The 113,658-nt window shown below is 49.3% G+C and overlaps 6 protein-coding genes and 1 long non-coding RNA gene across 29 annotated transcripts; 6 read left to right on the top strand and 1 right to left on the bottom strand.

The window, feature by feature from the left end:
• Nucleotides 1–13,417: 13,417 nt before the first annotated feature.
• Nucleotides 13,418–27,612, bottom strand: SLC38A5 (solute carrier family 38 member 5). 7 transcript variants are annotated; one of them, XM_082718071.1, is made up of 16 exons: nucleotides 27,344–27,612; nucleotides 21,373–21,426; nucleotides 21,217–21,292; nucleotides 20,682–20,797; nucleotides 20,511–20,584; nucleotides 19,784–19,876; nucleotides 19,581–19,659; nucleotides 17,471–17,553; nucleotides 17,124–17,182; nucleotides 16,891–17,028; nucleotides 16,602–16,681; nucleotides 15,880–15,980; nucleotides 15,503–15,618; nucleotides 14,552–14,696; nucleotides 14,354–14,457; nucleotides 13,418–13,882 (listed from the first exon to the last, which is right to left on the bottom strand). In XM_082718071.1, the coding sequence occupies exons 2-16, from the start codon at nucleotides 21,423–21,425 to the stop codon at nucleotides 13,781–13,783; spliced, it is 1,419 nt and encodes a 472-aa protein (XP_082574197.1). In that variant the 5' UTR covers nucleotide 21,426; nucleotides 27,344–27,612; the 3' UTR covers nucleotides 13,418–13,780. The 7 variants fall into 7 exon arrangements, with proteins under 7 accessions (XP_082574197.1, XP_082574198.1, XP_082574202.1 ...); XM_082718072.1 differs by lacking the exon at nucleotides 27,344–27,612 and adding an exon at nucleotides 22,876–22,977 and having other exon boundaries at nucleotides 21,217–21,286; XM_082718076.1 differs by lacking the exon at nucleotides 27,344–27,612 and adding an exon at nucleotides 22,876–22,969.
• Nucleotides 25,581–27,335, top strand: LOC309856713. Its single transcript, XR_014307327.1, has 3 exons — nucleotides 25,581–25,858; nucleotides 26,147–26,350; nucleotides 27,047–27,335. It is a non-coding gene; the product is annotated as an uncharacterized lncRNA (long non-coding RNA).
• Nucleotides 27,613–29,146: 1,534 nt separating the features above from the next.
• FTSJ1 (FtsJ RNA 2'-O-methyltransferase 1) lies at nucleotides 29,147–38,849 on the top strand. 8 transcript variants are annotated; one of them, XM_082718063.1, is made up of 13 exons: nucleotides 29,147–29,429; nucleotides 31,001–31,145; nucleotides 31,413–31,482; nucleotides 31,582–31,672; nucleotides 32,017–32,095; nucleotides 33,759–33,811; nucleotides 33,897–33,950; nucleotides 34,037–34,139; nucleotides 34,251–34,334; nucleotides 34,999–35,096; nucleotides 35,183–35,380; nucleotides 35,599–35,640; nucleotides 38,306–38,849. In XM_082718063.1, the coding sequence occupies exons 1-12, from the start codon at nucleotides 29,292–29,294 to the stop codon at nucleotides 35,629–35,631; spliced, it is 1,146 nt and encodes a 381-aa protein (XP_082574189.1). In that variant the 5' UTR covers nucleotides 29,147–29,291; the 3' UTR covers nucleotides 35,632–35,640; nucleotides 38,306–38,849. The 8 variants fall into 8 exon arrangements, with proteins under 8 accessions (XP_082574189.1, XP_082574192.1, XP_082574193.1 ...); XM_082718066.1 differs by having other exon boundaries at nucleotides 30,981–31,145; nucleotides 34,993–35,096; XM_082718067.1 differs by having other exon boundaries at nucleotides 29,147–29,582; nucleotides 34,993–35,096.
• Nucleotides 38,850–67,304: 28,455 nt separating this feature from the next.
• Nucleotides 67,305–78,163, top strand: PORCN (porcupine O-acyltransferase). 3 transcript variants are annotated; one of them, XM_082718078.1, is made up of 15 exons: nucleotides 67,306–67,450; nucleotides 68,111–68,283; nucleotides 69,843–70,035; nucleotides 70,396–70,439; nucleotides 70,862–71,043; nucleotides 71,124–71,254; nucleotides 71,370–71,387; nucleotides 72,666–72,680; nucleotides 72,779–72,904; nucleotides 73,067–73,167; nucleotides 74,289–74,365; nucleotides 74,456–74,519; nucleotides 74,628–74,713; nucleotides 75,720–75,830; nucleotides 77,724–78,163. In XM_082718078.1, the coding sequence occupies exons 2-15, from the start codon at nucleotides 68,148–68,150 to the stop codon at nucleotides 77,823–77,825; spliced, it is 1,386 nt and encodes a 461-aa protein (XP_082574204.1). In that variant the 5' UTR covers nucleotides 67,306–67,450; nucleotides 68,111–68,147; the 3' UTR covers nucleotides 77,826–78,163. The 3 variants fall into 3 exon arrangements, with proteins under 3 accessions (XP_082574206.1, XP_082574204.1, XP_082574205.1); XM_082718080.1 differs by lacking the exon at nucleotides 75,720–75,830 and having other exon boundaries at nucleotides 67,305–67,450; XM_082718079.1 differs by lacking the exons at nucleotides 71,370–71,387; nucleotides 72,666–72,680 and having other exon boundaries at nucleotides 67,307–67,450.
• Nucleotides 78,164–79,108: 945 nt separating this feature from the next.
• Nucleotides 79,109–85,565, top strand: EBP (EBP cholestenol delta-isomerase). 4 transcript variants are annotated; one of them, XM_082718101.1, is made up of 6 exons: nucleotides 79,109–79,257; nucleotides 79,545–79,591; nucleotides 80,167–80,485; nucleotides 82,867–82,903; nucleotides 83,043–83,173; nucleotides 83,781–85,565. In XM_082718101.1, the coding sequence occupies exons 3-6, from the start codon at nucleotides 80,185–80,187 to the stop codon at nucleotides 84,002–84,004; spliced, it is 693 nt and encodes a 230-aa protein (XP_082574227.1). In that variant the 5' UTR covers nucleotides 79,109–79,257; nucleotides 79,545–79,591; nucleotides 80,167–80,184; the 3' UTR covers nucleotides 84,005–85,565. The 4 variants fall into 4 exon arrangements, with proteins under 4 accessions (XP_082574227.1, XP_082574229.1, XP_082574228.1 ...); XM_082718103.1 differs by lacking the exon at nucleotides 79,545–79,591 and adding an exon at nucleotides 79,592–79,826 and having other exon boundaries at nucleotides 79,112–79,257; XM_082718102.1 differs by lacking the exon at nucleotides 79,545–79,591 and having other exon boundaries at nucleotides 79,119–79,257.
• A 2,165-nt stretch (nucleotides 85,566–87,730) lies between these two features.
• On the top strand, nucleotides 87,731–101,815 carry TBC1D25 (TBC1 domain family member 25). Of its 2 annotated transcripts, none has more exons than XM_082718029.1 (6): nucleotides 87,731–88,101; nucleotides 89,686–89,795; nucleotides 90,726–90,880; nucleotides 99,485–99,612; nucleotides 99,747–99,935; nucleotides 100,217–101,815. In XM_082718029.1, the coding sequence occupies exons 1-6, from the start codon at nucleotides 87,754–87,756 to the stop codon at nucleotides 101,573–101,575; spliced, it is 2,289 nt and encodes a 762-aa protein (XP_082574155.1). In that variant the 5' UTR covers nucleotides 87,731–87,753; the 3' UTR covers nucleotides 101,576–101,815. The 2 variants fall into 2 exon arrangements, with proteins under 2 accessions (XP_082574155.1, XP_082574156.1); XM_082718030.1 differs by lacking the exon at nucleotides 87,731–88,101 and adding an exon at nucleotides 88,525–88,554.
• Nucleotides 101,816–107,999: 6,184 nt separating this feature from the next.
• On the top strand, nucleotides 108,000–111,542 carry RBM3 (RNA binding motif protein 3). Of its 4 annotated transcripts, none has more exons than XM_082718117.1 (7): nucleotides 108,000–108,169; nucleotides 108,757–108,876; nucleotides 109,129–109,235; nucleotides 109,877–109,982; nucleotides 110,079–110,172; nucleotides 110,591–110,676; nucleotides 110,993–111,542. In XM_082718117.1, exons 2-6 carry the CDS (start codon nucleotides 108,774–108,776, stop codon nucleotides 110,649–110,651), a joined length of 471 nt encoding a protein of 156 aa, XP_082574243.1. In that variant the 5' UTR covers nucleotides 108,000–108,169; nucleotides 108,757–108,773; the 3' UTR covers nucleotides 110,652–110,676; nucleotides 110,993–111,542. The 4 variants fall into 4 exon arrangements, with proteins under 4 accessions (XP_082574243.1, XP_082574245.1, XP_082574246.1 ...); XM_082718119.1 differs by having other exon boundaries at nucleotides 108,024–108,169; nucleotides 110,594–110,676; XM_082718120.1 differs by lacking the exon at nucleotides 108,000–108,169 and adding an exon at nucleotides 108,186–108,633 and having other exon boundaries at nucleotides 110,594–110,676.
• The last annotated feature ends 2,116 nt before the right edge of the window (nucleotides 111,543–113,658 follow it).

Genomic DNA, 113,658 nt, shown 5'->3' with positions numbered 1-113,658 from the left:
TCGTGCTGTCTCTCTCTCTCTGACAAAAAGTAAATAAAATATTTTTTAAAAGATTAAAATATAATAAAAATAATTTTTAAAAAAATTTTAAAGAATTTATCCTTAAAAACACTTTTCTTCCCAAATCACTAGAAAGTTGGGTGGGATGAGAGATAGATGTTCAGGCTCTATCTGCCATCCTCCTCCAATCATCTGTTTTTAGATATTTTATGTGTTTTTATCACTACATGAATTCAATTTTCCTCCGCTTTATTCTCTAAATGGTTCTTCCTGGTATACGGAAACCGGTCAGCTATTGTATATAAGGGGCACCTGGCTGGCTCAGTGGGTAGAGCATGCAACTCTCAATCTCAGGGTCGTGAGTTCAAGCCCCACGCTGGGCATGGAGCCTACTAAAAAAAAATGAGAAATAAATCATTGTATATTGTATTCTGTAACCTGGCTACGTGCAGGCCCCTTTGGGAGTGCAGTTTTTTGGGGGGTTGGTTTGGTTTGTTCAGCTTATAACAACAAACATTTTATTTGCTCCTGATTTTACGGGTCAGCTCTTGGGGTTGGACCAGGTGGATCTTCTGCTGGTCTTCCCCGTGATCAGTCGCAATCGGCTAGCCGGCTGGGAGGGGCGTTCGCTAGCGTGCGTCTTTGCTTCCAGTGGTCTAACCCTCAAACAGGCCAACCTGGGCTTCTTCTTCCCATGACAGGCTGAGGCCATCTGAGATCCACTCCTGCCCCAGCTCTCTCTGTAGGCTTCTCACACCAACACTAGCGCAGGACTCAATCTGTTTTATTCTCCAAAAAGAAAATTCCTTTCCCAATGTTATAAAGGAGCAGTGTATTGCAGATGTCAGAGAGAAAACTGGTTAGAGGTGAAGGAGGTATATTATATCTATTATAGAGCTGAGCCGTTCACTGTAAAAATCACCTAAGTCACCTCCCCTCCCCCCACCAATATCACCCTTAAGGTATTTGACTACTGGTTCTATAGCCAGGGTGGAGGGGAGCAAGAGCACCAGGTTCTGGGGGGGGGGTCCCCAAACAGACCGGGTTTGGCCACTGGCCACTGACAAAATGCAAAGGCAGACAACTGAGTGGTGGTGAAAGAAAGGAATTTATTGCACCAGGAAGACCGTGGCCTACTGTCTCAAACGACTGCCTCCAAAGGGCCCGAGAACACTTCCGGGTTTATATAAGGAAAATGTGGGGTAAAGCTGGGTGGGTAAGCACAGGTAGGCAGTTAGGGTCAAACGGATCATCATGTTGCGGTCAGTCATGCGTGAGGGTCTTGCTGGCTCAGGGCAGTCCTTCTTGCTTGACAGGGTGCATGTCTGGGGATGCTTAGCCCTCAAGCCTCCCACCTGAGCCAAGAGACAAATTGGAAAGGAAGAACAAAAACTGGAAAGTTTGAGGTCTAAGTAGACGCAGCCGAAGACCTCTTTCAGTTCTTCTGTTCCTTCTAAGACAGAGAAACTGAAGGGACCCCCAGGAAGGACTGCTTTATTGCAGCCTCTGTTCTTTTTTTTTTTTAAGATTTTATTTATTTGACAGAAGGAGAGAGAGCACAAGCAGGGGAAGCAACAGGCAGAGGGAGAAGCAGGCTCCCCGAGGAGCAGGGAGCCGGATGCGGGACTCAATCCCAGGACTCTGGGATCATGATCTGAGCAGAAGGGAGACTGAGCCCAACTGACTGAGGCACCCAGGCATCCCTGAGGTCTCTATTCTTGCTAGGACCTACACCCCCACCTTACACACGCCTCATAGAACAGATAGTGTGTGTCCTCCTTGTAAAGGTCATGGAGTTAATGATTTCTTTGAGTCTTCCGGCACAGTTGATAATATCATAGAAGTGACTGGGCAAGTTATCACACACGTCTTCCAGACCCCTGACTCCAGACTCCTTGATGCTAAGACCCCTGGCTCCAGGGGCTAAGCGACTTACAGCGGACATCCGAGCATTCGTCCTTGTTTCGACCAGATCTTGGGTGCCCGTGAGGACATGAATACCAGACCACATCCTCAATAAAAACCTCAGACCCCACGGGAGCCTGGCTGGCTCAGTTGGTGTGGCTTGCAAGTCTTGGTCTCAAGATTGTGAGTTTGAGCCCCACACTGGGAGTAGAATTTACTTAAAAAAAAAAGAAAAACTTCAGACCCCAACCAAAGATGAAGTCCCTCTCTCCTTCCCTTTCTAGTTTCGCAGACACTTCGCGGGCTGTACTCCATCACTTCCACTGTTCAATAAATTCTGCCCTCGTTTCCTCTTCGGTTCTTCATTTCTATTCCTGTATGAAGTCAAGGACACTCCTAGCTGCTCCCAGGGGTCCCCTCTCTAGGTCCGTGGACCCAGCCAGCCTGCATCCCTTCTATCTTTTCCCAATCCACATAATAATTTGCCCTTTTTTCCCCTTTGGGACAGTTTTACTCCACTCTGACTTGGGTTCTCCAGAATCAACACTTAACATTGGCTTTATGAGTTCGAATGACTGCTGTTCAAGACCAGATCCCCAAAGAAACAGGCTGTGGGGCATATAGGACGTCTCCAGACAGATTATACAGAGAAATTCAGCTCAGAACAGTACATGAAGAGAGGGAGGGAGGAGAGAATTGACTTGTCTGGTTCACTCCCAGGTTTGGTTTTGTTTTGTTTTGTTTTATTGGTCAAAATGTACCCCACAGGCATTAACTCCCCACATTTCTTGATTGCATCCCTTGACCCCTTCGGCAGTTGTTTGGGGAGCCAGATTACACACTCTCAGGTGCAGTTTCCAGAAGTCATGGGAAGAGCCAAAAGGCCAGGAACGCTGCTCATTTGCCGGGCTTTCCAGCGGCATCCAAGGGTCAGAGCTGAGCACTCCCGGGCAAGTCCTAAGTTCACCAGTTGTAACAGCCATCTGTGCTGGCTAATTGCCTTTATCCGGAGGAAAGATTAAACTCCTATCTCCATGATAAGCGGGTGCTTTTACCTTGGAGCCAGGTGTCTAGGCTAAACTTGCAGGTGACAGGGAAACCCTGCGCTTATCTTCCTTGAGATCGACATTTCAAAGAGATGACTACAACACTCTTAAGAAAGGCATTCCTGTGTTATAGGCCGGCAACAGGCTTCTTTAGGTCTTAAAAAGATGGACCTAAGGGCACCTGGGTGGCTCAGTCCTTGAGTGTCTGCCTTCGGCTCAGGTCATGATTCCAGGGTCCTGGGATGGAGCCCCACATCATATGCACAAATCCTAGGTTTCTCAAGGAAATGCTTGAAGAAAACTGCAGGAGGGGAAGTCTCTTTCCTTTGGGGGCAACGGGGAATATTCACTTTTGTGTTTATTTACCCTAACAACGTTCTTCTTTGGTTATTCTTTTATAGTGAAACTACCATTTTTGAATGATCTCCACTGCCAGGACACCTGAGTGGCTCAGTCAGTTGAGCTACCGTCTCTTTGTGTTAGCTCAGGTCAAGGTCTCCTGGGTTGTGGGATGGAGCCCCAAGTCAGGCTCTGTGCTCAGCGGGGAGGGGAGTCTGCTTGAAGATTATCTCCCTCTGCCCCTCCCCCCACCCACTTGTGGGCAAGTACGTACTCTCTCTAAAATAGCTACATCTTTTTTTTTAATATTTTATTTATTCATTTGACAGAGAGAGAGAGATCACAAGTAGGCAGAAAGGCAGGCAGAGAGAGAGGGGGGGAAGCAGGCTCCCGCTGAGCAGAGAGCCTGATGTGGGACTCGATCCCAGGACCCCAAGATCATGACCTGAGCTGAAGGCAGAGGCTTTAACCCACTGAGCCACCCAGATGCCCCTAAAATAGCTACATCTTTTTAAAAAATTATCTCCAGGGGCGCCTGGGTGGCGCCTTTGGTGGTGGAAGAAAAGCCTTTATGTCTTACTTCCTGCTAAGCAGTGTACAAAAATTCTCCTTCCTCACTCATTAATTTCCCTGCTGTCTTGTTGCATTTCTTGCTCATGCTTTCTCTCTTAGACCTTCTGAGACCCTGTATTCCTGAAACTGTTTTTATTCCACCTGAAATAAAATTCCTTTCTTTCAACAGTTTGGAATTTTTACACCCTTGTCGGCTTGCGTCCGGTGTGGTGTTTGAGAAATATGGTGTCAGTTAAATTATTTTCCTTTGTAAGGAAACTGCTATTGCTCCCTAGGTGTTTTAAAAATAATTTTTCGGGGCGCCTGGGTGGCTCAGTGGGTTAAGCCGCTGCCTTCGGCTCAGGTCATGATCTCGGGGTCCTGGGATCGAGTCCCACATCGGGCTCTCTGCTCAGCAGGGAGCCTGCTTCCCTCTCTCTCTCTCTGCCTGCCTCTCCGTCTACTTGTGATCTCTCTCTGTGTCTAATTAATTAATTAATTAATTTAAAAAGATAAAAATAATTTTATTTCCATCAGTCGATGGAACATGTAATGCTCGATCTTGGGGCTGTAAGTTTGAACCCCACGTTGGGTGTAGAGATTCCCTACAAAGAAAAATCTTTAAAACAAAATAAAATAGGGATGCCTGGGTGGTTCGATTAAGCGTCAGCCTTCTGCTCAGGTCAGGATCCCAGGGTCCTGGAATCAAGCCAGGCATCAGGCTCCCATCTCGTCTTTCATAATCTGACATTTCACTGTGTCGAGGGGAGTGTATATATGTGCATGTCTTATCTATTCTGTTCAGCACACTGTGATCCCTTAAAATCTGAAGTTGTCTAAATCTGAAATCTTCTCACTCATCATTTTTTTTAAGCATTCCCTCTTTACTGGGCTGCTGATAATGGGCTTTGACATTTATATTTCTATCCTCCCTATTCATTAGCTTGTCTTTCACTTACTCCATCTCTATCCATTTATCCATTCCTGATCACTTTTCTTGCCTTTTCGAATGCATCTGTTTTAATATCCAACCTACCCCACAGAATTATTTTTCTGAACAATCAATATCCAGTATTGCCAACAGTTCTATAAGCAGAAAGAGCTGGCGTCCCCAGTAAAAGAAAGACAGACATAGCTTTCTTGACGCAAGAAAACCTATTTTAGGCCCCCAGCCATTTTGTAAAAGAGTGTAAGAACAGGGACGCCTGGGTGGCTCAGTTGGTAAGCATCTGCCTTTGGCTCAGTCATGATCCTCGCGTCCTGGGATTGAGTCCAACATCTGGATCCTTGCACGGCAGGGAGCCTGCTTCCCCCTCTGCCTCTCTGCCTGCCACTCTGCCTGCCTGTGCTCGCTCTCTCTCTCTCTGACAAATAAATAAATAACATCTTTTTTTTTTTAAGAATGTAAGAACAAACAATCACTATCAGGCTAGGAGATAACCTAATCATACTCAAAAGTGAAGACTGACCTTGATGTGAAATGTTGGGATCCCGGAGCGAATGAGCGAATGATCAAGAAAGAATTCTTGAGATTTCTTTGGTGCACAAAAAAAAAAAAAAGTGGTTTTATTAGAGAACAGGGACAGGACCCATGGGCAAAAAGAGCTGTGCTGGGGTTGTGAGGAGTGACAAATTACATACTTTCAAGTTGGGAGGGAGTTAGCTACAGCGGAAGTCGCTCAGGAATTTGGAAGCAAGGTTTTTGGACCTTGAGGGGCCGCTGTTGAAGATAAGGTCATTTACTACTGTCTAGTTCAACCTTAGTCATGAGACCCTTCAGATGGATATTGGTGAGCCTATGCTTGGAGGATGACTGCTTACATGTATCTTGCGCAGGAAGGACCCAAGAAGGGTAGAGATCAAGGAAGTTTCCAAAGGGATGTTTAAAATATTTTATTTATTTATCTCAGGGACAGAGATCACAAGTAGGCAGAGAGGCAGGCAGTGGGGGGTGGGGGTGGGGAGCAGGCTCGCCGCTGAGCAGAGAGCCCGACTCAGGGCTGGGGCTCGATTCCAGGACCCCAGGATCATGACTTGAGCCAAAGGCAGAGACCTTAACCCACTGAGCCACCCAGGTGCCCCAAAGGGATGTTTATATGTTAAAGAAGACTTACAGGATCCTGGGGGTCAGGCTAAAGTCAAGCTAAGGCTGCCTTTTGCCTCTAGCCAAGTATTAACATTGAAGCAGCTGAGCTCCTTGAGGAAGTTCACTCTGCCTGTCCAAGTACTTGTCAATCGGCTATGAATTGTAAAGAAGTCTTTTTTCTAGATTTATTTTGCTTTTGTTCTCTATATCAACCTGACGCACACTGAGGTATCTTTGCAGGATCTAAACCCCTTTAAGCACTCAGATACTGGACTGTCTGGTGCCAGAGAAGCAATGATGCTAGCTAGCCCTTGTGGGTCCCCATGGCTTTGACCTGGGCTCAGTCACCTTAAGATGACTTTTGCCTCAGTTCTGTGCTGTATTCCCCATTGTGCAAGCCCCTTCATAAATATGTATTTACTCTCTTAGCTTATTTGTTTTTAAGATTTTATTTATTTATTTATTTTTAAGATTTTATTTATTCATCAGAGAGAGAGGGGGGAGAGAGCAAGCACAGGCAGACAGAATGGCAGGCAGAGGCAGAGGGAGAAGCAGGCTCCCTGCCGATCAAGGAGCCCGATATGGGACTCGATCCCAGGACGCCGGGATCATGACCTGAGCCGAAGGCAGCTGCTTAACCAACTGAGCCACCCAGGCGTCCCTTATTTATTTATTTGACAGAGAGCAATACAACAAGAGAGGGATCATAAGCAAGGGGAGTGGGAGAGGGAGAAGCAGGCTTCTGGTGGAGCAAGGAGCCTGATTTGGGGCTCAAACCAAGGGCTCTGGGATCATGATCTGAGCCAAAGGCAGCCGCTTAAACGACTGAGCCACCCAGGAGTCCTGCACTCTTAGCTTGAAACCAACGTGGCTTTGTTGTTTGGGGAGACTGCTTTGAAAATACCTCAGGTGTTCTCCTTTACCTGTTGCAAGTAAAATCTTCCTTTTCCCATTCTTTTTTCTTAAGATTTTATTTATTTATTTGAGAGAGAGAGAGAGAGAAAGCACTAGCAGGAGAAGGGGCAGAGGGAGAGGGAGAAGCAGACTCCCTGCTGAGCAGAGGGCCTGACAGGGGGCTTGATCCCAGGACCCCGAGATCACAACCTAAGCTGAAGGCAGACGCTTAACAGACTGAGCCACCCAGGAGGCCCTGCCCTTCCATTTTAACAGACAATTTAAGTCATTACTTACAGCAGCAACAACAATAACACTTACCACATGACAGGTGCTCTTCTAAGTGCTTTACATATATTAATTCATTTGATCACCACAGCCACCCAATGAGTTCAATAACTATCCTCAGTTTACTCTTAAGTAGACTGAGGCACAGAAAGATCATGTGACTTACACAAGATCACACAACTAGTAAACTGAGGAGACAGAATTTGAAGCCACGCAGTATGGCTCCAGAGTTTGCACTCTGAAAGGTGAGTACTCTTAGCTGTTCTCGAGTTCGGTCATTAATGAGCATCTACATTCGTCCCTTAAACAACAGAAGAACCTCTCTTTTCTTTCTTGCCTCTCCCATGACCTCCCATGTTTATATGACCTGGAATTTTAAGTTCAAGATTGGGATTTTCAGGGGCACCTGGGTGGCTCAGTCAGTTAAGCGTCTGCCTTCAGCTCAGGTCATGGTCCCAGGGTCCTGGGATCGAGCCCCACATCGGGCTCCTTGCTCAGCAGGGAGCCTGCTTCTCCCTTTCCCTCTGCCTGCCTGTCTGCCACTCCCCCTGCTTGTGCTCTCTTACTCTCTCTCTCTCTGTGTGTCAAATAAATAAATAAAATATTTAAAAAAAAGATTGGGATTTTCAGAGGCACCTGGGTGGCTCAGTGGGTTAAAGCCTCTGTCTTCGTCATGATCCCAGGGTCCTGGGATAAAGCCCTGCATCAGGCTCTCTGCTCAGCAGGGAGCCTGCTTCCCCCCACCTTTCTCTCTGCCTGCCTCTCTGCCTACTTGTGATCTCTGTCAAATAAATAAATAAATAAATAAATAATCTTTTAAAAAAAGATTGTGACTTTCAAAATTTACAATCAAAACTTATTTAGACTTATCGATGAATGTTACTATTTTTCCCCTCGCCATTGCTTACTAGAACCCACTTGTTGCTCCTTAATCCATTTTTTTCTTCTGCTGGACCATATACCCTAATAATCTTTTCAGAAGGGGTAGGTGTGTGATGAATTTTCTGAAATATTTTCCTTTCAGCTGGATCATCTTGGCTCGATATACAAATAGAGGTTCAAAGTTGTTTCTCATCAGCTTTTTGAAGAACTTCCCTACTGTATTCTCTCTTCTCTCTTTTCTTCTGAGACCATTCAGGATTTTCTTTTTATCCTTGAGGATTTTATCTTTAACCTAGAAATTTTATTTTTAGGTTGTTGTGGGGTGGGGTGCACTGTGTGTATGTGTGTATGTGTGTTAATCATGCTTAGAATTTAGTGGCTCTTTTCAGTTTGAAGATTCATGTCTTTTTTCCAGCTCAGAAAATTCTAGAACATTATTTTTTCAAATATTGTCTTCTCTCCACTATTTATTCATTCATTTATTTATTTAACAGGGACATAGGGAGAGAGGGAACAGAAGCAGGGGGAGTGGGAGAAGGAGAAGCAGGCTTCCCACTGAGCAGGGAGCCCAAACATGTAGGGCTTGATCCCAGGACTCTGGAATGCAGGCATGACCTGAGCAGAAGGCAGATGCTTAACTGACTGAGCCACCCAGGCGCCCCTCTCTCCACTTTTCTATTCTCTGTTTGGAACTCCTACTAGATGGATGTTGAAACTTTTGCAATCCATCCTCCATTTCCTTGATTTCTTTCATACTACCTACTTCTTAATCCTTCATACCATAATGCGAAGTAACGCCATTGCCTGACTTTTTTCATTGAGTTACTCCAGTTTCTCTTATTGATCTACAAAAGCTTCGTTATATAATAGCGATAGTTACTTTTAATTTATTGCATATTGTAGGGGACCAGAATATGCCACCCCAAAATATACCTCTTTGGCATAACCATGACTTTGAGCTGATTATTTTGAGTAATGGCAGACAGAAGCTCTAGAAACAATAGATGTTATCATATCTACCATATCTAAGGGAAATTTACATTTACAAAGGAAATTTCCATTTGTAAGGGTGTCTGCCCCCCACCCCCCTGGAAGTGCAGGAGTCTAAATCTTAAGAAACACTGATCAATAGAGAAAGCAATGGCTTAAATCTGCATAACAAACCTTATCCTTGTTTACCACACCTCACAGGTCACTTTCCCATAACTTGCCTCCCAAACCCAGAAGCCCAAACTCCCTTTCTCCTGTTAGGAGTCCAAATTGCTATATAAACCCAAAGCTCTAGCCATCTCTTTGAGTTACTCATCCCTGAGTCTCTACCATCGATTTGGAGACACGTGTTAATAGCCTTCTATTTGTTTTTCTCTTATTAATCTGTCTTTTGTTACAAAGCCCCAACCAAAAACCCAGAAGGGTAGAAGGAAAATGGTTTTTTCTCCCTTATAGTGTTTCAACATTTTCCCTCAAATTAACCCTTTCAGATTGTTGTTTATGATGGTTTTTGACTCAGAGGAGTTTTTCGGTTTTATATCTTTAAATATAGCAGATTTATTGCTCACAGCCTTGGTGTAATGCAAAGAAATGCCTCTGCCACCTCAAGATTCATCGTATTTCCTAAATTTTCTTCTAGTGCTTTATGAATTTACATTTTTACATTTAAACCTCTAATTTTTCTTGACTTTATTATCTTACATAGAATAAGGTAAGAATTTAATCTTTATTTTTTCCAAATGGATAGACACTTGTCAAACCATCATTTGGTAGATAACCCATCTTTTGCCCACTTGGAAATGAATGTGTATAGATAGGTGTGTTTCTCATCCTTCTATTTTGTTTCACTAATCTGTTTCTGGGTGTATTAGTTTTCTATCACTCTTATGACAAATTACCACATTCTTGGTGGCTTAAAACAACACAAATTTGGGGGCACCTAACTGGCTCTGTTGGAAGAACACATTCCTCTTGATCTTGGGGTCATGAGTTCAAGCCCCACGTTCAGTACAGACATTACTTCAATAAATTACAAAATTTTTTTTTAAAACCCACAAATGTATTATCTTATACTTCTATAGGTCAGAAATCCAAAACGCGTCTCACTGGATTAAAATCAAGGTGTTTGCAAGCTGTGTTCCTTCCTGGAGGCTCAAGAGAAAACGATTTCCTCGCTATTGGTCTCTAGAAGCTGCCCACATTCCTTGGTTAGGGCCCCCTTTCTTCCTTCCTCAAAGCAAACACATAACATCTCTCTGACCCTGCTCCCATCCTCATCTCTTTCTCAAACCCTCTTCCACTTACAAGGGGTTGTGATTACATTGGACCTACCCAGATAACCCAGGAGAAGCTATTTTAAGGTCTAGCAACTTAGGTCCACCTGCAACTTCCATTCCCTCCCCATGTAACAACATATTCACTGGTTCCAGGGATTAGGATTGAGAACACGGTCAGTGCGGGGCACTTATTCTGCCTACCACACTTTTCTGGCCCACTTACCATGATTTTAAAGTACATTTCAGTATTCATTACAGCAAAACACGCTATTATTGGGACACCAGGGTGGCTCAGTCAGTTAAGCGTCTGCCTTCAGCTCTGGTCACAATCCTAGGGTCCTGGGATTGAGTCCAACATCAGGCTCCCTGCTCAGTGGGAAGCCTGCCTCTCCCTTCCTCCATTCCTCCTGCTTGTGTTACCTCTCTTGCTGTCTCTCTCTGTGTCAAATACGTAAATAAGATCTTTTTTAAAAAAAGTTGTCATCATAAGAAAAAATTTTTGTAACTGTGTTTGATGACAGATGTCTAACTAGACTTATTGTGGTGATAATTTCACAATATATACAAATATTGAATCATTATGTTGTACATTCAAAACTGATGTTATATGTCAATTATACCTCAATAAAAAAAAAGTCATCTGCTCTACCACCTGAGCCAGCCAGGTGTCCCCAAACCCAGCAATATTGTAAATAAGATTATTCTAAAATTCATATGTAAGGGCAAACAAACTAGAATAGTTAAAACAATTATGGAAAAAAAATGGGAGGAATTACCTACCAAATTATAATACTTATATAGCTACAGAAATCAATAATAGGGATATTGGGGAAATAATAAAACACATAGATCAATGGAACAAAATAGAAAACCCAGAAATAGTTCCACACTGAATTTTTACAATATACAAAAGGAAGGAGCGCCTGGCTAGCTCAGCTGGCAGAAAATGCAACTCTTAATCTTGGGGTCCTGAGTTGGGGTGCCATGTTGGATATAGTGCTTACTTAAAAAAAGAAAAAGAAAATAATACAACAGCGATTCAGTAGAGGAAGAATTGTCTTCAGAAATGGTGCTGGAGCAACTCAATATCTATAGGCAAAGAAAAAAAAGAAAGAAAGCATCCCCTTAAACTTCATACCTTATACAAAAATTAGAGGGGGAGCATCAGGCAGAGGGAGAAGCAGATTCCACCAAGCAAGGAGCCTGACGTGGGGCTCAATCCCAGGACCCTGGGACCATGACTGGAGCTGAAGGCAGATGCTTAACCTTAACCAACTGAGCCACCCAGGAGTCCCGAATATGTAAAATTTTTAAACTTGGGCATGGTAAACAATTCTTTAAAATAACCCATTTTTTTAGACTTTGCTCTGCCAGAAACCTCAGTGATGTGAAGTGTGTAAACCTGGTGATTCACAGACCTGTACCCCTAGGGCTAATAATACATTATATGTTAACAAAAAAAAAAGTTTTTTTAATTAAAGAAAAAGAAACCTCGTTGAGAGGATGATCTCTTCTTGTGAGTGTTAAATATGTACACCTGCATTTGTAAGTCCAAGTACTGGAATTACAAGTTAGCCATGTTCTTTAAAAGCAGGCTTACTGAGCTTAAATTGAGCGTTGAGCTGAGTTACAGGCAGTAAGGCATGAAGAAGCGTGAAATAAGGAGCCTACAGTATGAATCAACCACAGCCAGCTGTCCTGTGTCTAAATGTGGAGAGAAGAAAGATTATCTGTAGTGGCCTGCATGTGCATTAAAAGTTATCTGGGAAGATAAATAAAAGTCTCTCAAACACCCAGAAACGTCTTTCATAAAGAAAAACACACATGAATTTTAACAGCAATACTATTTTCATCTAGTAGGTTGGCAAGAATCCATGTCTCATGACCCAGGCTGCTATGAAATCGGCACTCATATACATTGCCAGTGGGACAGCAAAACTGCCATGCTGGCTCCTACCTCAGGGTCTTTGCACTTGCTGCTGCCTCTGCCTACAACATTTTATCTAAATAACCACAGGACTCGCTCCTTCCTCCCAATCTAGGATGCAGCTCCCAGTCTTTTTGTCAATGAGTCCTCCCTGACAACCTGTCAGTGGCTCCCCACCTCCCCAGCACCACACTCAACATTACTTCTTTTCCCAACCATGCCTATCATTTTTTTTTAACATTTTAGTTTTAAGGGGCACCTGGGTGGCTCAGTGGGTTAAACCTCTGCCTTCAGCTCAGGTCATGATCTCAGGGTCCTGGGATCGAGCCCCGCATAGGGCTTTCTCCTCTCTCTGCCTGCCTCTCTGCCTGCCTGGGATCCCTCTCTCTGTCAAATAAATAAATAAAAGCTTTAAAAAAAAAGATTTCACTTTTAAGTCATCTCTATATCCAAGAAGCTCAAGCTCACAACCCTAGGATCAAGAGTCCTATGCTCCAGCTCCAACTGAGCCAGCCAGGAGCCCCTCACTGTGCTCATCTTTATCAGAAATGATTTATCTCTTTTCCTCTTTTCTGCTACATCAGAGATCAGCAATTTTCTTTTTCTGAAAAGGGCCAGATCATAAAGAGCTGAGGCTTGGTGGACCACGTGGTCTCTGTTGCAATTCCTCAGCCCTGCTGTTCTAGCACGGAAGAACCATAAACAATGTGTATATGTAAGTGAACAGGCATTACTGCATTCCCGTAGAAGATCTGCATTCCCATACAAGATCAGACACTGTAATTTAAATTTCATCATTTTCAAGTGTCACAAATTATTATTCTTTGAATTTTTTTTCCTAATCATTTAGAAGTGTGCAAGCTATTCTTGGCTCAGTGGCCCTAGAAAGAGGCTGCTGCAGTTGGCCTGGGAGAGTCATGGTTTGCCTACTTTGGTGCTAGAACACCAACTACAGGGATTATGGTCCGCTTGATGCACTATCGAAACCCCAGAACCCAAAACAATGCCTGGCACCCGGGAGGCTCTCAGTAGAGGTTTCTGGAATGAGAAAATGAACAAAAGTACGAGTTGGGTAGCAAGTTACCGAAGGAGTGGACGGACAAGTGAGTGAATGTTCCAGAGCCAGTTCAATCCTACGCTCAGGGCTTGTTTACCCTCAGGGCTTGTCTGAACCAAGCCAGGGAGCCAGGTGTCCCCAGGAAGACTTAGAAAGAGATCAGAAGGCAGAGTCGGAGTTGCAATTCGGCATCTTTATTCTTCCCCTTTAGCTTGAGGGTGATCCTGACAAACAGCTTCTGCCAGGAGAGGCAAAAAGGACTGGGCGGGGTGGGGCAGGGATTCCCCCCAAGGACCCAGTCTCCTCGCCCCCTGGGGTTGGGTTGGGCTTAGGGCCATGATCCGAGCTCAGCATCCCTGGGGAGGAAGGAAGCGGACCACTCTGCAACCTCCGTGGTCCCCACCACCTCCAAGAGCCTCGTTAATGGGAACCAGCCACCTCCATGAGCCAGACTTGAGGGACCCTGGAGAGCGGCCCCATCGTCCTCCACACACATGGGAGCATGCGCACAGGGGCCCAGGGTGGAGCAGGGCAAGGTCAGTGTCCAGACACATGGCTCTGGCCCGTGGCCCAGTTGGCAAACATAAAGCCTAGACTGATTGCCATGAAGAGGACCCCCAGGAGACCAAAACACAAAGCCTGTGAACGAGAGGGAGAGAAGATGGGGCTGCTTGGCCCTCCACACCAGAGCTCCTCCTGGAAATATTCCTCAAGCCCTCCATCCCCTCCAGAGTACCCCATTCATTCCTGACCCTCCTGTTCCCTCCCCTTCCTTAACACCAGCCCCTTCCCAAGAATTCTCCATCTTTCCAGAACACTTCAGAGAGCATTCTCCTTCATCCTCCTTGAAAGTGCTCCCAACCCTCTTCCAATGGCCCTCCAATGGCCCTCCTTCCATCCGGCTATGGAATGCCTCCGGTCTCGGCAGATCCTGCTGGTGCTCAGTCCGCTCAGCCCCTTCCCAAAACAACCTCTTTCCTCCTTCCAGACCATCTTCCCTCCTCTGCCCCATCCCCCTCCTGAAGATGTTCCTTTGCTCTCTGGCCATCCTGGGCAGCTCCCTCCTCAGAGTGCTCCCTCTTGCCCCCGGCCCTCCCCTAGAATGCTCACCTGGATCTTGGGCCAGGAGCAGAAGGGCTCCACCTCAGATGGCACGATGCGGAGGTAGAAGATGCTAGGCAGGATGAAGATGAGGCTGGGGGCCGAGGTGGACCCTGGAGGCCAAGCAAGAGGAGCAGAAGTCAATGGAAGTTTGGAGTATAAGGCCCATATGAGGTGGGGTCTGGGACTGGGGTCGCGGGTACTGACCAATAACCCCAAAGATATCCCGGATGGTCGGCACGCAAATGACAAGAACATTGACCAAGACAAGCAGGATCAGGGCTATGGCCACATGTCGTGGCCAGCTGAAGTCTCTGCTTGGGAAGAGCAGCTGCTGCAGGGCCCGGCGGATCTGCGGTCAGAGTGGGGTGGGACACCAGTCAAGGCTCAAGTTCTGCTGCCCCCCCTCCGTGGGGTCATCTGGATAGAACTCTACCCTCTGAGCATCTGTCTGTGCCTCCACCCCGTGTGAGGTCCCTGATCCCCCCTCTGTCTAACCATCTCCATGTCCACCTGGTCTGAGCATCCTTCCGATAGAGCATCCGGCTACCCTTCTGACAATCCATGCCTCTCCCTTCGGTCCAATCACCCCCTCGATGCCTGTACCCGCTCTCTGGAATATCTGCCTCCCTCTGACCCCTCCCTCCTGTCCTTCCACTCTGTCTGAGATCCCTGCCTCTCTTTCCCTCTGGCCACCTCTACCTGCTTCCTCCGTCTAGTCACCCCACCTTCCCATCTGAGAGCCTGGTTGTTCTCACGCCTCACTATTTCTGCCTCTACCCTTCCTAAGGGATGCCGTCCATCCCTGTCTCTTTATTCTGACTGTCCATCTCTCTCTGCCTTTAGCCTGTCTGACTATTCCAGCCTCCCTCTTCTGTCTAGCCAGACATCTGGTGCCTCCTCCCTCTGACAGACTACCCCTCCTCCCCTCCTTGGTTCTTTCTGTCCTGCCACCAATGTCCCCTTTCTGTCTGACAATCTATTTTTGCCTCCTCTGTCCATCCAACAACTCTGCCTTCCCTATCTGGCCACCCCGTCTCCTCCATCCACCCATCCACTCCCATCTCTGCCCCCCAGCCAAACACCCATGACTCCACCCTCCACCCATCCACGCACATAGCTCGGCTCCATGCACCCCTACCCCTCGACCCCACGTACAGGGAACAGCACAACTGGCACAGTGAGAGTCACCGCAAGCAGTACCGCCAGGCGCACACAGAGGATGAGCAGGTCTTGCTGGCTGTACATGTGCAGCATCTCCGCCTCCACGCTATCTGGGCCATGGACATGGGGCACGGGATGCAGGATGAGGTGGGAGCACCAGGACCAGCGTCCCGGAAACACACACGCCCACACACGCACACACGTCCCCATACGCACATGCTAGGCAACGAAATCTACAATGTGTGACACGCACCCTTCTCTTTGGAAACTGATGGGTCCAGGGCACGGAGGCAAACCACCAGGGCTCCTGCCCCAGTGGTCTACCCAGTCCCTGCTCCAGCTCACCCCACCCTGGCCGCAGCCCCACTCACTGTAGAAGGTGAGGTATCCGAAGGTCGCCGTGAGCCCATACATGCAGAACATGGCCCCAATGGATACATTGGCCACCGCTTGCATTCTGTGCTTGGAGGGCCTGAGTCATAGAGGTTATGGATGGGTCATGCCCAGACCGCTGGACTTGGTGCCCCTCAGAAGAAGCCCACACCCTCCAGAGTCCCCTTCTTCCAGAGCAGATGTTCAGCTGGTACACACTGGGAGGCCTGTCTCTACCTTGCCTGTGTGGCTAGCCAAGCCTCCCTCTGTCCATCCATCTCACACCATGTGACCATCTTTGTCTATCCCCTCTGACCATCTCTGCCTCTCCCTCGCATCTGACCTCCATGCTGTGCCCCCCCATCTAATCATCCACACGTCCCTCCAACATATCCTCTCTGCCCCTCATTTTGTCCACCCATACCCTCCTCTCTCTGAGGATCCCCACCTCCCCTTCCCCAACCACGCCTGCTACCCCTTCATCAGAACATTTCTGCCTCCCCACTCTGCCCTTTCATGCTTGTACAGGATGTTAAAAGTAGAATCTTTAAGCCCTCATCAGTAGAAAGTCACTGCCCTGTACCCCACCCCCAAGGCCACCTCAAACCCTTCCCCCCGCATGATCTAGCCTGATCAAGCTACAACACCAGGACTACCCTCCTAGGGACTGTGGGACGTGAGGACTACCGCATCACCTCTGCTCACTTGCCGGCCCACTCACCGACAGAGCTCTGTGTAGATTGGGAGCACCTCGGGATGGCAGACGAAGGCAAAAGCCATGATGGGCACCGTGTAGAACATCTAGGGAAATGGTCCACACCAGATATTAGAACCTCCAGGGGTCTCTCCCCCCCACCCCCACCCCCTGGCCCCATTGTTGCCCGCTGTATCAGACATGTGGAAGCCCTGGATGGTCAATGCCTGGCCTCATTCTGAGCAGAGTGCACTGGAGGGCAAGACCAGAGCGCCTCGGTGTGGCGGAAGCTCCATACACAGGCTTGCGCCCCCACCTGGGAGTCAACAGTGAACATCTGGGCCTCACAGCTCCTGTTGAGACCCTGGATGGGAAGGCCTGGGGGATTCTTGCTCTCCACTGCCGTTTCATTGAGACCTACAGCACAGCCAAGCTGGAACTTCTTGTAGATGACCTGGGGGAGGGTGGGGAAGCGAGGTCATGGAGAAGACTGTGTCGCAATGTTCCAAACTCCTTCACTTTTTGCATGTCCTTCTCCCTTGGACTCACCGAAATGAGGAAAAACAGCATACAGGTCAAAGAGAGACCACTGGTATACCCCAGGTAGCCTGCAACAAACAGAGTCTTAGAAATCAAGGGACCCCCCCCATAGCAAATATCAAGCCCTAGCTTGGCCTTTCAGGCTATCTTCCCCTAATTAGGCTACCCTTTTGCACAAGCTTTTACTTCTCTCTGGACCAGCCTGCCCTCCATAGCAAACTCCTATTCATCTGTTAAAACCCACCTCCCATAAGCTCTCCCCGATATTTCACAGCCCTGGAAAATGGGAAGTTTTCTCCATCTAACTCCCCTTCTCTAACTCTACTATCCAATGACCAACACAGGAAGCCTCTTACCCAAGTGTCTCATGAGGGCCAGTGGCAGGATGATTAACACACTGACAATGATGATGAGGAGGTTTCCCTTCAAGAACCAGCCCCTAGGGAGACAGGTGAACACAGTGACTAGTTGCCTGCCAAAGAAACTCTCAGGCAGACACTCATAGAAGATAGCCGAATGGACGGATTTCTGCCCGCAGTCAGGGGAGCTGAGCTGACACCACAGCCGCGAGAAGTCATTCAGGCCGTCACGGTGACAAATGGCACAACGGGATCCACAGAAACAGCCAGATAGATAATCAGACTCTTAGTCAAAACCTGTCAAAGGGACACAGCTAAGAACACACACGCACACACACACAGCCGGACAAAACCGTGCTGTCGAGTGGACATAGAACCAGATGGGCAGACGGTACCCTAAACCAGCAAGACTCCTGCAGTCCAACACACAGCACCACACACAGAGTGAGCCTTGATCCTGGTGCATCTGATAGGTCAAACAACAGTCTGACGATCCAGCAATGGTGCAAAGTCAAACAAGAGGTCAGAAAGACACACAGGTGGGGCGCCTGGGTGGCTCAGTGGGTTAAAGCCTCTGCCTTCAGCTCAGGTCATGATCCCAGGGTCCTGGGATCGAGCCCCGCATCAGGCTCTCTGCTCGGCAGGGAACCTGCTTCCTCCTCTCTCTCTGCCTGCCTATCTGCCTACTTGTGATCTCTGTCTGTCAAATAAATAAATAAAATCTTTAAAAAAAAAAAAAAAAGACACAGGTGGTTGTTTGAACAGCTCGAGGTGTGTTGAGCCATAAGAGTTGCTGGGCCAACTTGACCACCAGCCAAAGACCGAAATAGAGGCAAAATCAGCCAGCTTTTGTTAGAACCAAGCTCAAAGAAAAAGTTATGGGGGTGGCACCTGGGTAGCTAAGTCGTTAAGTGTCTGCCTTCAGCTAGGGTCATGATCTCAGAGTCCTGGGATTGAGCCCCACATCAGGCCCCCTGCTCCGCAGGGGAGCCTACTTCTCCCTCTCCCCACTCTCCCTGCTTGTGTTCCCTCTCTCACTGTGTCTCTGTCAAACACATAAATAAAATCTTTAAGAAAAAGTAGGATCTGTACAGATATTGGAGGTGGGTGCTTAGGCAAGACAATTAATACAGAACTGGCTGAAAAACCACTCATTTGTTCACAAAGAATTGTACAAATTGCCTATTATGTTCCAGGCATTCACACACCATCTCATATACACAGTGACACAGAAATGAACCGACAAAGCACCTTTGGCCATATAGCTGCTGGGAGCTAATTATAATAATCAGAAACACCTAGTCACACAGGTTGTCAGCTACCTAAACGGTTTCAGAGTCAAACCGAAGATCTAAGAGGATATAGGCATCTGTCATATACAAACAGCTCAAAAGAGCCAGCCAGCAGATGGATCGAAAATCAAACATACCGTCAACTAGATGAGTACTCATAACAGTGGTCAAACACACGTGGTTAGAACCATAGTCCAGAGGACACACACACACGCACAGAGCCAGAAGGAACTTGCCAGGAAAAAAAATGACTGCTAAATTAAACAGAGATGGGAGCCTACTGGTGCATACAGTTGAAGTCAATCACATAGACAGAGTTGGCCCCACAGTACATCGCATGCTCACACTTCCAGCCAGACAGATTTCGCCAGCCCGAGGGACCCGGAATCCAACAGAATCCACTGGACAGGGGAAAAGTCAGAGTAAGTGAATGTCAGACACCCATGGTTGGAATCACAGCACACAGGACACAGCTGTAGAGAATCTGCTAGTACAACAGTTCAGAACCAAACCCAAACCCACAGAGCTTTGGTATGCTTGATATGGATAGTCACACGGTCAGCCTCGGAGGCGACTGGACATATGGAATCGGCTACCTTACAGAATCAGCCAAATCAACAGTCACTGAAATCCACACCCCCACCCCGTGGTCTGCTGGATGGTCAGAGCAATGGTCATGTGTGCTGTTGGTCTCACAAAATGGAAGAATCACACCGGCCTGCCCTGGGAGTCAGCTGGGCACAGAGGTGAAGACAGCAGCCAGACCACACAGGTAGGGTCAATGACCCGCCGGCCAAGGGGTGTTGCTCACTCACCCCTCGGGGTCCATGTCCAAGAAGGTGCCGATAACCAGGGGAAGTTCGGATTTGATGATGAACAGGTAACTGGACATGGCTGGTGCAGGTGGGGGGAGGTATAAGCAGAAGGATTCCCCTCATCCCCCCAGCCCAACCTGAGGAAGCCCACCCCACCCCACCCTCTTCCCCGGAGCTGATCCCCTACCTCCCAGAGTCCTCACCCCCAACATTGTGCAGACAGATGACCGCTGCTACCACTACCTTCCCCGCAGGCCCCAGTGCCCTCTGTCCCAGCTGCTCATAGGCTCGGATGCCTGGGGTAGGGAGAGAGACAGGAGGGAATGGGTTGTGGGTCCAGGAGGTCAGGCCAGGGTGAGGAGGTGTGGAGGGGGGTGACCCAAGGCTCAGGTTGCTGAAGAGTTGGTGCTGGGGGTAATTGGGTCTTACTGATGGAAGCTGGAGGTGAGGGGTAAACAGTTTGGGGTGGGCTTGAGGTAGAGCCTGGGAGGTGGGCTCTGTGACCAGGCAGAAGGCTGGGGGCTGGAGGTGGGTAGTAGGTAGTGGGTATCTTGGGGTTGTGGGGCTGGCTTCCACAGTTGGGGGAGTTGGAGACTGGGGAGTGGGGCTTAGAAGCAAAGTGCAGTAATCTGGTTGTGGGGAGAGTCGGAGAAATGAGGTCTGGTGCCAGACTGAGGGGTAAGGATTGGGAGGTGGGAGATCTGGGAGCCCAGCTAAGTTCTGGGGGCCGACGAGCTGTCTGAGAGCTGGAGTCCAGGGAGTTGAGGCTGGGGTCTGGGGGTCTGGGGTTCTGGGTCCAAGATCAGGGGTATGGTATGTTCAGTGGGGTATGTTCAAAATCTAGGGCTCAGGTTGAGGTCTAGGGTCTTAGGTCAGAGGGGTAGGTCCAGAGTCTGGGGTCCAAGCCGCGGGTCAAGCTCCAGGCCTTACCTACAACACCAGCACAGGTCAGCAGGAGATGGATGGAGTATGAAGACAGAAGTGCGATGCATAACAGCAAGGCCCTATGACAGATCTCACAGCTCAGACTTGGCCCCCAGGCCTCCGGCTTGCCCCACACAGCACCCCTGCCCCGACCCCCACAGGCTGCCCTGGACTCACAAGAAGAAGAGGACCCCGGTGTGGGCCATGGCATAGGCCAGCCCCAGGATGCCACTGCCCATGATGGCGTTGCTGAGATTGAACACTGACATTCCAAATGACGTCTTCCCCTCAAACTGTGGGGGAAGGGGCAAGGCCGGGGTAACACGTGGGGAGGGAGACCACGTAAGGAGACCAGGACTGGGGCCCAGGAAAGACCAGGGGAGAAGTGACTGGGGTGGGGAGAAGCCCAAGAAGGGCCAAAGGACGGAGGCTAGGAAGGAAACGGAGTTGAAGCCAGGGAGAAGCTGGAAAAGCAAGAGCTGGGAAGGAAGAGCTGGGAGAAACTTCGGAGGGGAGCAGCTGGAAGTGGAGAGGAACAGGGGAGGGCGGAGCAGCCATCAGAGGCAAAACAGCTAGGGAGGGGAGCAGCTGGGGACCCGGAGCTGCTGGGGCAGGAAATTGCTAGGCAGGGAAGCCCAAGGAAAAGGGAACAGTAGGGGAAGAGATGAGTTGGGCAAGGTGAAGCTGGGGCAGATTGTGTGAGGTCACTCACATCCATGAACTCGACTGGCTTCCTCCCAGGAGCAGGAGGATGGCTGGGCAGGAAACCTTCCCGTTCCTGCCTGTAGCTGGACAGGGCAGAGAAATCAGGGCTGGTGAGAGGGTAATTCTCACCCCTGTTCTCGTCCCTCTTGGGCCCCGGACTCACCCCAGAGCATCCGCAGGGAGGGCTCCGTTCATCTTGGGATCCTGCAGTTCCATGCTGTGGGCAGGGAAAGGGGGCGGGGGATCAGAGATGGAGGGAGGGCTACAAAGTGGGGAGAGCTGAATGAAGGGGGTAGAGGATCAGAGAAAGACAGATGGAGAACCAGAGAAACGGAGATGAAGCACGGGAAACGGGAGCAGAGGATCAGAAACAGGGAGATAAATGGAGAGACGTGAAGACAATAGTGAGAGCGACAGAGGAAGAGATGGGAGGCGGAGAAGGGAATCGGAGGGGGAGAGATGCCAACAGTTACTCAGACAAGCAGAAAAAGAGGACAGCAAGAGACAAATACAGGGGGTGGGGGGAGAGAGATTGAGAAAGAGAGAGAGAGAGAGAGAGAGCTCACAGCAGACGAGATGGCCGTCTGAAGCTGGGATAGCCTCTCCTCCCACACCCCACACTCACTCAGTCTCTCTTGTTGCCTCTTTCCTTGCTGCCCCCCGCACCCCCCCCCACTCCCTCCACCCTCAACGCTTGGCCAAGCATCTCACTCCTTACAGGGACACGTGTCGGATGGCTGCCCCACCCCTCCTAATGCCCCCTACCCCCCCTCCTCCCAGCCTGGGCCCCCAGCCTGAGTCCGGAGCTGATGCAACCTGTTGAAGGAGCTGGAGGGGGGCAGGGAGCGGGCTTGAAGACCCTAGCCGCCCCCCCACCCCAGACTGCAAACTGCTCTCTGTCACAACTCTAAATATCCTCACTAGAAAACAAAGACAATTCCCCAAACGGAGCCTCCTTCCAGGGATACAAGTGACCCAGGGATCCCCCATTTAATCCCCTGTTTAGGAATTAGAGAAGTATTTTTCTGAGGCCCCCATCAAGTCTCAAACACTCCTTCTCCTGGCAGAAGTAACTTAGAGACACTTGCAGACTGGAGACCCTTCCTGGTCTTGGGTGTCTCAGGAACCTGCCCTGAGCCCGAATTTCCCCTTCAGATGATGTGCTGTCTCTGAGACCTTCATCGAAAACCCCCTCCCAAAGCCGGATGCGTTTCTTGGGGGTGGGGGCCGTCCGCAATCCCCAAGCGAGCCTGGAGCCCCGTCTTCTGCATGGAGTGTCTCCGAGGAAACCCGCAGTCCAGAGCTCCCTTCCTGGGAGTGCAGTGTCACAGAAACCCCCTTGCAAGGTCCCTATCATAGCTAAAAGTTGCTCCGGGGAAAACCCCCTCCCCAAGCCCCGAATCCCTGTCCTGGGAAGGGGACGCCTCTCAAGGAGCCCCATCCTCAGTCGCAAGCACTCTCTGCAGACTCTCAACCACTTCTGAATTCATTTCCTGGGAGCAAGGCACCAAAAAGACCCCCCACTTCCCATTCAATTCCCCGCTAGCGCTAAAAAGGTCTCCAGGGAATGCCTCCCCCCGGAGGTTCCCCCAGGAAACCTCTCTCGGAATCCCCCTGGTGCCTCGGGGTCTCCGGAGCCCCACCCCGGCCAGCGCCCCCTCCTCACCTCCCTGCTTCTCTCAGCTCGTGAAGCGGCAGTAACTCACTAGGGCTCTGGGACCCCACGGCCGGCGCGGCTCCCCCGCCGCGGACCCTGCCCCCGCCCCGCCCTGCAGCCAATCAGCTCCGCCGCGCTTGCTAGGTGGCTAATCAGCGCAGCCCGAGCCGCATCTGGCCCGCGGATTATTTTTTTTTTTTCTGGGAAGAACTTTTAATTTTAATTCCGTTTCCCTCCCTCTGGCTCTGGGCGGAGGAAAGGGGGTGGGGGAGGCGGGCGCTTCTCTCCTTCACCTGGACCCACGTGGAGAGAGACCCAGATGTGGGGGGAGGGCGGCCTTGAGTCGAGGGAGAGGTGCACAGAAAGACTGACGGAATAGGTCCACACCTAGAGAGAGGGACGGGCAGGCAGAGGCCGCTGACGCAGAGATCAGACACCCAGCGGGGAGGGACAGATGGAGGGAAAAGATGCAGAGAGCGGAGATCGGAAGAGAAAAAAAATCACAAAATAGGGATAGGCGGGCAGGAGAAACAACACGAAGACAGACGACAGGAGGACTGAAAAGACAGCCGTGTGGTGCAGGAGCAGTAGAGAGGCAGAGGGGCAGTTGTAGGGAGAAAGAGGTACGAACAGACTCAGAGACAGGAGGTAGGTCCATGTAAGGATCTGGAGGAAGGCAACAGGCAGTCAGGCCCAGTAGTAAACAGAAGACACAACTGGCAAATAGGTGGACACAGCCAGACACATCCCCAGAGGCTGGGAACAGACACACCAGCCTGGAGAGACAAGGGGACAGAGGAAGAAGCTGAGGCAGGGAGACACCTAGAGGGACAGAGGACAATAGGCAGAGAGAGAGAGAGAGAGAGAGAGAGAGAGAGGAAGAGAGGCTGATTCAGGCAGATGGATGGACAGGCCCAGGAGCAGCAGGGGACAGGTACAGGGGTAGACATAGCCAGGCCACTATAGATGGACCTCACACAAATGGAAAGATAGCCTAGCCTAGCCAAAAAAATGGACCCTAGATCTTGGGGGGGTCCCCAGAGAGCAGCGGGGGGGGGGGGCATCTGTGGTTGGGTGGGGAGTGTGTCGCAAACAGGGCACGCCCTGAAGTCCTGGACCCCAGCCCAGGCATTGGGTGGGGTGTGTACACACCCTAACTGAGGAGCCCCACTGTCTGTGTGTCTGCCTTATATGTGGGTCTGTCTGTTCACTCCCATCCAAGCATGTGACAGGCATGTCTGTCCCAGGCAAGCCATATGTCTCCTGCAAAGTCAGGCGGATTGAACTTGGGGTCCAGGCCCAACTTCAACCAGGCTGCTGGAGGTCCTGGAGGACAACAGGCCTCTCTGTCAGGGCCTCTTCACCCTCCTGCCCACCCCCCACAGGGAGCAGAGAATTCCCGGAAAGGCCAGGGGCTGGCTGGGGCTTCAAAGCTAGCCTAGATGCCCCCACCCTACCCGCAGTCTGTCAGAGGAGGGTAAGGGACGGGGCGTTAACTTCCCCACAGCAGGAGAGATAGCCTCCCGCACTGAGGGACCACAACCTCATCCAGGGCTCAGAATCCGGAGGCCCACTCACCACCACCCGCAGAAGTACGGACCTGCATCCAGACCCACAGCCACGCACTAGAGAATACGGCCGGACAGAGACTGCACCTGGAGAGCCCAGGCCTTGGTGTATATGGGTCCCATATTCACAGCTGCACCAAATGACCTCCCATGACAAGGTATCATTGCCCACAGCCTGAGCCTCGCAGCCAGAGAACACAGACAGACGCAGGACAGGCCCACACCGATCTCCAGCCACTCCAGACTCACGGACTCAACAGCCCTACCCTGGGGAGCCAACATGCACGTCATACACACGGAGTGCACAGATAGGCTTTCATACAGCTGGCAACATCCGCGGGAGGAGTGGGGTGGCGGGGATGGGGGCCAGGGTCTCTTGTACAGATGGTTCCCGCTTCAGACAATCCTGAAGGCCATGTCCAGATTCAGGCCCCATAATGGTACCTCTGTTCCTGCGAACTCATGTGTGACCTTGTGACCCCATGTGACCACATAGGGCTCTCCCATCACAAAGAGGGACATTCACGGGCAGACATGACTGTCCAGAGAAGCTGTAGTCACAGTCACACATGCCATCTCATCCACACACACAGCCACACACAGCCATGAATCCACAGAGCCATGGGCCAATCAAGTCAGAAGAAACGTGTAGGGAGCATGTCCTAAACACACCATTAATGCAGGTGCATGGACAGGAAAAACAGGGGTGCAGAGAGGACGTTTAACTATTGTGACAAAGAAAATATCCAGAAAATACATCTCAAAGGAACCACCATAGGACCATGCAGTGGCCCCAAGAGAAACACCCATAGGGCATGCGTGCGTGCGTGCGCAAGCGCGTACACACACACACACACACACACACACACACTTCCCTTGTCTACCCTGACCTGTTCTGATGTCTCTCTCCTCTCATATTCCTCCTCCCCCAGAGCCATTACACATCTGTGACCCAGGCCAGCCAGGGAAAGAGGCACCTGTCGGCAGAGGCCTTGGCCTTCATGGCTATGGAATGTGGGTTGGGAGCTGGGGGGGGGGGTGGCGAGGGGGAGAGGTGGCTAAGCAGGTGTCTAGGTTTCAAGAAAAGTCAAAGCGTCCTGTCCAAAGATCTAGTGTACCTTGGACAAGAAAACAGATGCCCCCACCCACCCCATCCCAGCAGCAGCTTCCTGCTCCGATCAAGATCATTCAGCCGCCTGCCCTCCCAGGGCCTTCTTAGGCCCTGCAACATTCCCCCAGTCCAGGCCACCAGGCACACAGCAGGTGCTCAATAAATGCCCCTTATCCGGTGTCATATTATCATCATTTTTCTTTTTATTTCTGCCAAGTGACCTCTTTCAGGGGAGAGACGAAACTTCATCCAGCCCTGCGCCCCATAGCTTCCCTACGTTTCAGGGCAAATGGCAAGTGTTCAACAGACGCTGGTAAGAGGGAAAACAAAGGGAAAGTGAAATCTGGCGGCGGAGGGAGGGCAGCTTGCTTTAGAAGGAACAGATGTCTTTAAGCTTGACCGAGGCCTTGAGTCTGTGCCAGGGATAAGAATGCTTTGTTAGTTCATCGAAGTAGGTTCTTTCATGGGGTCATTTGAGGCTTTCGTGGGTTCGGTAAAGCAGACCCTTGTGTGACATTTGGGATTCCGATCGAGTCTATTAGAAGTCAGGTTGGGTTCCCGTCAGTTCTTAGAAGCAGATCCCTGCTTTTCATTAAAACAGGTCACTGCTCACCCGCCTTCAGGGGAGGGAGCCACAGAGCAAAGCAGTTAACAGCGTGAGCTTTCCCGTCTCTGCCACTTCCGAGCTGTGTGGTCTGGAGCAAGTTCTGAAACCTCGGGGTTGACGCTTCCCCCATGCCCTGCCGCGGGGCAAAATAACATCGAACTCTTAGGGCCCCTAGGAAGACTGAACGAAAGAATACAGGTAAAGCACTTAGAACAAAGCCTGACCCACCGTAATTGCTCAATAACAGACTTGGGAAAGGAATTGATGGATTCTTCTCCGCCTGCGAAAGCAACCCCCTACTGGGCTGCATTTAGGATTCTAATCTCTCCTTTCATGCAGGCTCCCCACTGAGAGACTCTTCCGTCCCTCAAAGCAGCTCCTGGGCAGCAAGGCTTTTTGAGTCTGCGTCTGGTCCCCTGCACCTGGACCACCCCCGTATTTCCCTCCCCCAGTAAGATGCCCTCCGCGGTACAGAGCTGGCCTGGCAGCTCCCCGCTCCTTGACCTCTTCAGGAGGCTGAGGGGAGGACACCTTTACACTCAGTGGGGTGCCGGGTGGGAGCTGCAGGCCGACACCCTACTTCGGGAAAAGCCTGGGGAGTTCAGAGCCTGGATCCTTTCCCCCAATTCCCCCAGCTCTGCTGGAGGAAGCAAGTTGCTTTGCAAAAAAATTAAACATCCTCTTTGTGAGAGGCAAGAAAACAGGACGTGGGAAGCATCCCACAGGGTGAACATGGGCCCCCCAATGCCTGGCACCCCCTCCTCACTGTGGAGCAGCGGCCAGGTGGCTTGAACCCTTGCTTTCTCACACTTGCTCACCTCCGCAGGGGAGCTGTGTTCCCACCGCCCCCACAAGGCCCTGGAGCACTGCTGACTGGCTCTTGCTTCCTCCCAGCTCTAGGGAACTCCTCGGGGAAGTGCTTCTCTTCCTGTCTCTGCCCATCTGTCTACACCATCCAGTACCCCCGCATAAATGCAGAATGCACCACGGAGGAAAGAATAAAGGAATCAAGCAACAAAAGAGCAGGTTCAACAAAGGTCTGCTGAACGCCACCGGTCTGCTGAACGCCACCTGTCTGCCCGGCCCTCTTGTAGGGCCGGAAGGCAGCCACAAACAAGACAGGACAAAATTCCTGCCTAGTGAAGTTCGGTATTTCTCGGTGAATCAGTCCTTGGTTCTTTGAATACTCACCAAGCTTGTTCTCACTTCAGGGTCTTTGCCCCTGGTGTTGCCTGTGCTTGGAATGCTCTTCCTCCTCTCTACTCCTAGGGTGCATTTCCCTTTAGGTCTCAGCTCAAATGCCACTTCTTCAGAAAAGTCTTCCCGGATTATATGCTGTCTAAAAGAGCAACTCAGGGGCACCTGGGTGGCTAAGTCGGTTAAACATCTGCCTTCGGCTGGGGTCATGATCCCGGGATCCTGGAATTGAGCCCCGCCTAGGGTTCCGTGGGGAAGTCTGCTTCTCACACTCCCCTTCCCCCCCCCCTCCGCTCGTGTGCTGCGTGCTCTCTCAAATAAATAAATAAAATATTTAAAAATAAATAAATAAAAGAGCAACCCAACCCCTCTTTTACTCTCCATCCCTTTCACCCTACTTTGTCTTCATAGCTTTTATCGCCACCTGACATAACATTATATATTTACACATATAATGGTACATTTAAATTAGTACAGTTAATTTAATAAGTAAATGTGTATAGATATCAGTATATTTATATACATCAGTACATACATTTAAATATGTGCATAAAATGATATGTGTATTGTATATATACACTATACAAAATGCATAAATATATTATTATATTTTTTCTTATATTTATATTTATTTCATTTCTTACTAATATATCACCTATACACTAGTGAATATTATACATCACTATATTTCTCTATAATCACATACATATTAAGCAGCATACATGTTTATACACTTAACGTAATATATAGCCTCCCTGTATATCTATAAACTGGGGATGGTTGTAATAACTACTTCACATGGCTGTTACTAGGATTAAAATGAGTTCAAGGAAAGAATCCAGCAGTGCACTGGAGCCTCACACAGGTTTGCAGACTGCTTGTTCAATTTTCACGAATTTTGCAAACCAGCTGTTGCACAGCTATTATTTAAAATGAAATAATATAAACTTACAATTAAATAAATTAGATTATTTAAAAGGCGATACTCACATCTCGTCACTTCCTGATTACTTTACTACATTTCGCTATTCTCTATGCTCTTGAGGTCATTTACCCCCTTGAATGGTATGATAGAAATATTGCATAATGGCGCACTACTGCATCTCTTCCTAAACTCTGTGTTCTGTGACTACACATTGGTAATTTAAAATCTGACAAGATGATGGTATAGAAACTACGGAAAACTGGCAAATGTGACAAATCAGGGCTTCCTACCCACACCCCCCGCCCAAAGAACCGGTTGTTAGAACAGGTGCTTGGTGCATGGTAAACGCTTTAATGAATGTTTCCATTATGTATTTACTTGTGCACCGGGTCGCGATGCAGTCTATTTAGTGAGTCGAAGTTAAAAATGTTTGAAGAACACAGAATTACAAAAGGACAGACACTGTGCTGAATTACACCTATTCAAATCCTCTCAGTAACTCCGTGAAGCTATACTACTTTTTAATCCCCATTTTTCAGAGAGAGAAACTGAAGTTCTGAAAGGGTACAACTCAAGCAGCGCTATCAGTTGGCTGAAGTCGATATGAATCTTGCGACAGACCAGCTTCCGTGCTCTAGCGCACTTAATTAACGTACTTTCCTAACTCTCACGTTTCCGACCCTAGCTGTAATTTGACTTCGCGGCACGCCTAAAATGAATGGGTTCGTCTGTGTCCGTTGCGTCTTGGGAAATGTAGTCCCCAGTGAACACGCCGGCCCACACCTTGGAACAAAAGAAGAGTGGGTTCTGACGCCTCGCGACGTTTCAGCCTCACAGGGCGCGACTTCGGCAGCTCTGGTCGGCCCCGTTGCATGCTGGGGACGGCAGTCCGCGAGCCGAGCTGCGTCGACACAAGATGACGGCAACTCACGTTGTACGTTCAGGTCGGGTCCGCGCGGTGCGGGAGACTTAGTGCTCCAGGATGACAGGCTCACCACGCCGCGGGAGCCCGTAGGCATGCGCGACAGGCTTTCGGACAGACTGAGAACACAAACTGAAGCCTTACAGTTTCTGGCGGGTCTGCGCTCTCGCCGAGTCTCGGGCTGCTCACGGACCGGTCTCTTCGTGCCCCTTCTCCCTATTCCGAAAGCTGAGGTAGGCTCTGGGGCGCGGAGGACGCGGGTCTAGGCCGAGACGGTTGAGGCACGCCTTGCGCTGTCCCGCCGGCGAGGGAAGGAGGGAAGTTCACCTTCCGTGCTGCAGCCTCGCAGTCTGGGCGTCTGGTGCCGTTTCGGCTCCAGACCCAAGGTTTGTGTGGAAGGGAACAGCTGTGCGCGGTGGACTGGGTTGGGGGAGCGGTGCAGGGGTCCAGATATCGATGGAGCCTCCTTGAATGGGGTCGGGTGGTCCCAGTGGGGACAGGGGCTTTGAGGTAATGATGTGAGGCCAGGAGCGTGGCCAGGGGGCTGATAATGGGACAGGGGGTGGGTCGCATGAAAGTACTGGAGGTCTGATGGGCGTTCTATTGGGGAACTCCCGATATGCCCGATTACCTGGGCATCGGGGAATCGATGGGAGCTAATATGAGTGTTTTAGTCAACATGTCCTGGCGGCCGGGGGTGTGTTCATTGATGAATGAAGGGGTGGTAGAGTGGGCAACTAGAAAGAAGGTAATGAGAGGCGGGTGGGGGGTGTGATCCCTGGGGGACTGCTGAGGTATGATATTAAACAAGTTAGCGAAGAGCAGCAGGACAACAGTAATTGAAAGGATGATGGTGAAGCTATGGAGGGAGTAATGAGGCCAGTGGGAGTCATAATCAAAGGAACTAAAGGGAGAAGTAATCAAAGAAGAGTGAATGAGAGGTAGGTGTGTTGTAGTCATAGGGTTTGGGGGATTATGGCATAATAATTGAGGAACTAATGGGAACAGAGTGAGCAAAGAGAGGGTAATGTAAGCTGCTGGTGTGATCAGCAGGTGATTATTGAGGGGGCAAGGTGGGCACTGAGGGAGAATGGAGAACTGATGTGTGATCATCAGGGATTAACGCGTGGTAACAAAGGGGTTACAGGGGGCTAATGGTGAGATCAGTAAGGGGTCAGTTGGAGGGCTGAGTTAATGGGAGCTGATAAATCAGTAATTGAGAGCTTAATGGGGAGCTAATAAGCCATGATCCTCTACACATTGATGGGGATTGGTAAGGATGTGGTAAGAAAGAAGTTACTGGGGGCCTAATCATTTATTAATGGGGAACAAGGAGGGGAGAGATTAACGGGGTGAGGAGTACCATGAGGTAGCGTTAGGATAATGGCGGTTAGAGCAAGGCCAATAGGGGTGTATGAATATAAGGGCTGTGAAGACAGCTGGGGAGATGGTCAGTGAGAGGTTAATGGGGGTGAGGTGGGTGGAGAAGCATTCAAAGTGAGTGTCATGGGGCTTTATGGGTGGCAGCAGCAGGAGGTCCACAGGGGCAGTAACGAGCCCTCTGTAAGTGTTGGCATTGGGTATCTATGGGGTGAGCAGTGAAGCCTCAGAGCTCAGTGATGGAGTCCCTCCAGCCTTGTGAGGTCAGTGGGGCCAGGGACTGGGCTCCACTTTCCCCATATGCTGAGTGAGCTGTCATGAGGGTCCTGAGGGGTTTGTGTGGTTCTCACCGCCCTGCAGTCGTAGGTGGTAGTCCCACTCACCCAGTTTCTGATACACGGCAGCATCAGCTTCCTGTTGGCAGGTCCCTGGGCAAACCGCGTGTGAGATGGGACGGACATCGAAGGACAAGCGGGATGTCTACTACCGCCTGGCCAAGGAGAATGGCTGGCGTGCCCGCAGCGCCTTCAAGCTGCTACAACTTGACGAGGAATTCCACCTTTTCCAAGGTCCCCACCTGGTGGGCGAGTCCCTGGGGCATGGGGTGGGCAAAGGGAAGAGACAAGTGGGCCATGTTGGCAGAGCTTCCTGTGGTAGGTGGGCCGACTTGGAGGGTCTGTGGGGCAGGGGCCAGGCAGAACAGGGGCAGGTAACTTGAAAGGAGTCAGACACAGATAGATGTGGGTGCTCCCCTGACTGGAGAGGGGTGAACTTTGCAGGGCTCGGGGTTGAGAGGTGGGTGCAACTGACCACTACACCTTCTTCTGTGTGCTCAGGCGTGACACGGGCAGTTGACCTGTGTGCAGCCCCGGGCAGCTGGAGCCAGGTGCTGAGCCAAAAAATCGGGTGAGTGTGGGGTCCCATATGGGGCAGCCAGGAGGGCAGGCCAGGTCAGGGATGAGCCAGGAGTGACAACTGGGCTGACGTGGGCCATGTTGTCCACAGGGGCCAGGGTTCCGGCCATGTGGTGGCTGTGGACCTTCAGGCTATGGCTCCATTACCAGGTGTGTTACAGATCCAAGGGGACATCACCCAGGTAAGAGCATGGCTGGGGGTATTGGGGTGCCTCCTGGGCGAGAGCCCCTCCAAAGCTGGCAGCTACAGAGAGTGGAAGAGAAAAGACAGAAGGAGAAAGAGAGAGTAACCTAGAGAACCGGAGAGAATGTAACAGTGGAGAAACAGAGCCAGAAAGAGCTGGTCATCATCTCAGAGACCGCCAGAAATGGTGTGACTGGGTCCCCAGAGATGGAGCCTGGTCTGAGAGCGGCAGAGCCTGAGGGTTTGGCTGACCCAGGGTTGCTGGCTAGGGCCGTGGGCAGGTGGAGTTAGAGGGCTGCAGACGGGGGGCCTGGGACCACTCATCTTCCCTCTCTTCCGTAGTTGTCCACTGCCAAGGAGATCATCCAGCACTTTGAGGGCTGCCCAGCGGATCTAGTGGTGTGCGACGGGGCTCCTGATGGTAAATAGCAGGGGTCGGGAGGCCAGGCGGGAGCCCGATGTGTGTCCTTCTCTGTGGCTCCCACATCTGTTGGCATCTTTCTTTCCTTCTTTCTTTTTAGAGAGGTGGGGGCAGAGGGAAAGGGAGAATCTTAAGCAGGCTCCATGCCCAGATCTCATGACCCTGAGATCATGACCCGAGCCGAAATCAAGAGTCGGCCACTGAACCGACTTCGCCACCCAGGCACCTTCTATTGGTTTCTTTCACCACTTCAGCTACTCCCTGCCTCCCTCTGTTCTCAGCTGTCCCCCACATCTAGCATTTTCTTTCTACCCCCACTTCCTGGTCTCTGCTTCTGTCTCCTCCATCTCCAGAGCCTACCATTTTGGTTTTGGCTGTTATCTGCCCTTCCTGTTGCTCATCTCTCATCTGCAACTGTCCGTTTCTGTGGTGCTGCTCATATTTTTCAGTTAGCTGTTCACTCGGAGCACATTTATTGAGCACCTGTTGTGTGTCAGGCACTGTTCTACATGTTGGGAAAACACTTGTGAATAAAATTCTACTATCTGACCTCATAGACCTGACGTTCTAGTAGAAGCAGAGGGAAAAGAAACAAACGATGGAGTCACATAGTATGTGAAGAGATGATAGGTACCGTGAGGAAAATCAATGGAAAGGAGAAGGAGACAGGGAGTACCTGTTGGAATTTTAAATAAAGTGGACGGGAAGGCCCCCATGAGTTTAGCATAAAGATCTGAAAGAGGTGAGGGTGTAGGCCAGGGATGTATCTGGAGAACAGAGTCCAGGTCAAGGGACCAGCCAGTGCAAAGGCCCTGAGGTGGGAGGGTGTTCAGCATGTGTGAGGAACCGCGAGGATATTGCTGTGGTTAGAGCAGAGTGAATGAGGAGGAGAGTGGTAGAGGGGAGGTCAGAAAGCTGGCCAGTGGGGAGGGGTGGGTTCTGATCCTTATGTGGGTCCTTATGGGCCACGGTGAGCACTGTGGCTTTTTTCCCTGAGATGAGAGCTCAGAGAAAACCACGAGAGGATTGCGAGCAGAGGAGGGCCATGCCTGACTCAGTTTGTGACCGTATCCCTCTGGCTGCTGTGAGCTGTGTGAGGCATGGTGGGCAGGGAGAGGAGCTCATAGCAGTAGCCCGGGCAAGTGATGTCTGGAGTGGCAGTGGCGAAGATGAGGAGAGAGGATGGATCCAGGAGGTCTTTTGCAAAGACAGAACTTAATAATGCTTGAACGTGAATGTGAGGAGAGGATGGAGGATGTCAACAGTACGAAGATTTTTGGCTGGAACAGCTGGAAGGATCAGATGGGATGGGGAAGATGGTGTAAGGAGAGAGGTTTGAGCAGGAGGGTCAGGAGTATGGTCTTGAACACGTCGAGTCTGAGATGCCAGGGTCTGATCTGTGAGTCAGGTGCTCGGAGGAGCAGTCTGGGCTGGAGGTAAGAAATGATGATAATGATGCTTGTGTGTAAGATTGTTTTGAAAATTAAACTGAGTGCCTGAGGATTAGGAGCCCAGAACATGCCTCCAGCTGGTGGATAGTAATTTGCACACAGAACCTTAGTAGTCAGAGAGCCCGAGAAATGTTTGTAGCATCCCGACCTGTCTGGGACAAGGAGATAGCCAGCTTCGGATGGCCCCCCTAATGCTGTTCCTCTTGCCGCAGTAACTGGCCTCCATGATGTTGATGAGTATATGCAGGCCCAGCTCCTCCTAGCCGTGAGTAACCTTGGCTGACCCTGCCTCAGTTTGGACCCCTCGTGCCTGTCTCCACCTCAGCCTTAGCCATTTGTCCTGCCCACAGGCTCTCAACATTGCTACACACGTCTTGAAGCCAGGAGGCTGCTTTGTAGCCAAGGTAAGCCTTGGAAAACCTGGCAAGGGGTAAAGAAGGGTCCTCCAGGGCCACTCACCTGCTTTCATCTATGTCTCCTCGCCCTATAGATCTTCCGGGGCCGGGATGTCACCCTGATCTATAGCCAGCTGCGTGTCTTCTTCTCCAGCGTGCTCTGTGCCAAGCCCAGGAGCAGCCGCAACTCCAGCATAGGTCAGTGGGGCAGAAGGGCCAGGCTGGCGAGTGCAAATCTCACGGACGCACAGACGCATCCTGTGCCAGGCAGAGATAGTAGTCGCCCCTCACTCCACCTTCCCCCCACAGAGGCCTTCGCTGTCTGTCAGGGTTATGACCCCCCTGAAGGCTTCCTTCCGGACCTGACCAAACCCCTGCTGGATCACTCTTACGGTGAGAGCCAGGGCCCTGAGCCCCTCCCCTGGGAGGCTTTGCACCCTTCTGGAATGTATGTCTCCAGAGGGCCCTCGGCCCCACCCCTTGGTAGAAACTTACCCTTTATGGAACGTCTTTTCCCAAAATGATTCTCAGCCCCGCCTTCTGGTAGAGATTCTGGCCCGAATGGACGTTTCCTCCCAGGAAGAGCTTCATCCCGGTCCACTAGGTCCTCTAATGGTTACTCTCAAATCCTGAGTCCTGCCCCTGGGGAGATTCCACCGAAGATTCTAGCCTAGGAAGACTCAGTCATGCCCCCAGGTGGATACTCCACCCCTACGTGGGAATTTTGCCCCAAGAGAGTCTTGTCCCTCGTGGGAAAAGGCACAGAGCCTGCTCTTAAGGTGAACACGCTTGAGTGAGACAGGGTTCAGGCAGCATATGATAGAATGACAGGTGAACATAAGGTGCCGTGTGAGAAAAGCAGGGGAGTGGAATGTTCTAGAACAGATGGTCGTGGAGGGCCTCCCTCAGGAGATGACCTGCACCAAATGAAGGATTTCAGTGGAGGAGCTGGTAGATATGTAGGGAAGACTCCATACCTTTGCTGTAGAAGGAGTCCTGACTGGTCCCAGGCATCCCACCCTGTCCTGTCTAATTTCTCCCTGCTGGTCAGATCCAGATTTCAACCAATTGGATGGTCCCACTCGCATCATTGTGCCATTTGTGACCTGTGGGGACCTGAGCGCCTATGATTCAGACCGCAGTTACCCACTGGACGTGAGTGCCCAGCCAACAGTAGGTAGATGGGGGGGCTGTTTCAGGTTCCCAGGTCTTCACTGTCACCCCACCATGTGTCCCTGCAGCTAGAGGACGGCTCAGAGTACAAGTATACTCCACCCACGCAGCCCCCCATCTCGCCACCATACCAGGAGGCCTGCACATTAAAGAAGAAAGGGCGGCTGGCCAAGGAGATCCGTCCCCAGGACTGCCCCATCAGCACAGTGGACACGTTGTCCCAGCCCCTGCCTCTTCCACAACGCCGCACCCTGCTGGCTTCTGAGGTCTGGAAACATGTGGCCCAGGGCCCATGGGGCCTTCTCTCGGAGCCCACCTGAACCCCTCTCAGTGCACCTCTTTCTGCCCCCAAATCACAAGGTTTCTGGGGCCCAGACACTCCTCTCTGCCTCCCAGTAGCTATAAAAATCAATGGGTAAGACCAAGTATAATGAATGGAAAAGCTTCGGCAAGTATCTGAGTCATTTTTCTTTTTCTTGGGTAGGTGGAAGACAATGACATGAATTGTTCACCTTGATACGTTCAGGTAAATTGCCTTTTTATCTAACAGTTTGAGTAAAGAGCACCTTTAAGGAAAAGCTCAGAAAAATTCCACCTTTGAAATTTTTACATCAACTGATAGGATTTCAGTCAGCCAACCAATACTAAGTACCTGATGTCATGTGCCAGGACCTACTTGAAGCATTTTACGTATTGAGGCACTCAGTAATAAACATTTGTGGGTTTTTTTATGATTTCATTTATTTATTTGACAATGAGAGATCACAAGTAAGCAGAGAGGCAGGCAGAGAGAAGAGGAAGCAGGCTTCCCACTGAGCAGAGAGCCTGATATTGGACCCGATCCCAGGACCCTAGGATCATGACCTGAGCCGAAGGCAGAGGCTTTAACTCACTGAGCCACCCAGGCGCCCCTCAGTAAACATTTATTAAGCACGTACTGTGTGCTGGGCATTGTTCTAGGTTGGGAGATAGAGCAGGGAGCAAAGCAGGCAAATATCCTGGCCCTTTCTAGGCTGAGAAAGAGGTAAGAAACAAACAGCTTGTGGATGCAGGAGTTTCTACACACAGCATCCACAGATAGACCACACACATATACACATTATAGCTTGCATTTCACCTGTATAGCTTGGATTATAACACATTGTATGTATATACAGATATACATCTGTATGTATGTATATATATATATATATATATATATATATATATATATGCACAGTCAGGAGCCTATATATATATAGATGTATATCTGTATATATATATAAAGGTAATGAGGGATATGAACATTTTTTTAATAAAATAGGGTAAAGAGAGGGATGCCTAGGTGGCTCAGTTGGTTAAGCCGCTGCCTTCGGCTCAGGTCATGATCCCAGGGTCCTTGCTCAGCTGGGAACCTGCTTCTCTCTCTCCCTCTGCCTGCTGCTCCCCCTTCTTGTGCTCGCTCGCTCGCTCACTCTCTGTCAAATAAATAAATAAATAATAAAATCTTTTTTTAAAATGGGGTAAGAGAATCAGGAATTCCAGAGGCAGCAAGTTGCAGTTTTCAAAAGGGTTCTCAAGGAATGGCTTACTGAGGTAATGTTTGAGCAAAGACGTGAAGGAGATGAGGGAGGACATGCATGTGTTCAGCTAGCGGAAGAGCATTCCATGCAGAGGGAATAGCAAATGCAAAGCCCCTGAGGCAGAACCATGCGTGGTGTGTGAGGGGGCCGTGAGGGGCCAGTTTGCCTAGAGTAGAGAGGCTCAGCCTGTCTGTGCTGAAGGACTTTTCATCCTCAGGAAGTCACATCAGAGAAGGTGGTCCTTTTCTGACAATGGCTTACCAAGGTTTTTAGACCAAGTCCTCCATTTAAAAAAAAGAAGTAAAAACGATACCACTTTAAAAAATGAAACGGCAAATCACGATGGGAAAAGATTATTTGCAGTCCCTATATATAGTATCCTTGATATTAAAAAGCTTCTATAAATCAGTAGAGAAAAGAAAATAAGAGAATGGCTACCAGGCACATGAAAAGCTGCTTCTCAGGGAAATGCAGGCTGACACTAAGATGATGGGCAGTATACGTGTCCGGCAGGGTGTACAGCAATAGGAACCCTACTGTACACTGATGGCTGCAGAAACTGATGTGACCACTGTGGGAAATTGGTAGGCATTGTGTAAAGCTGCACACATGCCAGTTCTGCTCCTAAGAAATATGTACTAGAATTCCTCCACGGCACTGTTTGTACCCTAGACTGGCTATAGCCCACACATCAGTTCACTGCAGAATGGATCACTAACTCCTGGTATATTCGAATATACCAGGATTTAATGGAGAATTACACAGCAATGAGAATGAACATCCTACAGTTGTTAAAAAATAACACCTTGTCACTCCTTAACATAAATAAAACATGTAAGTATTGTGTGTTTTTCCGTATGTTACAGTTCACAATAGAAGTAGGGGAGAAAAGTCACAAAAGTGTTATTAAGTACTGGGGCGCGTGGGTGGCTCAGTTGGTTAAGTGCCTGCCTTCAGCTCTGGTCATGATCCCGGGGTCCTGGGATGGAGCCCCACATCAGGCTCCCTGCTCAGTGGGGAGCCCGCTTCTTTCTCTGCCTCTGCTACTCCCTCTGCTTGTACTGGCTCGCTCACACTCTCTTTTTCTCTTAAATAAAATATATTTTTTAAAAATGTCAGTACCTGGGCGCCTGGGTGGCTCAGTGGGTTAAGCCGCTGCCTTCGGCTCAGGTCATGATCTCAGGGTCCTAGGATCAAGTCCCGCGTCGGGCTCTCTGCTCAGCAGGAGCCTGCTTCCCTTCCTCTCTCTCTCTGCCTGCCTCTCTGCCTACTTGTGATCTCTCTCTCTGTCAAATAAACAAATAAATAAATCTTTTTTTTTAAAATGTCAGTACCTGAGCGAACAGTGATCACAGTAGAAGTAAGTGGGAAAATGTTTTTTTAAAAAACCTTCCTGGGGCACCTGGGTGGCTCAATGGGTTAAAGCCTCTGCCTTTGGCTCAGGTCATGATCTCAGGGTCCTGGGATTGAACCCCGCATCAGGTTCTCTGCTCAGCGGGGAGCCTGCTTCTCCCCCTCTATCTCTGCCTGCGCCTCTGCCTACTTGTGATCTCTGTCTGTCAAATAAAATCTTTAAAAAAACTTACAAAATAAAATAAAAATAAAAACCTTCCTTGTCCTTGATTTTAGGTAGCTGGCAGTCATATATCTCAGAAGCTGTTTGCTATCAGGAAAATGAGAACCTGCGTTGGTGAACTGGTTTTCAGCTGTCTCATCAGCGGGTCCTGAACACCCAGGCCCCGAGTGGTGCAGCAACCACCAGGAGCACGGCAAGGAAAGCAACAGCACAGAATGCCTGTCTACACTGCAAGAGGGGATTTTTGAGCGAGGCCTTGCCTCCTCTCTCTGTCTTTCCAGAGGTGTCCTGATTATGTCCAGAGTTTACCCCCCCAAACAGGAGTTCTTAACCTGGATAGAAATCAGGGGTGTCTGTGAACCTGATGGAGGGAAATATTACATCTTTGTTTTCACTAAGAGAACTGAAATTTCACTGGTAGAACTGAAATTTAGCATTACCCCCCCAATACGAATGCTGGCAACAAATCTCAGTAGTAAAGGCAGTGCCCGTTAGCCTCCCACCGATCTTGAAATGCTGTTCACATTTGTCACTACTTTGAATTATGGAAGACCTTATAATTGGATGTACTAATAAAGAAGTCCATATATTACTCTATCCCAGTGTTGGTTCACTTTAATATATATAGTATTTGTCACTAACATAAGACCTTTAACTTTTATATAAATTTTAAAGTATATGACCTAATTCAATATATACCTATTGCAGAATGATTATAGTAAGTTTACTTAACATATATCATATATCACCCCAGTTACAACTTTTTTCTTGTTATGGGAACTTTTAAGATCTCTCTTTAAGGGGCACCTGGGTGGCTCAGTGGGTTAAGCCGCTGCCTTCAGCTCAGGTCATGATCTCAGGGTCCTGGGTTCGAGTCCCGCATCAGGCTCTCTGCTTGGCAGGAGCCTGCTTCCTCCTCTCTCTCTCTGCCTGCCTCTGCCTACTTGTGATCTCTCTCTGTCAAATAAATAAATAAAATCTTTATAAAAAAAAAAAAAGATCTCTCTTTAAGATTTTATCCATTTGAGAGAGCAAGAGTAGGGGGTTAGGGGTGTGGGGAGGGACAGAGGAAGAAGCAGACTCTCTGCTGAGCTGGGAGCCCAATGCAGGGCTCAATCTTGAGACCCGGAGACTGTGACCCAAGCCGAAGACAGACACCCAACTGACTGAGCCACCTAGGTGCCCCAAGATCTACTCTCTTAGAACCTTTCAAATATACAATATTGATCATCATAGTCACTATGCAGTACATTACAACCCTGAACTTATTTATAACTCGATATTTGTACCCTTTTTTCATTTTTTTAGGAGATTTTTATTTATTTATTTGACAGAGATTACAAGTAGGCAGAGGAGATAGGCAGAGAGAGGAGAGGAAGCAGGCTCCCTGTCAAGCAGAGAGCCTGATGCAGGACTCGATCCCAGGGTCCTGGGACCATGACCTGAGCCGAAGGCAGAGGCTTTAATCCACGGGGCCACCCAGGCGCCCCTTTGCACCTTTTTTTAATTAAAGATTTTATTTATTCACTTTGAGAGAGAGCACGAGGAGGGGAGCGGCAGGCAGAGAAGCAGGCTCCATGCTGAGCAGGGAGCCCAATGCAGGGCTCCATCCCAGGACCTTGGGATCATGACCTGAGCTGAAGGCAGACAGAAACTTAACCGACTGAGCCACCCAGGTGTTCCTCCTGTATCTTTAGAAACACATTCTCTGTCTACATCTCCGTTCAGTGACCTCAGGACCACCCACATCCCAGCTGGTGACCCTAGATGTTTCTGCATCTAACCCTGTGAACCTAGAAGTGTCCGTACTGAGTCTATGATGCCCGGCGCTGGGGGTTGTACACTACAAAACGTTAAACCAGGAGTCTTCTCGCCCAAACAGTGCAACCTCAGAAATATATGATGGGAGGATCCCCACAAAGGCCTATGTGACCACGAGGGTAGCCACACCCATCACCATGCGAATTCGAGCTGTCCACCCTACAGTCTGAGGCCCTAGGAATAGCCACCTAATTTTCCAGGAGTATAAACACACCAGGCTTTGGGACCCAGCAAGAATCCGCATCTCAGGCTTCGTGTCCCTAACTGTGCCCACCCCCATCAGTAGGGTGTGTATGATATCCGACATACACACAAGTTCCTGTGAGGGGAGCAGGTAGGTGCCCAATCCCCAGACCGTGTGACCCAGTGATGTCCACACCCCCAAATGTGTGGCCCAGGAAGGACCAGCCTAACCCAGGCTCAATCTCCGATGTCAGGAGCACCCTGTCTGGCCCCGAGTGTGGATACCCTAGTCTTGCAACTCCAGGAGCATCCGTACCACTCTAGATGACCCCAGAATTTTCCACACCAATGTCAGTGTGTCCACAGAGGCATGCATACCCCGAACCATGTGTCCCCAGCTGAGCATTTACCTTAATCTGAGCACTTCCACACCAGTCTGTGATGGCAGTTTATTTTCCAGGCTGTGACTCTAGGCTTTTCCATAACCCAGGCTGTGTTGTCCCTAAAGCATACACGTCCCTTTCAATTTGACCACTGGTTTGTCAGTTCCTTAGACTGCATGACAACAATGGGTGTCCCTTCACCCGTCTGTGTGATCTCAGGGGTTATCACACCTCAGTCCTGGTCACCCCAGGGGGTGTCTACAACACAGTTCACGTCACCACAGGAGTATATGCACTCCAGTCTGTGTGACACCTGGAGTGTTCAAAAACAGTCTCTGTGAGCCTCTAAGTGTCTAGACCGCAAAGCTTGTCACCACAGAGTCGTGAAAACTCTAGCCTGTTTGACCACAGGAAGTGCCCACCACTGAGAATGTTAGCCTGAGGCAGTGCCCACACTCCTGCGGCCTCACCAATGGCCACATGTCAGCCTTTGTCACTACAGGAGTGTCCCCCCACGCTGTGTGACCCCAGGAATCTCCAGACCCCCCGTGTCTATCCTCGGGAACATAACCCTCATCTGTGTTAGTGCAGAACTGTTCACGCCCCAGTCTGTCACCATTGGCTTTCCACCTCCCCCACTCAGTGTCCCCTACGAGTGATCATTCCTCAGACCTTGAAATGCCGGAAGCGTCCACACCCCAGTCTGTGTAACCCCAGGAGGGCCCACAGCCAGCCTGTTTCTCCAGAAGTCTCCACACAATAGCTCGTTTGTGCAATCCCAGGATGATCAACTTTCTGTGTGACCACAAGAGAAGCCACCACCCAGTCTTTGTGTCCCCAGGGTGGCATGCCCTTAGCTATGTGATTCCCAGGGTTTTTATACCCTAGGCTGTATGAGCAAAGAATTCTCCATGCCCTGAGCTCTGATCACTGGGGAGTCACTGCCCGGTCTGCAACTCTCAGGGAGTTTCCACACCTCAGTCTCTGTGGCCTCACGTTTATTCACTCTATTGCCTGAGTGGCCATGGGAGGGTCCATTTCCCAGTCTGTGTGACCCTAGGGGTAGCCAAACTCCAGTCTGTAGGATTCCAGGAGTGTCTACACCCCCGACAATGTGAGCAAGGGAGTGTCTACACTCCAGTACAAACACATTCTCTTCCTTGTCTCTAGGCCGCAGATGAGTCCTGGCTGCATCCACATCCCAGTGTCTGACTACAGGAAACCTCCACGGCCCAGCCCACGGGACCCCAGGAGCGTCCCCACAGTCAGCATGAGTCCGCAAGTGTCAACGGCTCAGTCTGTGTGACCAAAGAAACCTCCATACCCCAGTATCGGCAGCCACAGGGGAGACGAGCTCCCATTCAGTGTGACCAGAGGAGGGTGAACACGGGGTCGCCCACCCCCAACATCTCTGTGTCTCGAGAGGCATCTCTGCTCTGGTTGGTGTGATCCCAGCAGAGTCCACACCACAAGCTGGTCGACGATGTGGGTGTCCATGGGGGGCCCGTGATGATCCAGGAGTATCCGTGCCACAGCCATTTGACCAGCATCTACTTCTCCGTGCATCTTCAGCAATGGTCTTGGCCTAGTCTGTGACCCCAGGCATGTCCAGACCCCAGAATCTGTGACTGAGGCTGTCCAAAGTGGAGCCTGTGCAAAACCAGAAGGTACCAGGTCACAGTTCGTGGGGCCCCAGGAGTGTCCATATCCCAGACGAGGTGATCCAAGAAGTGTCCAAACTCCAGTCTGTGTGACCCCAGTGTTGTCTATACACCAGACTGTGTGACACCAAAAGTGTCCACATACCATCCATACAACTCTAAGAGAACACATGTCAGTCCACGATACTTCAGACTGGCCACACCTCCTTCCATGTGACCACAACCATGTCCACACCCCAGTCTACATGAGCCCTAAAAACTCCACATCCTACTGTGTGACCCCAGAGGTGTCCAAAACTCGTCTCTGGGATCCTCGAAGGCCCACCCCCAATCAGTAAGTCCTCGGGATTACTTCCACCCAAATCTAATGACTTCTTGAATGTCTACATCCCCAACTGTTTGATCCCAGGAGGGTCCACACCCCAGACTGTGTGACCCTGGGAGGATCCATACACAGATCAGTGTGACCCCAGAAGGAATTATGGCTGGAGGAAGAGTGATCCAGACAAAGGGAAAAGCCAGTGCAAAGGCCCTGAGGTGGGACAGTGAGGAGACCAGTGTGGTGGGGGCAGAATGAATGAGGGGGCCTTTGGCAGGAGGTGAAGTCGGAGAGGTGACAAGGGCCTGGTCCAGTAGGGCTTTGCAGGCCACAAGAAGGACTTTGGCTTTTTCTCTGAGAGATGTAACCACAGTAGAGATCAGAGCAGAGAAAGGCTGAGGGCTGACTTGGATTGTGACAGAATCCTCTGGCTGCTGCTGTGAAAACAGACTGAGGCCCTTGAATCTGATTAGAGATGAGGCTGATCTGTGGGGGGCAGTGGCCCCAGAGGTCAATACCATAATCACTTGACAGTTTCCCCCAAAAGACTGTGCTCTTTCTCTGGGGTACATAGTGGGGTTAGGAAACCATGGGGATTGAGTGAAGAGGCCCTCAGTGTGGGACCTTAGGCCAGCTCTGCCTTTCCGTGGGTCCCGGGTTTCCCCCTTTGGCCAATGAGTATGATAATCCCTGCCCTGCCTCTCTTTCCAGGGTCTCTATTCGCCCATTCTCTCCAACCACACCAGCTACCTTGATGTTCCTCAAATACACCAAGCATTATTCCACCTCAGGACCTTTGCATCTGTTGTTGCCACCCCTGCTTGAACACCCTTTCCAAGATAAATAGGAAGTTCATGGTTACCTAGCTGCCCTCTTCACTTTCTTCTTTTCTCTGCTTAACCATCATCTCAAGCAGCCTTCCCTGACTACCCAAAACAGCACCCCTCCCTCTCTACCCCTGCATCCTTCCTTGTTTCCTTCGTAGCATTTCGCACTTCCTAATAATATGTTTCTTTGTTGAGTCAGCCCTGAGCGGGGCCGCCAGGCAGGCAAGGTACACAGGGCACACGCAGGTGGAATTTTGAAGAGACCTTAATGAAGGGGCCACAGAGACATAAGGAGGGTTCAGTAAACCGGGAATGCTTCTGAGCTACCCCAAGACTAGCATCGGTGTGGGGGGGTGTTGCTGTCCCCATTCCTAGGCTTGAAAGGGCAGGAAAGGAAACAGGGTTCCTGAAACCCAGGGGAAGCTGGAGCCCAGCCCTGGCCACTAAACGCCTGGCGTTCTCTGTCCTCACACTGCCCAGGTGCCTCAAAGGGCTTCCTGTAGGCCAGCTGATGACCTTCACACAATCAACCTTCTGGACACAGAGCCGGTCAGGGAAGGAGGGCGAATGGACTGCAGGACACATGGAATATCCGACACGTTAATTAAGTGTTTTCCACTGTCTATTGAACAATACCGAGTGTGAGAGGTCCCTGGAAGCAGGTGTCTGTGTCCATTGTGTTTCCTCCCGTGTTTTTAGTACCCAGAGCAGTTCCTGGCACATAGGAGGTTCTTAGTAAATATTTAATGAAAGAATAAATGACGTAAAATAATAGATATAAAAGTATAATGCAAAAGTGAAAGGATAGGGGTGCCTGGGTGGCTCAGTCAGTTAAGTGTCTGACTCTTGTGGGTTTTTTTTAAGATTTTATTTATTTAATAAATAAAGAGTGAGAGAATAAATAAAGAGTGAGAGAGAGCACAAGCAGGGGGAGCAGAAGGCAAAAGGAGAGAGAGAAGCAGGGCTGCTGCTAAGTAAGGAGCCCAATGTGGGGCTCAATCCCAGGACCCTGAGATCAGGACCCAAGCCAAAGGCATACACTTAACAGACTTGAGCCACCCATCCACCTCATGTCTGACTCTTGATTTCAGCTCAGGTCATGATCTCAGGGTTGTGAGAGGAGCCCTGTGTTGGGGGTCCACACTCAGGAGAGAGTCTGCTTCTCTCCCTCTGCCCCTCCCCCTGATAGTTCTCTCTCTCTCTCTCTCTCATAAATAAATAAATAAATCTTTTTTTTTTTTTTTAAGTGAAAGGAGGGGCGTCTGAATGGCTCAGTTGGTTGGGTGTCTGCCTTCGGCTCAGGTCATGATCCCAGAGTCCCGGGATCAAACCCCACATTGAGCAGGGAGCCTGCTTCTCCCTCTTCTCTCCCTCTCCCTCTGCCACTCTCTCTGATCGTGCATGCACTCTTCTCAAATAAATAAAATCTTCAAAAAAAGGTGAAAGGATAAACTACAGATGGGAAGAATTTCAAAATGCATTATTTTGGGGCGCCTGGGTGGCTCAGTAGGTTAAAGTCTCTGCCTACAGTTTGGGTCATGATCCCAGGGTCCTAGGTTAGAACCCCGAGTTGGGCTCTCTGCTCAGCGGGGAGCCTGCTTCCCTTCCTCTCTCTCTGCTTGCCTCTATGCCTGCTTATGATCTCTGTTTGTCAAATAAATAAAATCTTTTAAAAATGCATTTTTTAAAAGATTTTATTTTTTATTCATTTTACAGTGAGAGATCACAAGTAGACTGAGAGGCAGGCAGAGAGAGAGAGGGAAGCAGGCTCCCTGCTGAGCAGAGAGCCCGATGCAAGACTCGATCCCAGGACCCTGAGATCATGACCTGAGCCGAATGCAGCGGCTTAACCCACTGAGCCACCCAGGCGCCCTAAAAATGCATTATTTGACAAAGGATCAGTATTCAGAATATATAAATAATTCCCACAATTCTGTAAATCAGTGCAACCACTGTGGAAAACAGTATGGAGTTTCCTCAAAAAATTAAAGCCAGAGGGCGCCTGGGTGGCTCAGTTGGTTAAGTGTCTGCCTTCAGCTCAGGTCATGATCCCAGAGTCTTAGGATCGAGTCCCGCATCCAGCTCCTAGCTCCGTGGGGAGTCTGCTTCTCTTTCTCATGCTCTCTCTCTCTCACTCTCTCTCACAAATAAATAAATAAAATTTAAAAAAAGAAATTAAAGCTAGAGGGCACCTGGGTGGCTCAGTCATTAAGCATCAGCCTTTGGCTCAGGTCATGATCCCAGCATCCTGGGACCCAGCCCTGCATTGGGTCCCTTCTCAGCGGGAAGCCTGCTTCTCCCTCTCCCACTCCCCCTGCTTGTATTCCCTCTCTTTCTGTCTCTTTCTCTCTGTCAAAGAAATAAATTAAATCTTTAAAAAAAATTAAAACTAGAAATACCATATGCTCCAGTGATTCCCCAAAGAAAACAAAAACCCAACTTTGAAAAGATATATGCACTCCCTATGTTTACCACAGCATTATTTACAATAGCCAAGACAGGGAAGCAACTCACATGTCCCTCCATAGATGAATGGATAAAGAAGATGTAGTATATTGGGCAGCCAAGAGAAGAATGAGAGATTGCTATCTGTAACAATATGGCTGGACCTCGACAGTATTGTGCTAAGTGAAATAAGTCAGAGAAAGACAAATACCACGATTTCACTTACATATGGAAACTTAAATGAACAAACAAACAGAAAGCAGAAGCAGAAAACAAAACTGGTTGGTTGCCCCAAGGGTAGCGGTGGGAGGATGGGCAAAATGGGTGACGGGGAATGGGAGGTACAGGCTTCCAGTTAAAGAATGAATAAGTTACAGGGATGAGAGACACAGCATCAGGAGTATAGACAGTGGTGTTATAATAGCAGCATATGGTGATGGACAATAGCTCACTGGTGGTGAACATGGGATAACACTATCACTACGCTGTCCACCTGAAATTAACGTCTCACTATGTGTCCACTCTACTTCAATTTAAAATATATATAATAAAAAAAGGAATTCCCACCATTCAATAAAAAAAAAAACCAACAATCCAATTTTTCAAATGTCCAAAGATTTCACCAGACCCTGAAACCAGAGAGGAAATACAGGATGGCATTAACATGTGAAAAGATGCCCCACATCATTAGCCATTAGGGAAATGTGAAATAAAACCACAACGAGGGGCACCTGGGTGCCTCAGTCTGTTAAGCATCTGCCTTCGGCTCAGGTCATGAACCCAGGGTCCCGGGATCGAGCCCCACATTGAGCTCCCTGCTCAGCGGAGAGCCTTCTTCTTCCTCTCCCCCCTGCTTATGTTCTCTCTTCTCTCTCTCTCTAATAAATAAAATCTTTTAAAAAATAAAAAGTTAAAAAATAAAACCATAGTGAGATACCGTCATGCACCTATTTGGCTAAACTGAAAAAGATTGACCATACTAAGTGTTAGGGAAGGACGGAAGTCTTCTAACAATGCTGCTGCGAATGTTCAATGGTAGAGTCACTTCGCAAAACAGCTTGGCAGTTTCTCAAAAAGTGAAACATACATTTGCCACATGATCCAGCAATCCCACTCCTAGATGTCATTTATCCAAGAGAAATGAAAATGTATGACCACACAAAAGACCGTACACTAATATTTATAGGAGCTTTAGCTGTAATCATTCCAAACTGAAAATAACTCAAGTAGCTTTCTTTCTTTATAAAAAAAAAAAAAAAGAAGAAAAGAAAAAGAAAAGATTTTATTTGGGTGCCTGGGTGGCTCAGTTCATTAAGTGTCTGACTCTAGATTTTGGTTCTAGTCATAATCTAAGATCCTGGTATTGAGCCCTGTGTTGGACTCCCGACTATCTCCATCTCCCTCTGCTCGCTCTCCCTGTCTCTCTCTCTCAAGTAAATAAATAAATCTTTAAAAAAATAAAATAAAAACTTTTTCAAAAAAGGAGGGCAGTGATCATGTTATGCCTCCTCTCCATGTGGTTTCTGCACAGACCTGTGTCAGGAATGCTCTTGAAGAAAAGGGGGGGCTGTGGTCAAACTAGATAGTGTTTTGTTGAGTATTAGGACCTGAATTGTGTCCCCTCTATCAAAAAAAAAAATCATATGTTGGGACCCAAGTAAAAGAGATAAGCCCTTTAAAGTGGTAATAAAGATTAAATGAGGTCATCAGGGTAGGCCCTCATCTTATAGGACAGGTGTCCCTATGAAGGAAGTGGGAGAGATACCAGCACATTCTTTCTGCCCATGCGTGGACAGGGAAAAGGCCAAGGTGGCCCACAGCAAGAAGGTGCCCATTTGTGAGCCACGAAGAGAACTTTATCAGACACCAACCCCTATGGCACCTTGATCTTGGACTTTCAGTCTCCAGACTGTGAGGTTATAAATGTCTGTTGTGATGGCAGCCCAAGGAAACCAACGCATTGCTTGTCAGTTTCAGATCCGACTTCAGGAGGCTCATCTTGACCACAGGTGAAGGCAGCAGGGGATCAGCGAAAGACGAAAAATTTGGTGCATCCTCCTTGTCCAGGTGAAGGTGCACTGCAGCTGAGAGAGGGGCCACACAGCCCCGGGGAACCCCACCCCCCACCCCATGGTGCAGTCCACCACACTCCCAGCAGTCAGCTTCCGGGAGCTGTGTCCACACCACAATATGAGTAAGAATTGTTTGGGAGATTTCAGAACTGCCCCAAGTCTGCCTTGAAAGCCCCACCCACGCCTGGTTCATGCCAGACTGTTCCCCCACGGAACACATATGCCGTTTTCAGGCTGTCGATGCTTTGCTTCAGGGGAGGAGCTGTAATGGTGTAATCCCAGGCCTGGTGGCAGTCCCGGGGAAGGAACGGATGTCTGTGTCTCTCTAGATGATGACAGGGGCTGGGGAAAGCTGGAGTGACTCATGGGTCACAGCCCACATCTCGTGTGAAACTTCTGCCAGATGCAGGATCTGGGAGCAATTACCAGCCAGGCAGGGGTGGTGGATGAGAGGCTCAATGGGTAATTGGGTGTGTGCATGCCTGCGTGGCCATGGGTGTGCATGCGTGTGCATCTCAGTGTGTGCAAAGTTATGTGCTGTGCTTTTGCCTGCGTGTGCATATTTACGATGCATTCCTACATGCATGCATATTTAGTATGTGTGCGTGGTCCAGCTTTGCTAGGTTGGATGTGGAGGTGTACGTGTGCTATGCAAGTCCAAGTGTGCATTCTCCTGAAGATGCTCAGGTGCAGGGGAGCCCAGCAGGCGCAATGGGCCCTGGACCCTGGCGAGGGTGTTTGTGAAAAGTAATCGTGCAGACTCATGAAGGTGTGCTCATGTGTGAGATTCCAGCTCAGACCCCCATGGCCACAGTCACAAGTCTGAGTGTTTGTGTCTGGGTGTGTACGCATGCATCCATGTCCAGGGTGCCTGTGCACGGCTGTGTGTGAGCACAGGCTTATGTGTCGAGGCTCTGTGCACATATACACCCCGGGTGCCCAAGCGTGTGCAAGTGTGAGTGAACAAATGTGCACACCGGGATGGGAGTGGAGGTGAATACACACGGGCCCCTGGAAGCCTGTGCATCGGTATGTCCATGGTGCCACTCCATGTATTTTTGTTGGCTCGGGTATCCTTTGGCTCATGTATCCTTTGGTGTTCATCAGTGCACATGTATGTGCAAGGATACCATAAGTATCTAGGAGCCTGGACCGTGATGTCTGTGCACGTGTGCCTCTGGGCACCTGTGAATAGGTACGTGCACGAGTGCTGGTGTGTCCATGGGCTCAGGCCTGGGCATCTATGTATGTGGACCCCTGGGTGCCCATAAACAGGTGTGTGCATGGGTGTGTATTTGTCCACGGGCATGGGCCTGGGGTGTTGTGCACATGTACCCTGTATAAATGTGTGTGTGTGTGTGTGTGTGTGCGCAAGGTTCCGGGTGCAGCCATAGGTTTGGCTGGGGGCATGTGTGTATGTGGATCCCTAGGGGCCCATGTATGGGTACGCTCACGTGTTCAGATGTGCCTATGGCTTGGAGCATGCTATCTGTGGGCCCATGTATGCCGTCTGTGCATCCACACGTGACCATGTGGGGAGGGTGGGTCTGCAGCTTCACTTCTGCCTACACCTGGCGGGGATTGTGAGGGAAACCAAGGAATGTGCTTTCTCTGAGAATCCAGTTTTTGGTGGAGCCAGGGGAGTGAACTTCAGCATCATTTTGCTTTTCCTAAACCTGGTCACTTGGGGGCGCTTGGGTGGCTAAGTCTGTTAAGCATCTGCCTTTGGCTCAGGTCAGGAGCCCAGGGTCCTGGGATGGAGCCCACGTGGTCGGGAGCCTGCTTCTCCTTCTTCCTCTGCCTGTGTCTCCCCCTGCTTGTGCGCTCGCTCGCTCATGCTCTCTCTCTCTCTCTCTCTCTCTCTCTCTCTCTCTCTCTGACAAATAAATAAAATCTTTAAAAAACAAATACAAAAAAACTTGGAGCTTGGAAAATCCCCCTTCCTTCATTCCGCCCCACGCTCCCAAGTAGAGAGCTATGCTGGGCTCTGTGGCAACCCAGAGACAAGGTGGCCAGACTCCAGACTCCGGGAAAGATGGGCAATGCTTATAAGCCACCAAGTAGGAAAGAGAAGCACCAGGAAGCTGCTCGGAGCAGGGAAAAGAGACTCAGATAAGGCTTCCTAGAGGGTGGGGTAGGAAGGTGCAGGAAAAGCGGGGCCATGGCCATGGGGGGGGGGGCTGGATGCTCAGGGTTGGGAGTAGGGAGAGAGAAGTCAAATCATGGGAAACAGTCAGGCAACGGCCTGGGTGGAATGGCATTATTTGTTTGGTCGGGAAGCTGCTCCTGGTTCTCAGGTGGCTTGTAAACCAAGTGCCTGGGCCTAGGAGGGGCCCAGGGATGAAGGAGGATTGGCGGGTGGGGGGAGCTATCTTTCAGTCCCTGCAAGAAGCAGCTTACACTTAGGAAGCAGGTAAGGGTTCCACAGCCCCTGGAGCCTAGGGTAAGCTACCTCCCCTTTCTGAACCTCAGTATTCTTCACTGCCAAATAGCTTGCCTGTCTGCAGCCCAGGTCCAGGGAAGAATTTAGCCTGAAAGAGTAGCCCATGGACAGTGAGCAGGCAGGCGCTCCCCAGGACTGGACTACCATCCTACCCCTCTGTCCTCTCTGAGTCCTTATGCTCTGCCCCCAAGGTCAAGGCTGGGGAAGCAGCAGGGAGGCCAGGCCAGGAGGTGCTGCACCCCTGGGCTAGGAAGGCGTCCCTGCCTAAGCCACTAGTGCTGGTTCCCCACCAGCCCACCCGAATCCATCAGGGGAGGCCTACGTACCCCCACACTTTCCCTTTCCACCTTTCCAGTATCAGCCCCCCAGCCCTGCCAGCTTCCCCTATGAAGAGCCCCTTGGGCATGGTGTCAGGACCTTCCTTTGCTCACATCTCAACCCCAAGCCCACGGCCTTCTTCTAGACCCTCCAGGGGGTCACCACAATGGACCAGGGAATGTCAGATGGCAGCAGGGCACGGCGAGCAGTTATGCAGGAAAAAGACACTTAGCCAAGGAGGAAAGTGGGGACAGAAACACAGCCTGGGCTCCTTTTGCATCCCTGGGTCCCGGCTTGGGCCTGGGTCCATCCAGAGCTAGGAGCGTCCTTGTCTGAGGTTCACAAAGGCACTAGGTGAGCTAGTGGCACCCCTCAGTGTCCAGGGCTTTAAAGGCAGTGTCCCAAATGGAGACGCCGCTCCCCAGGGCTGGAAAAGCCTTCACCCTGGGATGCCTCTGAGCTGGAAAGCATCTCAGCCTTTGTCTGGTCCAGCCCCTTAGGTTGTCAGGAAAAACCTCGAAAGGCTTTTCAATGGACAGAATTATTCCCAGGCGTCCTTTCAGCGGAAAGCTGGTGTCAGCGAGCAGACCTTTGTGGTTTATCTGATCTACGGGGGGCAGCAACCTTGTCTCTGACCGGGCCATTGCGAAACTCTATAAAGACAGGCGTTGACATGTGCCGGCCGATGGTATCTGCTCGTAAACATGCAAATGGGTTTTGTCCTGCCAAATCACCGGATCACCACTGACAGCAGCCCTCAAGAAAAGATGAGTCCCAGTATAACGACAGGTTCTATACCAAAAGCATCTCTTGGCAAATTTCACCTATGCCACCAGCCCTGGTCCCCCCACCCCACCCCACCCTAACCCACGAGGGGGAAGCATGGGGACCGCAAACTCACTCCCGTGTCCCCAGTAGCCTATATATGTCTGTTTCACAGACTCTCCTTTGAGCTGGGGGTAACTTCTCCCCAGTTGTCCCCTTCATGGAAGACCTGCCTAAAATCTTTGACATGGGTTGACTTTATATTTGCATGAGTCACGATATTATCATTTGGGAAACTCTCCTTTCATTGCATCTACCGGCTCCTAGCACAGATGAGGTCACCCGAGGCGGTGGGGGCGGGGGAGGCACTTGCCTGAAGTGACTCTTGAGGGGGTGGGGGCTGGGAGACAGAGCTGGATCCAAGCCATTCTGAGCTCTGCCCCACTCCCTGAGTGGGGGTGGGGGTGGGGCGTGCTTCCCCTAGGGTGTGGAATGGGACTGTGACACATCCTTTGCTGTGGGGACGTGGAATGACCCTCTGGGGTGAGGGCCTCTCCCTTCCCCCACCCCATTGCTTCCCACCCTTTGTGTTGGGCCCTGATGCAGATCTAAGACCAAGCCAGCTCCCCAACCTCAGGCCGTTTGGGTGGGTTTATTGAGGACACAGGTGCTGAAATGCTCCCCCCACCCTTGCCATTCTGGGCTGTTGTGCTGGTGATAACCCCCGGGGGGGGGAATGCTTTATTCTTGGGTGGGTTGTTTAGACTAAGGGGCTTCAGCTTCCTTATCGATAAAATGCAGGTAATTATGGTTCCTGCCTTCTAGTGGTGTGGAGATTAAGTGAGCTTCAGAATTGTCTGATGCAGAGTCAGTGCTGGGTAAGTCTCCATGGTCAGGCATTTGGACTGTCGTGGGCTTGGCACAACTTCCAGGGGCAGACATTTTCTAAAAGATGCGTTGAGACGGCCCTCCCGATTCTGGCCTAGCAGGACCTCGCTCCCCCATCCTTGGCTCAGATCCCCAGTAACGGCTCCCTGGGTGGGTGGATCAGTGAGTCAGAGCCCTGGCCAGCAAGGACACGCCTGGCTGGCTCTCACTGGCCCCCCCCAAGGCTGCCTCCCAGGAGATCCCGGGACTGGAGGACACAGAGGGGAAGAGAGAAAGGAAAGGGGAATACCTGCCAGGTAACGGTGGGGCGCCCTGGGGCAAGTCACCTTGGTTTCTCCATCTATGCAATGGGCACTTTGGAGGTGGGCCTTGCTGAGGACCTAGGCACCCTCTGCTAAGAGAGAAACGGAAGGTCTCCAAGAGCATAATAGCAAGAAGCTGAGGCTCTCCCAGGCTGGGACTTGCTTTCCAGTTGACAAAGCAGAGCAGACAAGAAAGGGAGAGGCCCTCCCACGCACGCCACAGGAAGTCGCCCAGCAGGTTGATTGGGAGAGTTGGCTGCTAGCCCGGGTAGCCAAGTTTCTTGGCTAGTGAGGAGGAAAATTTGGTTCAGGCCACTCCTGAGGCCTGCCAGGGAACTTAAACAGAGGCCAGGGGACAGACTCAGTGGCCTGAGGCGGTCCAAGGTGGAGGTATTCTTCAGGGATCTGGGTTGTGTCAGAGACACAAGCCAAATCAGCCGAAGGCAAAGAGACTTACTCAAGTGAAGAGACCTGGAGGAGGGGGTGGGGCACAGGGCATGCACGCTGGCTCTCCCTCCCGGGGGAGTGGGTGGGTTCTGTGTTTGCTAGCTTCATCCTCAGTGGGCTCCCCTCTTGTGGTGGTCACTGGGCCTCCACCTGAGCAGGACCGAGAGACTTCATTCCCTGAAGTCCCAGCTTTAGTCATGGTCCGGCAGGGGTCATACGCCCCTCCCTGACTCTGCAGTCGGGAGGGGAGGACAGATTGCTAGTCACAGGTCTACTCCCGGAGCTTTGGGCAGGGCGGGGCCAGGGGGAATTAACCCCATTAAGAACCACATGGCTGGGGGTGGGGTGAGGGGTATTGTCGAAAGACCTGATGTGGGGGCTATTTAGTGGAAGAGTGAAGTCGTGCTGAGTTTGACCAAAAGAATGCCTGCCCCGCGCCTGGGTGGCTCAGATGGTTAGGCATCTGCCTTCGGCTTGGGTCATGATCCCAGGGTCCTGGGATCGAGTTCAGCATCGGGCTCCCTGCTCAGTGGGGAGTCTGCTTCTCACCCCCCTCTGCTCCCCCTGCTTGTGTTCTCTTACTCTCTCTGTCAAATAAATAAATAAAAATGAAATCTTAAAAAAGAAAAAAAGAATGCCTGCCTGTGGCTACAGGCCACCACCCAAACCTTAAATGGGATCCCTGGTGGCCTTGGTCCCTCTCTGCCCAGCTTTTTAGATCCTTGGGTCTATGCAGGAAAGCCACCTCATCTCACCAGAAATTCTGTGTCCTGTGACAGATGAAAGGTCGTTTATAGCCAAATGTCAACATCTTCCACAGTGTTTTGTGGCAGAGCCTGTCCAAAGCACAGGAAGGGATTCGGTCTTACGGTAGACTTTAGGGCAGTGTAGTAGCCAAAAAACAGGAGAGATCTCTTGTGGGGGGGTCTCCAAGGATGCAGGAGATAAAGCCGCATAAAGGTGGCCTGGGAGAAAAGAGAAACCTCCTTCCCATCTTAGGTCTCCATCCAAGATAGATGGTACTCCCAGGCAGTTCAGAGTTCTGAGCTCTTCTTCTGCTCCCTTCCTTTGAAGGAGCTGTTAGATAGGTGTGTTTCATCAGGCATCAATTTCTAACATGGAGGAAGGAGCTTTCTCAAAAGGGAGGCGGTGGGTTGTGGATGATTACAGATGAGTTCTATATGGGAGGGCCAGAGCGGGAGGTTCCAAGAAGCGGGTAGGATGGGTTAGAACATTGAAACAGTCACGGTCTGCTCTTCCATCCGTCCACCCCCTCACCCGTTGCCCAGCCACTCATCTAGCCTGGCGCGCATGTAGCCACCCACCAGTGACCCACCTACCCATTCTTCTTTCCATTCATCTGCCCATCCACCCACCCACCCATACACCTACCCAAGCGTCCACACGTCTGTCCACCCGCATAATAACCAGTGACAGCTGTGGCTCCGTCTTGGGCCATGTATCGGGAACGCGGAGATGAATCATGTCCTCTCCCCCTCCTTTTAAGCTTCCCAGTGTAGCTGGAGAGACATCCTTAGGCATATCTCACTTCTGGAGTCTCCGATCAATGCTGTGGAAACCCCGAGGAGCATTTAAATCGTGACAATGACATTTTAGCTGAATGTTGATGGAGCCGTGGGTGTTCAGAGAGAGAGAGGAGGAGGAGGAAGGGCATTCCGAGAAGTGGGAAGAACACGGGTGGATTCTGGGAGGTGTAAGAGAGCTGAGTGTGTTTGAAACGTAGGGTGGATGGAGGGCTGAGAGACAGAAGCTGACATGGGAGAGCTGAGCAGGGACCTTTAATTCCTGACCCCCAGGGGAAGCCAGGGGCGACATCCATGCCAAAGAGCCAGCCTGCAGAGAATGTGGCCAGAGACCTGGGAGTGGCTGGCCCGCTCTTGCTCCAGGTCTGGATGAGACATGCCTGCCAACCCACAGTTCAAAGAAACAAAAGACTCAAAACCTCAGGAAGGAGGCCGTTAAGGGAACGATCCCTGGAATGGCCTGACAGAGGGACAGATAGATGCACAGATGGCTGTTTGGTCTGCAGATGCAATTAAGAACTCTGATCCCGGGAAACCTGGGTGGCTCAGTGGTTTAAATGTCTGCCTTCAGCTTCAGTCACGAGCCCAGGGTGCGGGGATCTAACTCCGCACTGGACTCCTTGCTCAGCGGGGACACGCTTCTCCCTCTGCCTGCTGCTCCCCCTGCTTGTGCACACCCTCTCTCTTTCATTGACAAGTAAATAAATACAATCTTAAAAAAAAAAAAAAAAGAAGAACTCTGGTCCATGCCACATGCTCTGGATTCATGCTCCAGGAGGGTCTGAGGCATTAGGCATGAGCCTCCCAGTGGACCCCACGCTCCACAGAGCTGGGGGACTCACAAGAGGCATGGGGACGCGGAAAGCAGTGGCCAGGGTAGCCGTGCTGCTGAGCGTCCCTAACCAGAAGGTAGAGGCCTCCCCCAGCTGGGGCTTGAAGAATTTCCTTGAGGGAAGCAGCTCCTGGTTTTCCCCCCAGGATAGCTGAAGTTTTATCTAAAAGACCCATCTTCGGCCTCTCAGGAGCCCCAGGCATCACAGCTTCTGCTGGATGGTGCTGTCTTCTGCAGGGAACGCCTGCCAGGACAGGGGAGGATGTGCCCCCAGGATGACACCCTTGTCAGGGAACATGGCCCCAGGGCTGAACAAAACCCCGTGCAGCAGATAGACTCCCAGGGGTCAGGCCCAGCCAGGAAAGGCCCACAGCTTTAATAGCTTGATGTGAGGTTGGTGCGGTCCGATCTTGGGGTGTCAGAGAGACCTGGGACAGGGGACATGCGCTGCAGAGAGACCTTAGCTGGCTCTGGAAGGAAGCTCGCAGGTGGTGGGGTGCAAGAAGGTGAGGGAAATAGGCTGTAGGGTGGGGAGGAGCGTCAGTGACTCCCCCAATCCAGAGATGGATTTGGGGGCCCCATCCCGAGTACTCACAGACTGCCAGCAGCAACCACCCCTCCCTCACTTAACCTACTTGGATGAAGTTCTGGAGTCAGCACTTGCTGGACGTGGCCTGGAAGCCCAGCCTGGCCCAGCCCAGGTGCTAGGGTCCCAGACCAGACAGAGGGGTGGGTCCTGTCTCGTGGGAGAATTAACAGGCACTTCTGCATGATGAGGCTTTTGAAGAGAGGGTCTGTCAGGGGGTGGGAGTCACAGAGGCAGGAGCCGGGAAAGCCAACAGCTCCCACCTCAGAGGTAATACTGAGCTGGATCTTTTTTTGTTTTTTAAGATTTTATTTATTTAAGAGAGCAAGAGTGAGAGAGAGCCAGAGAGAGACAGAGCATAGGAGCAGGGGGAGTGGCAGAGGAAGAGGGAGAAGCAAGCTTCCCGCTGGACAGGGAGCCCGATGTGGGACTCGATCCCAGGACCCTGGGATTATGACCTGAGCCAAAGGCAGATGCTTAACGGACTGAGCCACCCAGGCACCCCACCAAGCTGGATCTTGAAGGGAAATTGCCAGAGCTCAAGGATGAGAAGCGGAGGGCACCCCGAGCAGGGGCATGGCATGGGCAAAGGTGAGAAGGTGTGTGCAAAGGGAAACAGAGACGGGAATTAGGTGCGCTCCTGATGACAGGTTCTTTGAGGGACCCAACACTGGGACAGAAGATGGAGCCTCTTTGGGCTGAGGCCTCACTGCCTGGACCTCTTGAGGGCAACTCAGGTGTGGGGGTTCCCTTATCCCTCGCCTCAACCTGGAATCTTACTGCTCTACAGAAAGAAAATAAGGCAAAGAGGAAAAGAAGCCATGCTTCAGAGATGAGCACGTGTGTGTCCTGCCGAGAGTTCTGCGGCCCACGTGTTGGAGCTTAGCTAGGCCAGAATGGGCTCAGAGATAGGCCCTGTGTCTGCTGGACAAGACCTTACCTTGGGGTCAGCCATCATGGTTGTCAGTTTCCACCCAGCTACCAGCCCAGGGTGGGGCTTTGAGGAAGTCACTGTCTGTCTAGACCTCAATTTTTCCATCTGTTAAATGGCATTACTGATGCTCTAGGCTCAAGGCCACTTAATTAGGAATCTGTGCCCTAGAGTTTCCCAAGAGATATTGATCTTGCAGCAAACTCTGTAACTGCCACAAAAGCCCACCAACCAAAGACCCCCCCCTAGGAATACATCTGTGGTTCAACAAGTTGGGTTGCTTGCTTGTTGCAACAAGAGACAGAGCACACTGTGGGCAATGAGGGGATGTCTCAGTCTTAGGTGTTAGAGAGGATTCTTCTAGGATTTGGGCTGGTGTTAGGTGATTTGGTGGCAGGATTGAGGAAGCAGTGCTTTGCTCTGGGTTGGAAGAAGGGCATTCTATGTTCGATAATCTTTTTTTTTTTTAAGATTTTATTTACTTACAAGAAAGAGAGCACAAACAGGGGGAGTGGAGCCAGAGGAAGAAGCAGGCTCCCCACTGAGCAGAGACCCTGATATAGGACTCAATCACAGGAAACTGGTATCATGACCTGAGCCAAAGGCGGATGCTTAACCAACTGAGCCACATAGGCGTCCTTTTGATTGGGTATCTTCATAAATCTTATCTAGAAAGAGAGAAGACTAGAGTGAGGCTAAAGTTGAAACTGGTAAAGGGGAGCCTGAGTGGCCCAGTCGGTTTAGCATCCAACTCTTGGTTTCAGCTCAGGTCATGATCTCAGGGTTGACAGATGGATCCCTGGTGCAGGCTTTGGGAGTCTGCTTGAGTTTCTCTATCCCTCTGCCCCTCACTGACCCACCCAGCCTGCACTCACATGCGCATGCACTCTCTCGCTCTCTCAAATACATAAATAAATCTTGTTTTAAAAAACAAATTGATAAAGAATCAGCCTATTAGCCAGGTGAGGGGAACTATCTGGTCACTTCTGTGGCTTGGACAGTGCTCATGTTCTGTCTGTGTTCAGATATGATTATGGAGCCGTCTCGTTTTTTGTCTTGACTGGTTGCGGTTGCAGAGCGGCCTTCTCTGAGGCCAACGTTCTGGGAAATTGTTCGTGTTCAACAGGAGGACACCCAAGGCTGGCTGTGAGTGCGAGTTCAGCTCCTGCATGTGGGTTTTTTTTCCCCTCTTCCTGGGTGTGTTTGTAAGGTGAGAGCTTTGATCAGATTTTTCTGGGATCTCCCAAAGAAACAAATGCTTAATCTCTAAAATCACCTATAGCCCAGACAGACTTTGAATGGAAGATACCTGTTCACTGATGGCCCCTCACGTGGCTTACCACATGTGACCTCAGTGATTGCCTCTGTGAAATGGGTGGCTTCTATGACAGCATCACACTGTGTGGGGAAGGGCATAGCCACCCACAGAGGCTTCAACAATGCTGGTGAAATTAAATCACCCTGGAAAAGCCACTTTTTTGTGAAGTTAAATCCCTGAATCTTAAAACCAACATAGACTATTGAATAGCAGCAAGAAAGTCTGTTTGGTTTCTCTTGTGAATAGTAGCTTTTCTCTGTGTTTTTTTTTAAGATTTTATTTATTTATTTGAGAGAGAGAGAGAGAATGAGCTAGCAGAGGGAGGGGTAGAGGGGAAGGGAATGAGAATCTGAAGCTGACTCCACATGGAGCCAGAGCCCAATTTGGAGCCCCAATCCCACGACCGTGAGATCATGTCCTGAGATGATACCAAGAGTCGGACACTTAACTGGCTGAGCCACCCAGGCACCCCTCTTCTCTGTGCTTTTTAAAAGACTAGTATTTTTATTTGTCAGAGGTAGGCAAATGGAGAAGCACGCTCCCCATTGAGCAGGGAGCCCGATGTGGGGCTCGATCCCAGGATCCAGGGATGGTGACCTGAGCCAAAGGCAGATGCTTAACCAACTGAGCCACCCAGGGGTCCATTCTCTGTGCTTTTTTAAATGTCCTTTTTACAACCCAAATGGAGGTAAATACATACTTGTTTCTCTTTTGCCCCAACAATCCCACTTCCCAAAATTTGCCCCGAAGATACATCTCCAACACTGTGAAAATATATAGGCACTGAAGCATGATTAAGAACCGCAAAATAGGGGTGCCTGGGTGGCTCAGTGGGTTAACGCCTCTGCCTTTGGCTCAGGTCATGATCCCAGGGTCCCAGGATTAAGCCCCGCATCGGGCTTCCTGCCCAGTAGGAAGCCTGCTTTTCCCTCTCCCACTCCCCCCGCTTGTGTTCCCTCTCTCTCTGTCAAATAAATAAATAACATCTTTTAATTAATTAATTAATTAGGGGCGCCTGGGTGGCACAGTTGGTTAAGCATCCGACTCTTGGTTTTGGGTCAGGTCGTGATCTCAGGGTCATGAGACTGAACCCCATGGTGGGTCCGCCCTCAGCCCAGAGTCTGCTTGAGACTCTCTCTCTCCCTCTGTCCCTCCTTCCCCCAAATAAATAACTCTTTTTAAAAATTAAAATAAATAGGGACGCCTGGGTGGCTCAGTTGGGTAAGCAGCTGCCTTCGGCTCAGGTCATGATCCCAGCGTCCTGGGATCGAGTCCCATATCGGGCTCCTTGCTCCGCAGGGAGCCTGCTTCTCCGTCTGACTCTGCCTTCCACTCTGTCTGCCTGTGCTCGCTCTCGCTCACTCTCTCTGACAAATAAATAAAATCTTTAAAAAAAAAAAATTAAAATAAATAAATACGTAAAATGGACAGGGATGGGGAGGACCCTAAAGAAGGAATACAAACAGAAACAAATAACCTTGATTGTATTCAAACACAGCCTCACAGAAGGAGAGCAGGAAGAACTACCCAGGGTAACTTTTAAACATGGTATCCAACAGGCTAAAGACAAAAGGGACTGTGACAAATATTGACCCCTAGTTGGTAGACTTGTTTTTCACAGTAATATCAGTTAGTGAATCTGAAACTACTGAATGTGTATCTTAGAATTGAGATAAGTAAATTCTTGTGGATAAGGAGAATCAGGATACTCACTGCTGGAGAAGAGAGTTAAAAATACAGAAAAAGAAAAGTCTAGGATGAACATTGTGGTGTTGGATTGGTATTGTAGATGTCAGTAGGAACTCATAGATTTTAATATATAAGCAGAAAGACAAATGCGTGTATGGACTTACATATGTGCATGTGGATTTACTACATATATGCATCTATATTTATATCTTACCTTTGTGCTGTGAGAGGGCCTAGAATCAGCAACACTGTTAGAAGCAATGACTGCTTCTAGTGCCCAGATCTTGGTTTCCTAAATGCCATTCTCCATTAAAAGGAGAAACAAGGCTTCTTAGGGGGAAATGGCTGACCCCAGGGCCATGACTGTGAACATACAAGATGAGCCTGAAACATCCTGATGTGATCTTTAGAAAGATGTACTAAAAAGTGATAGAGTGGGACACCTGTATGGCCCAGTCAGTTAAGCGTCAGCCTTTGGTTCAGGTCACAGTCCCAGGGTCCTGGGATCTGGTCCCGCGTTGGGCTCCTTGTTCAGCCGGAAGCCTGCTTCTCCCTCTGCCTGCTGCTCCCCCTGCTTGTGTTCCCTCTCTCACAAATAAATACAATGTTTTTTTTTTAAATGATGGAGATATGTCAAAAGGACACAGGAACCAAATGGAGGAGACTCTCAGTGGCCAAATCTAGAACAGTTTGAGCATTAAAATAAATAATGAGAGTTCTTTTCAACAAATGGTGCTGGACAAACTGGATACCTACATGCAAAAAAATGAAGGTGGAATCATACCTCACACCATATGCAAAAATTAACTCAAAATTGATATAAAGGCCTTCTTAGAAGAAAACATGACATTGGGTTTGGTAATGATTTCTTGGATATGATACCAAAAACACAGGCAATGAAAGATAAAATAAGCAAGTTGGCTATGTCAACATTAAAAACTTCTGGGGCACCTGGGTGGCACAGTCCGTTGAGCATCCAGCTCGGTTTTGGCTCAGGTCATGATCTCTGGGTTGTGGGATTGAGCCCCAATCAGGCTCTGTGTGGGCACAAAGTTTCTTTTCGGGATGACTGAAATGTCCTAAAAATAGGTTGTGGTGATCTTTACACAAGTTTCTAAATATAGTAACTACCATTGCATTGTACAACTAACATGGATGAGTTTTTTTTAATATTTTATTTATTTATTTGACAGACAGAGATCACAAGTAGGCAGAGAGGCAGGCAGAGAGAGAGAGGAAGGGAAGCAGGCTCCCCGCTGAGCAGAGAGGTCGATGTGGGGCTCGATCCCTGGACCCTGAGATCATCACCTGAGCTGAAGGCAGAGGCTTTAACCCACTGAGCCACCCAGGTGCCCCCATGGATGAGTTTTATAGTCTGTAAATTATATCTGAATTAATCTACTTTTGTAAAGATAGGAACAGGCTTTAACCTGTAAATTAAAAGAAGAACCCATGGGTCCCATACTAATACAAATAAACAAATGAATAAATAAAGACATGGGGAGGAAGAGAAAATTCTTCCTTACCATAAAATCCCAGCTATACATGTAAGAGAAAATCATCATTTGGCCATCATCTTAGTGGTAATTGTTTCAGGTAAGAATCACCAAGGGATGCTAAATTAGTTCGTGGAGGGATGCCTGGGTGACTCAGTCCTTAAGTGTCTGCCTTTGGCTCAGGTTATGATCCCAGAGTCCTGGAATCAAGCTCCTCATCAGGTTCCCCACTCAGAGGGAAGCCTTCTTCTCCCCCTCCCACTCCCCTGGTTGTGTCCCCTCTCTCACTGTGTCTCTCTCTGTCAAATAAATAAATAAAATCTTAAATAATAAAAAAAAATTAGTAAGTGAAAATTTGAGGAATGGTAGAAGAGTTACCTAATCTCAAAGTATGTCCCCACAAAATACTCATTTTTTAATGTTCTTCATTATTTTTTTAATTTTTAAATTAACATGTAGTGTATTATTCATTTCAGAAATAGAGTTCAGTGATTCATCAATCTTATATAACACCCAGTGTTCATTACATCCCATGCCCTCCTTAATGTCCATCACGCAGTTACCTCATCCCCCAAACCTTCTCCCTTCCAGCAACCCTGTTTGTTTCCTAGAGTTGAGTCTCTTAAAGTTTGTCTCCCTCTCTGATTTCATCTTGTTTTATTTTTCCCTAACTTCCCCGATGATCCTCTATTTTGTTTCCTTTTTTAAGATTTTATTTATTTGAGGGGCGCCTGGGTGGCTCAGTGGATTAAGCCGCTGCCTTCGGCTCAGGTCATGCATGATCTCAGTGTCCTGGGATCAAGCCCCACATCGGGCTCTTTGCTCAGCGGGAGCCTGCTTCCTCCTCTCTCTCTGCCTGACTCTCCGCCTACTTGTGATCTTTCTCTCTGTCAAATAAATTAATAAAATCTTTAAAAAAAAAAGATTTTATTTATTTGAAAGAGAAAGAGTACAAGCTGGAGAGAAAGGCAGAGAGAGGAGGAGAAGCGGTCTCCCACTGAGCAGGGAGCCTGATGTGGGGCTTGATCCCAGGACCCTGGGATCATGACCTGAGCCAAAGGCAGACACTTAGCTGACTAAGTCACCCAGGCAACCCTTTCTATTTTGTTTCATAAATTCCACATATGAGTGAAATCATATGATACTTGTCTTTCTCTGACTAACTTATTTCATTTAGCATAATCCCCTCTAGTCCCATCCATGTTACTACCATGTTGTTGCAAATGGTATGAATTCATCCATGTTGTTGAAAATGGCAAGAATTCATTTTCTGATGGCTGAGTAATATTGTGTGTGTGTGTGTGTGTATCACAACTTCTTTTTTTAAAGATTTTATTTATTTATTTGAGAGAGCAAGAGCACAAAGCTGGTGGGGAGAGGGAGAAGGAGAAGCAGACTCCCCCAAAGCAGGGAGCCTGACACGGGACTGGATCCCAGGACCCTGAGATCATGACCTGAACCAAAGACAGCTGCTTAACTGACTGAGCCACCCAGACACCCCTATATCTTTTTTTTTAAAGATTTTATTTATTTATTTGACAGAGAGAGAGAGAACACAAGTAGGCAGAGGCAGGTAGAGATGGGGGGGGAGAAGGCTCCCTGCTGAGCAGAGAGCCCAATGTGGGGCTTGATCCCAGGACCCTGGGATCATGACCTGAGCCGAAGGCAGAGGCTTTAACCCACTGAGCCACCCAGGCGCCCCCACCCCCATATCTTTTTTATCCATTCACCTGTCAATGGACATCTGGGCTCTTTTCATAGTTTGGCTATTGTGGACATTGCTGCTATAAACACTGGGGTGCAGGTGCCTCTTCAAATCACTGTGTTTGTATCTTTGGGGTAAATACCTAGTAGTGCAATTGCTGGGTCATAGGGTAGCTCTATTTTTAAGTTTTTGAGGAATCTCCATACTGTTTTCCACGTGACTGCCAACAGTATAAGAGGGTTCCCCTTTTTCTGTATCCTCGCCAACATCATTGTTTCCTGACTCATTAATTTGAGCCATTCTGACCGGTGTGAGGTGGTATCTTATTGTGGTTTCGATTTGTATTTCCCTGATACCAGGTGATGTGGAGCAGTTTTTCAAGTGTCTGCTGGCTGTTTTTATGTCTTCTTTGGAGAAATGTCTGTTCCTGTCTTCCGCCCATTTCTTGATTGGATTATTTGTTTTTTGGGTGTTGAGTTTGATAAGTTCTTTATAGATTTTGGATCGGAGCCCTTTATCTGATAAGACATTTGCAAATATCTTCTCCCATTCTGTTGGTTGTCTTTTGGTTTTGTTGACTGCTTCCTTTGCAAAACCTTTTTATCTTGATGAAGTCCCAGTAGTTCATTTATGCCTTTGTTTCCCTGGCTTTTGGAGTCGCGTTTAGCTAGAAGTTGCTGCAGTTGAGGTCACAGACGTTGCTGCCTCTGTTCTCTTGGATTTTGATGGATTCCTGTCTCACATTTAGGTCTTTCATATAAGATACTCATTTATTTATTTTAAGATTTTATTTATTTATTTAAGAGATGAAGAGGGTGAGTGAGAGAGTACAAGCCGGGGAAGCGGCAGAGTGAGAGGGAGAAGCCAACTTCCCACTGAGCAGGGAGCCTAATTCGGGATTCAAGCCCAGGATTCTAGGATCACAACCTGAGCGGAAGGCAGCCGCTTAACCGACTGAGCCATCCAGGGGCCCCACAAGATACTCATTTAATTACAAAGGGGAAATAGTAGCTTTACAGTGGAGAAACCTGGAAGGCACCACCTTAATCAAATGATCAAAGCTAACAGCAACCATTTTGCCATTAACCAATACTTTGAGCTTCCAGATATGCTGAGAAGAACACAGTCACTTCTGTGGAATTCCTGCCAAAAATGCATATTGCAAATCAAATCCTGAGGAAACATCAGATAAACCCAAATTGAAGGACATTCTTCCAAGGAACTGCCTGCCCTATGCTCTGCAAAAACATTAAGATCATGCAAGTTAAGAGAAGACCGAGACATTGTTCCAGATTGAAAGAGATTAAAAAGACCAGATAACAGAATGTATCTTGTGACCTGGGATTTCCTTTAACTATAAAAGGACACAGGTGAAATAGGTGAAGGGGATGAAGAGGTACAAACTTCCAGTTATAAAATAAGTCACAGGGATGAAAGGTATGGTATAGGGGGTATAGTCAATAGTAAGGTAATAACATTGCATGGTGACAGATGATAACTACATTTAAAGAATAGTCCAATCACTGTGTGTACACCTGAGATTAACTGTAACATTGTATGTCAACTATACTTCTTTTTTTTTTTTAAAAAAGGACATTATTAGGGCTCCTGAGTGGCTCAGTCAGTTAATGTCTGCCTATGGCTCAGGTCCTGATCCCAAGGCCCTGGGATCGAGCCTGCATGGGGATCCCTGCTCAGTGGAAAGCCTGCTTCTCCCTCTCACTCGCTCTCAAATAAATTAATAAAATCTTTTTTAAAAAGGACATTATTGGGGCGTCTGGGTGGCTCAGTGGGTTAAGCCTCTGCCTTCGGCTCAGGGTCTCAACATCCTCCCAGGATCGAGCCCCACAAAGGGCTCTCTGCTCAGCGGGGAGCCTGCTCCCCTCCCCCTCTCTGCCTACTTGTGATCTCTGTCAAATAAATAAATAAAATCTTTTTTTAAAGGACTTTATTGACACACTGCCTATGACAACTATAATCAAAAAGTCAAATAACAAAGTGTTGGTAAGGATGTGGATAAACTGGAACATTCAGACTCCGCTGGTAGGAATGGAAGAAAATGTCCTGGTTCTTAGTAAATTCATATTAAAGTATTCAGTTGAAAGGGTATCAAAACTGCAACTAGTATCAAATAGTTTAGAAAAGGGATGCCTGGTGTTTTGATCAGTTATATGTCTGCCTTTGGCTCAGGACATGATCCCAGGGGTGCTGGGATCAAGTTCCACATGGGACTTCTTGCTTAGTGGGCAGCCTGCTTCTCCCTCAGCCAGCCGCTCCCCCTGCTTGTGCGCTCGCTCTCTCTCCTTCTCTCTCCCTGACAAATAAATGAAATCTTAAAAATATATATAAAATAGTTTAGAAAAAATATAGAGATTAAAAAGAGATAGAGGCAGAGACAGAGGCTAAGTATTTTTTTGCCAGTCTAATAAGTGAAAAATGCGATCTCATTGCTTTAATTTGCATCTCTTTAATTACAGGGAGACCATTTAAAACGCTCAGAAACCATAATCTGGAGTGACCACAAAGGCTAAAACATTTGACAGATACCCCTACCCTCTACAAAGCTCCAGTGATAAAAATATGAAACACCACATCTAGTAGATGTGAAATGATATCTAATTGTCGTTCTAATTTTTTTAAAGATCTTATTTATTTATTTGACAGAGAGAGACACACAGACAGGCAGCACAAGCAAGGGGAGTGGGAGAGGTAGAAGCAGGCGTCCTGAAGCGGGGCTCCATCCCAGGACCCCAGGGATTCTGACTGTAGCTGAAGGCAGACACTTAACCAACTGAGCCACCCAGGCGGCCCCACCTTAACATTTTTTTAAAAGATTTTATTTATTTATTTGTCAGGGAGAGAGTGTGTGCACAAGCAGGCAGAAGCAGGCTCCCTGGGGAGCAAGGAGCCCAATGGGGGACTCCATCCAGTACCCTGGGATCATGACCTGCACCAAAAGCAGGGACTTAACGACTGAGCCACCCAGGCATCCCTGTTAACATTTTTTAAAGAGATGAAGCATCCATTTCTCTTCAACTGCCATTGAGATTTCCAAGGAAAGAACAGGTAATCCCACTCTTTTGTTTGAAGCCCCGTTTGTTTCATCAATCTGATTAGACCCTGTTTTCCTTAAATTCTTCGGGTCACGGTGGGATCCAGCTTGACCTGGGGTTCCTTCTCTCTTCCAACTTCTGCTAAACTTGCAGTAAGCGCCCAGAAAATTCCCCCTTTGTCATAATAAACCCCTCGTCAGCCTAGGGACAGAGTGGAGAGTCCAGACACTGCAGGGTTAGGGAGGTATACACCAGGTGCTGCCTAACTCCTCCATGTTGGTGCAGATGGAACCCAAAAGAAATCATTGTTGGGGGCACCGTAAGCGCTTTTTAAACATGCTCCCGGATTGATGCTCTGTACTAGCCTCCTAGTGCACAGGAAACCCTCACTACTAGTTGCTGGGGTCACCCTCAGGGCAGGAGTGAGTCCAGTAGGGAGTTATGCGGGCGTATCAGTCTCAACGACAAGCCAAGTGCTCACGAGGAATCCCTAGGGGAAGCACAGGCGCCTAATTCGTGCTCCTAGGTGACACAGTAATTATGCTTCTGACCCGTCTCTGCGGGTGGGTAGGGCTGGAGATTCCTTCAGTTCCCTCACCGGTTGGGAGAGGAGAGATCTCGATTTATTCTCCTATCTGTGAAACGGGGGGGAAAGGGGGACAAAAGTGGCCAGAAGACTTGCGCGGGTGGGCAGTTGGGCCGGGTCGCGGGAGCGGGCTTGCCTTTTCCCTCCCCCATCCCTCCGCGTCTCAGCTTCTTGAAGGATTAGGAATTTGACGATTGGAAAGTTTGTTTCCGGGCCGCCAGAAGACCTCCCGACGCGAACCTTCAAGGGGCTGGAACAGCCCCAAGAGGCCGGATAGGTGCGGGCGCGAACGTTCCGCGCGCAGACGTCCTCCCGCGCCCCGCTCCTCTCAACCTCCCGCTCCTCCTTCCCTCGCTCCTCCGGCTCCCCTCCTCCTCCGTCCCCGCCCCTCTCCTGCCCTCTCATTGGCCGAGCTGGCCGGCCGGGCCTCCCCGGGATTTAAAGGGCCCGCTCTCCGCGCCGCCCAGGGAGCCGCAGCTGGTCCCGGCCTTGCGGCCTGCGGGGGAGGCTGCCCGGAGGAGGCGGCGACGGTGGCGGCGGCGGTGCGTCCCCGGCCCCCAGGACCGCAGCTTCCTTCCTGCCAGGTAAGTCGCCAGCAGTGCGCGTGCGGCTGCCCTGCTCCCATCCTGAGCCGGCCTCTCCGCGCGGGTCTGCAGCGCGTGTCCTGGGGCCCCCTCTCCATCACCTTTCCCACTGCTCCAATTGCTACATCCCTGACTGCCAACTTCACCTCCCTGCAGCTCCCGGGCCTGGGCAGAGCTTTGTTGGCGGCTACAAGAGGCCAGGTGGGGGTGAGATGGGGCGCGCGGGGGATACAGGACACCCCCCACATCCATAGAAGAAGAGATGCACACGGCCCCCAAGTGTCACAGGATCTCCCTCTTTGCCCTCCACACAGAGTGACTCTACCTTGGAAACCCGGGGGGGCCCCCCATTTGATATGTGGGCCTAGAATATACACCATTCAATTACATCGGACCCGGATTGTTCACAGCATACAAGAGACACGGGTCCTTCATTGACTACAGGTCATGGGCTGTGTGTGTTCACCCCGGACGCCCATTCACACACACACAGTTGGTGGCTCTGTCGGATGTACCTGACATTCACACCCTCTCCCAGCCCCCCAGGACCATGTCTCCTGACGGACAGCCCCAAACTGAAATCTGAGTGCTCAAGTCCATCCCTTGAGCATGGTCTGCCCCACGGACATCCTGGCTCCCTGTGTGTCCCCACTTTGACAGGTCTATCCATCTGTCCATCCATCCGTGGGGGTTCGCAATGGCCACCTTCAGCCGCCAGGAATTTTTCCAGCAACTGCTGCAGGGCTGTCTCCTGCCTACTGCCCAGCAGGGCCTTGATCAGATCTGGCTGCTCCTTGCCATCTGCCTCGCCTGCCGGCTCCTCTGGAGGCTTGGTAAGTGCTTGCCGCACCAGGTGCCAGCACCGAGGCCGTATCACACATACCACATTTATCCATCCCAAGCCACATTTTAACCTGCTACATCTTGCCATGCCAAGCCGGACGCCAACGTGTCTAGCCCACCACATGCCAGCAGCCCAAGTGCCATTCTATTACACCACGTCCCGCTATGCCCAGTCACTCCATGCCACACCACACCAAGCCACATCCTGCCATGACAAGCCACATCCTTCGGTATGCCTGGGTTTCTGGGATTCTAGAAAGCTGAGCTTCTTGGATCTTGGGATCCTGAAATGTCTCCATCCCAAGGTTACAAGCTTCTGGGATGCCGATGTCAGCTATGGAATCCCTAAGTACCACGTTACAGAGTTTGGGCATTCTGACAAATAGAAATTCTCATAGTGTAGCCTTCCAAAATGCTGGTATTCTGGATTTTGAGAGTCCGGGCATGATGAGATTTCTGGATTGTGGGATTCTGGAATTCTTCCACAATCGTGGCAAGCCTGTATCCAAATGATACAATTCCAAGTTCCCAACTTTCTTATAGGATGCTGAGAATTTTGGAAATCTGAGATTCAAAGCTTCTACACTTTCTTTTCCTTTTCTTTTCTTTAATGTTTATTTATTGATTTTTTTTTGTAATCTACATCCAATGTGGGGCTCGAACTCATGACCCGAGATCAAGAGTTGCACTCTCCACCAACTGAGCCAGCCAGGTGCCCCTTTTTTTTCTTTTGTTTTAAATGGATGTCCCCCCGACAAGGTTCATCATTTTGAAATATTTTGAACTTACCAAAAAGTTAAGCTGAAAGGATAATGTTCTGAACACCTATATATGCATTATCAGATTCTCCAACTGTCAACATCTTTTTTTTTAAGATTTTATTTATTTCTTTGACAGACAGAGATCACAAGTAGGGAGAGAGGCAGGCAGAGAGAGAGAGGAGGGAGAGCAGGCTCCCTGCTGAGCAGAGAGCCCTGATGCGGGGCTCGATGTGGGGCTCGATGTGGGGCTCGATGTGGGGCTCGATGTGGGGCTCGATGCAGGGCTCGATCCCAGGACCCTGGGATCATGACCTGAGCCGAAGGCAGAGGCTTAACCCACTGAACCACCCAGGCGCCCCCCCAACTGTCAACATCTTAACACTAGGTCTATCTACCTATCTATCATCTTCCTGAATCCTGTGAAGAATGTGCTGACACTTCGCCCCAAATCCTTCAGTGTGTGCCTCCCCAAGAACAAGGACATCTTCCCCCAACAAGCACACCCTCCCCCTCCTCCCCAAGAAATATAATCTGGGTGCGATAATAATTATCCAACATAAGTCAATATTCATATTTCACCCAGGGTTCCCAAAAATGTCCTTTACAGATGTTTCTTCTCGGCTCCCCTCTCAAGCTCACCCGCTTCAGCCCCCTCCCCCCTCCCCACCCCTGCAATCTCACCACATTGCCACCTCTTATTCTGCCCTCTGCCCGGTGGCCCTCCCTTCCTCCCGGCCCAGCCAACTTCCCGTTCTTGTTCTCTTTGTCTCCCCCTGCTCCACCCGAAGGGTTGCCGTCCTACCTGAAGCATGCGAGCACTGTGGCAGGGGGGTTCTTCAGCCTCTACCACTTCTTCCAGCTGCACATGGTTTGGGTCGTGCTGCTCAGCCTCTTGTGCTACCTCGTGCTGTTCCTCTGCCGACATTCCTCCCATCGCGGCGTCTTCCTATCGGTCACCATCCTCATCTACCTGCTCATGGGGTATGGGTGCGAGTCCTCCTCCCCACGTTGTGGGCCAAAGGGTGGGGGGGGGCGGGGGGCCCAGGCCACTCCTCGTGAGGCTGTCCAGGACGAGGAGGGCATAGGGGATTCCCAGAGTGGGGGGGGTGGTGCGGGAGTCTGGGAGACTGGTTCTTTCTAAAGGCTGTACCGGACAGGCTGGGCTTGGGCTCCCCCTGGAGGAGGGAGTCCTGAGTCCTGGAGAATTATTCCTCCAGGAGATTGTGCAGGATGGGGATGTGCCGGGAGGGGAGCTGTAACGTCTCTGCGCCTGGGTTTCCCCCACTTTGTGGTCTCTGAGACCATGGGAATCATGGAGCCAAGACCACCTTTTTTCCGTAGTGAGATGCACATGGTGGACACCGTGACATGGCACAAGATGCGAGGTAGGTGGTCCCGGCCCTCTCACCTGCCCCCTCCCGCCCCTGTCTTCCTGCCCTGCCCCACGGGCTCCTAACTCCCCCAACCCTGTCTGTCCTTCCCTGCTTTTCTCCCTCATCTGCCTGCCCTGGTGGACACGCGGGCCTCAGATTCCCCTTACATCTGTGTTTCTCTCTCCCATGCCTTCCCCTCCACCACCCCCCCCCCGCGCCATCTGTCTATCCTATCTCACGTGCGCAAGCGCCTGACACTTGACTCAAGGCGTCTGCTGGTCCTGGGCCCCCTCTGCTCACCTGCCTGTCTGACACCGTGCCCACCCGTCCACACCTGACCTCCTCATCTCCCACCACCTCTCACCTGGTGCTCCCCATTCCCCCACGCGGACCTGCTCTTTGCCTGTCCACTTGACCATGGGCGCCACACATAGGGGCCCAGATGATCGTGGCCATGAAGGCGGTGTCTCTGGGCTTCGACCTGGACCGGGGCGAGGTGGGTGCAGTGCCCTCGCCCATGGAGTTCATGGGCTACCTCTACTTCGTGGGCACCATCGTCTTTGGGCCCTGGATATCCTTCCACAGCTACCTACAGGCTGTCCAAGGCCGCCCGCTGGTGAGGTCCTGGGTGGACAGGTGGGCAGGGACTGTGGGAGCCATGGTGGGGCAGTGTTCATGGAGCCTTGATCCCCACAGAGCCGCCAATGGCTGCAGAAGGTGGCCCGGAGCCTGGCGTTGGCCCTCCTGTGCCTTGTGCTGTCCACCTGTGTGGGCCCCTACCTCTTCCCATACTTCATCCCCCTTGATGGTGACCGCCTCCTTCGCAAGTGAGCACAGCCTTCGAGGCCTCTGCCCAACAGGGAGGGGGTTGGGGAGGGACCTGGGGTCTCCCCAGCTCTGAGCCTGTCTCTTAATTCTTCTGTCTGTCTTCTGTTACTACAGCAAGAAACGCAAAGCCAGGTAAATGAGGGCAGGTGCTAAGGGCAAGTGGGGCTGACTAGGGGTCGGGGTGGGGGGTGCAGTCTGTGTCTGGTTTGTTCTGTAAGTCCGAGACTGTTGGACCATCTATCCCATGACTAGACAGAGGCTGAGTGTCTATGGCTGTTGTTCGACCACAGTTAGCTCTGTGACTCCATGTGACTGACACTCCAACTGTGCCTGGCTGTCCACCTAGTTTACGGCTAGGAACAAATTATGGGCTGACAATGGGGATTGACAAGTATATATTGGTGGGTGACGCTGACCTGCCTGTGACACTGGTGTATGTGGGTCGTTCACCTGTCAGCTACTCACCCTCTGTGTGGGACTGGTGTTCCAGCTGTCTCTCTGTGCCTTTGTCAGTGATGGGATGTATGCCTGTCACTGGAAAAGATAAAGCTGGGTCGTCTGTGACTCTGGCTGGGAATGGGTCTGACCATGCATAGCTTGTTGTGTGCCTGTCTGTGACGGATTCTGCCTGTGAGTCTGCCTTGTCTGGCCGCCTGGTGTTGTCTGGCTGTGGCCTCATGACCGACGATGTGTCCATGCCTATCTGTGGGACTGACCATCTACTTTCTAGTGTGACTGTAGGATTTCATCCAACTGTTTGACTGTTTGACTGTTTGACTGTTGACTGTATGACCCAGTGCCCCCACTCACTGGCCGCTGATGGTGTCTGATGCTGAATGAGGCCCCCAAAGGGTGGAGAGATTTAACGAGTGTCACCTAGCTAAGCATCCGGGCATTATTCCCAGGCCCGATTCCAGAACCTACACTTTGTCCGGGCCGCAGTCTGTCTTTCACCATGTCTGACTGTACAGCTGACAGGATGACTGGGTTGAGCGTAGTATCGCCTACGTGTGCAAAGCATTTTACCTGATTGTGTCTGTGCCTAAGTAAAGGACTCTGGTGTATCAGCATCACTGGGTCAGACTGGACGGCTGTGAGCCTGGGAGTCTGATAGCATTTGTGTCTGGCCTTGTGGCTGTGTCGCTGTGTGGCGCAGTGAGGTCAGGCCTCTGACAGTGGCTGGGTCTGGATGTCTGGCCATGTGAGGCTGTAGGACCAGGTCATACCGTAGGGCTGCGCACACTTCCACTTGAGGCGTGTGAAACTGAGAGTGTACATGTGCATGTGACTATCTTTTGCTGCCATGTTTCTGTCTCGTCTTGTCTACGAACAACTCCGCCCAGCCTCCAGGTCCTCTCTGACTCTCTTTCCTTTCTCCTCTGCTGCCTTCCTGACCCCTGGGGGCCCTAGGGGCACCATGGTAAGGTGAGTCTTCAGAGTGGGGCTGGGGACCTGACATGTGGTGGGGTGTCATGCCGGGCCTGGGAGTGATCCTTCTCTCCCCCCAACCACTTTCTCCCCAGGTGGCTGCGAGCCTACGAGAGTGCTGTCTCCTTCCACTTCAGCAACTATTTTGTGGGCTTTCTGTCCGAGGCCACGGCCACGTTGGCAGGGGCCGGCTTCACCGAGGAGAAGGATCACCTGGAATGGTGGGGAGGGCTGGGGGCCCCCCCTCTCCCTTAGGGTGCTGCCTAGAGGAGCTGCAGGGAGGTGGGAGGGAGTCCCAGGGGAGGGAACAGCCAAGATAAAAGTATGGAGGTCAGATGGATGGCTTGAGACCCCAGATGAATTTGCAGGTCTCTTGCCTACAGGGACCTGACTGTATCCAAGCCACTGAACGTGGAGCTGCCCCGGTCCATGGTGGAAGTTGTCACGAGCTGGAACCTGCCCATGTCTTATTGGCTAAATAACTGTGAGTCACCAAGTCACTGCTCCAAGAGAGTTGGGAGCCCTCGATCCAGGTCCTTCCCCATTCATGTAATGTTTACTGAGAACCTATTGTATACTAGGCACTGAGGATACTGCAGGAACCAGGGGGGGAAAAAGTCCCTGGCCCCTGTGGAGCTGACATTTTTGTGGGGGAGAGCAGACAGTAAGAGAAAAAATAATACGTAATAGTGCAAGTGGTGACAGGTGCTATGGTAAAGAAAAAAAAAATGAAGCAGGTAAAGATGATCTGGGAGTGTTGGCAGGAGTGAGGGCAGGGGGAGTGTTGCAATTTTCAATAAATTAGCCAGAGTAAGTCCCACTGAGGAGGTGACATTTGAGCAAAGACGTGAGCTAGATGAAAAAGAACAAGCAATACCGATGTGTGGGGGAAGAGGGTAAACAGATGGAGGGAACAGCCTGTGCAAAGGCCCTGAGGCAGCATACTGTGCATGTATCTGAGGAACAGGGAGGAGATCAGGGCCGGGAGAGCAGAGTTAGTGGGGACCAGCAGCAGGAGGTGAGGGCAGAAAGGTAACAGGGGGCTGGAGGGCTTCACTGGCCACAGGGAGGACTGGGGCTTTTTCTCAGAAGTAGCACCACAGCAGGGGTGTGAGCAAAAGAGGGCTGAGGGCTGACTTGGGTTGTAACAGGCCCCTCCAGCTGCTGTGAGAACAGACAAGGTGGAAGCAGGGAGGAGGTCACGGCAATAGTCCAAGCAAGCTGTGATGGTGGTGGCAGTGGGTGTGAAGAGAGGGCAGATTCTGGATACATTCTGGAGATGGAACTGACAGGATTTGCTGAGAGTTTGGTTGTCGAAATGGGGGAGAGGGTAGAAGAGGGCAGAGCGAGGGTGATTTTAGGTTTTTGCTCTGAGGAGCGGGAAGAGTAGAGTTGACCTTGGCTGAACTTGGGGGTGCTATGGGAGGAGGAGCTCAGGAGGGAAGATGAGGAGCTGAGTTTTGGACATGGGACATTTGGGACCATGATAAAGATTTTATCCTGGGGGCTCCAGTAGGTTGTGGGTTCCTCTCCTTGTCCTCTGGCCCCCTGGGGAGGGCAGAGGGGAATCCCAGAAGACTCTTGATTTGCATCTCCCCCTTCCAGATGTTTTCAAGAATGCTCTCCGCCTGGGGACCTTCTCAGCCGTGCTGGTTACCTATGCAGCCAGTGCCCTCCTGCACGTGAGCAGGGCAGAGCGGGATGTGGGGTGGGGAGAGCTGGGGGGGGCAGGGCCTCTCCTTACTCACCTCCTTGCCCCCTGGGCCCTCCAGGGCTTCAGCTTCCATTTGGCTGCGGTGCTGCTGTCCCTGGCGTTTATCACTTATGTGGAACATGGTGAGTGCTGAGCCCAGCCCAGCAGATGGGATAGGAGGTGGGGGCAGGGCTAGAACCATTGTCCCCTGAGGCTAACCTGACCCCCTTACCTCCTGGCATCCACCCCAGTCCTCCGGAAGCGCCTGGCTCGGATCCTCAGTGCCTGCGTCTTGTCGAAACGGTGCCCACCAAACTGTTCGCACCGGCATCGCTTGGTGAGGGTTCAGCCCGGGCAACCTCATGCCCAACACTTCCCCTCAAGAACGTTACTTCCGTCTCCATCTTCTGTCCGTCTCAGGGTGTCCAGCTTCCTCTCCTGGTGCCTGAGCCATCCCCAGAACCCTGGCATCCATTTCTCTCACAAACATTATCAAGCCTCTGCTGTATACACACCTGGCATCCGTTCCCCACCTCGCCCCATGAATATTTATTGAGCACCTGCTGGTATCAGGCACTGTTCTAGGCCCTGGGGACACAGTGGTGAACAAATGAGACTAAAGTCCCAGCCGTATGGGACAAGCCTTTTAACAGATAAGACAGTAAATTTTTAAAAAGTCACGAAAGTATAATAGTTTCTTAGATTGGGATTAATGCCAAGGAAAAAAGACGTGAGGGTAAGGGGAAGGGAAGTATGGGGCGGGGGTGTGAATGGTTTCAATTTTAAATAGGGAAGTGACTTTTGAGTTCTTGAACTGGAGGAGATGAGGAAGAGAGGCATTCCAGGTAGGGAGAGAACAACCTGTGTAAAAGCTCTGAGATGGGAGAGCCTGGAATATTTGAGGAACAACAAGGAGGCCAGTATGGCTTGAGCCCAGTGAGCGAGGGCGGTGGGGAAAGGTGGATCTCATAGGTCATGGTGGGGATTCCTTTCTGTTCGTTTTTTCATTGTTTGCAATAAGAAATATGGACCACCTCAGATTTGCCTCCCACCTGGCAACCAACGTTTATCACCATAAGCCCCCAGCTGAAGCCCCTCCATTCTTCCTCCTCTGCCTCAACACTCGCCTCTCCCCCTGGATGCCCCCAGGCTAACAGTACCCTCATCCCTGGGTACCTCTGGGGCTCCCGTAGGAAGATCCAAACCCCAGGGGGTGCCCTGTGCCCTGCCTCCTTCCTGGGACCCACTGGGGTTTGTGCATCTCCCTGGGCTCCCCTGGCCGGGTGGGGCTGGGGGACAGTGAGTAGATCCAGCTGCCAAGCATATCCATCTGTCCCCCACAGGGCCTGGGGGTGCGAGTCTTAAACCTGCTCTTTGGGGCCCTGGCCATCTTCCACCTGGCCTACCTGGGCTCCCTGTTTGATGTCGATGTGGACGACACCACAGAGGAGCAGGTGAGGTGGGGCCCTGGGCTGGAGGTTACTTAGGGACGTGCTACCCGCTCATGGGAACCATGAGAGCAAAGGTGAAGAGGCTGAGGCATTGAGGACCTCGTGTCATGTGTCTGTCTAGCACTTGCGAAGCTAGTGCTCTTGGATCCTCCTTTCTCAGGGTCCTTCTGCTGGACTCATCCTGTTGGGGCTCTTATTAGGGCAAGGCGTGCAAACTATGTTTAGTTTACTTATAAAATTTATTTTATAGAGATGAGCAAAATCCCAGTTTTCTTTTTTTTTACATTTTGTTTATTTATTTGTGTGTGTGTGTGTGTGTGTGTGTGAGAGAGAGAGAGAGAGAGAGAGAGAAACAGGAGCAGAGGAGGGAGGGGCAGAGGGCGAGGGAGAAGCAGGCTCCCTGGCAAGCAAGGAGCCCAATGCAGGGGCTCAATCCCAGGACCCCAGGATCATGACCTGAGCTGAAGGCAGCCTCTTAACCAACTGAGCCGCCCAGGCACCCCCAGGTTTTACTCTTCAAAAAATTAATTATTTCATCATATTTTTGTTTCAATAGAATGCATAAGGTTTCTTTCTTATTTAATTAAGAAGTATTTTTACTCAGGTTGAATGTGCAAACTCTGGATTCTGCTTTAAAAATGTACATTAAAATGTATGTGCTATTTTTATTCATGTGGAGTATGCACATTCCAGATTTTACTCCCTTTTTAAATGAAAGATGATTTTAAAAATACTGTTTCTTCACATGGCTCTTGCAGGATCCAGGTTTTGCTTCTCTTTTAGTTGCGTTTTTTTATTTTTAATTGAAAATAAAACTTTTATTTTCTATTTTGTCATTAAAAACAATTTTTAATCTTCATTCAGGTTGAGTGTGCAAAATTGGGGTTTTAATTTTTACTAAAACATTTAAAAATAGTTAATGCATAAATCACAAGGTTCAAAAACAAAACAGTATTCAAGATGTTCAGGGAAAAGTCTTGCTCTTACGGTCTCCTTCCTCCCCTCGTACAGGTAACTATTTTTATTCATTTCATTAAAATGTCCCACTAAAATATAAGCACAACAGTAGATTTATATTTTGATTCCCTCCCCCACCCCATGTTTTACCCTAAAAGAACTCATGAATGATACCATTCTGCATGTCACTGTTTTCACATAATCGTTCTTGAAAATCTTCCGCATACGTACATGGAATGTCCTCATTCATTTGTTTTCCATTGCGAGGGTATGACAATATGACACAGTGTAGTTTGTCCGTCATCAGTGAACACCTAGGTGATTTCCAGCCCTTTCCTATTGCAGATGGTGCTACAGCAAGTACTAATACCCTCATACCCATATGGATCCACACAGGTGCAGACAGAACTATAGGATCTAGCCTTGAGAGTTACAATGAAGGAGTTACTTTTTTGCCTCCCCCCAGCAGTGTCTGACCATACCCGTTGTCCTACCAACAGAGTGCCTCTCAGACTTCCTGGATAGGTTTGCCAGTTTGAGAGGAGGAAGATTATGAGTGAGGCTAAGTATCTTTTCATATATTTAAGAACCAGTGGGATTTTTCCTTTGTGAGAATGGCATACTCCCTTCCTTTACCAGGTTTCTTTTTTCTTTTTGAAAAATTGATTTCTAGGAGCTCCTTCTATATTAGGGAGAGTACAAGTCAGAGGACGGAATTGCCTTGTTTTGTTTTTAAAATAATATTTAAAGAAGAAAACATGAAAAAAAAAAAAAACACCTGATTCTGCTTACCTTTTACATGTACCCAGTCTCTTCTCTGGGGCCTCGCCTAGTAGGTTAGCATGGAGTCACAGAAATGTCCTTAAACAAAGGATGGGTTTTCCTGAGAACTTTTTTTGTTCTTGCCGAGTGGGACTGTCACCTCTTTCTCTCCCACAGGGCTACGGCATGGCATACACTGTCCACAAGTGGTCAGAGCTCAGCTGGGCCAGTCACTGGGTCACTTTTGGATGTTGGATCTTCTATCGTCTCATAGGCTGAGGCACATCTGTGGACCCTCATAGCTCCCTCAAGACCCCTCCTCAGGGTGCAAGCTCTGATGCGGGATGAGGGAAGGCCCTATCTCTAATTCTTGACCCCTCTCCATCCTTGACCCCCCGACACCCCTACACACACACACACACACACACACACACAATTTCCATGCCTGTCGATCCCCACTCCACCATAAGGCGGGAAGGGGGTGGTCCCTGCTGGGGCCTAGGGGCGGAGGATGCTTGGGGAAACAGAGAGGGGGAGATCCAGGGCCTCCCCCGCCTTCCTTCTCCCTTTTTATATGCAGTTTGTTATTGTCAAATAAAAGTAGGAAAGATACAAAAGGCTCTTTCTTCACTGCTCAGTGGGGAATAGAATTGAGTGAGGAATGGGCACAGCACGGACTAAAGGTTTGGAAGATGGAAATCATGAAGAGGGAACAGGTTGTGGTTGGTTCATGGTTAACTTATTATTGTTCAGGGCTGAATGATGAGCTCGAGGACTGCACAACTTGATTTGAGTGGAGCCAGGACAAACCGGATAGTTGGATGTGTGTGTGGTGGAGGGGACCTGATACTAGCTGGCTGGAAAACTGGTTTTCTGATCCGTTATTTTGACTAGGGCAGAGAGGGGGGGGAGCAAGACAGATGAAGAGTTCATGCTTATTGGTCCTTAGAACTGAAGGTCATGGGTTCTAATTGGATAGGAAGGTGTGGGATCGGTCGGGGTTCTGATTGATTGCACGGCCTGGGGTGCCTGCTGGTTTAGAGTCACGGAGCTTGGATTGGCCCTCTTGAGTTGGCACAGGGAGACTAAGGGTCTCCATGCCAATTGGCCAGCAGCGCTGGGGAGCCCGGGTTTTGACTGGTTCTGACTTAAGTCAGAAGTGGAGATGATCGTTGAGGAGTTCTGAGCGCCCAAGGAGAGGGCAGAGGCACAACGTACAAGATGTGATCTGCTGTCGTATTAAGTTTCCTCGCCGGTTCGGGCATTAGGATTGGGAACTCATTGATTGATGTCCCTAAAAAACGAGGGCAAAGGTGAGCGAACACAGAGCAATGCTGACTCAACAGCAGATAAGGATAAAACACCCAGTTTCTGATACGACTGACTGACAACCGACTAGGGAAATTGAAGCTAGGGCTCCCTGCGGACGCCCACGAACCTTGGCGGGTCCCAGCCTTCCCGCAACTCCTGACTGGGTCTCAACCAACAGCGAAAATGGCACCACGCATGGGGGCGGGGCCGGCGGCACACAGAGAGCTCCTATTGGTTAGGGGCGGTGCTGGCCGCCTTCGCAGCCCCTCCATTGGCCAGCTCCGTAAGGTGAGGAACCTGTGAGGGGACAAGTCGGAACGAAGGGTTTGTCCGCAGCCAGAGAGCTAGCCTAGAGAGACCCCGGAGTCTGTGAGCGAGGCCGCCGCGACCACGCCGCTGGGTGAGTTTCCTCCGCCCGACCTGCCACTCCATCCCCTAGCTCTCAACTGCTAAACAGCCGGCCCTCGACGCCCGCGCTAGACCCTTCCTCCCTCCCTCTCCCCCCACCACCCCCAGCCCGGGTCCGACGCACGGACACCCATCGCCCACCCTACGCGCCTGCGCAAGACCCCCAGCTACGGCGCGGTTGCCGGGACGGCAGAAGATCTGCCTTCTCATTGGGCAGCTAGACCAGAGGCTTCTATTTCTAATTGGTGGTCCGTATTTCACCTTCGTTTTCCTGTTTAGAACTGCGCCCAAGACTCCTGCCTTCCGCTTTCCTCTTTCTCTTGCAGGTTAGTGGCGTTATGCACGATTTCAGGAAGGGTCTGGCTTTGCACACACTGAACCTGACGTTGTAGTTCGGATTAGTTTTCTCTCTTCTGTCCTGCGGATTCCAGGACAGTGGGAGAGGGAATAGCTTCCTGTTGAAAGTTGCTAGACCCTGACCCTTGCAGTGGAACCCAGCCTGGTCGCTGTGTCTCCCTCAGCCAACTACGACCCTTGAGGAAGGGACCACACCCGGCCCTTGTACGTCCCCAGGGCGTGACCAGTGAGAGCTGGGACCTAGTCTGTTTTTTTCTGTCCGCCCACCAGACTGTGACCAATGAGGGCTAGAACCTGACCCGGTTCCTGTGTCTTTCACGTCATGGGACTCTTTTGGAGGACTGGAACAGCCTTATAGTTGGGATTTTAAAACAGCATATAATTAGGCTATTTTTAATCCAGTCTGTTAACTGATAATTTTAGTCCATTTACACTTCTTGTGATAATAAATTATTTGGGTTTGATTTTATGATCTCATTCTGTGCTTTCTGTTTGCTCAGGTTTTTCTCTTTTTTTTTTCTCCTTTCTACTTGCCCACATACAGCCATCAGCCTGCAAAGACATGACCACCAACGCCAGCCCCTTGCACCCATACTGGCCTCGGCACCTGAGGCTGGACAACTTTGTGCCTAATGACTGCCCCACTTGGCATCTCCTTGCGGGCCTCTTCTCCGTCTCTGGGGTCTTGGTTGTGACCACATGGCTGTTGTCAGGTCGTGCTGCAGTCGTCCCACTGGGGACTTGGCGGCGACTATCCCTGTGCTGGTTTGCAGTGTGTGGGTTCATTCACATGGTGATTGAGGGCTGGTTCAGCCTCTACCACGAAGACCTTCTTGGAGACCAAGCTTTCTTATCCCAACTCTGTGAGTCCTGAGTTCTTTGAGTGCTGTGGGAGGAAATTTTCTGGGCAGGGATTGGCTTAGATATTTATCTACCCACCAACTCTAACATTAATTTATTTAAAAAATATATTCAACTTTTTTGTTGAGTATCTGTTCATATGGGTCAAAAAAAAAAACATTTAAAGAGGTGTGCAGTGAAAATCTACCTTCTGTCCACCAAGTTTCTGTAATTATTAACCAATGTTAATAATTGCATATGCTTTTTTCCAGGGCTTACTTACACAGAATTATACAGATAAGCCTCAGTTTGCTATTTGTAAAAGAGGGATGGTAAAACCCAAAAATATGTAAGTCACTTAGAACAGTGCTAGCAGGGGTGCCTGGGTGGCACAGTCGGTTAAGCATCTGGCTCTTGCTTTCAGCTCAGGTCATGAGATCGAGCCCTGGACTCAGCGTGGAGTCCATTTGAGATTACCTCCCTCTCCCACTGCCCCTCCTGCTCCTGTACACACGCTCTCTCTTTCAGATAAATAAATAAATCTTGAAAAAAGATTTTAAGAACTCTGTTGGCAGACAGTAGATGCCATAACTGCCCTTCATCATCATCATCATCGCTTTTTTTCCCTTCTGTGCAAATGGTAATATGGTATATACACCTCTGAACTTTGCTTTTTTTCAATGTGGTCACTCCTTATCAGTTCATAAAAAGCTTTTAAAGCATGGATGTTACAGAATTATTTGACTTGGCCAGTATTTTAGGGTATTGCCCTCCAATCTTTTTTTTTAATCATTTTTATTTATTTAAGGGGCACCTGGGTCGCTCAGTGGGTTAAGCCTCTGCCTTTGGCTCAGGTCGTGGTCTTGGGGTCCTAGGATCGAGCCCCACAATGGGCTCTCTGCTCAGCGGGGAGCCTGCCCCCCCCCGCCTGCCTCTCTGCCTCCTTATGATCTCTCTCCCTGGCAAATGAACAAATTAAAAAAAAAGATTTGGGGGATACTGGGTGGCTCAGTGTGTTGAGCCTCTGCCTTCGGCTTGGATCATAGTCTCAGGGTCCTGGGATCGAGCCCCACATTGGGCTCTCTGCTTGGTGGGGAGCTTGCTTCTCCCTCTCTCTCTGCCTGCCTCTCTTGCTATTTGTGATCTCTCTCTCTGTGTCAAATAAATAAATAAAAATAACAAAATAAAAAGAAGATTTTATTTATTTGAGAGAGAAAGAGAGAGAGAACAAGCAGCGGGAGAGGGAGAAGCAGACTCCCAACTGAGCAGGGAGCCCAACACAGGGCTCAATCTCAGGACCCTGAGATCATGACCTGAGGTGAAGGTAGAACTCAATGACTGAGCCACCCAGGTGGCCCCAGTCTTTTGCTATTATAAATAATATTCCTTTTGGGCCTCATGAATAAATTATTTTTATGCTATGTTTTTTTCAAAGATTTTATTTATTTATTAGAGAGCACCAGTGCACGAGCAGGGGGTAGGGGCAGAGGGAGAGGGAGAAACAGACTTTTCACTGAGCAGGGAGCCCGATGCAGAACTCAATCCCAGGACTCCAGGTTCATGACCTAAGCAAAAGGCAGATGCTTGACCAACTGAACCACCCAGGCACCCATAAAACTGCTATTCTTACATAACACTTGGATCTAACACAAGTCTGTGTGAAGATCCGCCTTTGTTTCTCTTGGGTAAATATGGAAGAGAAGATTGGTAAATGTGTGTTTAACTTTATGAAAAAACTGCCAAACTGTTTTTAAAAATGGCTATACCATTTTATTTTCCCACCAGCAGCATATGGGAGTTCTAATTCCTCCACATCCTCGCCAACACTTGGATGGTCAGGTGTTTCTTTAGTTTTAGTCATAGTGGCTGCAAGTGATACTCATTATGGTTTTAATTTGCTTTTTCTTAGTAATTAATGAAGTTTGAACACATTTCATATGTTTATTGACCATTTTGGAATCCTGTTTTCTAAAGAACCTTTTCTTGTCTCCTGTCTATTTTTACATTGAGTGGTCTGTTTTTTTCTTATTAATTCTCTGCTCATTCCTTGATTCGCTCATCTGTTCACCTTTGTGCTTGCTTGCTCACTCATGCATGCTCTCTCTCTCTTTCTCTTATACTCACTGGCTACTTCACTCACCCCATCTCCTAGACTTCCTTTCTTCTATTCCGCATTTATTGGATACCAGACAGTCACAGCGTTACTTACTGTTCTGGGTCAGGTTGCACACATTATCTTGTATACATATGTTCACTCTAGAATCCAAACAGCTACCCCATTTCTCAGATGAGGAAACTGAGGCATGGAGAGGTTATGAAGCCCACCTTACATGGGCCCTCAACTCATACATCTGAATTCCTTTTCTTGCCTTTATTCTTCATGTATGTCTCTTACCTTCTTCAGGGAAGGAGTATGCCAAGGGAGACAGCCGATATATCCTGTAAGTGTTTGCCTCCATCAAGGGAGCCCTGCATTGATTTGGGGGTGGTGGTGAGTCGGGGAGCACTAATGGGTACAGCATTACCCTGTGGGTACAGCACAATGATGCCACTGCTCCCCAATCCTTTCTCCTCCCACAGGAGTGACAACTTCACGATATGCATGGAGACCATCACAGCTTGCCTTTGGGGACCACTCAGCCTATGGGTGGTGATCGCCTTTCTCCGCCAGCAGCCCCTCCGCTTTGTCTTACAGCTCGTGGTCTCTGTAGGTGAGGAGGGGGCCCACACTGGGTCCTAGAGGGGATGATGGGGGATCTGCAGACACAGGGGGATCCCTACACAGAGCACCTCTCAGTTGTGTCCACCCAGGGCTGAGTCAGGCTGAATGACATCATCCTGAGGTTCTGGAACAGCCATGACCCTCTCAGTCTGTGTTCTCAGGTGGGAAAGGGTCATTTCCTCCTCCTCCTCTTTCATCACAGTGTCTCCTGTGAAGGTTACATGAGGTGGCAGGAAGCCCCTGGATCCTCCAGGGTTAGGATTCTGAGCTCCCTTCATCTGGGCATTCAGTCCTCTTGTGTTCTTACACTGCTGGCTTTCTTTAGTTCTGGAATCCTGCACTGTCTTGAATTAAAGGTATTTTGAGCTTCCTTAAATTCTGGAGATAAGAACTCTCCTGAGTTGAGAAATTCTCAGCTTCTGATTTCTGGAATTCTCACTTTTCTAATTCCTCAAATTTTCAGCCATATGTTTTCAGATTTCTTAGCTCTCTAAATTTGAGAATCAGCTCTGAGACCTTGAATGATGACTTAGAAGATGCCTTGGAATAGCTTTTCCTCCTGACTGGGTTTCCTCTTCCCCTCTTACCTCCCACAGGTCAGATCTATGGGGATGTGCTCTATTTCCTAACAGAGCAGCGGGATGGATTCCAGCATGGGGAGCTGGGCCACCCACTCTACTTCTGGTTTTACTTTGTCTTCTTGAACGGCCTGTGGCTGGTGCTGCCTGGAATCCTTGTGCTCGATTCTGTAAAGAAGCTTGCTCATGCCCAGAGCATGCTGGACACCAAAACCACAAAAGCCAAGAGCAAGCTGAACTAATAAGTAGTAGGCTGGGCTTGAACACTGGCTGATGAGGAACCCTCCACCAGGAAGAAGAGTCCAGTCCTGCAGGTTGGAGGGACAAAGCAAATTAATCTGTCAAACTCGGGTTGATGGGTAAGCACCAGAAGGGCCAGAGGCAGGGGCAAGAAAGGAGCTGTGTGGATCTACAGCCAGGAGCCACTGGGACAAAGGTACAGAAGAAACTAGGAGGGCCATGATGGTGGCAGTTTTTAAAATCAGGAAATAAAAGATCTTGACCCTAATACTGAGAGATCTTTAATTACTAACCCCAGAGATGTCCTGTGACTGACCCCACAAGCCCCTCCCTCACTCATTTCAAGGACTACCGTTCTCTCAGCCATAGACCCCCCTCTGTCATCATCACTTAGGCTTCCAATCTATAACCTAACAAACCCCCTATCACTGACCCCACAGAGTCCCATGATGACTAATTAGATCCATGAGGCACCCATTATCTCTCTTAAGAAGTGATCATCCATTCACACCCTTGATGTTCTTTCCAGAGCACACTTTCTCATTTTTTGTAGAACTTTCCAAATCTAGAAGTTCTTCAATTTATTCAACCTCGTGTCTCCTGATCAGGTGCCCCATAGACACCCCATCAGTAACTTCACAGATCTTCCTTCACTCACCTCAGACTCCCCCCATTAGTCACTCCAAAGACACCCATCAGTACCCTTAAGATCCCCATCACTCACCCTAGGGACCGCAAAAACTCACAAGACCCATCACTCACTTCACATACCCCATAACTTACCCAGCAGACCTCTAGTCATATACCCTATAACCCCACAACTCACCCCGTAGACCCTCCCCATCATAGATAGCACAGACCCTCTCAAGTCACCCCACAAATCCCCTATCATTTACCCCATAGGCTGTCATTACTTATATTACAAACCCCCATAACTTGCCTTGCAGAATTTGTTACCTCATACCCCACAGGTCCCCAGTTAACCCACAGATCTTCTATCACTCACCCCACATCCTATCATCCTTCAGATCACCTATCATGTATCCACAGATTCTCATCATTCATCCCACGAATAACCTCTCACCCTATAGACCCACCCCCATCACTCCTCCCACAGTCTGTCATTAACCTCATAGACCTTGAGTCATAAAACAGATGGGTACTTGAGGAACTTTGAGGAGATGACAAAGAATGAAAAAAACTGCGGATACCTGTAGACTGGCTCCTGGTGACCTGAGCAGAACAGGACTTCAGTTCAAATCCTGGTTCTGCTCAAGCCTACAGTATAGATTTGGAGAAATGCCTGGCTGTTAAAGCCAAAGCCGAGCACAGCCACCTTCTGGCCATTGCATTTAACTCTCCGTGCCACTTACTATCCCTTTGATCTTGAGTGTGTTTCTCCTTGACCTTCAGTGCTCTCACATGTAAAATTCTCATAAGGGTACCTACCTCATTGGATTTTTATGCAGATTAAATGAATTAATATATGTAGAGCACCTGGCATACACTTTGTATTTGTTGAGTGGAAGAATAAATAAATGAAAGAGAAAGTTCTCCCCAGGACTATGACAAGGACCTCCTTTTTTATCACCTTGCTTCCAGTAAGCAGTCTTTCCAGCCAAGGCCCTCTCCACAACCAAGACAGACATCTGACCACATTATATCCCCATTTAAAACCTGGGCTCCAGTGCTGCCATCGGGATTGAACTCCAGAATCCAGGCTAGTGTTTTGCTCATCCCACCCTGTGATAATTGTAATGAGAAACAGACTCTCAAATTCCTAATTTCCTTCAGAAAATCCAGCGGACCCATAAGAAGTGTTAATTACTCAAGCACATGGATCAGAAGAAAAATGCCGAAAATCCTCTGGCTTACAAAAAAAAAATTCTCCAGTATTTGTACCTTCTCAAAAATTGACATCCAGGGTGCCTGGGTGGCTCAGTGGGTTAAGCCGCTGCCTTCGGCTCAGGTCATGATCTCAGGGTCCTGGGATCGAATCCCACATCGGGCTCTCCGCTCAGCAGGGAGCCTGCTTCCTCCTCTCTCTCTTTGCCTGCCTCTCTGCCTACTTGTAATCTCTCTGTCAAATAAATAAATAAAATCTTTAAAAAAAAAAAATTGACATCCATGTAATAATAATACCGAGGAAACAATTACTTTAAAAGATACCAAAATAGGATCTCCTGGGTGGTTCAGTTGGTTAAGTGTCTGCTGGGATCATGACCCCAGGGTCCAGGGGTCACACCCTGAGTTGGGCTTCCTGCTCAGTAGGAAGTCCGCTTCCCACCACCCCCCACCACCCCTCCACCCCAGCTCGTACTCTATCACTCTCTCTCTAAAAAATAAAGGGCGCCTGGGTGGCTCAGTAGGTTAAAGCCTTCAGATCGAGCCCCATGTCGGGCTCTCTGCTCAGCAGGGAGCCTGCTTCTGCCTCTCTGCCTACTTGTGATCTCTGTCAAATAAATAGAATCTTTTTTAAAAAATGTTAAGAGTAGCATTCATACAATACTGCAACAATAACTGAAGTCCAGGCATCTTACAGGACTCCTTTGTTAGGAATTACGTTTGTAAGGGCAGTCTGATTTTGTCCAAACCAGATGGATATTCAGTGAAGTGAGAAGAATTTCTTCATGTATTTGGTGATTTGAGGAGTCTAAAGTGTGTTCAATCCGCTGATATTTAGTAGACATACATTGTTTAATGACAGGACTGACCTCAACGTCTTGCAAGGATCAAATAAAATGAAGGCAAACTTAAAAAGCTAGGACCTCCAGAGAGCATAAAAATGAATTTTTTAGTAAATTATTTATTGAAATACATCATGCGAGGGTGCCTGGGTGGCTCAGTCAGTTAAGCATCTGCCTTCAGCTCAGGTCCTGATCTGGGGTTCTGGGATGGAGCCCCACATAGGGCTCCCTGCTCAGGAGGGAATCCCCTTTTCCCTCTTTGTTTGCCCCTTCCCTGGCTTGTGCACACTCTCTCTCCTCTCTCTCTCAAATAAATAGAATCATATATATATATGGAGACAAACTGCAAAAGTCATATATGTACATGGAAACTTTTTTGTGGAGATTTTATTTATTTGACAGAGATCACACGTAGGCCGGGGGGGGGGGTGCGCTCCCTGATGAGCAAAGAGGCCAATGTAGGGCTCGATCCCAGAACCCTGAGATCATGACCTGAGCCGAAGGCAGAGGCTTAACCCACCCAGGCACCCCATGTAAACTATTTTTAAAAGATTCTGGAGGGACGCCTGGGTGGCTCAGTTGGTTAAGCAGCTGCCTTCGGCTCAGGTCATGATCCCAGGGTCCTGGGATCGAGTCCCACATCAGGCTCCTTGCTCGGCAGAGAGCCTGCTTCTCCCTCTGCCTCTGCCTGCCTCTCTGTCTGCCTGTGCTCGCTCGCTCTCTCTCCCTCTGTCTCTGACAAATAAATAAAATCTTTAAAAAAAAAAAAGATTCTGGAAAAGGTCTTATTTTTCCATTCAGCAGACTCATTTGAAGCAAGGGCCACAAGTTTTTGAAATAGATGACATCATCTTTAAAGGCGAGGCAGGAGGCAACTCCAGGCGGGAGGTGGGGCCTGACGTCATTGCACGGCAGATTCTTTCCCTGCCCACTTCTCTCGCCTGAGTAGATCGTCACTGTAACACGTAGGTGAATCTGGAATTAAGCTGCCCAGACAACCAAACCGCTGGCGAAGAGAGGCGGGACCTCAGTATGCGCCTGCGCACTGTTGGAAGTGAGGCACAATGCGCGGCTTCTGGGGGCGGGACACCTGGCAACAGCATTTTAAGCGCGTGCGCAGAGGCTATCTCCACCCTGTGCCTGGTGGGAGGGGCAGCGGGGGGGCAGGGTCTCACAGCGCCCTCTGCGCCTGCGCCGGGCCACAAGGTGGGGCCGCGGGCGCCCGAACTGTGGAGTGCGCACAGAGGTGGGGGGCAACGGTCAACCGTCGCCCCGAGGTGGGTGGCGGCGGGATGGCGTCGGCCTCTGGAGCCTCGGATTTGGTCGGCTCTGGAGCGCCCCCACCTGGCGGGGGAGCCCAAGCGGCGGCGGCTGAGGAGGAGGAGCGAGAGGTGGTACGGGTCCGAGTCAAGGTGAGGCTGACAGTTGGTCGGCCGGCCCTCCTGGGGTGCCCAGGGGAGGGGAAGGCGGTGATTCTCTCAGGCCGGAGGGCGGGACCCGAGATTTGGGGTGTTAACCTGAGGGGCGAAGCTTGAGGGCAGAGTGATAGTGTTGGGGACAGGGGTGGGGGAGTGGGGGCTGGACCTAGAAATGCTGGGCAGGCCCTGAGGACTTGGGGACTGAAAATGGAGGGGTAGTGGCCTGAGGAATGGATAGGTGGAGATCATGGGTAGAGAGGAGGGGCCATAGGGCTGGAGGAGGGGCCTTAAATAGTTGAGGGGGGGCTGTTGGTGTCTGAAAAGGAGGTGCTGAAGTCAATTAACATGTAGAGACATGTACCTATGTGCACATTTACAATCTCACCCGGGATGAGCGGACGTGCTTATCGGGAAGACAGCTAAATCAATGAGATGCTTTGGACTCTGGTGAATGTCGTAAGGAGATAACGAAAAAGCTTTTGAACTAGGGAGTTCCTTTAGCCAGGGTTGTAGCAGGAAGTCCCCAGAAAGGTATTGAAGGGGCAGAGACCCAGGTAAAAAAGATACACCTACTCCGTATGTGTATCGGAGGAATAGTGGAAGCAGAGAGAAGAGCAAGGGCAAAGGCTGGGAGGTGGGGATGAGCCTGGCATGTTCCCTTAGGTTCCCATATTGCTGGAGCAAGAGAGCAAGGGCAGGAGTGGGTAGGGGGTAAAACAATGAGGTAAAAGAGAAGCAGATTGGGAAGGGCCTCTGGCACGTGTTCTAAGAAAGCTGTTGCCATTGCTCTAGCAAGTGGTGATGGTGGCTCAGACTAGGGTGGTGGCACTGGTGTTGGTGAGAAAGTAGATTCTGGAAAGAAGTAAACAGGTCACCTCAGGGTAATACAGGAAGCTCCTAAGGTAGAGGTTTGGGAATTCAGAAAAGAGATCATACCTGAGCTCTGGGTGAGCCAGTTGGAAGAAAGTGGGAAGGACTTTCCAGACGGGGGATCAGCACAAGCAAAGTCCCAGAGCCAGGATGTGTTCAAAGTAACTTCCAGCAGTTTGGTAGCACCAGAGTGTAAAGTTCAAAAAAGCTGACTGAAGAGAGGCTGGCCAGCGTCCTATAGGCCCACCTTTTGGGGACCCTGGGGTCGCCTCTGAAGAGATTTAGGCAGGGAAGTATCATAAGTAGATGTGCTAAATTGATGCAGCATTGAGTATTGATTTAATGGGAGCCAGACTGGACTTGGTGATCCTGACAACCATTGGAACAAAGAGGAAGAATTGGGTGCTTGGACCATTGCAATAGCCTCCTTCTCACTGGACTGCTGTTTTCTCCCTTACCCCCCACAGCCTGTTCTCTTAAGAGCAGCTGGAAGGATCCTGTTAAATCCTAAGTCAGATCACATACCTCCTCTGCACAGAACCCTCCAAGTCTTACCCCTCACTCAGAGCAAAAACCAATGACCCAGAACTCTTGCTTCCATGTGCCCCTGCCCACAACTTGTCTGACCTTGCCTCCTATCCGTCACTCTGCCTGCTTCAGTGTGGTGATGTGGCCCCTGATGGCCCACTCTGTGTCTTATCTCCCCAGAAGTGTGAGAGCTTTTTGTCACCTGAGTTCCGCTCTTTCGCCGTCGACCCCCAGATCACCTCGCTTGATGTATTACAGCACATCCTCATCCGAGCCTTTGATTTGAATGGGTGAGTTATGGGATGCTGGGGGACCGACCATGGGGCCACTCACTTCAACAGTGGTTGTTTGGCTTTTTTGTCGTTGTTTGTTTGTTTCATTATTACAGATAATCCCACAGTGAACTGCCACATTTGCATATCCTAGAGTATTTGGGGAAATCTAGTCATAGGCTAAATTCCTAGCGGTGGTATTGCTGGACTAAAGGGTGTGTGCTTTTTAAAATTTCAACAGCTATTTCTAAAATGCTCTTCAGCTAGGTTTTTGCCAATTTATAATCTCCCCAGCAGCATATAAAATGCCTCTTTCCCTAAGAAACACTGGTTACTAGAAAACATTGGAAAATTTGCTGACCTGATAGATAAAAAGTGGTGTCTCTTGGGGACAGGTGTGATGGTTATTTTGTTGTGGTTGTTATTTTGGAGGAATACAAGCACATGGTAACAAATTCAGAGAGTATAAAAGTGATGTCTACTTGGGATGTTTCCATGGTTACAATAGTTAAACAACATTCTTCATCACAAAGTTGTTCAAGTATATCTGAAGAACAAATTCTTAGTTGTTGACTTTATTGGGTAAACATTTTTTGCTGTGAAAAATAACACACAGCTTGCTTTATTTTTTTATGCAGTAAGAAAGCTGTTTTATTCCCTCTTCTATCCCTCAACTACTCTGTCACCCTCCCTAGAGGGGGCCAACATTTTAAGCTTTCAGTGTGCTCTCTAGATACCAGCGGGTGTGTATCTGTTTCTGTGTTTGTGTAACAAAGCAGAGGTACACTGTCTGACCTCAGACAGCCCAAAATCCTTTCCACTGTACCCAACACATAGTAGAGAGTTGTTCTACATCATCTCTGCCTTCCCTGGCTTTTCATGGAAACTGTCCCTGGGGCCTCCATGGCACTGGGAGCACTTGAGAGCTGCCACACTTCCTCTGTCCAGGAAGAAGAACTTTGGCATCAGCTACCTGGGCCGGGATCGGCTGGGGCAGGAAACTTACCTCTCACTCCTGTCTGACTGGGACCTCAGCACAGCCTTCGCCACTGCCTCCAAACCTTACTTGCAGCTGCGGGTAGACATTCGGCCCACCGAGGACAGTGAGTACCTGGCAGAGCCCTGGGGGCCCTGCTCTGGGACCCACCCTTTCCCCCCATGGGATCACTCCACCCCTTGCAGTACACTCCCTCACAGTAGGCTTGAGAGGAAAAAGGTGTCTGAGGTCCATATCCTGGCTTGGCCACTGGGCCCCAATTTCTTTACCTGTAAAGTAGAAATAATAGTATCTTGGGGCCATGATGAGGATTAAACAGGGAAATTCATGTAAAATCCCTGGAATGATACATGGCTGCATAATGAATGTTCAAAAAATATTAGCTCTAGGGGCACCTGGGTGTCTCAGTCGGTTGAGCATCCAACTCTTGGTTTCAGCTCAGGTCATGATTTCAGGGTTGTGAGATTGAGCCCCATGTAGGGCTCTGTGCTCCCTGCAGAATCTGCTTGAGATTCTCTGTCTGTCTGTCTCTGTTTCTCTCCCTGCCCCTCTCCCTTTACCTCTCCCCCCAACTCTCTCTAAAATAAAAATATTAGGGGCTCCTGGGTGGCTCAGTGGGTTAAAGCCTCTGCCTTCAGCTCAGGTCATGGTCCCAGGGTCCTGGGGTCGAGCCCTGCATTGGGCTCTCTGCTCGACAGGGAGCCTGCTTCCTCCTCTCTCTCTGCCTGCCTCTCTGCCTGCTTATGATCTCTCTCTGTCAAATAAATAAATAAAACCTTTAAAATAAATAAATAAATATATTAAAACAGTATTAGCTCTAACAATTTATCGTATTAGATTTACTATTATATAATCTAGTAATATAGGGTATAATTATATAATGCAGCATAACAATAGAAATGTAGTATTGTATGTTTCCGTTATTAATAACACATAACTATACAATGCTGATTATAATAATGATGGTTGTATTCATTCATTCATTCATCCTGCGCTCATAATCATTTGTTTGCACTCATGCTCACTCATTCATTGTTCCCTTGATTCTCAGCCACTTCCTCTCTTCTCATATTTGTTCCCTGACTCTTACCTGTGTTGGTCCCTGGGAGCACACAGATAAATTAAGACATGGGCCCAAAAATTTGATTACAAACCATATATTAGATGATAATATTGTCAGTGTTAAATGTCGTGGGTATGGTAATGATATCACAGTTATTGAAGGAAGATCCCCTTGTTCTCAGGAAAAACACAGTTGAGTATTAAGGGGTAAAGTGTCATGATGTCTGCAAATAATTCAGCAAAAAGTAGTATGTATTTGGGCACCTGGGTGGCTTGGTCAGTTAAGTGGCCAGCTCTTGACTTCAGCTCAGGTCATGATCTCAGGGTCCTGTGGTCAAGCCTCACGTCAGGCTTTACGATCTGTGGGCAGTCTGCTCAAGCATTCTCTCTCCCTCTGCTCCTCTGTCTGTTCGCATGCTCTCTCTCTCTCTCTCTCTGAAATAAGTAAATAAATCTTTTTAAAAAATAATATGTATCTATACAGAGAGAGCAAGATGAAGCAAGTGTGGCGAAAAATGTGAATAGTTAGGCAAGCTAGTTGAAGGATGTATGGGTATTCAATGAAATCATCTTTTTAACTTTATTGTAGATTTGAAATTTATTTATTCATTCAACAGAGAGAGAAAGCATAAGCAGGGAGAGCAACAGGCAGAGGGAGAGAGAGAAACAGGCTTCTCACTGAGGAGAGACCCCAATATGGGGCTCCATCCCAGCACCCTGGGATCATGACCAGAGCTGAAGGCAGATGTTTAACCAACTGAGCCACCCAGGCACCCTTGACGTTTTTTTAAAGTAAAATTTTGGGGGCTCCTGGGTGGCTCAGTTAAGCCTCTGCCTTTGGCTCAGGTTATGATCTTGTGGTTCCTAAGATCAAGCCCTGCCTTGGGCTCTGCACTCAGCGAGGAGTCTGCTTCTCCCTCTTCCTCTGCCCCTCGCCCTGTTCATGCTTGCTCTCTCTCTCCCTCTCTCTCTCTCTCTCTCAAACAAAAAAAATCTTGGGGCATCTGCGTGGCTCAGTCAGTTGAGCATCCAGCTTTTGGTTTCAGCTCTGGTGATGGTCTCATGGGTCATGGGATAGAGCCCAACGTCCATCTCCATATTCAGTGGGGAGAGTGCTGGGAGGTTCTCTCCCTCTGTCCCTCCCTCCACTGTCTCTGTCTCTCTTTCTCTAAAATGAATAAATAAATCTTTTAAAAATAATAAGATCTTGGGGGGAGCCTGGGTGGCTCAGTGGGCTAAAGCCTCTGCCTTCAGCTTAGGCCATGATCTCAGGGTCCTGAGATTGAGCCCCACATCAGGCTTTCTGCTTGGCGGGGAGCTTGCTTCCTCCTCTCTCTCCACCTGCCTCTCTGCCTACTTATGATCTCTGTCTGTCAAGTAAATAAATAAAATCTTTAACAAAAATAATAAAATCTTTAAAAATAAATAATAAAATAAAATAAAAAGTTGTGGAGTGAAAGACATGATGCCCTGTCTCAGGAAATTCACATACCCATTTGGGATGACTGAGGTTTTTTATGGATGTCCTAGTAACATATAAATAGCTAACATGTGTTGAACACTTAGAACCATTCTACACACATGATATTTATTCATTTGATTGTCAAAACAACCTTACAGGGTAGGCATGACAGTCATTCCTATGTTATAGTTGAGGAAACCAAGGCTCAGAGAGGGGAACAGGACTTGTGCATGTCACACAGACAGTAAGTGCAAGAGTAGGATTTGAACCCAGGTGGTGGCCAAACTAGCTCCAGATTCCTTGCTTTTAACCATTTGATTCTGTGAAATCGTAGGCTTGTTAAGATTGGCAGCCTTGAGAAAAAGAGCAAGAGGTGGAGAGAGGGACAGAAAAACTGGAGTCAGGGAGAAAGATCGTGACAGAAATGGGGAGAGGGACAAAAGGCAAAGGCAGAGCAGGTAGCCAGAGACAGGAACTTCTGCCAGATTAGCCCTGGGTGCTTAGCTCAATCACTTAACTAGTTCCTGAAGCTTTGGTTTCCTCACCTGCAAAATAGACACAGAAGCACTGTTTCAGTAAAGAAATCAAACCTGCGGGGCGCCTGGGTGGCTCAGTGGGTTAAAGCCTCTGCTTTTGGCTCAGGTCGTGATCCCAGGGTCCTGGGATCGAGCCCCGTGTCAGCCTCTCTGTTCAGCAGGGAGCCTGCTTTCCTTCCTCTCTTTCTGCCTGCCTCTCTGCCTACTTGTGATCTCTGTCTGTCAAATAAATTAAAAAAAAAAAGAAATCAAATCTACACAGCTAATAAACATGAAGAAAACCCCAGCTGCATAAGAACTGAGAGGACTGCAGGGACGCCTGGGTGGCTCAGTTGGTTAAGCAGCTGCCTTCGGCTCAGGTCATGATCCCAGCGTCCTGGGATCGAGTCCCACATCGGGCTCATTGCTCCGCAGGGAGCCTGTTTCTCCCTCTGACTCTGCCTTCCACTCTGTCTGCCTGTGCTCGCTCTCACTCTCTCTCTCTTACAAATAAATAAATAAAATCTTAAAAAAAATTAAATAAGTAAAAAGAACTGAGAGAGATGCAAATAAAGCAGAGAGACGGACCCTTCTCAATTTGGCAAAAAGACATTTAAACATTTTTTTTGTTTAGAGAATCAACTTTTCAGTTATTGATGAGTCCATTCTTTTCCTACTGTTGTCTCCTTTACCACATTCCTGCATTTGGTAAACAGACCTGTTTCTGCATTCCTGGTCTTCTTACAGTTGATCTCTTTGTTATTTTTTTCTAAGATCTTATTTATTTGACAGTAACACTGTGAGAGAGGGAGCACAAGCAGGGGCAGTGGGAGTGGGAGAAGCAGGCTTCCCACTGAGCAGGGGACCTGATACAGGGCTTGATCCCAGGACTCTGGGATCATGAACTGAGCCAAAGGCAGACGCTTAACAGACTGAGCCACCCAGGTTCCCCACACTGTGCCTAATCTTGATCCCCTACCCTTTTGCCTTGCAGGAACCACTTTGATTAGCTTGATGTGTAATTTTGCAGCTCCTTTACTTATTCATACACATACACACATATTTATCCACATATAAACATAAGTATATTTCTGTTTGTACACATATACAAATGGTATGTGTTTGACACGAATGGTCTCAAACTGTATGTTTATAAGTATCCAATAGATGGGGCTCTTATTAGAAATATTATTAATGACGTTCTTGTGACCATGTTCATGACTGTGAAAGCAACAAGCATGTTGTGACAACTTGGAAGGCCAGTCCGTCTTTCCGGTAAGAAGTCTGTTTCTGGGGCGCCTGGGTGGCTCAGTGGGTTAAGCCGCTGCCTTCGGCTAAGGTCATGATCTCAGAGTCCTGGGATCGAGTCCCGCATCGGGCTCTCTGCTCAGCAGAGATCCTGCTTCCCTCTCTCTCTCTGCCTGCCTCTCCATCTACTTGTGATTTCTCTCTGTCAAATAAATAAATAAAAATCTTTAAAAAAAAAAAAAAGAAGTCTGTTTCTGCCACCTCTACAAAAGGAAGATTAGCAAGCCTAAGGCCTTCCACCAATTTGTGCAGTTGTGATATGAATCCTCTTTCTGTCATATGGACTGCAAATATTTTTTCCCAGGTTATCTTTTGTTTTATGGCTTTGCTTACAGTGTCTTTTTTTGTCCTACTGAAAACTAAAATTTGTATGCAGTCTTATACATAATACCTATCTCTTCCTTTATGATTTCTGAGTATCTCCCCTTACTTTGGAACATCTTCCCCATCCCCAAGCTTATAGAAATATTCTATGTTTTCTTCTAAGGTGCTTGTTATTTTCTTTTTTTTTTTACATTTAAATCTCTACTCTGTGAACATTATAATAAGTACACCTGGTTCTTTTAAAAAAATGCCAGATAGGGGCGCCTGGGTGGCTCAGTGGGTTAAGCCGCTGCCTTCGGCTCAGGTCATGATCTCAGGGTCCTGGGATCGAGTCCCACATCGGGCTCTCTGCTCAGCAGAGAGCCTGCTTTTCTCTCTCTCTCTCTCTCTGCCTGCCTCTCCATCTACTTGTGATCTCTCTCTGTCAAATAAATAAATAAAATCTTTAAAAAAAAATGCCAGATAAACTGTCAGTTATGCCAGCATCATTTATTAAAGAACCACCATGTTTACACTGATTTGAAATGACACTTTTATCATATACTGAGTTCCCATGTGTACTTGGCATTTATTTCTGGGCTGTTTACCGCATTCCACCAGTTGGCTCTATTTGTCTATTGCTGTGCTAACACCATATTTTTATCACAGTGGTTGTGTGGTTAATTTTAATAAGGCAAGCATTGCCATCCTCCCACTGTTCTTTTTCTTGGCTCTTCTTTTTCTTAACTGTTCTTAAATGTGAATTCTTCCATATGATCCTTAAAATAATTTTTATCCAGTTCCGGAAAAACCCCATTAGATTTCTGATTGGCATTGCACAGAATTTATATATTAATTTAGGGTTTGGGAAGTTTGACAGTTTTATCAGAAAATGTAGTACACACAGCATCTATTACGTAATAGCACAAGCAGGGCCTGGGACAGCACCCCATAATGAAACATTTGGATGCTTCTCCAGGGAAATGTGTACTCATTCACACTTTGTAGGTTATATAAAGACTATGTATAGTCTTATGGCAGTTCAGATCAGGCACTGCCACTGGATGTTTGTGCTTGTAGAAATCCTTTGCCATTCTATTCATGGGTTCTTTCTTTTTTTAATCAATGTAGAATGTCTTTTCCTGTAATACTTCTGGCCTTCAGCAGTGCTCTTCCTGACATTCACATGGCTGTGCTCGCTTTCTGTTTGTTGGTGTTTGCCAGGAATACCTTTAGGTTTCTTCAACTTCCAGCCTTTCTTTGTCACTTAGTTTTAGGTATGTCTCTCACAAAAACCCTATACCAGGATTTATGTTTCCTTAAGCAATTGACAGTGAAATCTTTCTCCTTGCAGTCTCTCCCCCCTCCCAGGCCCTTGAAATGGAAGCTTTGAAACACTTTTAATTCATATTTTTCACTCTGATCCCTAACCTTTAACTTCTGCACTTTGGTTAGGTAATTTCTTTTTATTTGTAGATAGATAGATAGATAGATAGATGGAAATTTTTTTTATTATTTTTATTTTTTTTTAAGATTTTATTTATTTATTTGACAGACAGAGATCACAAGTAGGCAGAGAGGCAGGCAGAGAGAGAGAGAGAGAGAGGAGTTAGCAGGCCCCACAGAGCAGAGAGCCCCACGCGGGGCTCGATCCCAGGACCCTGGGATCATGACCTGAGCCGAAGGCAGAGGCTTTAACCCACTGAGCCACCCAGGCGCCCTGATAGATGGAAATTTCTTTTTAAATTCCAGGCTATCATATTTTCTTTATAGTACATCACTTATGTTTCAGGAATCTCACATATCATGGTACCTTTGTCATTTCATGTTTAATTATACATATTAAAAACTTGGGGACTGTTGCCATTTACCCTCCCTTTCGCCTTCCCCCACTTGAAGCTCTGGTAGTCATTCGGTAGTCATTTGCTTAGAGAACTTCTTGTTCTCCAACAAAGTGCATGGCCATGTCGGATGTACTGCAGTGACCAAAAATGTCTTTTCTTCGCCCTGATAGATGCGTACTATCTTGGCTGGGTGGGGGCCCTCGCATCTCAAGGCTTTCTTCCCAATGCTCCATGGGCGTGGCAAGCCACTGTCTTCTTGCTTCTAGAATTGAGGAACCAAACTACTTGCATCTTAAGTCTCCAGGACTTGTCCTCCAGGTCTCTCTACATTGTCACTCAAATCATCAAGCTCTAGCTCTGTACCTTGAACGGGTTCTTCTCAGACCATTAGTTTGACTGTCTTCCTTTTGCCCGTTAAGTGTTTTCATACTTTGTTTCCCAAGTACTACTCTGGCAGCTGTTGGGAGAGTGGAGAGAAGCAAAGAGGCAGTTTCAGGTGAGAGATGTGGTGACTGAGATAGCTGACAAGGCAGAGAGGAGAGGAGAGGTGGAATTGAAATACGTTATGCATATGGAATCCCCAGGGCTTAGTGAGTTTGGCCCTGGGATTTGAGAGAGTGGGAGGTAGCAAGGATGTCTCACAGGTTTCTGGCTCAAGCAAATGAACAGATAGAGGATCAGAGGAGGAGGTCGCATACAGAGTGAACCTTGAGCTCTCCTTCTGGACTCCAGAGGCGCTCAGTGCTCTATGAGACACCCAAGGGGAGGCAGTGACATTCAAATATGTCCTAGGGTTTACTCCTCCCTCACTGCTATGGGAGAAGGTACGGTGGATCCCATGGACAGGCTGCTTAGGGACAGCATTGGCTGCAGTGACAATGGCCTAAACAAGTCCAGGTTGATTTGTTTCATACAGTAGAGTTTGAAATCCACTGGGCATTGCTGTTGTCAGTTTGGCAGCTCTGGGGCCCCAGGGCTGACATCTCTTAAGTCTCTCGAACTTCTCTTCATGTGGCCACTGCCACTTCAACCATACATCACAGGTGGGGTGGGACAGGTGGGACAACCTTTTTTGTTACCAGGAAATGAGAATGATGATGGTAATCTGTACCAGTTGTGGGATGGAGACTAGCGTGAATATAAGACTAAGAGTTTGGGCTCTTGAGCTTTGGGCCTGGGCTTCAAATTTAGTTCTTTCACTTACCAGCTTTGATGCTGAAGGCAACTATCTCATATTGACTCATATTGACTGTGCCTATTTCCTTATGGAAAGAATGGTGTTAATAATAGTGCCTAACTGGGGGCGCCTGGCTGGCTCAGTCAGTGGAGCATGTGACTCTTGATATTGGGGTTGTGAGTTTATGCCCCGTGTTGGGTGTGACAGTTACTCAGAGATAAGAATCTTTAAAATAATAATAATAATAATAATAGTAAGAGTAATAATAGTACTGGGTGCCTGGGTGGCTCAGTTGGTTAAGTACCTGCCTTCAGCTCAGGTCATGATCTCAGGGTCTTGGAGTCAAGCCCCGCATCAGGCTCCCTGCGCAGAGGGGAGTCTGCTTCTCCCTCTCCCTCAGTCCCTCCCCACCCCATTCATGCTTGCAACTCTCTCAAATAAATAAAATATTTTTAAAAAATAATAGTGCCTGGGGCGCCTGGGTGGCTCAGTGCGTTGGGCCTCTGCCTTCGGCTCAGGTCATGATCCCAGGGGCCTGGGATCGTGTCCCGCATAGGGCTCTCTGCTCAGCAGGGAGCCTGCTTCTCCTCATCTCTCTCTCTGTCTGTCTCTCTGCCTATTTGTGATCTCTCTGTCAAATAAATAAATAAAATCTTTTAAAAAAATAATAATAATAATAGTGCCCAACTTAGGGGAAGGATGTTAATATTAAATGAGTCCATACTTGCAAAGGGCTCAGAACACTTCCTGGCATAAAGTGAATCCCTTGTCACAGTGCTTGGCACGTAGTAAGTGCTCAGTAACTATTACTTTATCCCACTAAAATACTGCTTAGAGTCTGCTGAGCTGTTTTGTGGGACAGTTACCAAAAAAGAATTATTCACGGTTTTATATTTTACCTGATTTAGATGACATGGGAAGAGAGGGCGGGAATCATTCACTGCTCCGTGAGTGTCCTAGCTTTGTTAGGAGAGGAACCCAGCCCTGAGGTGTGGCCCTCTTGCACCCATTCTGGTATCCTGTCATTCTGTGTGCCTAGGCCCTCTGCTGGAAGACTGGGACATAATCAGCCCCAAGGATGTCATTGGCTCCGATGTGCTCCTGGCTGAGAAAAGGTCATCACTGACGACAGCTGCCCTGCCCTTCACGCAGTCCATCCTCTCTCAGGTGGTTTCAGGGACCCCTGTGGCCAGCTGCAGGGGGAGGGCAGGCCCAGGTGGTACCCCTGGTTCTGAGCATGCTGGCTGGCACCTGCCCGTAGCCTGCCCAGCTGACTGGTGGCCTTTCTCCCTCCTTCACAGGTGGGCCGCACCTTGTCTAAGGTCCAGCAGGTGCTAAGCTGGTCATATGGGGAAGACATCAAGCCCTTCAAGCCTCCCCTGAGCGATGCCGAGTTCCACACCTACCTGAACCATGAGGGCCAGCTCTCGCGCCCTGAGGAGCTGCGCCTGCGGATCTATCATGGCGGTGTTGAGCCTTCCCTGCGAAAGGTGAGCCGCCTCGGTCACTCATCAGATCTGTCACTCCCACAGTTGTGACTAACTCACGAGACACACACAGCGGACCTTGCTGTCATGGGGTGGTATGGAGTGGAGCTGTTCCAGGGCAGCCAGCCCTCCCTCGGGAGGGCCTGGGAGGCAGAGGTGGGAAGGCCTACTCTTCAAGGGAAGACAAAGGCCCCAAGGCCCCGAGGCAGCAGGGTTGGGGCCTCTACCAGGAGGTGGTGGCTCATTTGTCACGTCTCAGCCTTCTCCCTGTTGTCCCTGGCCAGGTGGTGTGGCGGTACCTGCTGAACGTTTACCCAGATGGGCTGACAGGCCGTGAGCGGATGGACTACATGAAACGCAAGAGTCGCGAGTATGAGCAGCTCAAGAGCGAGTGGGCACAGCGAGCGAGCCCCGAGGACTTGGAATTCATCCGCAGCACAGTCCTCAAGGATGTGCTGCGGACAGACCGGGCCCACCCCTACTATGCGGGACCTGAGGACGGCCCACACCTGCGGGCGCTGCACGACCTACTCACCACCTACGCCGTCACGCACCCGCAGGTGTCCTACTGCCAGGGCATGAGCGACCTCGCCTCGCCCATCCTCGCCGTCATGGACCACGAAGGCCATGCCTTCGTCTGCTTTTGTGGCATCATGAAGCGCCTGGCTGCAAACTTTCATCCCGATGGCCGCGCCATGGCCACCAAGTTTGCCCACCTCAAGCTGCTACTGCGACATGCTGACCCTGACTTCTACCAGTACCTACAAGAAGCCGGGGCCGACGACCTGTTCTTCTGTTACCGCTGGTTGCTGCTTGAACTCAAGCGCGAGTTCGCCTTTGATGATGCCCTCCGCATGCTCGAGGTCACCTGGAGTTCGCTGCCCCCCGATCCTCCTGAACATGAGGTAGAGCTTGTCGGACCCCCCAGCCAGGTGGCAGACACTGGCTTCAGTGGCCACAGGGGGCGGCCCGTGCGACAGAGGCACATGCTGAGGCCTGCCGGGGGAGGAGGCGGTGCTTTCGACGATGCTGTTGACCATTTGGTCACAACCAGCCAGGGGCCTGGTGGCGGGGGGCGTCTCCTGAGACAAGCCAGTCTGGATGACCTCCAGCAACTCAGGGATAACACGGGCTCCAGGAGGGACCCTCTGGTCCAGCTTCCCCACCCAGCTGCCCTCATCAGCTCCAAGTCCCTCTCTGAGCCCTTGTTGAACTCCTCAGACCCACTCTCCTCCTCTTCCCGCCCTGATTCCCCTTCCTCCTCATCTCCGCCATCCACCCAAGAGGCCTCTCCCGCCGGTGATGTGGCTGCAGGATCCCCCTTGATGCCAGAGTTGGGCTCCCCACAAGAACCTGGGAAATCCCTGCCACCCCCACCCCCACTGGGCTTGCCCCCGCCCCAGGAATTTGGCCGAGGGAACCCATTTATGCTCTTCCTCTGCCTTGCTATCCTGCTGGAGCATCGTGACCACATCATGCGCAACGGGCTAGATTACAACGAGCTGGCCATGCACTTTGACCGCCTTGTGCGGAAACACCACCTGGGGCGTGTCCTGCGCCGGGCCAAGGCTCTCTTTGCTGATTACCTACAGTCAGAGGTGTGGGACTCCGAGGAGGGGGCCGAGGCCACAGCCCCATCTTGATCAGGCTCCTTCCAGGCCACCATAAGTCCCACCACCAGATCTCTGTTCTTTACCATGGGGGCCTATACATGAGACCCCCAGCTCCCTGCCTGCCAGCCCTAGACCTGTTGGAGGGCAGGGCCCCTTCTCCCCAGGTCTGAGAGTGTGGGGCTGTGTCTTGGCACTGCCCCATGGAGGCCACAGCCTCCTTTCTCAGTTTATGTTGTATTGTTTTTAACAACTGTACTTTGCACACACAAAGGTCACTGTGGTCTGTGTATTTCTCTACCCTCTCTCTGGTTTTTATTATAGATGGGGTCCCCAGGGGCTCCTGACCTGATGGAGTGGAAACACCTCATTTGGTGGAGGGTGGCCCCTGCTTCCCCAGTGGCAGGAGAGTGGGTGCCAAGAACTGGTTCTAGGTGAGCCCAGGTTGAAGACTGCTTGGGGGAGGCCCAAGGCTGTTTTGTGGTATATCTGCCTGCTGGTAAGGGTCTGAATTATGGCTATAAACATACATTTTCAGGACAGGCCCCCAAATGAGGCATGAGAGAGGGAGTTTGTGACTCCAAAAGAGCAAGTCTCATTACACAGACAGGCTACTTAGTGATGTTGGGCCACCACTTCTGCTGTTCTGCATGTCACCATTTTTAGGATCCAGACCCTCCCCTGTGAGTCTTCTTTTTTTTTTTTTTTTTTTTAGATTTTTTAATTTATTTATTTGACAGAGAGAAATCACAAGTAGATGGAGAGGCAGGCAGAGAGAGAGAGAGGGAAGCAGGCTTCCTGCTGAGCAGAGAGCCTGATGCAGGCCTCGATCCCAGGACCCTGAGATCATGACCTGAGCCGAAGACAGAGGTTTAACCCACTGAGCCACCCAGGCGCCCTCCCCTGTGAGTCTTATGCAGTAATGCTGGCAGTCCTGGGCAGGGTCTGAGGCATTTCTTATCACTTGCTTTGGGACCAGCTTGAGGGACAGTGGCCTTGCCATGCCTAGGGCTCTAAGTCCTAGATTGGGTTTGTAGCTCTTGAGGGCCTTTTTTTTTTTAAGATTTTTAAAATTTATTTAACAGAGAGAGACACAGCAAGAGAGGGAACACAAGCAGGGGCAGAGGGAGAGGGAGAAACATGCTTCCCACTGAGCAGGGAGCTCGATGTGGGGCTCAATCCTAGGACCCTGGGATCATGACCTGAGCTGAAGGTAGATGCCCAATGACCCAGGTGCCTAGGAACCCCATGAGGGCCTGTCTTAACCATGTTAGCAACAGAAACCATTCCTTAGCCTTCTCTATCCCATTTATGTTGGCACACAAATCAAGCACTGATAAAACTCAGGGGCTAAAAGAAGTCACCTACTTATGGGGAAGGTAATGATCAAAAGAAGACCCTCTTCCCCACTTACTGTCTCAGAAGGTGGATTTTTTCGTGGACCAGGTGCTGTCCTCCACATGGACACAGCAGATGATGGGTAGGTAACTGGGCTCGTTCAGGTTATGGTCTGGCTATGCCAGATTCTGGCCAGAAGTCATTGCTGCACTAGGCACAGAGATGAGAGGCACTGGAACTGCCATCCTCTCATCTGTCTCCCCAAGAATGCCATATGGAGCTAGAGAGAACCCTTAAAATGCTCCCATCATGCCCTAGTATTGGAGGAGAAGCTGACCATTCCTCTGATGAGGGCTTGCTTCACTGGAAGAGCTGGACAAGACCATCCTGTGTCCAGGGTACTCCAAGACTATGGGTCTAACAAGTACGGATAAGGTGCTCAGACACACACATGCCATCTAAGAGCCAGCCAAGGTATGAGGGTATCTGGTCCTTTGAGGACCTGAAATGTCCCCTTTGTCTGGCAGCAGCTGACACCCTCTGGGTGCATTCTGTGACTGAGCTCAGGTATTTGAGGGGCCAGACAAGTCAATTCTGTGTATGGCAGCTTAGGACCTCTGAGGGTCAGAGGAGTCATTTCTGTGAATGATACAGTGGAGGGCAGAAACCTCTCTCCCAGACAATACTTGGGGCTTCTAGTTCCTGCTATGGTGGCAAACAGCACAAGCTGCCGACCCCCTTGCCCAAAAGCAACCCTGGAGAAAGTACAGAGGGAAATATGAGTTCCAGAAACTGCAACACAGCTATGGAGATCTGTGGGAAAACTGAAGGCTAGCTCTAAGTGGCCTCTGTTTTGAGTGGTGCTGGCTGAAGGCAGCAAATAGGCTAGGTTTCAGGTTTGGCTCTTAATCTCTCCCCCATGTTGTGTTGGGAAGGTCCTTGTCTGCCCCTTACTGTAGACATTATCCCAACCACTTATAGTCGTCTGGGTTAGGGGACTACGATGAGGACAACAAGAACTGTGTTGAGGGAAGGAAATGAGCAGCTGGAGGCAATCATTCCTCCACCTTTCCCCCTCCAGACACCAGGGATGGTGGTGACACCTCGGGAGACAGCCTCCTCTTGGGGTTTAAAGATGAAACCCCTATCAGAGGAACTGCCAAGTAGCTCTATTTCTGTGGCACCTGGGGCTGCCCACCCTTAGGCTCATCTCCCCTACACGTCTCTTTACCCTTTGAACTCCAGGGGACTGAGCAGAGTCCAATCTGGCCTTCAGTCTTCCCTTGAGACCTTGTACGTGCCACAACAGCTGCTCCTGTCTGGGGAACTTGAGCTCACCCCCAAAATGACTAGACACCGGGGCAGCATCACCACCTCCAGAGAAAATTAAACCGGATCTATTAGTTATCTACTGCTCTAGAACAAATGACCCCCAAACTTAGCAGCTTAAAACAGCAAACATTTATTTTCTCAGCCTCTGGAGTGTCAGGAGGAAACTGGGAGCCACTCTGCTGGGTGATTTTAGCTCAGTCTCATCTGAAGTTTCAGGCAAGTTGTCAGGACTGAAGACATGACCCCTCGGCTGAAGGACCCACTTCCAACATGGCCCACTCGGGAGGCTGCTGGGAGGAGGCTTCCATTTTTCGCCACCTGAGCCTCTCCGTGAAACTCTTCACAACACACGGTCCCAACAGGCAGGCAGGAGACCATGAGCAAGACAGAACTGTAGTGTCTATTAGAACTTAACCTCAGAAATGACATACCATCACTTCTGCTATATTTTCTTGGTCACACCAACCAACCCTGGGACAACACGGGAGGGAATTACACAGGATGTGAATACCAACAGGCAGGGATCATTGGGAGCCATCCTGGAGGCTGGCTAGTGTACTGGGTATGCCATAAAATTATAACAATATAATATGTAATATAATATCAGAAGAAGTATTGGGCCAGACATGAGTAATTTTAAGTAAATACAATAAATAGATAAAAGTAAACTATAAAACCAGAACAAGTGATATAAAAGAGACCTAAAGAAAATAGTAGGTGTGAGTAGGATAGGAAAAAAAGGAACAGAAAAGTACTGTAAATAGAGAATACGAAATGAGATGTCGGAAGTTTTACTATAATAACAATCACAAAAATATTTAGAACACAGAGACCCTCACTGTATTTAAAAAAAAAAAAAGGTCCCCAAAAAGAAAAACAGTCCAACAACACCCACACAAAGATTGGGAAATGTTGAAAATGAAAAGATGAAGAGAGGATATAGCACATTAATAAGAGCCCAAAGAAAGCTAAGATAGCCATCCAATAATTAACTACAAAATTTAAGATCACAAAAGACAAAGGACATACACTCATTGAGAGAAAGATATGTCTACCATAAACATACACACCTAAGGAGTACTGAACAATCATTTTTTTGGAAGATTTTATCTATTTATTAGCGCACAGTGGTGGGGGGCAGAGGGAGAGGGAGAAGCAGGAAGAAGACTCCCTGCTGAGCACAGAGCCTGACACAGGCTTGATCCCAGGACACCAGGATCATGACCTGAGCCAAAGGCAGACACTTAACCAACTAAGCCACCCAGGCGCCTGTGAACAATACATTTTTAAGGTTGGTATTTTATATATACACATTTATTTATACATCATATTATATATATATAACTTAGATATTAATATATATAAACACATTCCTATATATAATGTATGGTTTTTATATATTCACATATATGTAAGAACACATTCCTGTATAACCCACACTTAACAAATGGAGAAGACTACTTTTTAAAAACGATTTTATTTATTTATGTGACAGAGAAAGAGATCACAAGTAGGCAGAGAGGCAGGCAGAGAGAGAGGGGGAAGCAGGCTCCCCTCTGAGCAGAGAGCCCGATACGGGGCTCAATCCCAGGACCCTGAGATCATGACCTGAGCCGAAGGCAGGGGCTTAACCCACTGAGCCACCCAGGCACCCTGGAGAAGACTACTTTTATGCTTACACTTAGTTACAAAAATAGACCATGTTAGGGCACTAACACCTTGATGAATTCAAAAGTATCAATATTAAACATTATCACTGACCATAGTACAATAAAATTAGCAACAGCAAAAAGAAAAAAAATGAACCCATCTTTGAAACATTACTAAATAATCCTTAGAGGAAAGAAGAAATCATAAAGGAACTTTAGAAATGTTTACAACTAGGGGCACCTGGTAGGTCATGATCTCAGGGTCCTGGGATTGAGCCTTGTGTCCAATTCTGAGTATTTTGTCTGCTTGAGAGTCTCTCCCTCTGCCCCTCCCTCCTGCTCTCCCTCTCTCTCTCTAAAATAAAATGAATAGGGGTGACTGGATGGCTCAGTCTGTTGAACATCTGCCTTCAGCTCAGGTCATGACCTTGGGGGTCCTCCAAGCCCCGCACTGGGCTCCCTGCTTGGTGGGGAGTCTGCTTCTCCCTCTCCCCCCATCTATGCACACACTCTCTTTCTTGCTCTCACTCTCTCACTCTCTCTCAAATCTAAATAAATAAATAAATACAATATTTTTTATTGTGGGGTCAAGAGTTCAAGCTCCGTGTTGGGCATAGAGTTTACTTAAAAATATAAATAAATAGAGACACCTGGGTGGTTCATGACTCAGGTCCTGATCTCAGGGTCCAGGGACTGAGCCCCAGATTAGGCTCCATACTCGGTGGGGATTCTCCTTGGGATTCTCTCTTTCCCTCTTCCTCTGCCCTTCCTCTCTCTCCCTCTTCCTCTGCCCTTCCTCACTCCTCTCTCCCCTCACCTCATGCTCTCTCTCTCTCAAATAAGAATCTTAAAAAATAAAATGTTAAAAAATTTACAACTAAATAATATAAAAACACTACATGCAAATTTTGTAGATCACAGCAAAATCAGTTAAAACAAGAAACCTGTAGCTTTAAATACATTTATCAGGAAAGAAAGGTTGAAAAAGATACACTTTAAAACCAATAAAATGGTTAACTGTGGAAGGAAGAGAACAAAAGTTGGGTGCAGGATTAAAAGAGAATAAATAAAATGAGGGGCTTTTTGTGTAACAACAATGAAGATGTGTCATGAACCATAGAATATGACCAGAGCTCACTTTGAGAGTCAAACGGGTACTTCTTTTTGCATGGGGCCTCAGATTCCCTGAGAGCTACCTAAGACTATTATGTATATGCACAATGTGAAATCCATTCGTGTCCATCCTGAGCATAGGAGGCCTGGATATGGCAAAAGCCAGACAAGTTCATTTTGTGGATGCATACAATTGTGCACTCCAAAAGTTAACAAATCTAGTCTTTATTTGGAGGGCTGACCCTTAGAAGGACTTGGAAATGTAGAGTCTGTGAGAGCAGAGTAACCCAGTCTTCCTTGAGGGGGAGCTCAGAAACTCTGAAAGCTGGACAGGTCCACTGTGTACTGTGAAAGTCTTCGCAGATCAAGGGCTCAGGGACCCTGCATGATAACAAAAATTGTTCTGTGGATTGGAATTTACTCCCTTTTAAGACTGGGGCATGCTGTTTTGTAGAAAGCATCTCGGGCAGTCTACCGGCAGGGAAATCAAGAGATTGACTTCGGGAGGCAGTCTGATAAGGAGTAGGGCTTAAGTCAGAAATGAGAAGGAATGACGCCAGGAAAAAGGATCCCATGACAGGCGGCTAGATGTTAGGCAGAGAAAACGTGGGGATCAGCATCACACAATGAGAAAACAGAGGATCTGACGTTAAGGACTGTGAAGGGTGAGGACGACAGGTAAATTAGGGGATAAAACATCCGATCCTTGAGGAATATGAGAGAACTGGGGAGTGAAGGAGGTTACAGTAATTACGTCTTGGGGACCTACAGGAAGACGACTGAGATGGAGAGGAAGACGCGAGAACCAATGGACGATATGACGTCAAGGATGGCCAGGGTGACGTCAGGGTTGGAAAAGGGTATCAGAGCGAAAAGGAGCCTGCGCACCACTGGGCCCGCGAATGGATACGGATCCCACGCGAATGGATACGGATCCCACAGTGCACCAAACGCACAAGGCTCGCCTCCCTTTCCGGAAGCATGCTGAGCTTATTGGTCCGTCTGCTCGGCCATCCCTTCCTCCCACCCCCTTGCTGGCTTCAGCCAATGAGCATGGACGCCGGTGCGCGCGGGGGACGTTTTGTGACGTGCATGTTACGTGCGCTTTATCAAGCGTCTTCCTGCGCGGCAATCTTCCCAGTCTCTCAGCTCCTGCACGGTGGCTGTTCTTCCAGTTCTTTTGCATAATTTGGAGGTAAGCAACGCGTATCTTGTGGGCCGGCTGCTCCTGGCCTCACTGATGTGCGACGCGCCAGCCAGGAGCTAGGTGCGCGAGTGGGGAGAGCAGCGGCTTCTGACACGTAGGCTTGGGCTTCTCCCGAGTGGGTAGGTCCGTGCTGAGAGATGAAACTTTAATTTTGGTGGGAGGCTGGCTCCTTATATCCGAGTGCGAGGAATGCTGGGAGGGACTGGCGACGTCTGTGGCGGGAGGGACCGCGCGACAGCAGAGATTTGCGGGTGCCCTTCCCCCACCACCACGTGACCGCCGCCATCTTGTTCTGCCGGCGCGGAGGCAAGGCAGGGGTGATCGGGCCCTGCGCAGTGGCACAAAATGACGGGCGTGGTGGTGGTGATTTGAGCATGCGCGAAGGCCGCCCCCAAATGGCTGCTTCCCTGATGCGGCACTGCCGATTCCCGGCTTTTCCGCTGTTCTTTTAGGTCTGCGTTCGGGTGTCTTTTTGTTTTCGTCTTCCTCTTTATCCATTCGTGGTCCTGCCTTTTTCATTTTTTTCTCTTTCATCTCTACGGTTTCTCCCACCCTTTTTCGTACTCCCTTTGCAGTACTCAAATTGACGGCCATGTCTTCTGAAGAAGGGAAGCTTTTCGTGGGAGGACTCAACTTCAACACCGACGAGCAGGCTCTTGAAGACCACTTCAGCAGCTTTGGTCCTATTTCGGAGGGTGAGATATGGGCCAGTTGTATGATGAGTTGGGTGTTTGAAAGTCTGGAGCCCTTGAGTTTCAAGAAATGGAAGAAGAAAAATCAGGACCCTAGACTTTAATATACTCCTTTTTTTTGGTTCTTAGTTCTAAGGTAATCTTGCAAGAACCTCCTAATTTTCAGTTGAGGAGTGGTGGGAGGGGTCTATTCTCTACGGGACAGCCTTTGCAGCTTGTGTTTCTTCCTACCCACATCTTTCTCTTTTTCCCCAGTTGTTGTTGTCAAGGACCGGGAGACTCAGCGATCCCGGGGTTTTGGTTTCATCACCTTCACCAATCCAGAGCATGCCTCAGATGCCATGAGAGCCATGAATGGAGAGGTGAGGTCTCCTACCTGCATAGGGGCCCTGCCCCCATCTGCCACTTGCACCATTCTTTCTGTTTTTCCCTCTGTGTCTGCTAGGGGCATCGCGGCCACCAAACCCCGCAGTGCCCACTCACAGGAGCGTGACTGCCTTCTGTTCTAGGGGGTGGAGGGCAGCGGCAGACAGAGCCGGGCTGCCTGGGAGGCGACGACTGGTCCTGCATGAGGCCGAGAAGCCACCTGTGGATGGTTGACCTGCCCTGGGCTTAGGTAGTAGAGTCTGCAGACCTGTGGGCCTGGCCCGGAGAGGACCTCGTGAGTCTTCTGGGATGGACTCTGAAGTCTCAAACCAAGAGAGGTGTCTGTCTAGCCCTAATAGTGGGGCAGCTTGTAGGAGTGGGGAGGAGAACTCAGCCTGAGTTCAGTCAAGATGTAAGTAGTAGCAGGGGGAACACGGTGGATTCAGGTCATTTTGTGGGATTCTATAGCTCCTGATAAAGCCATTCTGGTGAAAGGAGCTTATTCTGGAACATGGCACCCAGAACCTGGTGCCCAGCAGGAGTTTCTGGGCAAAAGCCCACCTGCCCTACCCATTCTTCCTTCACCACTGCCCTGTTTGACCACCAACCCATCCTCCTTGTGTCTCCCCACGCGTAGTCTCTGGATGGTCGCCAGATCCGTGTGGATCACGCGGGCAAGTCGGCCAGGGGAACTAGAGGGGGTGCCTTTGGGGCCCATGGGCGTGGTCGCAGCTACTCTAGAGGTAAGTGCAGTGGTAAGTGTGGATATGGGGGAGAGTGGCTTATTAGTGACTTATGTCTAGACAGCTGCTTTTCAACTTTTTCTTAATCTACTCTAGGTGGTGGGGACCAGGGCTATGGGAGTGGCAGATATGACAGTCGACCTGGAGGATATGGGTATGGATATGGAAGGACCAGAGACTATGGTGGCAGGTGGGTAGCCAAGGGATTGGGGTGCTCTGGTGGTGCTGCTTTCTTCTTAAAGAGCTCAGCTGCCTGGTATTTCATACATACTTGATTTTGGTGTTAACTAGTGTCAGTTTTTACTGACACTAGTTATTGTAATGAGGTTTTAAATGTGATACTGTGTTTTGAGGTGTGCATGACGTACTAGTAAGTTGTAAGATCATGAAATTGTAATATGGTAGGTGGTAATAACATGTTTACCATGTTTTGTTGTATGTGTTGTGTGTAATATCTGATTTCTATAAAATAGTATATGTTTGGTATGTGTTTACATGTTACAGTGTAATAATAACAGAACGTGACAGGTTATGTAAATATGTGTGGTTTTTAATATCAGGGTTTCTAGGGTATGTTCTTGCTAACTGCCATGTATGTTTTCTCCCAGAAGCCAGGGTGGTTATGACCGCTACTCTGGAGGAAATTACAGAGACAATTACGACAACTGAGATGAGGCATGTGCACCTAATGTAGGTGAGGCTTATGTGTTGCCACTGAGCGGACCTCTGTCCACCAGCCCTGTCATGTTCCACTCGAGCATTCCTCCTGCCTGTACTTAGTTCACCTGGCCCACCTGACACCACTCCTAGGCCTCCTTTGCTCTCAGGTGCCTGTCAGCTAGTCTGCTGTTGGGAGGGGATGTCTAAAAACCCGTCTACCCTGTAATCTCTTGCCTGGGTATGGAGGAGATGAAGCGGCATTGCTCAGCAATCCTTACCAACCCTGGGAGGTGAGCATGTGTACCTCTGCCTTCCCAACATTACAATTCTCCCCTTCTTACTGTTCTCAGATACACAAGGAATAAAACTTCTGGTCCAGGATCATCCTTCCAAATGGCTGTATTTATAAAGATTTTTGGAGCTGCACTGACACATCTGTTTTAGTACATCAACTTCTATTTTTGAACTGAGCTCCCAAGGTAGCTTGTCACAAAGAACTTTTAGAAAGCTCCATGTGTTTTTAAATTTTTTTTCTCTTTTAAATAATAATCCTGGGACTTTTGTAGAGTCTGGGTATTTTTTTCTTCTACCAATTTCTCAGTTTGGGCTCTCAGGATTACTGATTATGGCAAAAAAAAATGTTCAGACTGCCTTTAAAAAAAATAACGTGCATTTATCATGATAAGGAAGCATTTCCAAATGCAAATATAAGAAATGAGCACAATTAGAGGTGGGTTTTTTTTATTCAAGGTCCCCACCCTTGAGAATACAGAAGTTTCTTAAAATATTTGTGAGTGTCCTTTTTTTTTTTAGTACTGGAAGAAAAAATACTCTGTTGTGTCTCACTAGCATTTTAGGATGTTCTTCACAGAGCTGATTAAAAAGTTTAAAAATAAAAAACTGATACGTGTTTTTTTTTCCCCCTTGCTGACCTGTTTTCAGACTAAAAATGAAAGATCAAGAAGGGATGTTTTTAGGAAAGAGTTTAGTTGGGGGGTAGGCAGCAATTGCCATAAGAGTAGACCTCTCCAGCTCAAAGTTTGGTTGCGTTTGAGTATACATGCTGGGGGTTACAGAGGAAATATTCGGCTGGAATTGGGTTTCTTGAGATAGCCTTTTGGTCTCATTGATTTTGTCACCATTATTTTGATCATAGTCAGCTTGGGAATCAGACTGCTTAGGTTTGAGTCTCCCTAGCTTCTTGGAGCATCAGTGGGTACCCTCCTCACAGGAATTGTTCTGAGAATTGAACATCTGGTGGGAGTTAGATCCAGTTGTAAACAGCATTTTCAGTTTCTTCTGACTCTGAAATGTTGGGAAGTGGAGGAAGTGTACTAAAATCTCCTTTGAGGAATGTGGAAGAATCCCGACTTGAAAACAAGGTTCTAAGAGCTCAGACTCTGGATGCAGATCCAGGATTGAAACAAAGCCTCTGCTGCTCTCCAGCTATTTGATCTCAGGTAGGACACTTAACCTGTGTGCCTCAGCCTCATGGGCATTTCACATTTCTTCTTGAGGGTTAAGTACAGTGAGTAGGCAGGTATAGCCATTGAGAACAATTACCAAACTTCCTATAGGGATTCAGTCTGGTGGTGTGCGGGTCTTTGGTGGTAAGGTGGCAATAGTTGGGCCTGCTTTTGCACCTGTAGTTGGTCTTAGTTTCTCAGTCCTCCTGCTACTCACTTTGGTCCTGGTTCTCTTTGCTGCACTGGGGTCCTGTTGGCTTTATCCATCCTTTTGGAATTTAATGGTGGTGTCCATGGCTTCTACCTGATGATGCAAAAGTCACATACCACCAGATAGCCAGTTCTGGGACATCTTTAACTGCCTTATTCCATCATTCGTAGGGCATATGTTAATAAACTCCTTGTGTTCCCTCAAAAGTCCTATATTTAAACCCCAATATGATGGTGTAAGGAGGTGAGGTTCTTGGGGAGCAGGGGTGATGAAGATAGGTAACTAGGTCATGAATGGTAGTACTCTGAGTCACAGGAGAGCTTCCCCCTTCTGTTCTCAGCCATGTGAGGATACAAGAAGCTAGTAGTCTGGGAAAGCACTCCGCAGAGTTCATCCGTGCTGGTACTGTGTGCTAGACTTTAGCCTCCAGAACTAAAAAATTGATGAGCCACCCAGTTTTGGTGTTATTTTGTTTTGCTTTGTTTTTTTTTTTTAAGATTTTATTTATTTGACAGAGATCACAAGTAGAGAGAAGAGGGGAAGCAGTCTCCCTGCTGAGCAGAGAGCCCAACGTGGGGCTCGACCCCAGGACCCCGGGATCATCACCCGAGCCGAAGGCAGAGGCTCTAACCCACTGAGCCACCCAGGCGCCCCAACTTTAAAGATTTTATTTGCCAGAGCAAGCACAAGCAGGGGAGTGGAAGGCAGAGGGAGAAGCAGGCTCCCTCTGAGCAGGGAGCCCCGTGCAGGGCTCAATCCCAGGACCTCAGGGTCATGACCTGAGCCAAAGGGATATGCTTTAACCGACTGAGCCACCCAGGAGTCTGAACTGACTGAAATGACAGGTTACTGTATTGGAAGAGTCCCATATTGGAAGCCTCCCTCCTGGCCCCAGCTAGTTGGGACAGGTTCCAAGGACCCTTCTACCTAAGCAGTCATGAATCTGCATTGTTTGGCAGGTGGGTGGAGACTAGGGAACTTTTCATACCTCCCGACTGACCCACCTGAGCCAGGAAAAGGGGCATTGTGGCTACCGCCACTGGTTAGGTATTGGGTACTTGGTGTGAGGAGGTGTTCTGTGCAGAGCCTTTGGGGAGCAAAGGCAGTGGGAGCTCGCAGGAGGAGCACCGTTACCATCATGTAAGTGTGCCATGGTGGAGGGCACCTCTCTCTGCTGTTGGGAAGGGAAACATTCTCACCCTTGGTGTGGCTTGAGATTGCATAGTCAGCTGCAAGAGTTCCTGCAACAAAGTGATCCCCGACATCAGTAAAGACTACAGCTTCCTGCACCTGCTTTGCTATCCTGATGCCTGATGTTAGAAAGACCTTGTAGAGGTGC

This window comes from Mustela nivalis (genome assembly GCF_964662115.1).
Source record: "Mustela nivalis genome assembly, chromosome: X".
NCBI classification, from domain to species: domain Eukaryota; kingdom Metazoa; phylum Chordata; class Mammalia; order Carnivora; family Mustelidae; genus Mustela; species Mustela nivalis.
This window is presented reverse-complemented; position numbering and strand designations above follow the sequence as displayed.

Excerpts from the sequence above, each read along its gene's own strand:
- FTSJ1 (XM_082718062.1), top strand. The coding sequence starts at position 29,292 with ATGCGCGACAGGCTTTCGGACAGACTGAGAACACAAACTGAAGCCTTA. Across the intron at positions 31,483-31,581 it reads GTGCTGAGCCAAAAAATCGG|GGGCCAGGGTTCCGGCCATG; the intron begins GTGAGTGTGGGG and ends TGTTGTCCACAG. Across the intron at positions 34,140-34,250 it reads CAGCCGCAACTCCAGCATAG|AGGCCTTCGCTGTCTGTCAG; the intron begins GTCAGTGGGGCA and ends TTCCCCCCACAG.
- RBM3 (XM_082718117.1), top strand. The coding sequence starts at position 108,774 with ATGTCTTCTGAAGAAGGGAAGCTTTTCGTGGGAGGACTCAACTTCAAC. Across the intron at positions 108,877-109,128 it reads CTTTGGTCCTATTTCGGAGG|TTGTTGTTGTCAAGGACCGG; the intron begins GTGAGATATGGG and ends CTTTTTCCCCAG. Across the intron at positions 110,173-110,590 it reads ACCAGAGACTATGGTGGCAG|AAGCCAGGGTGGTTATGACC; the intron begins GTGGGTAGCCAA and ends GTTTTCTCCCAG.
- EBP (XM_082718101.1), top strand. The coding sequence starts at position 80,185 with ATGACCACCAACGCCAGCCCCTTGCACCCATACTGGCCTCGGCACCTG. Across the intron at positions 82,904-83,042 it reads GGAGACAGCCGATATATCCT|GAGTGACAACTTCACGATAT; the intron begins GTAAGTGTTTGC and ends CTCCTCCCACAG. Across the intron at positions 83,174-83,780 it reads ACAGCTCGTGGTCTCTGTAG|GTCAGATCTATGGGGATGTG; the intron begins GTGAGGAGGGGG and ends TACCTCCCACAG.
- SLC38A5 (XM_082718071.1), bottom strand. The coding sequence starts at position 21,425 with ATGGAACTGCAGGATCCCAAGATGAACGGAGCCCTCCCTGCGGATGCT. Across the intron at positions 21,293-21,372 it reads CTCCCTGCGGATGCTCTGGG|CTACAGGCAGGAACGGGAAG; the intron begins GTGAGTCCGGGG and ends TGCCCTGTCCAG. Across the intron at positions 15,619-15,879 it reads CGGATACCTCACCTTCTACA|ATAGCGTGGAGGCGGAGATG; the intron begins GTGAGTGGGGCT and ends TCCATGGCCCAG.
- PORCN (XM_082718078.1), top strand. The coding sequence starts at position 68,148 with ATGGCCACCTTCAGCCGCCAGGAATTTTTCCAGCAACTGCTGCAGGGC. Across the intron at positions 74,714-75,719 it reads GTTCGCACCGGCATCGCTTG|GGCCTGGGGGTGCGAGTCTT; the intron begins GTGAGGGTTCAG and ends TGTCCCCCACAG. Across the intron at positions 75,831-77,723 it reads ACGACACCACAGAGGAGCAG|GGCTACGGCATGGCATACAC; the intron begins GTGAGGTGGGGC and ends TCTCTCCCACAG.
- TBC1D25 (XM_082718029.1), top strand. The coding sequence starts at position 87,754 with ATGCGCGGCTTCTGGGGGCGGGACACCTGGCAACAGCATTTTAAGCGC. Across the intron at positions 88,102-89,685 it reads TGGTACGGGTCCGAGTCAAG|AAGTGTGAGAGCTTTTTGTC; the intron begins GTGAGGCTGACA and ends TTATCTCCCCAG. Across the intron at positions 99,936-100,216 it reads TTGAGCCTTCCCTGCGAAAG|GTGGTGTGGCGGTACCTGCT; the intron begins GTGAGCCGCCTC and ends GTCCCTGGCCAG.